This window comes from Asterias amurensis, chromosome 20 (assembly GCF_032118995.1).
Source record: "Asterias amurensis chromosome 20, ASM3211899v1".
In the NCBI taxonomy this organism is placed as follows: Eukaryota; Metazoa; Echinodermata; class Asteroidea; order Forcipulatida; family Asteriidae; genus Asterias; species Asterias amurensis.
In genome coordinates, this window is record NC_092667.1 from 13,329,533 (window position 1) to 13,454,444 (window position 124,912).

General features: G+C 38.7%; 9 protein-coding genes across 12 annotated transcripts; 6 read left to right on the forward strand and 3 right to left on the reverse strand.

The window, feature by feature from the left end:
* The first annotated feature begins 4,062 nt into the window (after nucleotides 1-4,062).
* Nucleotides 4,063-17,911, forward strand: LOC139952641 (uncharacterized). Of its 3 annotated transcripts, XM_071951846.1 has the most exons (16): nucleotides 4,063-4,288; nucleotides 5,221-5,302; nucleotides 5,598-5,789; nucleotides 6,673-6,771; nucleotides 7,410-7,522; nucleotides 8,414-8,575; nucleotides 9,291-9,335; nucleotides 9,661-9,739; nucleotides 10,580-10,801; nucleotides 11,976-12,160; nucleotides 12,774-12,959; nucleotides 13,354-13,437; nucleotides 14,435-14,492; nucleotides 15,283-15,482; nucleotides 16,418-16,444; nucleotides 17,561-17,911. In XM_071951846.1, exons 1-16 carry the CDS (start codon nucleotides 4,183-4,185, stop codon nucleotides 17,689-17,691), a joined length of 1,971 nt encoding a protein of 656 aa, XP_071807947.1. In that variant the 5' UTR covers nucleotides 4,063-4,182; the 3' UTR covers nucleotides 17,692-17,911. The 3 variants fall into 3 exon arrangements, with proteins under 3 accessions (XP_071807947.1, XP_071807949.1, XP_071807948.1); XM_071951848.1 differs by lacking the exon at nucleotides 15,283-15,482; XM_071951847.1 differs by lacking the exon at nucleotides 9,291-9,335.
* A 2,562-nt stretch (nucleotides 17,912-20,473) lies between these two features.
* On the forward strand, nucleotides 20,474-26,248 carry LOC139952755 (uncharacterized). The gene is made up of 6 exons (XM_071951978.1): nucleotides 20,474-20,600; nucleotides 23,167-23,463; nucleotides 23,683-24,476; nucleotides 24,713-24,938; nucleotides 25,386-25,529; nucleotides 26,016-26,248. The coding sequence occupies exons 1-6, from the start codon at nucleotides 20,474-20,476 to the stop codon at nucleotides 26,246-26,248; spliced, it is 1,821 nt and encodes a 606-aa protein (XP_071808079.1).
* Nucleotides 26,249-33,632: 7,384 nt separating this feature from the next.
* On the forward strand, nucleotides 33,633-57,521 carry LOC139952095 (hephaestin-like protein). The gene is made up of 17 exons (XM_071951048.1): nucleotides 33,633-34,241; nucleotides 44,529-44,773; nucleotides 45,704-45,916; nucleotides 46,373-46,513; nucleotides 46,901-47,067; nucleotides 47,568-47,691; nucleotides 48,388-48,556; nucleotides 49,366-49,640; nucleotides 49,984-50,198; nucleotides 51,100-51,250; nucleotides 51,449-51,661; nucleotides 52,776-52,980; nucleotides 53,609-53,868; nucleotides 54,163-54,510; nucleotides 55,146-55,328; nucleotides 55,808-55,924; nucleotides 56,821-57,521. Exons 1-17 carry the CDS (start codon nucleotides 34,030-34,032, stop codon nucleotides 56,925-56,927), a joined length of 3,345 nt encoding a protein of 1,114 aa, XP_071807149.1. The 5' UTR covers nucleotides 33,633-34,029; the 3' UTR covers nucleotides 56,928-57,521.
* A 136-nt stretch (nucleotides 57,522-57,657) lies between these two features.
* Nucleotides 57,658-75,491, reverse strand: LOC139952096 (intraflagellar transport protein 52 homolog). 2 transcript variants are annotated; one of them, XM_071951049.1, is made up of 14 exons: nucleotides 75,442-75,491; nucleotides 73,778-73,902; nucleotides 72,498-72,585; nucleotides 71,853-71,982; nucleotides 71,620-71,695; nucleotides 70,691-70,759; nucleotides 69,651-69,719; nucleotides 67,364-67,490; nucleotides 66,802-66,957; nucleotides 66,065-66,219; nucleotides 65,154-65,241; nucleotides 64,410-64,518; nucleotides 63,970-64,115; nucleotides 57,658-63,499 (listed from the first exon to the last, which is right to left on the reverse strand). In XM_071951049.1, exons 1-14 carry the CDS (start codon nucleotides 75,457-75,459, stop codon nucleotides 63,467-63,469), a joined length of 1,389 nt encoding a protein of 462 aa, XP_071807150.1. In that variant the 5' UTR covers nucleotides 75,460-75,491; the 3' UTR covers nucleotides 57,658-63,466. The 2 variants fall into 2 exon arrangements, with proteins under 2 accessions (XP_071807150.1, XP_071807151.1); XM_071951050.1 differs by lacking the exon at nucleotides 69,651-69,719.
* Nucleotides 75,492-77,914: 2,423 nt separating this feature from the next.
* LOC139952638 (uncharacterized) lies at nucleotides 77,915-84,156 on the forward strand. The gene is made up of 3 exons (XM_071951842.1): nucleotides 77,915-78,352; nucleotides 80,355-80,843; nucleotides 84,020-84,156. The coding sequence occupies exons 1-2, from the start codon at nucleotides 77,983-77,985 to the stop codon at nucleotides 80,795-80,797; spliced, it is 813 nt and encodes a 270-aa protein (XP_071807943.1). The 5' UTR covers nucleotides 77,915-77,982; the 3' UTR covers nucleotides 80,798-80,843; nucleotides 84,020-84,156.
* Nucleotides 84,059-86,253, forward strand: LOC139952639 (uncharacterized). The gene has a single exon (XM_071951844.1). The coding sequence runs from the start codon at nucleotides 84,059-84,061 to the stop codon at nucleotides 84,590-84,592; it is 534 nt and encodes a 177-aa protein (XP_071807945.1). The 3' UTR covers nucleotides 84,593-86,253.
* Nucleotides 86,254-86,866: 613 nt separating this feature from the next.
* Nucleotides 86,867-92,190, reverse strand: LOC139952177 (uncharacterized). Its single transcript, XM_071951203.1, has 5 exons — nucleotides 91,948-92,190; nucleotides 90,864-90,899; nucleotides 89,580-89,639; nucleotides 89,298-89,462; nucleotides 86,867-88,435 (listed from the first exon to the last, which is right to left on the reverse strand). Exons 1-5 carry the CDS (start codon nucleotides 92,081-92,083, stop codon nucleotides 87,075-87,077), a joined length of 1,758 nt encoding a protein of 585 aa, XP_071807304.1. The 5' UTR covers nucleotides 92,084-92,190; the 3' UTR covers nucleotides 86,867-87,074.
* A 5,038-nt stretch (nucleotides 92,191-97,228) lies between these two features.
* On the forward strand, nucleotides 97,229-105,133 carry LOC139952178 (regulator of chromosome condensation-like). The gene is made up of 9 exons (XM_071951204.1): nucleotides 97,229-97,328; nucleotides 97,993-98,140; nucleotides 98,666-98,877; nucleotides 99,410-99,589; nucleotides 100,041-100,257; nucleotides 100,397-100,552; nucleotides 101,020-101,133; nucleotides 101,858-102,016; nucleotides 102,718-105,133. Exons 2-9 carry the CDS (start codon nucleotides 98,041-98,043, stop codon nucleotides 102,879-102,881), a joined length of 1,302 nt encoding a protein of 433 aa, XP_071807305.1. The 5' UTR covers nucleotides 97,229-97,328; nucleotides 97,993-98,040; the 3' UTR covers nucleotides 102,882-105,133.
* A 4,153-nt stretch (nucleotides 105,134-109,286) lies between these two features.
* Nucleotides 109,287-122,569, reverse strand: LOC139952093 (monocarboxylate transporter 12-like). Its single transcript, XM_071951045.1, has 6 exons — nucleotides 121,758-122,569; nucleotides 117,126-117,422; nucleotides 115,721-116,058; nucleotides 114,216-114,441; nucleotides 111,954-112,097; nucleotides 109,287-111,168 (listed from the first exon to the last, which is right to left on the reverse strand). Exons 1-6 carry the CDS (start codon nucleotides 122,200-122,202, stop codon nucleotides 110,945-110,947), a joined length of 1,674 nt encoding a protein of 557 aa, XP_071807146.1. The 5' UTR covers nucleotides 122,203-122,569; the 3' UTR covers nucleotides 109,287-110,944.
* Nucleotides 122,570-124,912: the final 2,343 nt, after the last annotated feature.

The window sequence follows — 124,912 nt, forward strand, 5'->3', positions numbered from 1 at the left end:
AGTGTAAGTTTAACCTTGACGTGAATTAAAATTTAATAACTCATTGGTAAGAGTGTTACATTGCCACCACCTTGAAAAATTCCAACTTAAAATAATTGTCCTATTTCACTTATTGTCTGCCATCGAAACTTAACTTTTGACCTCATCAAGCTTTTCAATGATTGGCTAATGACGTCAGTCCTACATCGACTATCTTTGTCAAGATCCCAATATAAGAACGAAAAAAATACTACCCATAAATGGATTCGAGACCAATGGACTTGATTTTATGTGGGTTTTTTGTTTATAATGCTATAATTATTTTGTTTACAATGTCTTTAATTAAATGTTTTGAACTAATGTACTTAAAGGCAGGTTAATTGCCAAAGACCAGTATTTTCACTGGGTGTATCCAAAAATATGCACAAAGTAATAAACCTGTACAAATTTGGGCGCAAATGGTCATCAAAATTGCAAGAACATAATGAAAGGGGGGTGAATTGTTGTTCTTTCAGATGCCTATAAGAAAGGACTTCATCAGCCTTTCTTAGATTCGAATTGTTTGGTGTAAAAATACTTCTCTCTCTTAAGTACATTACTTCAGAGGGGTCGTTTCTAAGTATGTTAATAACAATAAACAGCTCTCCAGTTTTCTCTGCCAGATGAACTTTGTCACGCAAGTCACCAAAAAGGGGCACCATTTAACTTACCACATACAGATAATTCAACACCTTAATTTACACAATATTATTATGTAAAAGTGTGTAATAAATAAATTTATATAAAATAAGAAAAACAGAACTGGCGTTCACTATGTATACAGTACTATTTTCTCAAATAATAATGGTGTGATTTTGTACTGTGTAGAATGTGATGACGATGTCTAGCACGTTAATAATAGTATGGTTCAAAAGGGATGTTGAATTTGGTAATAATATCAATTTCAAGCAAGGACCAGCGGCAAAATCCATAGAGTTGCTTAAACAGAAATTATTGCTTTAGCAATTCTGCTAAGCAAACAATTATTAGTAGGATACCAGTCATAGATGGTCCATGTGAGATGGTGTTGTTGACTGGTAACCATATTCCGGTAAGCATCATTTTATTTTTGTTGTGCTTGCGTACTTGTTGAGCTGCTTAAAAACAGCTCTACGAAAATGGGTTCAAGAGATAATGATATGGAATAAAAATTACTGTTGTCAGCGGGAGTTACGAGTTTTCACCTGAAGTTGTAGACGTGAAAGTTGAGTGTTCACCAAACTTGCATGATATGAAACTTACTGAGGGGGAGGGGGGGTGATTTAGTCAAATGGTGGGGCTGCCTTTAAGTAGGGGGCTTCTACAAATCCAGAGTGTTGTTGCTTAACAAATATTTCATTTGGGTTGGCCTGAACAATACAATGGAAAACATTGTTTTGCGGTTCTGGTTGGTATACAATGCAGTACAGACTTTATTTACACTCCGGCCCGAGTTTGAATTAAAGGCACTGGGCAGTCCTTTAAAGATCAATATTTTCACGAAGGTGTATCCCAACATGCATAAAATAACAATAACAATAATGTGGAAATTGTGACTCAACATTGTTCATCGAATTGCAGGACAACAACGAAAGAAAACAAAAACACCGTTGTTGGAAGTCTTTTACTACCAACAACTCTCCATCGAAAACTAAGACGTTTTTATGCTAACAATTGTTTTATTAGTTATTACCAAAAGTGTCCAAGGCCTGCACTGTTATTTTATGAATTAGGATGTAGATGTCAAATCAAAGACACAAATTATTTTTAAATTACTGACAGCTCTTTATTCTGGGTATTGTATGTAGAAGTTTTAAACAGTATGTATGCAGTACTTTTTGTTAAGTGAAATGGTTTAAAAGGGGTTAAACTGTACGTTAAATTGACCTATTCCATTAATGGTGGTAGTAATTAACATTCAGCTGGAGACTTCCGAACGCTAGGTGGCAGCAAACTTTCCAGGTAAAATTCATTGTTCTCGGTAATGTGCGCGTGCTCAGAAGTACGTAAACAATGGAAATTCAACCTGGTAAGTCTGCTGCCACCAAGCATCCCAAAAGTGTCACATTTTAAAGACTCGCTGTTAATAAGAACTAAACTCCCTTGCGATCAAACTTTTATCTTTCGTTTTGGTCATTATTATTTTATTTTGTTTTCGTTTTAACTTTGCTTTTGGTTATCATGTTATAAATTGGCTTATAATAATATAGTTTCTTTAAATATTGTATTGTTTAACGCTGTAATAATATGGGGACCTTGGCGTATAAATATAACACTGAAGATGTATAAAAACAAACACGCAGGAAAGAGCTGGGTGTATATTTCAAAATAAATACTCACGATATAAAGAGGATAAAATCACTTTTGTAGTTTTTCATTTTCTATTTTATTTGTGGTAAACTTGTGATTATTTTCTCCGACTTCACCATACTATGCCCTTCAGATTTGTTTTTTTAAGGCTTCCTTTTTAGAGTATACCATGCCCAATTATATGGGACAGGGGGTGTCCCCCTCCCCCCCCCCCCCACAACAAAAATGTAAAAAATGTGCATGCTTTAACACACTTTTCCCTATTGTACCAAAGTACCCCCCCCCCCCCCCCCCAAAAAAAAAAAAAAAAAAAAAAAAAAAAAACTATTCTGCTACAGAATTCCTGAGTTTCCGACCACACAATAAGAGTGGGGTTACACCTAGCCTGGTTCCATGTCTTTATCCGCAAGGATTCACGAGCCTCGAAGCGTTATGTCAGATGTCCAGGCTAGGATCACTTCACCATTGAGCGTTAAACATTCACGAGACGTGTCACAAAAGATATTATCTGAAGGTCATAGGTCAATCTGTCCTTATTCTACCGTGTTTGGAAAAGCATTGACATAATCTGCATGGATAGACAGGATGTGAACCCTCTCCAGTTGATTCCGCCTGGTTTGATCCATCGTATCCTGTTGACGGCACGCTGGGGGTAAGCCTCTGTTAGTGTTAATAAGAATATGATTTCTATAAGCATTTTGAGGTTAGTGGACGACACATAGGGTGCGTTCGTTTAGCTTCTGGGTCGGCCCCGGTCTGCACCGGTACTTTCGAATAGCTTTGACGGGGCTCACCTAGGTCAGCCCCCAGTGCCCTGCTTGTCGAGTGGGTCACTTTGGGGTGGCCTGAGGTGCATGCTGTCACCACGAGAGGGCGGGTGTGATCGTTCGATTAGCTCTTGTCAGGGGCTCACCCGAGTGAGCACCGCGGAGTAGACTAGACCCAGTGAAGCTAAGCGAACGCACCCTATAGGAGTGAACTTTGGTTGCGATGTACCCCAAACAAAATATATATAAACAAAAAGTTTAGTGTCCTGGCTAGTATTTTGTTTACCACACTTCAAAATGGTCAGTAGCGCCATTCCCTCCAGAGCCAAATTGCATAGAGCTTCTAGGGACTAAGCATAACAATTGCTTTGCATGACATGTCGTCCTTCTCGATAAAAACAGGATTACCAACCAAAATGTCCACGTGATTTTCAGGATAAGCAAAAAAATCCGAATACCAGTAACAAGCAAAATGCAACTGAATTTGCTTAGGGAAAAAAAGACGCTGACATTGGCAGAGTATTTTGTCAGAATTTCAGTATTTTACTCTTTGCTTAATTTAAAAAAATTATCAAGAATGTATTAAATCATCATATCATGCAACCATGTCCGAGAAATCGCATAGATTTTCGAGGAAGACATTAAATTTAGGGCAACGATTTTCTCGTTTCTTTGTGCACTAAATTAGGCACAACTACAAACCGCAGCAATGGCGCGCGGTGCCCATGGCGGCGGCGTGCAGCACTTGCGCGCCTAGCCTGGGTTGGTGATGTAAAAAGTGTGACACGCGCGCGTATAATCAATGAGCGCAGTGGAAAACTGCGAACAGTGCGTAGTGCGTATATCGTGTAGTTCTGCTAATACCAAAGACAATGGTAGTAGTATGCGTGCGCTGAAACGCAAGCGGACAAAAAATGCGTCCCACGCGCGCGCAAAGCGCGTTGGGACATTCAAACGGCGTGTACGTACGCACGTTTGTGGGTGTGTGTGCACGGCAAATGCATGATGCCAGTGGAAGTACAAACCGAACGGAATGCATTAACAAAGTTTTTTACCTGAATTTGAAATTGTTCAAAAGACGGGCCGTAAACTTTGAGTTTACCGGGCAATGATCAGTTGGTGGTGTTTCATCATGAGGCCGCAGTTGCTGTTGTTGTATTTCATAATAAGTTTGTTGCAAGTTCGGCTCTCACTTTGTAACGAATGGGTGATTTGTAAGTAATTTTGTAAGATAGGCCTACCGTATGACCGTAGCCAAATTAATTATACTTATAGGATTACCTAGAACTGCTTAGCAAATTTCGTTGCTAAAACTTGAGTGATGCACCAGTCACAACAATGTAAACCTTAATAAGGTAATGTTGGCTGGTAACCTACGTTTTTCGATATAATAAGCAACACTCCTATTTGCTAAGCAATTTTTTTTTTTTTTTTTACATGTTTTACGAAACTGGGCCCGTATATTTACATTAATTGATTTCGTTGAAACTTAAAGGCAGTGGACACTATTGGAAATTACTCAAAATAATTATATTAGCATAAAACCTTACTTGGTAACGAGTAATGGGGGAGTGGTTGACAGTATAAAACATTGCGAGAAACGGCTCACTCTGAAGTAACGTAGTTTGATTTCGAGACCACAGATTTAGAATTTGAGGTCTCGAAATCAAGCATCTGAAAGCACACAACTTCGTGTGACAAGGGTGTTGTTTTTTTTCTTTCATTTCTCGCAACTTCGACGACCAATTGAGCTTAAATTTTCACAGGGTTGTTATTTTATGCATGAAATAATAATAATAATCATAATCATAACAACAACATGCATTTTTTTAGCGCCTAAAGGCAGTGGACACTATTGGTAATTGTCCAAGACTAGCCTTCACAGTTGGAGTATCTCAACATATGCATAAAATACCTAACAAGGGTGTTTTCTCCTTTCATTATTATCTCGCAACTTTGATGACCAATTGAGCTCAAATTTTCACAGGTTTGTTATTTTATGCATATGTTGAGATACACCAACTGTGAGGGCTAGTCTTTGACAATTACCAATAGTGTCCACTGCCTTTAACAGAAAGTGTATAATGGCTTTAATTGAGCTTGATGAGTTGAGTTTCTCTTTCTTGTTTTCACCTCATCAATTCAGTTCGAGATGATTGTGCGGAGTTCTATCGATTTACCCATCCGACCAAGTATGAAACCACAGTTACACTAACGTGTGATCCATGGTGAGTCTGATATAATTAGTGCCAATTTCATAATGCCTATATCGGCACAACAATGATAGCCGTTTTGTATTACTCTATATACATCATAAATATTCATGACCGAGAGTCGAGTTCTCATTGGTCCTTTCATTATCACGTGCCGATTTCATATACGCCTCTCTTAATACTTATGCATGAGGTACGTCACAATGCTAACCCCAAAACGAGGCGAGGGGCAGGCGCAGCCACTGCAATGACGTCATGCATAAATATTAAGAGAGGCGTATTGTAATGAAACTAATCGATTTGATTTCAGTTATACGACAGAACCCGTAGCACTATGGAGAAGAGCGACCGGGACGTCGCTTAAAAGTATAACATCTTGGAGGTCCATTAAGTTCGACCTCACTGGTAAATCAAACCACGTTCTAAGACACAATATGGCACTCACCATCAAAAGCGTTGGCAAGGCAGACGCTGGGATTTATGCGTGCTCAAGATTAAACAAGTAAGTCAAAGAAACTTTGTTTTTCTTCTTTTTCCCAGGGATAAGTTGGGTTATTGTCGACATGTCACACAAATCTTAATCAAGAAAAATATTAAATCAACCACGGCACATTTCCATGAAGCTGTTCAGCTGAAAAACACCGATTAGCAATTTTGCTTTGCTATTTATATAATAGAAATATTAAAATATATGTATAGTATTATATAACATTCAAAATGACACAATATTGAATCTATATTACGAATCTACACTTATAACAAGGGATTAAAAGGGTAGCGACGAGTTCCGTAAACGGCCGTTTAAACCCGGCAGAGTCGTGGCAGTGTGATAAAGGCCCGGGTTTGTGTTATAGGCCTTTGCATGTTAATCGGACAGAAAAGGGGAAAATTTACATCGTTTACATTAAACACTTGGAAAAGGTTCTTGCACTGCCGTGAACGATTGGTAAATAGTCCCAGTGTATACATACGTTATCAAAAAATACTGTTTTTGACCTAAAATTACCCAAAAATTGGTCTGTTCACAAACTGTGCAGTTTTAGAGCTTATCAACAACCAAATTCGGATTCAGTACCATTGAAAATCCTTGAACGTCAAATTTCATGCGGTCCGGAGATGGGGACCACGGAACCCCCAAAATAGGCCCCTGTTCACTACCCATCCCTTGGTCTAATATGCATAAAATAACAAACCTCTACCCGTAACAAGTGAGGTTTTTGTTGATAATTATTATTTTGAGTAATTACCAATAGTGCCCACTGCCTTTAAATCCACATTACTTTTATTTATTGCTAATCGAATAAAGCATGTTGACCTATTTCTCATTTATATTAGAGAAGATAATATTGTAAAAATGTTCTTTCTTTTTCTTCTTCGTAATTTAGACCGAAGAGTTTGCACCATGTTGTGATACGTCCCTATATGAACCCAATGTTTGAACGCAAAATCGAGTGGGATTACGATGGGGAAAAAATGCAGAAGCTGTAAGTTTAGCTTGTAGCGTTGTAATTTTGCTTCCTGTATTTGGTATCAACAATTTACCCTCATGAACATAACAATGTAGTTGCCGCTGTCATATTACTGGGTTTGAAACTTGGTGTCATGCTTGACGTTTGTTCTTTTCGGAATTTGTTTTAGAAAGTGGGCCATACTTTTTTTGAATAACTAATTTTTAAATCTACTATATCGTTGCGATACCCGCTGCCAAAACGTTTGGCAGCAGACTTACCAGGTAACATCAATTGTTCTCGGTCATGTGCGCACGCTCAGAACTATGTAAACAATCGAAATTTACCTGGTAAGTCTGCTGCCACCTAGCGTCCCGAAGTCTCACATTAGAGCTGACTAAATAGTCGCACAATAGAAACCATAGTTTAATAATGTGTTTCCTAATTTTGCAAACATCGTGTTAATTATCACGCGTGTTAACAACTATTATATGTTTTACCCACTTTTAGCATTTCACGCAGAACTATTTAAAAGAAACCTACCATTACTTACTTTAAATCATGATAGTTATGTGTGGATCTGTGAACACTTTTTTTTTCGATACTTATCTTCTTCTTCTTTTTTGCTCTTTGCCACCCCCCCCCCCCCTGCCATGGATTGACTTGTGTGCTAGAATTGACGATAGGAGAGAGCCCTCAGAATTCATGTTCAGATGGGACGAATGGTCGGGTTGTTCAGAATGCGGCCCCAGAGGTTCAACAACTTGGGGTAGAAGATACCGGATGGGTAATAAAATAATTAGACTCAAAAACAACCAGAGACTAATCAAGGTAGTCATTTTTTTTTTTTTTTTAATCAGAGTTCCCGCCAAGGCACAAAGTCATTGCACTGCTCAGCAGCCGATGTTTTGCTTACTGTGTGCGATTTCAACTTCAGAGAGCTTTTTGACCGTGAGCACACGAACGGGCATGCTAAATTTACTGCACGAAATAATGACGTGACGTAATGAACGCACGAGCTAGCCGCCAATATTTCTTGCTATTTCTGTGGAATAATGATTTTTTTAGCAAAATTCTTCCGCTACATGAGTAAACATTGCTTACCGTGACTATGCGCTTTGAAATTGGCCCCTGTTTGCCTAAAGATTGCGGTCTTGGTCGTCATGCTTGGAGCCCACTGGGCCAGCGCCAGTTGGTGCCAGTTTGCGCCAATGCAATTAACTGTGGCGCCTAGTATCACCGATAAGGTGCCTAGTGGCGTGTAGTGGCTCAAACTGCCTCCCAACTGGCTCGTGGTGGCCCATAATGATGCTAATACGACATTTTGTAAAGCGTCTAATGCAAAAAGCTTCTAAGCGCTTAAAGAGAACAACACAATTAGAGAAAGATACAAGAAAAAAGTTACAAAAAGCAGCTTTAAACAAATGACTGTTCAACAGGGACTTAAAACATTGTAAATAGGACTCTTCCAATGAAACGGTGCAGCATATACAAAAAAAACGTGGTTATAAAAAGGGAAGAAGCTCTTGTAGTTGAAAGCAATGACTGTTGTCCGGGTCGAGGAAAAATGATGAACAAGTTCAGATAAATAAGCAGAAGATTGACATGTTTGAGCCTTGAAAGTTGACTGAAGAATTGGTGTAATCGGCCTAAATGTTTGCTCCAATGTCATGCACAGGGTACGCTCATGAAATGGTTCAAACAGCCGATGCATACCACAATGGAGTTCCTTACAAAGAATCTCTGGGTTTATGGGATAGTCGATTTTGGGAACGCCTTAAGGATCCCATCCACGAAGATGTGAAGGTTAGACAACGGTGCTTACCTACCTGCCGACAAAGTAAGTATTTCATTAAAAGATACTGTATTGACATCTTTGGTAACAGACCGATCCATTAAATGTAGTGGACACTATGGTAATTGTCAAAGACTAGTCTTCTCACTTGGTATATCTAAACATATGCATAACATAACAAACCCGTGAAAATTTGAGCTTCAATTGAAGGTATTTTATTCAAATATTTGTAGCCAAAGGCTAAATTATAATTGAATGTACGAGGTAAAAAACATCAAGATGACATACATTTTAAGGCAGTGGACACCATTGGTAATTACTCAAAATAATTGTTAGCATAAAACCTTTCTTGGTGACGAGTAATGGGGAGAGGTTGATGGTTTAAAACATGTTGAGAAACGGCTCCCTCTGAAGTGACGTAGTTTTCGAGAAAGTAGTTTTCCACGAATTTGATTTCAAGACCTCGGATTTAGAACTTGAGGTCTCGAAACCAACCATCTCGCAAGTTCGATGACCGATTGAGCTCAAATTTTCGCAGGTTTGTCATTTGATGCATTGTGAAACACTATGTGGGAAGACTGGTCTTTGGCAATCTACCAAAGGAGTCCCGTGTAAGTGTAATGTCAATAATGTGGACGTTGTGGTTGTGTCTTACAAAAAGTATACACAGGGTAGAATGCAAATTAAATCATGTGTAAGGTTTTACTATTTAAAATGTAATCTGTCTCTTTGTTTTCCCTACACGCTACATCCTGCACAGATAATGCAAGGAAATTTGCAGACCAAATACAGAGTTACCAAAACCGTGAGTGAAATCTCCAAACAAAAAAAGTGTATTTATAAAAACATAGCTATAATTATAATTATAAGGGGCTAATCATCCTTACTCGCAGCTAAGAGCTGAGTTGCGAAGGCTACAACGTGTTCGTAAGCAGGCTGCTGCTGTTGTCGTTGTTGTCGATGTTGTTGTTGTTGGTGGTGGTGGTGTTGATTTTGTTATTGTTGTAGTCGTAGTTGTGGTCGTTGATTTTGGTGTTGTTGCTGTTGCTGTTCGCGTGATCATTGCTGCCCTCTAGCGTCTCAATACAACTTACTGACTTTACTTGTCTTAACCGTTTTTACACTTGCAGCTGTTTGTAGCTTTACCAAGCCAGTGTCAGTCGATTTTGTGCGTCTAGGAAGTACCATTAGGCTCATCTGTGACTGGTGGTAAGTTTTAACGAGATAACAAAGTAGACAACAAACACGAGATTCAGTCTACAATATTGTTAATTACAAATTTTATACAAGTGACAAACAAGCGAGATGCCGGAGAAAATCACAGTGGACCTATTTTCTGTCTCAGTTAAGACGGAAACTATTTTCGTGAAACTGTTGTACTAATTTCTCACAATCTGCAGCACTTCAGCAGATAGCCTAATATTTTAAAGGAAGCTTTTCCATTAGAACATCTTTAAACCGTGTTTAGTGCATGAAGTAGACGTCTGTGTCTTGAGTAAAAAAAAAAACTAAAAAAAAAAAACTTTAATACTGACGAACCTTGAGCAATATGGGGCTTTTGGGACGGTTGGTGGCAGCAGACTTACCAGGTTAAAATCAATTGTTCTCGGTCATGTGCGCATGCGCAAAACTACGTAAGCAATATACCTTTTTGCAAATACCATTGCGCAAGCGCAGATTGTTAAATGAGAGGGATTGTAGGATAGATATGGATCAAAATAATTTGATCACGAGCTAAACAACAATGCACCCATTCCAAGCTTTACGCGCGCGCCCCAGTATTTTTCGCGAAATGGTCTATATTGAAGATAGCAAAAATCCGACCTCCCGTAAAGGATTGTGGGAAATTGTTTGCACCTCCAGACGGTCGTCACGTCACGTAACGTAAGTTTGTAAACATTGACATTGTTTGTGGTGGACGGTCATGCTTCTGTGGCGGAAGACAGTTTCACCCACGAATGGGTGACCGGGTTTTGACCAATCAGAGACTTGAAACCGTCCAAGGTATTTATTAATACTACTTATTACCATCTATTTTGTTAACTGCAGTGTCAAACGTTACGGTGGAATTAAGTGGTTCAAGCTAAATAAGGTCCGACGTACAGGAAGTGAGATTACCTATGACTGGCACGAGAACGAGAGCCGCAATCGTATTGTGCTGAACTACGACATGTCATTGGAGATAAGACGGGCTAGAGTTACGGACCAGGGCAGCTACACATGTTTTGACAGCTCCGTTGACCCAGCCGCCTTTGAGTACATCGAGCTTGCGTAAGATCGGTTCATCTCTTTTATATGCCTGTAATATCAAATAACTGCTTATAAAGCAGATATGTCACTTTTCGTGGCCGAGTGGTTATAAGAGCACTGAATCCAAACTCTTGTGTTTCTGATCTGCAGGGGGTGTGGGTTCGAATCCCACGCCATGACACTAACGTGTCCTTACGCAAGACACAAAACAATTGCTTCGTCCTTCGGATGGGACGTAAAGCCGTTGGTCCCATGTGTTGTTAAAACGCATGTAAAATAACCCAGTGCACTTATCATGAAGAGAAGGGGTTCGGCCCGGTGTTCCTGGCTGGATTGGCAGCATATTGCGCCACAGCACATTGTAAACCATTACATGGGGCTTAAGGATTAGGTCTTATGTCTCAAAATTCGCCCCACTCCTTCCAGTAATAATACCTGGCACTTTGTATCCTTTGAAAAAAGGCGCGTTATAAATACGGTTATTATTTAGGGAATAAAACAGTGCGAGTACCCGGTCTTCACTGCGTGGTAATGACCGGGTCGGTGGATGGCGCTATTGACGGACCTCGCCGGTGGCTGGCGGACCGAGCCGAACCTATGAACACTATGTTATAAAACTAACATGTCAACGTCCTTTCAAAAGGATAAGAATGGAAAAATGCACCCTAGTCGCACAACAAGTTGTGTGCTTTCAGATGCCTTTAATGGGAGACGTTTTGGACGTTTGGTGGCAGCAGACTTACCAGGTAAAATCCATTGTTCTCGGTTATATGCGCATGCTCAGAACTACGTGAACAATGGAAATTTACCTGTTAAGTCTGCTATCGCCTCTAGTGTTCAAAAGTGTCCCATTCGTGACATCAGCTGAGGTCTCTTATAATTTAAATAATTTCAATGAGAAATGTAATACTTTCTTTCTCAAACACTACGTTACCCTTCAGAGGGAGCCGTTTCTCACCATGTTTTATACTATCAACAGCTGCTCCCCATTACTAGTTACCAAGTCAGTTTTTATGATAAAAATTATTTTTAGTAACTATCAACAGTGTCCACTGGGTTTTTTCAGCTGCTCTGTGAAATTGGGTGCAGGCTGGGGCCCATAGAACTTCTATTTTAGTATGCTTTTCATCATCAGTTTGAAACTAATTTAAAATAAGGTGAAGCACGTATAACGTAATATTCTTCTTTCAAACAGCCGTTCAAGTTTGAGTTTCCATATATTATTTACAAAAACTACAAAACACGCCCTGCGTGTTGTGGACACCACCAAGAAAGGGAAGAGACAAAGACTATACAGCGGAAGGAAGCGTGTCTTCACCAAGTGGAGCACGTGGGGACCGTGCAGTAGCTGCGGTGAGCCTGGAAAACGTGCACGAATAGGTGAGCACCTATACTAAGGTTTCAAGTCTTTGATCTGCCCCCGATTTCACGAAACTCATCGCAAGTAGTGACGCATCGTAGGGTTTGCGATGCGTCGCAGACCTATAAGACACGTCGCGGCTGCGACGAGTTCGCAACTTACGACGTGTAACCGGTCGCAACTTGCATTTGCGACGCGTTGCAGTGCTTCGTTAAATCGGGGGCAGGGCGTTTTACCTGCAGCTGTTAGCCGCTACAAACAGCGCCCTCTTGTTATCAACCTTCTTGTGGAACACCATAGTGTCCAGTGACCAGTGTATCTAATAACGGTGATGAACGGTAGACTTTTGTCTACTTATAATAATGTTTTTATCTATAGTTTGTAATTTTTGATGTCATATATTGTTATATTTATATTCATATTTAAATTTATATTTTTACATAGTTTTTAACGCTTCCTGTAGTGGCGGCTTTCCGCTGTTGGATGTCAATAAATAAATAAATAAAAATAAAAATAAATAAATTTGTATGTTTTTAATAGCCATCAAAAATTACCATCAACGAGCACCTTTTAAATAATTGCGTGAACTTTTTTCTTTTTCTTGTTGTTCCCTTTTTTTTTTTTTGTATCCAGGTACCTGCTTCATTTTAGAAAAATACAGAAAGCAAGAAGTCGTCGACTTCCCGTGCTTCCGACATAACATGGTTTTAAAGTCGTTAGGATGGAAGGGCATGAGCAGTTCTGAAATGAGAAAGAAAGGTGAAGCATACTTGGATGAAAAAGAGATCCAATCCTGCAATGTGCCATGTGCAGCTTTAGGTAAACAATTTATTATTTTGAATGGAAGATTGACCCCCCAAAGAGTTATATATATATATATATAGCAAATAGAGGGCGCACTCCTGGTGATGATGCTTCTTGCACAAAACGCGACGGGACCATAGATATAGATGTCTGATCTTTAAATGTGTAAAGCACAAGTGTACGTGTGGGTGTAGGGAATATCAGTTCTATTTGTTCTGTACAGACCATTAAGACAACTCGTTAAACAATCTACCATCAGATGGGTCCAGATGTAAAAACAAGAACCGTTAAAAAATCCTAACAATAATTTGTGTTTTGGCAAAGTGTGTAATGTTTGACTTCTCCTAACTATACCCCCTCTCTTTCGCCCCACCCCCTCCCTCTTTTGATCTCTCCTATTGCTCTTTAGTTGAGTATGACCCGTTTTCTGCAGTTGCAAAAAAGTATAAAGCAGCTGGAAAGGAAAAAGACTCGGCGTTGGAGAAAACAAAAGGTAACTGATGTTCAGTGTCTAAACTAATTATGAGCTGTTCGATGGTCGAGTTGACTAATAATATATAACTCTTATATATCGCATTTCACAATAACCGTATCATTGCCCTGCTGGTCAGAGAACCAACACCATCCCTTTTAATGTTTATCAGCTCCCTTGGGAGTATACAACCTGGACAACAGTTCTTATCGCTCTAAAGGCTTTTGCATTCACAATATCAACCTCTACCATTGCAGGTACCCATTTATACCCCTGGGTGGAGAGAAGCAATTATAGTAAAGTATCTTGCTCAAGGACACAAGCGTAATGACGTGGATTCGAACCCACACTCCGGTGACTGCACCAGAACTTGAATTCGATGCTCTTAACCACTCGGCCATGACACTCACAACAAACCGGTGTTTAGCTACGAAGACGAAACAATAGATTCATTTATATTATTGGTTTAAAGGCACTGGGCACCTTTGATAATTGTCAAAGACCAGTGTTTTCACTTGGTGTATCATCAATAATAATTTTTATGTCTAAACTAACAAATCTGTGAAAATTTGGACTCAACCAGAGAATAGTGAAAGGAAAACACCCTTGTTGCTTAAGTGTGTGTGCCTTCGGATACCTATAATCTTAAGACAGAAATTACCTCATTCTCAAAAACTACGTTACTCCAGGGGGACCCGTATCTCACAATGGTTTATACCACCAACAGCTCTCCATTGCTCGTTATCTAAGTAATTATGTAAACTAACAATTATTTTGAATAAAAACCATTTGTGAGCGTAGATGGATTTCACTAAGAGTTAAGACTAGTCATATACTCGATCTAACTTAGGACTTATGCTTAGGACTAGTTCTAAGTCAAGACTAGTCCTTACTCTTTGTGAAATCGACCCAGTGCCTGTAAGTACGCGATAAAACATAGCAAAGCTAAATCTGTTGAATTGATTCAGTTACCATGGTTTTATATAAAAAAAATGTCTTTTTCATCTATTGTTTTCAGTTGAACAGACAAAGGTGCAGATTTACGTAAAAGATGACGTCACTCTTCCCTGTCCACAGTAAGTGCATTCATTCTCATAATTTAGCGTGAAACGAATAAAAAAACAATTTATATCAAATATTAAACACATGGGGTTGATGGTGGCGTGACGCAGATATGTGTCCTCGATCAAGGGGCCTTCATCCAAGCTTGGGCTCTAAAGACCTTAATCATGGTGCTGCCATCTTGAATTTCTCTCATTTATATCAATGTCATCAAACCGAGATTGGAAGAACAAAATAGTCTGGTTCCTATTTGCAAAATGATGATTAGCATTCATTCGACACGAGAAACATGACCAAGATGGAGGCAGCAGGGTAATAAAGGTCGACGAGTTCTTTCAAGCATAGCTCTCCCCATCTCACGGAAGTCCTTCGTGTTGATGACACGGAAATAGCTATAGTCCTAGCTGTCTCGGCTAAAGGCACGGTCACACAGGCCCCGATAACGAGAACGAAAACGATAACGATACAAATGCACGCCCTCGATTGGTTGAATGAGCGTGGGCGTGTTCTACGTGGAGCAATTCAACCAATCGAGGGTGTGCACTTTTATCGTTCTCGTTTTCGTTCTCGTTATCGGGGCCCGTGTGTGACCGGGCCTTATTTCTGCCAGCAGACATCCTTACATGCGTGCATATTACATCAAAGATGACAGCCAGTGTAAGGGGTTCTATAATAGCCCTTGTTTAAACCCAGTTTTGGATTCGGCTCAGGCTATAGCTTGGCCAGGCGGTAGTATAGACGAGAGGAAGCCAAAGCTGTGGTTCCGAAAAGGGCACTTACAGTTCATTGTAATATTGTATTCAGGGCCACAGACTCTGACGTCATAGAGTGGAAGAACTCCGTTCTCACTTCAATGCCGTCAGCATCGAGCGATTCGAACTTGCCTCGTGTGTACGTTGACGTACAAACAGGAAGCCTACACATCTCCAATGCCAGCCTATCAGACAGCCACTCTTATCACTGCTCGTTGAATGGAATACGCGTTCTATCTACACGATTACTTGGTAATTACTTTCTTACTGCTACTTTCTAGGCCTATACGTTTTCCTCCAAACACTCTTTTTCAACTAGGCGATTCATAGAGGTGCTTAATATAGCACTCATTAATAATGCTTGGACCAGGGCCCATTCATAAAGCCTTTAAGCACATTAACCTGCAAAGCAAAGAAAAGTATTCCGTGGGAAAGACACGGTACCAGCCAAAATAACATGAACTTTACATTGACATGACTGGTATACCTACCCATTTTGTGGTCAGCATAGTCATTTTCTAATGCAGTATTATCTGCTTAACGACTTTTTGAAATTGGGCCAAGGTTAATACAAAACTGCAATATCTTGTGTTTCATCATTAAAGGCAGTACACACTATTGGTAAATATTCAAAATAGTTATTAGTATACAGCCTTACTTAAGTTGGTGACGAGTAATGGGGATGGGTTGATTATTATAAAACATTGTTAGAAACAACTCCCTTTGAAGTGACGTAGTTTTCATAAAAGATATAATTTTCCACGAATTTGATTTTCGAGACCTCCGGTTTCGAACTTGAGGTCTCGAAATCAAGCGTCTGAAAGCACACAACTTCGTGCGACAATGGTCATTAATATCTCGCAACTTCGACCGATTGAGCTCAAATTTTCACAGGTTTGTTATTAACGCATATGTTGAGATACACAAACTGTGAAGACTAGTCTTTGACAATTACCAATATAGTGTCCAGTGTCTTTAACGGCTTTTTGAAATTGGGCCCAGGTTACCAAACTGCAATGTCTTGTGTTTCATCATTAACTGACTGTACCCGGATTTTGGTGGTCATACAGCCTCACCCGGAGTTTTTAGAGCATAATATTGATCAAGAAGACGTCAGATTATTCCCTCCCGCTTCGCATGATGTTCCTAAATTAAAACTCATAACGTATTTCTGTTTCTGCCCTCAGTCTCAAAGCAAATTGTGGACATGAAAGGTAAGTTAATGTATTTGTTGGTTTCATTGCAACATGCGTCGACGCAATACCAAAATATGATTACAACTTGAATTTCGATGTTGAGCATCTTAATGTATTATAAAGAAATTTAACATGAATGTCTTAATGTATTATAAAGAAATTTAACATGAATGTATGTTGTATCTGTCAATTTGCAGATGTTCAGCTGTTAGCCTCCACTTCGTGTGATATTTTCCTGAAATTAAATTCATGTAAATTGAAATAAGCAGAAGATGTAGGTCTACATTTATATAACCTATCCCTTACTAAAGGCAGTGGACACTAATGGCAATTCCTCCAAATAATTATCCATAAAACCTCACTTGGTAACGAGTAATGGGGAGAGGTCGATAGTATAAAGCATTGTGAGAAACGGCTCCCTCTGAAGTGACATAGTTTTCGAGAAAGGGGTAATTTTCCACGAATTTGATTTCGAGACCTCAGGTTTAGAATTTGAGGTCTCAAAATCAACCATCTAAAAGCACACAACTTCTTGTGACAAGGGTGTTTTTTCTTTCATTATTATCTCGCAACTTCGACGACCAATTTAGCTCAAATTTTCACAGGTTTATTGTTTTATGCATAATGTTGAGATACACCAACTGAGAAGACCCCGGTCTTTGACAATATTACTAATAGTGTCCAGTGTCTTTATAAGGGTCTGTACAAAATCATTTCTTAGAGAATAGTGTCCGAATGGGTGACTTTTAGGTGTATAGGTGTCCGCAGACTTACGAGGCCCAATTTCATTGAGCTGCTCGAGCACACACAAAGAAAGCTAAGCAAAACAAAATTGTGCTTACCAGATTAGGTTTATCAGTCAAAATACCATGTCACATGTACAATTCGTGACTGGTATCCTGCGCATTATTGCCAAACATGGTTTTTGTTTAAGCAGTGTACTCTGCTTAACCAGCTCTATGAAGTTTGGCCCTGGTAGAAACCATTGTTCTCGGTAGTGTACGCATATTTAAAACTATGTAAACAATGAAAATTTACCTGGTAATAGTCTGCTGCCACCTAGCGTTCATACGTCTCTCGTTTCTCGTTTGTAATTAATAACACCTTTTCTGTCACAATTTGTTTTTATTGCAGCTCTCAAAGTGAGTTCTCTCTACATCGGAAAGGTCCTCTTTGTCATCACAGCAATCTTCGTCATCATCACGACTGTTAGAGTCATCTTGAAATATGTACTTGATTATATGATACCCAGTCGTCGAATATAAATCTCACCGTGGTCACTCGTTTTAAACGAGTCGCAACCAGACTACCGATGTTGCAGCGTGAAGTATGCAAACTGCAAGTGGCTGAAACACCGGGATCGTGGTGGCCCCCCCTTGTTTAGAACCATGCCTCGCCCCACCCCCAGGAAAAAAAAAAACGATTAGAGGAGAATTGCAAAGAAATAAGGACGGTTCTAAAAAAAAAAAAATTGTAAAAAAGAAATATATATGTATTTGTATGTATATACCAATTCATAAAGCAATTTATCAAATCAAATATAAACATTAAGACTTAAAAATTAGTTTATTAATTGTTAATTAATAAGTTAATAAAAAAGTAATTAATTATAAACTACGAAAGCCCAATGTCTAGTTATCGCAGTTTTCATGTTCACAATTTTATTTTGGAAAGAGTTTTGTTTTTGTTTGTGTGTTGAAGTGTTTTGAGAGTAGGCCTAGTTAAATTTTATTTTAAAGAGTACCAGGTAGTTATTATTGTGCGAACACCGGGGAAATTTATTTTAAAAGGGATAATTATAAAAAGCTTTGCATACCTGCATTTTTAGTCAGGGAAAAACATAACAAGATCTGTATGAGACGACCTCTAACAAACGTTCAATTATGAGAATGAGTATCTGCCAATCACCAAGAGAGGGCGCTCTTCACCAGGTAATGTCAACAACTTGGGAATAGGAGAAGCATGATGACGGTCACTGATGACAGCAAATACCTTGTGTTTTGCGTGTTTTTGATTTTGTATTTTAGATTTAGCCAAACTGTATTTTGTTTTTCAAAACACATTGCCAGCAAAAACCAAACTGTTCTGGAACAGGACGTACTGGACACGAGTTCCCCAATGATAACAAGCGGTGTGCATGAGTTTTTGGGAGTGTTATCTTCTGCTAGGGTAATTAGCAAAAATTACAAAATGCTGGCCTACCAAAAATTGAGAAGAAATCTGAAGTTTAGTTGTATGACAATGTATCTGATTTAAATTTCAAGAGGCTGAGAGACTTCTAAATATTTTTTGAGTATTTTTGAATTTTTAGCATTTACCATTGTTTGATATAGGAGTTGTGCACCCTTACCTGGTAGGTCTGCTGCCCTCTAGTGGCAGAGCTTTCAAAAAGTCTCCCATTTGATTCAGAATAATGATTAACAATTTCCTCTCACCCCATCGTCCGTCTCTGTTTCCTGCGCATGAATTATACGTATATTCACACATCGGTAATTGGTTGGCGCGAAGTTATATAAAAAAGACGCGCCTGTCCTACCACTTAAAGGAACTGTAAACTATTGCTAATTATTCCAATAAATTGTTACCATACAAACTTACTTGGTAACGAGCAATGGAGAGCTATAGATAAAAATACAACATTGTGAGAAACTGCTCCCTCTGAAGTAACGTAGTTTTCGAGAGAGAGTTAATTTGTCTCACTCAATTATTAAAAGACTGCCTCAGGCCTGAAGCCTTTTTTTGTTAGGCATCTGAAAGTAATGCACATGTGCAGGTATGGTGTATTTTATTTCAGCATTCCCTTAAAGGCAGTGGACACTACTGGTAATTACTCAAAATAATTATTTGCATAGAACCTTTCTTGGTGACAAGTAATGGGGAGAGGTTGGTGGTATACAACATTGTGAGAAACCGCTCCCTCTGAAGTGCCATAGTTTTGGAGAAAGAAGTAATTTTCCACGAATTTGATTTCGAGACCTCAAGTTTAGAACTTGAGGTCTCGAAATCAACCATCTAAACGCACACAACTTCGTGTTACAAGGGTGTTTTCTTCTTTCATTATTATCTCGCAACTTTGATGACCGATTGAGCTCAAATTTTCACAGGTTTGTTATTTTATGCATATGTTGAGATACACCAACTGTGAAGGCTAGTCTTTGACAATTACCAATAGTGTCCACTGCCTTTAAACTTCGAATACCAAAATTTCCACAGATTTATTATTAGGGCGTAATTGTTATTAAAAGGATGAATATTTAAATCAAACTGAGGTGGAAAGGGAACCTGGAAACAAGTTCCTTTTAAAAAAAAAAATATTAATGCAAGTTAATATTTAATATTGATTTAACAATTTTTGTATTTATTTATGTTTTTATTTTTTTATTTTGAATTTGTTTATTTATTTATTTATTTATTTATTTATTTATTTATTTATTTATTTATTTATTTATTTATTTATTTATTTATTTATTTATTTATTTATTTATTTATTTATTTATTTATTTATTTATTTGTTTATTTATTTATTTATTTATTTATTTATTTATTTATTTATTTATTTATTTATTTATTTATTTATTTATTTATTTATTTATTTATTTATTTATTTTTATTTTTATTTATTTATTTTTATTTATTTATTTTTTTTTTTTTGGGGGGGGGCTTTAAATTAAGTTCACTTCTTGCATATTACTGAGAGAAAGTGTGTGAAGTTGTAAACATTGGATCAATATATTAATTGGGACTAAATACTGCCAAATCGCACAGTTTTGGTGAAGAAGATGGTTTCACGAAAGGTGAAAATCGATTAGGAATTATTCAACCTCTTCTGATCCACAGCACCTTGGAGATTGGAAAAGGCCAATGGACTCTTTTGACGAAGCGCATTGTTCGCGCTGCAAGCCCCAGCCGGCCACAATTAGTATACACACATACATGTGCCGAGCGAGTGTACATGTACTTGCTCAGTGCACATTGTGCTGGCTCCCCGTCGTGTTGCTGCGTTTATAATGAGATGATTCAAAGAAGATGGCGGGGAAATTGAGAGCTATGCATGGTCGTCTGGCCGTCTTTGCTTCTTTTTTCATCCACTTTCTATTCCTTGGCAATGTAAGCTCTTTCGTCATCCTCTACGTGTATCTACAGAGAGACTTCCAGGCTTCTGAGACAGAAACAGGTAATCTTGAGATCGAACCTCCATTATACATTTTTAATTAACAAAGCAAGTCAAGGTGATGCACACTGTGATATAAATTCATCACCGTGGATATACGTAGTGTAAACTCAATAAGCTGTTTCGCTGAAATGCTTGAAAGATTTGTATTTTGTTGGGACATTATAATCAGCTATTTTCAGAGTAAAACTGATATGAGTATCTGTAAAGATACTTCATGCTTTTGAAACAGAAACTGATAATCTTAAACGAGAGGTCAAGCCTGCATTATTAAAGCGTGCAGTCAAGGTGATGCAAACTATGACATAAATTCATCACCGTGGATATAGTGTCAACTCAATAAGCTGTTTCGCTAAAATGCTTGAAAGATTTGTATTTTGTTGGGTCATTATAATCAGCTATTTTCAGAGTAAAATTGATATGTGTATCTTCAAAAAGACTTCGTGCATTTAAGACAGACACGGATAATCTTAAACTTGAGGTCGAGCCCGCATAATTGTCAGTTATACAAAGCAGTCGAGGTGATGCAAGCTGTGACACAAATTCATCACCGTGATACAGTACTGTGTAAACTCAATTAGCTGTTTTGCTGAAATGATTGAAAATATTTTATTGGGACATTAAAAGCAGCTATTTTCAGAGTAATATTGATCTGTCTGCATTTGATCTTACCTTTTTGTTCAATTTGGTCTTAAAAAAATTATCAGTATATAGTGGTGTTGATTTACTGAGAATCCGCCTGACGCTTTTTTTATTTTTATTTTTTTTATTCTGTAGAATATGATGCTTGTAATGCCATGTTTTACTAAATTTTTGCTACTTTTTAACCGTTGTGAATTTTTAAAACCATATTGCTAATATTTTTATCCTGTATTTTAATGTTTTTCTTGGCTGAACAGCGCTTTGAAACAATGTTAAAGGCAGTGGACACTATTGGTAATTGTCAAAGACCAGTCATCACAGTTGGTGTATCTCAACATACGCATAAAATAACAAACCTGTGAAAATTTGAGCTCAATCGGTCATCGAACTTGGGAGATAATAATGACAGAAAAAAACACCCTTGTCACACGAAGTTGCATGAGTTTAGATGGTTGATTTCGTGACCTCAAGTTCTAAATCTGAGGTCTCGAAATCAAATTCGTGGAAAATTACTTCTTTCTCAAAAACTATGGCACTTCAGAGGGAGCCGTTTCTCACAATGTTTTATACTATCAACCTCTCCCCATTACTCATCACCAAGAAAGGTTTTATGCTAATAATTATTTTGAGTATTACCAATAGTGTCCATTGTCTTTTACCTTTTTAAAACAGTGCCGCCAGCGGCTTGAAACGTAATTATTATCCACTGCGGATTCATAACTATAAAACGGATTAGACTTTTATGATTTTTTTGAATTTATTGCACAAAGATTTGACCATGGGTGGTACAAACTGCATGGATTGCGCAAAGGTACAAATTATAATGATGAACTAGTGATTTGTTCACGGCGGTAGTGTAACTGCATGCCCGTAGAATTGCATTTGTCCATGTTATGACCTTGTCTTTCGTTTGGTTCCGTTAGCTTATAATTTTATACTTTATTTAATTACGAGCAAAGGGCACAATGATCAGGATCACATGTCAGTTGTGTGGTGTGGTTATTTGAATTAAAAGGGACCCAGACATAATTTAATATGCTTGTTAATGCTGACCTCTCCCTCTTTGTTATAATAATATTAAAGGGAATGTACATGTATGGTATTTACTCAAATTAATATTAACTTAAAAACTTACTTGGTAACGAGCATGGTGAGCTGTTGATAGTATAAAACATTGTGGTAAACGACTCCCTCTGAAGTAACGTAGTTTTTGAGAAAGAGGTACTTTCTCACTAAAATAAATAAAAGACTTCTAACTATAGCTAGAAGGCTTTTATTCCTATCCGAAAGCACACAAATTCGTCCCACAAGGGTGTTTTTTCTTTCATCCTTTTCTCGCAACTTCGATTAACGATTGAGCCCAAATTTTCACAGGCTTGTTATTTTATGCTTATGGTGGGATACACCAAGTGAGAACACTGGTCTTTGATATAATAACCAAACGTGTACAGTACCTTTAAGATTACATTGAGTAATGTTTGTCACCCATCCCCAAGGTGTGGGGTACGTTCCAGTTTTGTTTTATAATAAAATTCGATACAACACAACTCAAAACAAGTGTACAACTCTTAAAGGCACTGAACACTTTTGGTATTAATCAAAATAGTAATATTGTTAGCATAACACGAGCAGTTAAATTGAAAGCTGTTGAGAATAATACATTGTTAGAAACGGCTCCCTCTGAAGAAACATAGTTTTTAAGAAAGGAGTTTAACTTCTCACTAAAGAATTTGAGTTGAGATCGGGACCACAGCAGAGGTCTCGAAATTCAAGCATCTGAAATCAACTTGTGCAACAAGTGTGTTATTTTGTGAGTTTTCTGGAGGTGGGTGATAGTTTTGGGGGTTTCGAGGATGGGAAACAAGATCATTGTGTAACGCGTGTTACTGATCTGAGATTATGTGTTCTTCCACCCTGCTGTGTACAGGATGGGCCGGGTCCATAACATGGGCCGCCATGAACCTTCTGGCTCCCCTTGCAAGCGCCCTCTACGTCCGGATCGGTTGTCAACGAGTGATTCTGATTGGTGTACTCATGGCGTCCCTGGGTCTACTCCTGACGTCATTCGCTACCGAACTGTGGCTGGTTTACATCACTTATGGATTGATGTTTGGGGCAGGGAGTAATTTTGCTTTCACGGCCACTTTGAATGTGATCACTGAGTACTACCCGGGGGAGAATAACTTACGGGCCACATCGATGGCGTCTTGCGGCCAACCGCTAGGTACGTGAGGCTCTTGCAAGCCATTGCTCAATATTTCATATCACTGAGCATAGTTAACAGGAACAAAACAATTCATTTAAAATGGCACGATCAAAATTAAGATTAGAACATCTAATACTATAAAACATTGTGAGAAAAGGTTCTCTCTGAAGTGTATTACCAAAGGTGTCCAGCACAGATATTAAACCAAGTTATAAGTTGTCTCTGTTTTTGTTTCAGGTCTCCTTGTCATCAGTGCTTCATTGGAGCGGGCCTGTTTCTTCCTGGGTTGGAGGAACGGTATCCGCATCGTCTCTGGCTTCACGCTAGTATTTGGAGTCATCTGCACCATCTTATCTAAGCCTTACCAATCTCCAAAACAGTTATCTACTCCAAACTCTTCGGATGAGGAGTGTCCATCCAAGCCAGGAACTAGCACTAATGAGCTTACTGCCGACGGTAAGGTTGTGAGTAATGGTGTCACGCCCTCTGCCGATCAGTCTCCGGGTGATGACAAACCACCCACCTCAAGAGTGGTACGGGGCAAAAACTATAAGGCTGTGCCTTTTAAAGATGAAGGCGAAGTCATAGCAGATGTGGATAACTCACGCCACCATCACCTCACAGAAAATCCACCTCCACAGTCTTTGAACGGGTCACCGCATGCTTACTCAAGTCATTTCAAAATAAGCGCGAAAAACCGGTTAGATTTCCTCAGGTCCTCTGAGGGCCACCATCGGTCACTGACGAGACTCAACTTCCCAGACGCAAAGACTGATACAAATCTAATACCAGCGATGTCGTCAAGTACACCTTGTCTAAGTTCTGTTAATAGAGAACTTCTTCACGATCACCACCAGAGGTTCCCGATCAGTTGGGAGCATTGGAGAGATGAAAGCTGCGTCGATGATCCGGAAGAATTCGTCAGCTTTCCTAGGAGGTACTTAAGACTGCTTCGTTTACCCGGGCATTGGTTCTTCTTCATTGGTATAGTTAGTTCGTCGCTGGCGGCGCTATTCAACGTCATCCATTTGGTAAGTATAGACTTTGTCTTCCCCCTCCCTCCTCCCCCAGAGATTCTGTCTTCTGTCCCCCGTGAAATGTGCGCAGCATTTTTCTGATAGCACCCTCTTTGGAATCAGCCTCCTCGATCCAAGCCGTAGTCAACTTCCCACTGTGGTACAGATTCTCGAGGAACATTTCCGAAAGACACCTGCGCATCTTTCTTTTTTTCTAGACAGTTTTTCAAATACAATTTTGTTTTTGGTAGGTGAAATTCGCCGTGAGTATCGACATATCTGAGAAGACGGCATCCAACCTTCTTATCGGTATGGCAGGTATGGAAATAGTCGCCAGGTTGCCATTTATAATATTCGGTAACCGACTTTCGGTTAATCGGAATATAGTCATCGCTGTGGCTTGCGTCATGGGGGCGTTTGCTACGTACGCCCTGGCCATGTGGGCGTCTCTGCACATCATGATCGTCTACGTCATTGGTAAGATAAATTTCAAGATATCCAACAACAACAAAAGAGAAAGTTCGATAAACATATGAAGGGTTGGGTGTACCTTTGGTGCCTGCTCCGAACATGTTCTCTGTTGTGTGATTTCAATAGCGTTTGAGTGCAATCTGCTTTTTATTTATAATTATAATTATTTTTATCGTTGACAGGCTGGGGTCTGGTTTTACACACATCTCAAAAACACAGTATTTATACATTTGTATAACCTTGACAGCCCATGTCCAACGTGTTATCATTATTATGTCGACAAGATTTAATACAAAAAAAAATTATTATTAGAATTAAATCAACCACTCTGTCTGTCAATATTTTCGCTCGGGATAATCCGAAGTTTTTTAACTTTTTTATTATTTTTATTGTCTATCTTTATACATCATAATGACGGAATTTACAGCGAATTTGTGTTGGTTGTTCTTACAGTCTTAGGCGCAGTTCGTGGGATTCTTTACGGTGTGTGCTGTGGAGCGACCATTGATACGTTCGGGTCGGATCGTGCACTTGAGAGTTACACCAGCCTCCTCATATCCTTTGGACTAGCGGGAGGGATGGTATCTACTGTAGGGGGTAAGTGCACATATTTCCTCCTGGCTTAAAGGAACACGTTGCCTTGGATCGGACGAGTTGATTTATAAAAAGCGTTTGTAACCGGTTATTGTTTAAATGGATATTATGGTTGGAAAGTAGAGTACAATGATCCACACAAATTTGCCTCGAAATTGCGCGGGTTTTCCTTTTACTGTGCGAACTAACACGGTCGGCCATTTATGGGAGTCAACAATTTGACTCCCATATTTATGGCCGACCGTGTTAGTAAAAGACAAATTATGAAAATTGTATAAGATGGCAATTCTATACTATACAAAAGAAAAACAATTGCCCCCCCCCCTGGATTCTCTCGCCCTTAATGGAAAATGAACACGGGCGAAGGAGAATTATTCAAAAGAGGGTGATTCAAAACAGCACTGATACCTCACTCATGCAATACATCAAAACCCATGATAGAAGTTTTCTTATTTTTTTGAAAAAAAAATGAATAAAACTGTTTTGCAGGAATCAGTACTGACATCACAGGTTCTTTCACCATCTCGCTTCACATTATCGCTGCGCTATTTCTACTCTCTGCTCTTCTTTTCATCTGCACTTACGTATGGAGGAGGAGAAATCCCCTCATTGGTCAACAGGAACACGTGACATGTGACGTCAATGCAAATAAGAGTGGAGACGCGAAGGATGCGGGTCAACTGGCCACAAACGGTACCTCGTCTACTGGAGATACTGTGTAAGGTTTTATTTGAAATTTTCAGTAATTTAAGAATATTTTATTTAAAATATTACTGGAGAAATTGCGTGACTGGATTGATGAAATTTGTATTGATTTAGAATATTGATTAAGAATACTACTGGATGTTACCCAGTTACGATGAGTGATTAGCACTGAACAGTGAGACTGTGTTGAGAAATTGTCAAAGTTCTTGAGGGTTATTTTAATACCGTCCTTTTAAGTTTTGGTACATGAAGGATGCATTCAGAAATGCATGAGTAAACTGTTATAAAAGTGTTACAGTTCTGATAGGTCTCAGGACAAAAAAAAGTAGTTACAGAGCGCCCTCTCTTGAGGTTTTTAAGGTGCTCACAAGCTCATTGGACTGCGGATCGGTGGATTGTACTGCGGATGTGCGTACGTTGTCGCGCGATATTATTCCCATTTTTACCAATGGTAATGAAGGTGTTGGGATGATTACAATAATCTCAATAGGAGACTTTTGGGACGCTTGGTGGCAGCAAACTTACCAGGTAGGTCTGCTGCCACCTAGCGTTCCAAAGTCTCCCATTGTTGTCGGCGTGTAAACTTCAATTTTAAAACCATTGTGTGGAGGTTCACGTTTCTACTGGAACACTTGCTATTCAAAATACATTTTATTTTTATATGTTTACTATGTGTAACTCCAAATGATTTTAACAACACTCAATTATTGTCAAAAACAAAGCATTACAGAATGCATATACAATGTAACAGCAAACCGACAAGTTCAGAGTAACATGCACTGGTTCTGTATTATGTCCATGAGCTGCTGTTGTATTAAGTTGATCTGACCCTTATTTTTCTGCGTTTATTTAATTATGTGTTGATTAGTAAACAGAACAGGTAACTCGACCTATCAGTAAGTTTGATCTCGGTGGGTCTATGTTGACCAAAGCATTCTGTTCGGACTCGGCATAAAGATTCAATGTAGAGCTCAATGTACGAGATCATGGGCTTCGAATATTATTCGACTTCCGTTTAATCAATCTTAGCTTATTTAGCTAAAGCGCCCTCTAGTGTTGTACTGCATAACTACTTCCCGGCTGGTATTTTGCCCAATGTTGAACCAAATGGTTATTGCCCTATATCGTTGGCCCAATATACATCTCTTGGGGTTTACTGTCGTTCTGCACGTAGGCAGGTTTAGTTTTCTGTGACCAGTCAAGGCATGTCACACATGAAGCATTTATAGGCATTTAGGTCATTTTTTTAACCACGTACCCAGGAAATCCGGATTTTTTTTTTTATAATAATCGGAATCACATGTGCAATAAACTAACACGCATGACTAATGGTCTCGAAACTAAACGTGCAAGGTTGTTGTTTTGATTAAAGAGTATTTCCAAAATGGAAAATGGTTAAAGGTTTGTTGTGTAACTATAACTAGGATTCAGTGCGTCAGTTTCCGTTTTGACACAGATTCTGTGACTCGGTCATTATAGGGTCATATTATACGCAAAAATTGCTCAGGTCCCTGAAACTCAAAGGGTGACGTATTGCCTCCTCTTACAGAAAACAACGGCGTGCTACATTGTCAAGAACTTAAAATCACGAGGAAACTAAAATGCATTTCTTTATTGAGAAATCACAGGGAATCTTTAGATCTCCCTGTCTTTTAGAAGCATCCACTGTTACAGCTTGAACCTCTGAAACTTATATTATAAGAAAGAAAAAAACGATTTGTGTATAAGTTTATAGATTTATGGGTAACCAATTATACCCTTAACCTTTTTAGTATATTTTTCTATGAAGATTTTATACAACGAACTTTTAATTTATTTATTAATAATTTAACAATTTGTGCAATATTTTACAATTATGTATATGTCATAATGTGTGTCTTGTGCGCATCAGGATAAGGAAACTCTTGAAACATTGTATGTTCCGATTCTTAAGACAACCCGTAGTAGGCCTTTTTCGAAACCACGGCTTCGGCTTTGGGTTCGGCTTGAGGCTCCGTCCGGCCTCTCGTCTGAAGCCCTGAGCGCTTTACGCAAAGCACGTGCAATAATTATTGTCAAAACAACCGCGTGACCAGCAAGCCTATAGCCTGAACCAAACCCAAAGTCGAAACCGTCGATTCGAAAAGGGCTTAAAATGCCATTCTTTTACCTCTCTCGTTAAAGCGCACAAACAATTTTTTTTGCGCAGAGTACCCATTTGTAGTCAACGATAGTTGAGATATGTTTAATATTATATAAAATATTAATATTATTGTATTGGTTTGTGCTGAAAGCAGGGTGTATAATATAGAAAGGGGAATTGTTTAGCGACACTTTCCACAACGTTTTTCATTTAATATTGATGTATTATTAGCTATGAATACATTATTAATTTAGAAGGGCCTCACATTAAAACTGGCTTGAAGTCTCGGCCAAATTATTCGATTTAAAATGCAAATAGACCCTTCCCATGAAATAATATGTAATTTGCACATAGCGCGTGCGCACTAACGTTTTGGTTGGCAAAATGAGGGAACCTCGCGCTGTTTTGTACACGGCTAATGGGTGCGTGACGCAGACGCGATTGCGCGTCTGCTTAGTGCACAACTCTATGGTGTTTGCCAACCAACAGGGTCTGTATGCATGCGTGAATGTAATTAGCATATTTCATGGGAAGGGTCCATTGATACTCTTTTTTGTAAACTATAATCAACACAACATAACTTGAACTTTTTCGCACTGACTACAATGATGGTAAATTCTGAAATAATAATAGTTTTCCGTACATGGAAATAACCCAAGACATTTTCAGTTGTTATTGTTTTAGTGAAGTTTGGATAGATGTCTTTGTAATCATGGTTGGCCTTCTAGTGTGTCACGTGATGAGGAAATCCGTAACTGATAGGCAAGCCATATAAAACATTCAAAATAATAAAAATACATCAACTGAAGTCTTTTATTATGTATCTGAAAGCACACAAAGTAATGCAACAAGTGGGTTTTTCTCTTTCATTATTCTCTCGCAACTTCGATAACCAAATGAACCCAAATTTTCACAGGTTTGTTTTTTTATGTTAGGATACACCAAGTGATAACACTGGTCACTGACAATTACCAAGGTGTCATGTGCCTTTAAGCAATTGTCAAGTCAAGCCGGGCAAGTCAGTGAATGAATTGTTTTCTCAAATCCCGGAGAAAAAAACAACAAACTGTTGACTTCCGTGTCCCGAGTCAGGCTCAAAGCCAAATATTGTCCAGTCTGACAACAAGTGCACACCCAATATTTTTGGCAATCATTCCATTATGACATGCATGTTTCATCAAACAATGGAGTGACCCCGTGTAACCTTTCATACGAATGAGTCACGTTGCTTCACAGTTTATTGGTTTATGCTGATCATAGTCATAGAAGTTATACCAGTGTTTGTTTGAGAGAAATTGACTTTTTATATTTCTGGCTGTTTTATATCTCTTGGTTTAGGTTTGCCGAGTTCCCTTCACGGAAAGAAAGCTTCAATGTTCTTGTTACAAACCTTGTTGAAAGGAATTATAAAGTGAGTTTGTTGCGCGCCTAGGGCGGACCGACTTTGGACACAATGAAATGATCGATTCGTTTCGTAAAACAATGGGTGCGGTACGGGGGCTACCCCATTGTTTAAAATGTATGCCGTTGCGTGTCGTGTCAGAGCGGTGATGAAGAGTATCTGATTCAAACTCTGGTGTTTCTGATGTGTGTGGGTTCACGAGTCCGAGTCGTGACACATGTCGTATCACCCGTGTACTTAAACCATTACGCTTCGTACTTCGGATGGGACGTAAAGCCGTTGGTCCCGTCGGTTGTGTAACGCACGTAAAAGAACCCAGTGCACTTATTGTAAAGAGAAGGGGTTCGCTAGGTGGAGTAAAATGAGTAGGGTTAGAATAGTCTCCCCCCCCCCCCATCTCTGTGCTCTGTTGATTCACTTCATATTTTCAAGAAGCATCTGAAATCACACCTGTTCCCATAATGATTGTTTAGCTCTTTGGTTTAACTTGCATTTGTCTCTTCGTTTATCTGTTTCTCTGTTTCATCACAAACCGCTGTGGTCTTGATGAAATGGCGGTATATAAAACATTTTTGTATGTATGTATGTATGTATAGGTGGATTTCACAAAGAGTTAAGACAAATCTTATCTTAAAGGAACACGTTGCCTTGGATCGATCGAGTTGGTCTTTGAAAAGCGTTTGTAACCGTTTTTTATAAAATGCATATGGGTAGAAAGATGTTGTAAAAGTAGAATACAATGATCCACACAAACATGCCTCGAAATTGCGTGGTTTTCCTTTTACCTCGTCACCTCGTCGACTAACACGTCGGCCATTTATGGGGGTCAAAACTTTGACTCCCATAAATGGCCGACCGTGTTAGCACGCAATTTCGAGGCAAACTTGTGTGGATCATTGTATTCTACTTTTAAAATATCTTTCTACCCATATGCATTATATACAAAACGGTTACAAACGCTTTTGTTTTGACCAATTCGTCCGATCCAAGGCAACGTGTTCCTTTAAGTAAAGATGAGTTGCTCTTCCTAATTTAGGACTTACCAGGCGTATGACTAGTCCCAAGTTGGGACTAGTCTAGCCATATATAGGACTCTTCCTCTGTACAATACGAAAGTGTAAGGCCTCCAGGGCAGGACTGAGTCCAAATTCGTTGTGAAACCGACCCTAGATCTCATATGACTTCAAACATAGTCCCAAACCTTGCAGGGGAATGCTGAATGCTCAGTTAAAAACAACGTTACATGAGTGCCGTGTAAATGTTCTTATTATGCCTATGCCAATATTGGGGAAATGTTAGGGAAATCCCAAACACTAACCCCCATAACTTGCCAGACATCATTGGTATATCTCGTGGCCGTTGTGTACTGCACCAGTTGCCTTGAAGTAGGGCAAGGATCCTTCCTTCTTCCGCGTGGACAACTTGTATTTTAAAGAAAAAGTGCAGTTTAAAGAAAACAATGAAATAACAAACACGGGGTTCGGGTAAAAACACTATTGAAAAAAAAAACGCTGATGTCATGGTGACGTATTAGTTTGTTGACCAATTAGAGCCCCAGTAACCGGTGTATCAGTTCATTACCTTCAATGGAAGTTAAATACCAATTTTATTCCATGGTGTATTCCCACATATGCAAATAAACCTGTGAAAATGTTGACTCAATAGGTCATCAAAGTTGTAAGAGAACAATACAACAGCCTTGTTGCACATAAGTTTGTCTGCTTTCAGATGCTTAAAAGGCTTGAAGCAGGCCTGCTTATTAAGTAGTTTAATATTTGAGGTAAAAGTTACCTCTTTCTGAAAAAAATACGTTTCTTCAGAGAGACGTTTCTCATAATGTTTTGTACTATCAACAGCTCTTCATTGCTCGTTACCGAGTGAGGTTTTATCCCAAAGTGTATTTTGAGTAATTACCAATGGTGTCCAGTGCCTTTAATATAACAGGCCGAGGTGGGTACGTGCCAGGTTATAGTTCCCAATTAACCCCCTCCTCGGCTTGCATGTTCTGCAGTTTTTTTACTGAACTTGACTCTGCAGAATATTCAATATACAATTGAATATTCAATATTTGCAGGTGATGATGATGACATTTTGGGGAAATATACTGCGTAACATAAGCCAGCGAGTATCATGAAATAATCTCTTTGATTATAATCCATATCTATCAGAGTTCTGACATAAGTACAGGGAATTAAATCCAGTGTATCGTTATTTCCTGAGTTTTAGTAAAATTAGATTTCGAATCCCACAGAAATCACGTTTATCTGGCCAATGCCCGGCAGATAATTTTGTCAATAATATTGTTGTCAATATTTCAATCATGATAAATGACAATTGCAACAATTGGAAAAGAGTAAACAAACCACGTGTTACCCCGAAACTTAAAGAGGGAGTGTATAAGTATAGAATTGCCATTCATTCTAAGAGTGATCACCAAACGTGAAAACTGATTTGTGAGGCGCATTCGGCAGCTTTCGAAAAGTACAAAACATTTCAAGTACAAATTCACTTCGAAGTAATGTGGTAATAAAAATGTAGGCCTACACAAAAAACACTAGTTTTTATACCCCTCAGGTAGGCCTACTCCTATACCCAGGGATTATTTTTCTGATTGACAAAAAATTAGCTCCGGGTTTTCAATATCTAAAAACCACTACTTTTGAATTTCACATGTTTCCAAAAACTACTTTGCCTTTAAAGGCAGTGGACACTATTAGTAATTGTCAAAGACTAGTTTTCACAGTTGGTGTATCTCAACATGCATAAAATAACAAACCTGGGAAAATTTGAGTTGCGAGATAATAATGACAGAAGAAAACACCCTTGTCACACGAAGTTGTGTGCATTTAGATGGTTGATTTCGAGACCTCAAGTTCTAAATCTGAGGTCTCGAAATCAAATTCGCGGAAAATTACTTCTTTCTCGAAAACTAAAAAGGCACCTCAGAGGGAGCCGTTTCTCACAATGTTTTATACCATCAACCTCTCCCCATTACTCGTCACCAAGAAAGGTTTATTCTAATAATTATTTTGAGTAATTATTAATAGTGTCCACTTTAAAGGGAAAGTACACGTTTGGTAATTGTCAAAGACCAGTGTCCTCACTTGGTGAATCCCATCATAAGCATAAAATAACAAACCTGTGAAAATTTGAGCTCAATTGGTCACCGGAGTTGCGAGAAAATGATGAAAGAAAAACACCCTTGTTGGACAAATTTCAGATAGGAATAAAAGACTTCTAGCTAGAATTATTTAAGTGAGAAAGTACCTCTTTCTCAAAAACTATGTTACTTCAGAGGGAGTCGTTTCCCACAATGTTTTATACTACCAATCTCCAATGCTCGTTACCAAGTCAGTTTTTAAGTTATATTTGTTTTGAGTAATTACCAAACATGTACCTTCCCTTTAAATGAAAGACTAGGATCCCACTTTGGTTAATACGTTTTGATAACAATAGGTATTGTCTGTCTTATCCCTCCAAAGGGGATTAACCAAGGCTATAAGGTTTCGTCATGCTTCAAAGACTCTCCCCATGGCAAAAAAAACTTTCCAACACCACCCCAGATTATTTTTTACATTCAATGACTTGTGTTACAAGAAGAAAGGACCACTTCTCTATGATAAAAGAGAGTAGCTTTTGAAATCAAAACATGTTGGAATTTTTAATATCAGAGAACATTATTTGGGGTTGTTTAGGACTATCCCTTCGGGTTCATAGTCCATTTATCACTGGAAATCGAGCGCGGAAACAATAGGCGTATCTACGATACAAAAATGACCTTTTGACTGTGCGCACTTGATAGTGCGCACACACCGCTCTCTCATAACAGGGTCGATAGATCGTGCAAGGATAAAGTCATGCACTGGTCTTGCAATGCGAATAGTTTCATTGGACAGACACAACTGTCAGACTGATACAGGGCGTCGTGAGTGCCGTAACATGCCGTATTATCACGTCAAAGGGTCAAAGGTCAATCTGGTAGGTACCTTGCCGAAGTCTAAAGGCGATGTATGGGTTCAGATAGTCAGGCTGTAGGGCCATGCGTTCACACGTAAGAAGGGAAGGGCCTCCGAATCGAAACTACTTACTTCCGCCATTGCATCGCAACAGCACTGGGCTGAGTTTTGTCTGCACAGTCTTATTCTTTGAACAAACACCTTGAAGAGTAAACACAAGAAGCTCTGGTGATGCCAACTTGTTAACCAATCACCATTTTCAGCTTTTGTAAGTCTGACAACGTTGGGATTTCCCACCAAAGAATTATTACAACCACAATGAATGTGCGGCGTTCATCCCACCTCCACCTCGCTGCAGCCCTGGGGCTCATCGCAGCGTTTTTCGGTATGGCCGCCCAGGGTGCAAGGGGACGGTACGATTTTACCACCACCCAACTGCGAGAATACTACGTTGCTGCCGTTGAGGTGGAATGGGACTATGCCCCCACGGGTAGGAACGTCATCAAGGACAGAGAAATAACCCCTGGAAGGTAAGCTTTTGAAGATTAGTTTATTTTGTCTCAGCCACTGTTTGCCCCTTGCCTATATACTTCTAGAAACTAAGGCTCTCTCGTGAGGGGCCATAGTTTCCGGAAGTACCCCTTGCCCATCTGACAAGAAGTGGTGGATTGGCACTTAAGTACTAAAAATGGAGCGAAAATGCAAATAAAAATAATAACAACATTTTTGAAAACTAATTAGTACTAAAAAGAAATGTGACATTTTGCATTATTTTTCGAAAATGTAAAGTGTCTTTGTGAGTACGGCGCCCCCTGATACTGGGTCTAAATTGTCTCCTTGCTCTTTCATTAAATCGACTCCTGGTTTACCCAAGATTCTCCTGCAGTGGCTGTGGGGTTTGGCCCTAATTTTTGCGAATTTTGATTTTAAAAGTTCCCGTAAATATTACAAATTAGGTATCGAAAACGAAACGTTCGTGTTGTGAGATTTACCATCTATGGGATTCGTGGAGACGATAGCGGGACAACCTAATAAATAGTTCTGGGGGAGGCAAACACTTGCTCTATTTAGGGCAAACTGATGAGTCTATTCAAAATGTAAGAACTGGACCCAATTTCATGAAGCTGCTTACACAACAATTTGCTTAGCATGAAGTTTCTTCCTTGATAAAAATAGGATGACCAGCCAAATTTTCACGTGATTTTCAGGTTATGCAAACAACAGCTGTATACCAGTAACAAGCAATATGCAACAAACGGAAATTTGGTTGGAAATTCTGTTTTTATCAAGGGAGAAATTTCATGCTAAGCAAATGTTTGTGCATTTGGGTCCAGTGACGTTAAAGAATGTTTTCCACGCACAGTGGACCTTTTTCGTAACTTTCTGGTAGAAGGAAATGAATGGAGAAGCACTGAGACTGTAATGTTCACGACTGTGTCTATATTTTACGAAATGAACCTCTCATTGTCGACACCTTGATCTATTGTGGGAGAAACATTTACTTGAGTTGGGTTTGAACCTGCGAAATTAGCTTTTTAACTCCGACAGCAATTTTAAAAGCACATGTCAAAACAATTTTGTTTTTTAATTACCAATAGGGTCCATTTTTGAGAGCATCTGCAAACGGCATAAAAAATAATTGATTTTCTTCTTCGGACAAAAATAGAACAGCAACTTCGATGCTAAAGACCCATTGTAAATTTATGTGTTGGTAAACTCAGTGACCGCGTAACTTGTTCAGTAATAACCGGAAAAGGAGCGTGTTGACTTTCAAAAATTCATAGCCTACTAAAACTATACAACATTGGCACAAGAACAATAGGCCCCAGGTCTCCCATATACAAAAATCACAATGAGCAAACAAGAGTTTGTTCTCGAAAGTTGTCCATTTCGATTTGTCAATTCAGGTATTGAAGACTTCGAATTGAGATTTAAAACAAAGGCCTATTATATAAGGTAATCATTAATTTAGTGAGGAATGGTTTTTTTTCCGGTAGTCGTTTGGAAGCCCTGTTTGCGATTGGAATAGTCTTCAACACAGTGTAACGTGAACTTGCAGGGACTTTAATACAATTTTTTTGTTCGAAGAGTTTGTTTGTGCCTAAAAACAGCATGTTAGTTACGTCTGGTAGGCAATGTCTATTTACAACACCTTTAACGTTTTTTTTCCGTCCTGCCACGGCCTTGACTGGCGGAGTGTTAAAGGAACACGTTGCCTTGGATCGGACGAGTTGGTCTATGAAAAGCGTTTGAAACCGTTTGTTATAAAATGCATATGGATAGAAAGGTGTTTTAAATGTAGAATATATTGATCCACACAAATATCACTCAAAATTGCACGGTTTTCATTTTACGTCGCGAACTAACACGGCCGGCCATTTATGGGAGTCAAATTTTTGACCCCCATAAATGGCCGACCGTGTTTGTCGACAGGGTAAAACGAAAACCACGCAATTTCGAGGCATATTTGTGTAGATCATTGTATTCTACTTGTACATCATCTTTCTAACCATACCGATTTTATAACAAACGGTTACATGGCACTTTTCAAAGACCAACTCGACCGATCGAAGGCAACGTGTTCCTTTAATCTCACCAGCCTGTGCAGTCAGGCTTATTATCACTATTTTTTTGTAGCATGGTTCTGCTATTATGTAGGAGGGTGGTTTTTTTTAGTGCGTGCTTTGGGGTGTCAATTTACACGCATGAGTTGTGAGACCCGCTCCCCCACCCGTTTCGTTTTGTTTAAAATATCGGTTGGGTTCAATGGTTTTCCTTTTCCGCTTGTTGTGTAAGAAACTTTTGGGTGTCGGGATCTGTCTAAGTTATCCGTCTTGCTGCAAAGTCAGAATGTATTTATATAATAAAGGACAAAAATACAGGGAACAAGAAAACTGAAAACAGATATAAACAATCCATGCATACTTCTGGGACAGATTTCACAAAGAGTTCAGACTTATCTCGAGTTGGGGCGAAGTATACTTGTAGCTTAGGACTCCAGCCGCCGATTTCACAAAACTCTTCCTAACTTAAAGGAACACGTTGCCTTGGATCGGACGAGTTGGTCTATAAAAAGCATTTGTAACCGTTTGTTATTAAATGCATATGATTAGAAAGATGTTGTAAAAGTAGAATACAATGATCTACACAAATATGCCTCGAAATTGCGTGGTTTTCCTTTTACCTCGTCGACTAACACGGTCGGCCATTTATGGGAGTCAAATTTTTGACTCCCATAAATGGCCGACCGTGTTTCTTCGCGACGTAAAAGGAAAACCGTGGAATTCTGAGGCATGTTTGTGTGGATCATTATATTCTACTTTTAAGTTATCTTTCTAACCATATGCATTTTGTAACAAACGGTTTCAAGCGCTTTTCAAAGTTCAACTCGACCGATCCAAGGCAACGTGTTCCTTTAAGATTAATCTTGGGACTTAGGACGAGTCCCAACCCTGCACTGTAGCATGCAGACCTTAAGATTAATCCTAAGTTAAGACGAGTTACTCGTCCTAACTCGAGATAAGACGAGTCCTAACTCTTTGTGAAATCGACGGCTGATCACAGTTTTCATATAGGATTAGGACTAGTCCTAACTCTTTGTGAAATCGACCACAGCTTTTGTACTGACTTGTTTTCTTAAAAGGCATTATCTATTGTGCTAGTCAGACAACAATGGGGAACTCCATAAACAATTTCCAGCATGTGAATCTGGTTGTTTAAAAACCAAAAGCTTTTATTAAAGTTGTGAAGAATTTGATCGCGCACTGACTTTGCCAACTTCGCAACGTTTTTCTAAAACTCTCAACTCGATCTTGCAATGCTGCTTAAATGTTACTGTGACTTGATTACCTCAAAATGTAGTATAAGTCAACCATTAATGGGCGTTAATTGTGTAAAAGGGCCGATGATATTGGGCGTGAATTGTGTAAAAGGGCCGATGTCAAAAGGCCGTTCACCATGCGTACATTTTTCTGTCAAGTTCACTATTTTTCATTTATTGACATTATATATAATCACAAATCACGGGATTCAATTAAGAATGAATAACAATGTGAGGAGACAATAAGGCAAGGCAAAATAGAACAAAACCATTACATGTACAGAAGAAAATGAGAAACTATTAAACATAAAAAATACAGAGAACACATTTAAATCGAACTGGTGATAGAGCGGCAGCCCAGAGCACTTTGGTTAAAGGAACGAGGTACCAATATTTGAGTACAGGAACATTTAGTGGATAACCTGACATAATCAGATATGGATGTCTGCCAGGGACCCCCCCGCTGTGTGTAGCGCGTGGACCCCCAACAAAGAGGCAAAATAATGGGCTGAATCAAACATTCTAGGTACCACATGAAATCAAGTGGAAATGGTCATTAACATCATGCTTAGTAAAAAATATCAACCGCCAGACAAATTGTCTGCTGCATTAGGCCTGCCAGACACCCCCTCCCCCAAATATTTAGTGTACAAACCTATGGGTTGAAATTCACCAGTTGTCAAATTACCTCAGATTTACATGAAACTTTGTTTAACTGTTCCACTATGGCTAAAATGAACACAAACCAAAAATTAAATCCATACTCCATATCGTTTCCGAGATACAGCCTCTTAAAAAATGCTAAAATCTCCCCCTTTTGGCGCTCCGCCCCCGAACGACCGCGCGTCGTGGTGATATTCTTTTCAAACGTTAAGAGCCCGTAATTTAATAACGACACCAGCTGTGTGGCTAAAAATTGTATGCTATTTAAGTTGTGGCCCTTGATTCATAATTTGGCTGCACTGGGCCTGACAGACACCCCCACCCCCGGGGTAAAACATCGGAGGAACAACCTAAAACCAAATTGAAATTACCAATAGTCCTAATGCACAATTCTTTAATAACAGAAGACAATATCAGCCGCCAGACAATGTTTTGCTGCATTGGGCGCGGCCCGACAGACACATATACCCTCCCCGGGTTAAACATCAAAGGAACCACCTGAAACCAAGTTGAAATGACCAATATCAATAATCTTAATACAAGTATCAACTGCCAGACAGCAGTTTTGCTGCATTGGGACCGACAGACACCTCCCCTCCCCTGGGGTAAACATCAAAGGAACCACCTGAATTTAAGTTGAAATGACCAATAGCAATATTCTTAATACAAGTATCAAGTGCCAGACAGCAGTTTTGCTGCATTGGGCCCGACAGATGCCTCCCCTCCCCCGGGGTAAACATCAAAGGAACCACCTGAATTTAAGTTGAAATGACCAATAACAATATTCTTAATACCAGTATCAACTGCTGCATTGGGCCCGGCAGACACCTCCCCTCCCCGGGGTAAACATCAAAGGCCCCAAGTGAAATTAAGTTGAAATGACCAATAACAATATTCTTAATACAAGTATCAACTGCCAGACAGCAGTTTTGCTGCATTGGGCCCGGCAGACACCCCCTCCCCCTGGGTTAAACATCAAAGGAACCACATGAAATTAAGTTGAAATGACCAATAACAATATTCTTAATACAAGTATCAACTGCCAGACAACAGTTTTGCTGCATTGGGCCCGACAGACACCTCCCCTTCCCCGGGGTAAACATCAAAGGACCACCTGAAATTAAGTTTAAATGACCAATAACAATAATATTCTTAATACCAGTATCAACTGCCAGACAACAGTTTTGCTGCATTGGGACCGACAGACACCTCCCCTCCCCCTGGGTTAAACATCAAAGGAACCACCTGAAATTAAGTTGAAATGACCAATAACAATATTCTTACCACCATTATCAACTGCCATACAACAGTTTTGCTGCATTGGGCCCGGCAGACACCTCCCCTCCCCCTGGGTTAAACATCAAAGGAACCACCTGAAATTAAGTTGAAATGACCGAAAACAATATTCTTAATACAAGTATCAACTGCCAGACAACAGTTTTGCTGCATTGGGCCCGGCAGACACCTCCCCTCCACCTGGGTTAAACATCAAAGGAACCACCTGAAATTAAGTTGAAATGACCGAAAACAATATTCTTAATACCAGTATCAACTGCCAGACAACAGTTTTGCTGCATTGGGCCCGACAGACACCTCCCCGTCCCCGGGGTAAACATCAAAGGACCACCTGAAATTAAGTTGAAATGACCAATAACAATATTCTTACCACCATTATCAACTGCCATACAACAGTTTTGCTGCATTGGGCCCGGCAGACAACCCCACTCCCCCGGTGTGGCGGTTTCAACTTTCCGCCGTGTTCAGTTTTCCGAATGACCAAATCCGGTAACATAGCGTCATGCGACACCTGCGCGCAGCAACCGAAAGAAGTCAATACTGTTATGCTTTATTGAGTCCCGGAAAACTGAATACGGCGGAAAACTGAAACCGCCACACCGGGTTTTACGCATCAGAGGAACCACCTGAAACCAAGTTGAAATGACCAATAACAATATTCTTAATACCAGTACCAATCACCAGACGAAAGTTTTGCTGCATTGGGCCCGGCAGACACCTTCCCTCCCCGGGTTAACATCAGAGAAACCACTTCAAACCAAGTTGAAATGACCAATTTACACTCTTCTTAATACAAGTATCATAACACGCCAGACAAAAAATTGGTGCATTGGGCACGCCAGACACCCCCACCCCCTTGGTTTAAGAATATTGTTATTGGTAATTTCAACTTGGTTTTAGGTTGTTCCTTTGAAGTTTAACCCCGGGGTTGGGGAGGTGTCTGCCGGGCCCAATGAAGAATCATAAAAATGTCTGGCGGTTGATACTTCCGTTTGTATTAAGAATATTGTTATTGGTTATTTCAACTTAGTTTTAGGCGGTTCTTCTAAAACCCGAGGGAGTGGGGTTGTCTGCCGGGCCCAATGCAGCAAAACTTTCGTCTGGCAGTTGATACTTTTATTAAGAATATTGTTATTGGCCTTTTCAACTTGGTTTCAGGTGGTTCATTTGACGTTTAACCCGGGGGGGGGGGGGAGTTGTCTACCGGGCCCAATGCAGCCAAACTGTTGTCTGGCAGTTGATACTTGTATTAAGAATATTGTTATTGGTCATTTCAACTTGGTTTCAGGGGGTTCCTCTGATGTTTAACCCGGGGGGGGGGGGGGGGGGGGGAGTTGTCTGCCGGGCCAAATGCAACAAAACTTTCGTCTGGCAGTTGATATCTGGCAGTTGATACTTGTATTAAGAATAATATTGTATTGGTCACATTTCAACTTGGTTTCAGTGGTTCCTCTGATGTTTAACCCGGGGAAGGGAGCTGTGTCTGCCGGGCCAAATGCAGCAAAACGTTCGTCTGGTGGTGATTGATACTGGACGTCAAAGAATAGTGTGTTTGGTCATTACTTGGTTTCAGGTGATTCCTTTGTTTAACCCGGGTAAGGGAGGTGTCTGCCGGGCAAAACATTTGTCCGGCGCCTGATAATGTCTTGTGTTAAGAATAGTGCAAAAGGCCTTGGTAATTTCAACTTGGTTTTAGGTCGTTCCTCCGATGTTGAACCCCGGGGGTGGGGGTGTCTGGTAGGCCCAATGCAGCCAAATTATGACTCAAGGGCCATAACTTAAATAGTATACACCTTTCAGCCGCAAAGCTGGTGTCGTTATTAAATTACGGGCTTAACGTTTGAAAGAATACCACCACGACGCGCGGTGTCGGCCGGGGGCGGAGCTCCAAAAGGGGGAGATTTTAGTATATTGTAAGAGGCTGTATCTCAGAAACGACATGGAGTATGGATTTAATTTTTGGTTTGTGTTCATTTTAGCCATAGTGGAACAGTTAACCAAAGTTTCATGTAAATCTGAGGTAATTTGACAACTGGTAATTTTCAACCCATAGGTTTGTACACTAAATATTTGCGGAAGGGGGTGTCTGGCAGGCCTTATGCAGCAGAAAATTTGTCTGGCGGTTGATTTTGTTTACTTAGTATCATGGTAATGACCATTTCCACTTGGTTTCATGTGGTACCTAGAATGTTTGATTCAGCCCATTATTTTGCCGTCTGGCAGGCCTAATGCAGCAGAAAATTTGTCTGGCGGTTGATTTTGTTTACTTAGTATCATGGTAATGACCATTTCCACTTGGTTTCATGTGGTACCTAGAATGTTTGATTCAGCCCATTATTTTGCCTCTTTGTTGGGGGTCCATGCGCCACATGCAGCGGGGGGTCCCCGGCAGACATCCATATCTGATTATGTCAGGTTATCCACTAAACGTTCCCGTCGTCAAATATTGGTACCTTCGTTCCTTTAACCAAAGTGCTCTGGGCTGCCGGTCTATGAGGTATCAATAATTGGTTTAGGACCACTCTATACAGATGTTCTTTTAAAAACTTGTTTTGCTTGAATTCTACTACAGCGGAGTAGATTTTCGGATGGGTAACTTCTCACTTCTGAAAAGAACTGTCCTGCTTTTTAAAGGCAGTGGACACTATTGGTAATTATATATATAATATTTTTTTGGGGAGAGGTTGGGGAGAGGTTGATAGTATAAAACATTGTGAGAAACAGCTCCCTCTGAAGTGATGTAGTTTTCGAGAAAGAAGTATTTTTCCACGAATTTGATTTCGAGACCTCAGATTTAGAATTTGAGGTCTCGAAATCAAGCATCTGAAAGCCCACAACTTCGTGTGACAAGGGTGTTTTTTCTTTCTCATGATATCTCGCAACTTCGACGACCGATTGAGCTCAAATTATCACAGGTTTGTTATTTTATGCATACGTTGAGATACATCAACTGTGAAGACTAGTCTTTGACAATTACCATTAGTGTCGTTTCTTTAACTACTACCCGGGCGGAATATGAAATCGGCCGTGGGACTACTCATTCAACTTCAGTAGATTAAGGGGACTTCTCATAATAAACCACTAGTGCGGAGTGAGTTCATTGGTCTCAACGTTTCGACTATGCTTGCTCTATATACATGTAGTCATCGTCAGGAGACTGTTTTAGAATCTGTCTTTTAATTGTTGAACACGTTGGTAAACAGGGGCAATGCGATTGAAAGGGGCTGTTATTTTTATGGCAACCTTTTTGGGGGTGTCATGTGTTCTACGTTTTCAAAGTTCTGTGTTTTGCTTTATTTCTAATTCACTCCTTTTTTTTAAGTTGCACGGAAACCAACATTTTTCCTCATAACTTCTGAGTGACTATGGCGCTATTTTCAATAAACCCTTTTAGATATTCTGAATTTAGTTCAACTATAATAGAAATAAACCATTGACCCACAACTAACAGCCATTAGCAGAAAGCCATTCAGTCTACGTTTTCTCTTGAAAGGATTTTTTTTTTTTGTATGGCCTCCAGTTTTGTTACTTTTTTCACTTATTCACTTAGATAAATCTGTATAGTCTGTGAAACTCATATTGGGTCTAAAATTACAAAAGTTTTAAAGCTAACCAGAAAAATAGGTAGACAGCCAACATGGGGCTAGATGTAGCCATGGAGGAGTATAGCTCAGTTGACGGTGAAGCGCCGGGCACGTAAAATCCGAGGTCCCTGGTTCAAATCTTGTTTTAGTCAATTTGTCTGTGTTCAACTTAAAAAAGAAGAAAAAGAAAAAAAGCAGTAATAGAGAAATAGAGAGTAGGTGAACGTTTTGGTGCGTTATATGTTTGATTAACTGTTTTCCCTCCATCCTCTGTGCTTATTATTTTGTTTATCTGTGTAATATTGGTGTGTGATTTTGCTATCATGACCTCTGTAAGCTAGGAATGGTATCCATTTCCAAGCCGAGTCAATGTACTCTATTACCTTAAAGGACAAAATAAACAAATCAGATCACAATCTTATCTTAGGAATGATGTGTCATTTAAAGGGAAGGTATACACAAAATAAACCAAAGTTGCAAATAATTGGATTATGTCCAACATCTGTCAGAATCTGGGTAAAAGATGAGGGATTATTGACCTTTATCGTGATGCCTCCGTCATGTTCCTTGTATCGAATAACAATAATGATAGCTAACAATCATTCTTCAAAAAGGAACCAGACTATTTTGTTCTTCCAGCCTCGATTTGGTAACATTGATATCAATGGGAGAAATTCAAGATGGCTGCACCACGATAACAGTGTATTCTCTATAGGGAAGGTAATTTTTGTTGCAATGGGGGGGGGGGGGGGTACTTAGACATTTTTTTCCAAGATATTTCTCTATCATCTAGAACATTACATCAAAGTGAAATGATTCTCATAATGTTATACACTATCAAAAACCGCTGTTCTAACCATAAAGGTAAGTTTTATTTATATCAATGTTAAGAATCTTTTCTATGTTTGTTGTAGGCAAGCCCTAAAGTTTTTGTAGGATGTGGTTTACTTTCAATCTGCTTAATACATTTTTGATAAGGAAGTAAAGGAGCATTTACCCCCGATGCAAATTTAACATCTATTAAAGGAGCATTTGCTTGTTTTATTTGAAAAAAAAATCTTGATTTTGGGTAAAAACAAAGAAATATTAGAGAACTTGTGTCCATTGCCCTCATCGGTCGCTCTGCCATGAAACCCTGCTAAAGCCTCCCCTAAAAACAAAAGATTAGAATATGTTTTGTTGTGATGTCACCTTGGATAAGTTATTTCCATCCATTACCACCACTGTCACCACACCCCTCTGTATAAATTGGTGCCTAGCTCCTCCCCATTTTTATCATTGGTACCAAAATGGGGTTTGAACTGAGCAACTTTGGTTCTTTTCCAACTCATCAAAAAAGTTACCCTAGTTGACATACTACAACCCATTTTTGGCTTGATCGCATCACAATTGTAGCTTTCAAATGCACAAAACGGCACGTCATTTTCATTTGTAACTTTCCATTTCCTTTTCAGCCATGAAGGTCAGTTTCTCCTCAACGGAACCCACCGGATCGGCAGGAAGTATAAGAAAGCCATCTACAAGCAATACACCGATGACACTTACACCACAGAGATCCCGGTACCGGAATGGCACGGATCCTTTGGACCAATTCTCTATGCTGAGACTGGTGATACCATGTTTGTCTACTTTAAGAATATGGCTTCCCGTCCCTTCACAATGCATCCACATGGTGTGAAATACTTCAAGGATTCAGAAGGTTAGTTCTAAGATCTCAAAGAGAGATCATAGTTAATTCAACAAACCACCAGTCCCATGACTCCACCACGCCCTACCTTCCGCCCATCTGCCGTCCCCGACCCTCCCCCTGCCCTACTTATCCGCCTGCCTACCCATGTGCTAGACATCATTTCCTGTCGCCATCTCTTAAACACTTTGCCATTTGCATTTCTGATCAGGAGCAAGTATGTTGACATATCTTAGCAAACCACCAGCCCCCTAACTCCACCCTGCCTGCCTGCTAAACTGCCACCCGCCCGCCCCCCTCCCCACTCCCCCCGCACTACTCATCCACAAGATGTCCATCCCCAGCATGCATCATCTTTCCCTGTCGCTATCTTTCTGATGGGGGGAAAAGTTTCTCAGTAAACCACCAGTCCCTTAACCACACCCTGTCCAACTTGCTCATCCTCCTGCCCACCCACTGTTAAGGCCGAGTTATAGTCGGTCGCGCGATGGTCGGGCGTCGGAAATCTTGACGCGCGATCATAAAAAGACACGGTTTTTAGGCCTCAGTCTTAGGATTGTGCGCAAGATTTCCGTCGCGCGACCATCGCGCGACCGACTATAAACCGGCCTTAAGACATCAATCCCTGCATACACATACCACCTCTTTATTAAAGGGCATGATTGGTACCTTTTGTAGGTCACATGACACAGTGTCCACAGATTTACATTAAACTCACACAGTTATTTTATCGCATAAAACATATTTTTGTAACATTGTTTTACTCAATTTTCAAAACTACAGCACCTCAGCAAAAGTAATGTTATTTTTAAGGTAAGCTTTCTACTGTCTTCAAACGGTTGAATGAAAGTCTGTGGACATTGTGTGTTGTGTTACAAAAAGTATCCTAATCCTTGAACACTTTGTCAAATTATATTCTTAATTTATTTGTCTTAATGTAAGGAGCAAAGTATGAGGACGATACTTCAGGTAAAGACAAAGAAGACGATTTGGTGGAGCCCGGTAAAACCTACCGGTACAAATGGTTTGCTAACGAGGCTGCTGGACCAGCTGCTGATGATGAGAACTGTACCCCTTGGCCCTATCATTCACACATCCTATCACCAAGTGGTATCAACTCCGGTATGACTGGAGCGCTAGTCATTTGTAGAGAAGGTTTGTTATTTTCAGATAGTGACCTTTGACTTTATAAAGGCAAGGTATACCTTTTAGGAATCCCTTAATAATTTTGAGAAGCTTATAATTTGTGAGGTTATTTATCTTGAGTAACAATTTTAAAGCAAAGTATTTGTTTTGGAACCATTGTTTTAATCCTGTATAAATGAAGATCTGTATACAAAAAAAACTAACAAAATGTGATTTCATTTAATGGATGTGCTTTTCGCGGTATTGCTGAAAGTCAGGAGCTAATGTTATGCCCATGCAGGAAGATTAATGCCTTTAAGGAGTATAGGGCCTATACAATCTTAGAAGCATTATTAGATTCTAATTTGGAGTAATTTCAGTGAAATAATTCTTAAAATGCTTAGCTTTCAAATGTTGCTGCGGTAGCCTAAGTACGTTTTTATTGTCGTTATAATTATCATCTTCCATTTCCATTTTCTTGTTCAGGCACCTTGAATGAAGCCGGGAAACGTAAAGATGTTGACCGAGATTTTCTGTTGGTTTTTGCAATCACCGATGAAAACCTGAGTTACTACTTGGATGACAATATTAAGGAATTTGCTGGTAGTCCTGAAACGCTGGATCCAGGTAAATGACAAACTTCTTTTTTTTTTTTTTTTTTAAATGACCGCCCGAACACATTTTTGAAAATAAAACCAGCTTGAATATTTTTTGAAATTAATTTTGTTCGTCTGAGATCGCTAATAGTATCCGTCTGTTTTCAATTTTGTTTAAGCTGGCGGTCTTTAAAATAGTGGATACTGTAACATGCAATGCCTCTAATCCCTTATAACGAAAACTGAATCTCAATTTAAATATTATTTGTTAATAGTTTTTGTATTTGTACCTTGTATTATGCCCTAGAAATTTTTTAACACCGTGTGTATATCTACCTGCCAGATGATGTTCTTTTGAGAATGAAAAGCGTAGCAATTATTATCATAACTATAATTTTTTCATTTCTTTTTTATATAGATGATGAAGACTTTGCAGCGAGTAACTTAATGGATGGTATTAATGGTCGACTGTACGGAAACTTACCATGTCTTTTTATGTGTGTTGGAGAAAAAGTTAACTGGAATGTCTTAGCTTTTGGTACTGAAGCTGATATACACACTGTACATTTCCATGGTAACATACTGGTAAGCTGCTTCTTCTCATCTGTACACTGTTTGGGGTGTCGTGGCCGAGCGAATAAGAGCACTATAAAGTCAAGCTTTGGTGTTTCTGTTCACAGCAGAGTGTTGGGTTCAAGTCCCGGTTGTGACACTTGTGTCCCTGATGAGCAAGACACTTAACTATAATTGCGGGCATTGAGGGCAGAGATGGTTGTTGTGATTGATTTAGCTTAGTAAGGCATATTGGTTGCACAGGCTGATACTCCAAGGGAGCTGACATGGTTAAGGAATGACCAGGGGTAATAATGTTGGAATCGCTTTGATAAGGCCCTTCGGGTGTGTAAAGACATATTTCTCTTTCTCAATTTAGTTAGTTTTGTCCATCCATGAAATGTACACTTTTAGAGTCAAATCAAAAAAAGTATACTTCCAATCTTTAAAGCTTTAAAAAGTAGTTCAATTTTGAAAAGTTTTTTGAGACTCTGCAAATGTTGAGTCAGATCCACCTTTGTATTATTTGACAGAACTTCCAGGGTCGGCGGAGGGATTCTCTCAGCCTCTCTCCCGCTATTTTAATGAGTGCCGAAATGGAAGCTATAAATCCCGGGACGTGGCTCATCACTTCTGCATCAACAAATCATTTCAGTGGTAAGAATTCAGTGCAAACTTGGCCTGTTCATTTAATAATGATAAAATAACACAGCATTTATTTGAAAAATCAAACACTTTCGATCTTGGCTGTGCTCCGTGGTCATAATGGGTTGATGTGGATGGCAGCTGAAGGCGCCCTTGTTCATGCCATGCTTCTCGAAAACGTTGAGGCCACGTTCTTCGCAATTCAGTTCTTAGCTGCGAGTAAAGATGATTAGCCTCCTAAATTATTATTTGTAGAGGCGCACTTTAATTTTCAGAAAACCATTCAAAGGCTGAAAACATTGCTCTGTGATTTTTATTTTTTTTCTTCTCAAAAACTTGACAATTATGAAGCTACCACTTCTAGAGGTAAAACATCTTTTTTCACAGTGTGTAGGGATTCATGTCATGGCCAAAAACTTGGTCTTTAAATAATAATAATAATAATAACCAGATTTGTATAGAGCCATTCCATCTAGATCATGGTGCTCAGCAACAACAGGCAATGAAAAACAAATACAATTAAAGAGTAACCTTTGGAACAGGTGGGTTTTAAGTGGTTTTTGAATGGCGAAACAGTGTCCAGTGTTCTGAAGGTGTACTGTTCCACAGTATCAACACTCTTTGAAGGTGCACCCCCCATGCGATATCCTTAGTTTCAATACCATAAATAATAATAATAACAATTATACTAATTGTAATTTTTGATAGATGGTTCCCAAGTATTGTACACAGTGTCCGCAGACTGTGGTACTGCCCCAACAGACAACACCCCAGTAGGTATCCAACGTGACTATTATATTGCTGCAGAAGAGATCGTTTGGAACTATGCTCCGGATAGGGTTCATAGTGATGGTACCAATTTCACCGATCCAGACAGGTATACAAAATTCTCTCTCTTTTTTTCTTCTCCCTTTTTTAAATTTTGGGCTGAACAAAGAAGAATTGACTGTAAAAGGACTTGAACCTGCAACCTCCAGATTAGCGTACCGGCACTCGTACCAACTGAGCTATCTAGCCCTATGTTGGCATTCTTCATACACACCACTTAAAAACACACATTGTTTGTTAGTAAAACAAATAAAGTATCCTTAAGGCCTGGGGTTGATTTCACAAAGAGTTTAGGACTAGTCCTACCTAGGAGATACCAAAAACTAAACTTAAGGAGAGTCCTACATTAGGACGAGTCTCATCTTAACTCAAGATAAGACTAGTCTTAACTCTTCGTGAATTCCACCCCAGGACTCCTTTGTTAAAAAAAAAACAGTGTCACTTGGTTTATCTCAACATATGCATAAAATAACAAACATTTGAAAATTTGAACTCTTTTGGTCAAACGAAGTTGCAAGTGAATAATGACAGGAAAAACACCCTCATTGCCAAATTTTGTGCTTTCAGATGCCCAGTAAATGCTTCGGACCTGAAGTCTTTTATTTTTTGAGTGAGAAATTACCTCTCTCTCAAAAACTACGTTACTTCAGAGGGAGCCCTTTCTCACAATGTTTTCTACTATCAGCAGCTCTCCATTGCTCATAGGTTTTTATGCTGACAATTTCTTTTAGTTATTACTAATAGTGTCCAGTGCCTTTAACATTGAACAGTATTAAGATTGGGGGGGTTTTGGTTATTTTAATCAAAATAAGTTGAGATGGTTAAAAGGTACATTTTGCTTTTCACTTTCCTCTCCAGTGACTCCTATCCCTTCTTCACAAAAGACAACAATAGACTTGGTGGGATCTACAAGAAAGCCAAGTTTGTTGCTTACACCAACGGTTCCTTCATCACCAAAGCCCCCGAGGATCCCCTGATGGGGCTTCTCGGACCGGTCATCAGAGCAGAGGTTGGCGATATCATTAATGTTACATTGAGAAACAACCTACCGTCGCAGAATGTCAGCATCACGCCTCATGGAGTCATGTATACTAAAGATAATGAAGGAGACGCTTACAATGATGGAACCACAGGTGAATCATTTAGAATCATTTAAGGCTCTTTACGCGAGCACCGGCCCGCTCTGAATTCACGAACTGCATAGATACTATACTGCACATTACTTGATAACGTGGGGCCGAAACATGGTCGAAGCAGGCAACTTTGGTACAACAACCTCAAAAAACAATGCTCCAACCCCATGGTATCAATTATGTACCCTGCAGTGGGGTTCGTGAACTCAGAGCGGGCCGGTGCTTGCATAAATAGCCTTGGACAAGCTATGTGACAAAGAATTTGACCAGGATTGGTGATGTTTTGCAAAACAAACAAACGACAGTTAAATAAACCATATTCCATTCTTTTAATTATTTTAAGGAGGCGATCGTTTTGATGAGATGATCACACCCGGAACTTCATTTTCCTACATTTGGACGGTGCCGGAACATGTCGGACCTACTGACGTAGACTCAGATTGCATCACTTGGATTTATCTTTCGACCGCTGACCCTGTGGGTGACATTAGTGCTGGTTTGGTCGGACCGCTGCTTGTATGCAAACGCGGCACGCTGGATCTTGACACTGGAAAACAGGTAGTTATTGTGGTTTGTTAACTTCTTCAGTTGTCTTGTATTTACTTGTTGAAAAGTCTCCTCGAACCACTAAAGCTAAAGTAGTAGTCCCGGCCATTTTCTACCCTCCGATAGTTAAAAAGCAGGACAATTCTTTTTAGAACTGAGAAGTCTCTTGAATTCTGAAAATCTATGGTAGTAGAATATAAAGCAAAACAGGTCATTATATTTTTAAAAGAACATAATCTACCTGGCAAGTAGATACATACATGGTGTTTGGTGTTTTAATACCCCAAACCAAGTACATTGATCATGACCATGCAAACCCTCAAATCCCATATTTGACTCTTTGCGATTTGTCAGTTTTAACTCATTTAAATTTGACTGCAAATCAGCCTTTTTCTGCAATGCTTTTTTCTTCAATAATTGTCCATTAAGCGTTTTTTTGTTTTTTTGTTTTTGTCTTTTCATTTTTACCACAGAATTGGTAAGAAAAAAAATCGTGAAGACCACAGATTTACATTAAACTTAAACAGTCTAAGGATGATGATAATGGAAGACATCCCTTGAAACATTTCTGTCTGAAATGTCATATTTGATGAGAAATAAATAATCTAACTTCGTGTTTGGAATTATCGCTCAGTGAGCGTTTTATTCATTTTTGTTTTGGCACTGATGCAATGCAAAAATTGTAATTGGTTTTTTACTATTTTTTCTCGTGACCCAGATGGCCGATCGATCTCAAACTTCTACAGGTTTGTCAGTTTATGTACATGGTGGATTACATAAAGTGCTTACACTGCCAGCAACTGTTTTGATAGCAAAAACAAATTCTGAAATGTTCCGTTAACAGCACACATTTTTGTATAGCCACTACAGGCAAAAGAGTAAAAATTAAATTGCTATATTTTTTTTTTGACAGGCTCAAGTTGACAAGGAGTATTTCCTTCTCTTCTCTACCTTTGATGAGAACCTAAGCTGGCTGATTGATGAAAATATTCAAACATATTCAGCCGATCCTGGATCAGTTGACAAATCAGACGAACTGTTCACAGCGTCCAATCAGATGTCGTGTAAGTTTGTTGGCAAGATTCCTAAACATCATAATTTGATGCGTTTTTTAAAACTTTTTTTATGAAGTGTCAATAAAACATTCTAAATCTACTTCTTAATATTTTTATCTTGATAATCAGAATCTTGTGAAGTTTTAAAACTTGTAAATTATCATAATCTTTATTGATATTTTACTGTTATTTTCTTTGAAACTATAGCTTTGAACGGGTTATCCTATAACAATCTGAAGGGCCTAACCGCAGTTGTCGGGGACAGAGTGTCATGGCACATCATGGCTATCGGCGACTTCACCAACGAACATGGGATGTCCGTTCATGGACACACTCTCCTGCATAACTCTCGCCGCACCTCATCCATCATGGTATTCCCTGGAGTGTCTGAAACTGCTTACATGGACGCAGACATACCTGGTAAGCAATAGTTATGTAGGTATTTGTTAAAGCGCCTTTACAAAGGATCAAAGTAATGTACAATAAAAGAAAGTTACAAAGAAACAAGAAAAACACAAAAATACAAAGGATAAATGACCATCACAGGCTGATTGAAAAAGTAGGTTTAATGGTTTTTCTTGAAGATTCATTGCCTCAGAATAATTAGAGTTTGTATATGGATTTCTTTAAATTGGTTTTTAAATTTTGGCACTCCTGGTCAATGGAGTTTATTGATCAAATCAAGAGTGGTCTCCAAAGTTTAATTGTGGATTTTTTTTCCCTCAAAATTATGGGTGGGTGAGTTAAAGCCATTGGACCCTTTCGGTACAGAAAAAAAAAAAAAAGTTCACAGATTTACAAATAATTTACAGGGTTTACAGAAGGTAATGGTGAAAGACTTCTCTTGAAATATTAGTCCATGAAATGCTTTACTTTTTGAGAAAACGGTAAAACAATATAAATTCTCGTTAACGAGAATTACGGATTTGTTATAAACACATGTCATGACACGGCGAAACGCGCGAAAACAGGAGTGGGTTTTCCCGTTATTTTCTCCTGACTCCGATGACCGATTGAGCCTAAATTTCCACAGGATTGTTATTTTATATACAAGTTGTGATACAGGAAGTGTGGGACTTGGACAACACTGTTTACCGAAAGTGTATAATGGCTTTAAAAGAAACGATTGAGCCTAAATTTCCACAGGATTGTTATTTTATATACAAGTTGTGATACAGGAAGTGTGGGACTTGGACAACACTGTTTACCGAAAGTGTATAATGGCTTTAAAAGAAATGATTGAAAATCAAAATTCAGGTTATTTGTTTGTTTGTTTGTTTGTTTGTTTGTTTGTTTGTCCTGTTTTTGTCCCTCTTCGTTCTGTTGTATCTGAGATTAGTTCAGAAGATTCTATGTTGTTGTCTACACAAGACTTGATCTGTTAAATATGCCTACATATTTGCCTTTATGTTTCATTGTGTCTTATATAATTATTATTCTAGTAGTTCTTTTATGTACAATTTGCACTATGGAAATAAAATGTTGAGTTGAATTGAATTGAATTGAATAAGTATGTTTTTCTTTTCCCCAACAGGTATCTTTCAAGTCGCTTGTCAAACAAACTCCCACTTGGTTGAAGGAATGAAGGCCTTCTTGACGGTGCAGGAGGCGGAACAGGCGCCACCCACAGTAGGTTCTAAGACGAGGTCGTACTTCGTTGCTATTGCAGAGGAATACTGGGACTATGCTGAGACAAAGTGGGACCCAGTTAGGAGTGAAAATTTGACAGATCCTAATAGGTAAGAGAAAGATCGACGATACACTTATTTTATTATTTTTTATTTTTGTATTGGATATCGGCCACCCCCCCCCCCTCCTTAGGACGAGGGTTCGCTTGTAGGTTAGGGCTACATATAAATTGATTTGAGCTATTAACCCAAATCAACTGTAGCCAGGGGCACATTAATTGTCACCCACTCCTGAGGCTGAAACAGCTGGGTTACCCCCCTTCACATTCCATATATCCACTATAGGAGCCTGGTTGGTAGAGCAGAAAGCACTACCTTCCACATGCAAGGCTCCAGTCCGGGATTTGAATCGAGGTCTCAAGAACTCACAAAGCCAACCTATGAGGGTGATCAGGTTGGTGTAGTGGTGTGTGGCCTCACCTTTCCGCCTTGGACCTCGGTGTGAATCCCACCGGGGGAACTATGTGGATTGGGGTTTTCAGTCCCTACTTGACTGCTTGGGATTTCCATGGAATAATCCTCTGGCGTTTTCCTCCCACATCTAAAACTGAAATTTCTTCCTCATTTTTCACTTCTCGTTTGGCTCTGATTAGAGCATTGAGAACATTTGTTTAGATCCAGATCCAGAACATTATGAGGTCCCTTGAGTAACTCTCTCTCTCTGCTTTGACTTTTCCAGCGTTGGTTATGTGTTTGTCGCGCAAGGCGACTTGTCCATCGGCTCTCGTTACAAGAAAGCACGCTACCGAGAATACACCGACGCCACCTTCACGAAGGAGAAGCAACGAACAACAGAGGATATGCACCTTGGAGTCTTGGGTCCACTACTTCATATGGAGGTTGGGGAGACGGTTACTATTGTCGTGAAGAATACGGCATCTCGACAGTATGGTCTGGAGCCTTTTGGTGTTCTGGTGTCAACCTCTGATACAGTTATAGGTATGTAGTCACATGAATTCAAATCTATCAAAGTAGAGCAACATTTTTCATCTACAAAATTTTTTTTTCATCTCTCTCTCTTTTAGTTGACCAAGGTCAGAATTATGTTGAATACCCCAATATCCCTGGCATCTGTACAGCTGAGTTTTTTCTCCTCCCATGTTTTTATGACCAGGTGATAAGCTGAGAGACAGGTTCTTTGATGCAGTCAGTTCATACACCATGGGAAAACACTTGGACAAGTTTAATAATGCACTCATAATATTCATTTTTGTTTTCCTTATTTTTTTTCAGAAAAAGGCATAGCTCCTGGAGCCACCAAGACCTACAAGTGGAAGGTGCCAAACCGAGCAGGACCCAGCGCCACCGATCCTAATTGCATCGTCTACTCCTACTTTTCCCACATCAACAAAGAGATGGACACCAACTCCGGTCTCATCGGTCCGATGGTCGTCTGTCGACCCGGAACTCTCGGAGAGAACGGACGCCGTCAAGATGTCGACCGGGAGATCGCTCTTCTCTTCACCGTGTTGGATGAGAATAAAAGCTGGTACTTAGATGAGAATATTCAGGAGTTTTGCGGGACGCCTTCTGCTGTCGATAAGGCTAATGGAGACTTTGAGGAAAGTAACCTCATGCATGGTAAGTTAAAGGATTTGTGCTTGTGAAATATTTTGTTAAGGGCGCTCTGCAAACGTCCTTTGATTGACTGTGATTGAAGTATAGATGTATTGATTGTGTGATTGACTTTTATTTTTGAATTTTTAAAACAAACACTTTATTCATTCATAAAATACACAGAATTAACAAAAATGTAGCAAACTTAACAATTGCATGTACATTTTTTAACAGAAAAGAAATCTTTGTAACAAAAAAGAGATTGGTAGAAGGGATTGAAATTACATCGAAATTAACACCATCTTTGTCCTCAGGAACCCATTTACCCCTGGGAGGAGAAAAGCAATTGTAGTTGAGTGTCTTGCTCAGGGACACAAGTATCATGACCGGGATTCGAACCCACACTCTGCTGAACAGAAGCACCAGAGCTTGACTGGGGCTCTTATGACCGCTCGGCCATGATACTCTACTGTATAGCCCTATACATAACTATTCCTTTGTGCTGTAGTGTAATAAGAAAGTGCAAGGCTGCCAGCCGGGCTACCAGGTCCTACTATAGTGCTAAGCAAACTGTATTTCTTTCGCAAGATTTTTTTTTAAAGCCTGGATTCAAATGAGACTTGTCTCTTGATAGTTTGAAATCTTTGTCATTTTTACAGGTATTAATGGGTTCTTGTTCAGTAATTTGCATAACTTGGATGTGGAAGAGGGCTCGCTGGTAGAGTGGTACTTGCTCGGTATCGGTGACGAAGTGGACGTCCACTCTGTCCACTTTCACGGCCAGACGGTCACTCACAGGACGTCTATGGTTCATAGAGTGGATGTCTTTGAATTATTCCCTGGTAAGTAACTCATTTTATGGCAAGCCTAGAAGTATGGACCAGTTGTTAATGGTTTTTCGTGTTGATAGTCGAGTCGTGGTGGTGGTGTATAACACATTCAGGTCTCGGGGATCGAATACTGCTCTCACGAGATCTCTGCTCTCGCGTGAAGCTGCTGTCTGATGACTCAAATAAGACTGCACAGCGCAAGAGAGCAAGTACTCTTAAAAGGGGCCTGGGGCCGATTTCACAAAGCAATAAAATTCATCACAAGACAAATTTTCAGTTTCACCATAGTGATTTGTATTGTGACATCACGTTTTACTGAGCAACTACGATTGATTTGCAGTTACGATCAATTAGATCTTTGTGAAATCGGGCCCAGCAGTCTCACAAGTATGCAGTTCTAACGCACATCAATGTATGGGTGAAACCAAAATTAACATTCTTTATCCCAAATTTCCATCTATTTAATTTATTATTATTATTATTTACTACAGGTGTTTTTGGCTCAGTGCAGATGAAGGCTGACAACCCAGGGAAATGGCTCTTGCATTGCCACGTTCACGACCACATCCTAGGTGGAATGGAAACGGAGTATACTGTTCATGCAAGTGGTATGTACTAAATAATTCCTGCAATAATTTTAATTGTTTCAAAATGGTAAGGTTTTTTTTTTTTACAAAATGTATTTTAAAAAGTCAATATTATGTGACCAAATTCAAGCTTTGATTATTATTTTCTCTTCAAGATTAGAAACAAATTTACAGATTTTTGTTTAGGTTCCAACTTTACAAAGAATTTTAGTAAAAAGAAAATGGTTGTTAAAGGTACTGGACATTATTGTTAATTACTATAAGAAGAAAAATGTTTAGGATAAAAACTTACTTGGTATTAACAAGCAATGGAGAGCTGTTGAATGTATAAAATACTGTGAGAAACGGCTCCTTCCTAAGTTGTGTATTTTTTGAAAAAGAGGTCATTTTGTAAACTGAAATTATACAAGACTTCAGCTGAAGCCTTTTATTATGTATCTGAAAGCACAAAAATATGACAACAGGGTTTTGTTTTTTTCTGCGTATATATGTGTATGCCTTTAAAGGATTCGGGTACAAAATGTCCATAGATTTACATAAAACTTACAGGGTTTGAAGATAATGATAGTGGAAAGCTTCCTTTCAAATATAACTTACTGAGGTGCTGTAGTTTTTGAGAAATGAGTAAAACAATGTCATGAAAAACGCGTTTGTAAATGATTAAAATAATTTGGGTCTCACGAGACCCAAATTATTTTCATGGCATTGTTTTACTCATTTCCCCAAAACTACAGTACCTCAGCACGTAATATTTTCAGGGAAGCTTTCTACTCTCATTATCTTCAAACTGTGTAAGTTTAGTGTAAATCTGTGGACATTGTGTTTTTTGTCCTACAAAAAGTACACACACCCTTTAAATATTTTAGTTGCAAACAACCGTCAACAACTTCTCAATCTTCTACCCACATCTTCAACAGGGGAAACAGCAACAACATCGCCAAGTACAGCATCCACTGCATGCTGCATTACAGGTACTACACTAATTGTTGCACTGGGTATCGGGCTGGCATGGAAGTTCAACTAACATCACGCCAACTCTGCCAGGAACTGTCATGGTATTTGGTCCTTGGGAATAAGTAAGAACATTTTATCGTGTACAAGAGCTAACTAACATGTGGCCCCTATATATATCGTTAAACGGCCTAACTCAACATTTTGGTTTCATATTAATTAAAACTTCACTCTGAAGTTAATCCCACCCGAGTAATATGCCTGTGATTTTGATCGCAGATATCGGGTAAGTACTGAGTATACAGTGCCAATACACAACGGTGTACAGTGTATATGGGTAAAACCAAAAATTCACATAAATTATCCTCGATGCCGCTTTGCATCTATAAAACTTCATTTTGGGTATATTTGATGTTTTTTCCATTTCTATATTTCAAAGGCCTGTGTATGGATGTGAATAAAAAAATCTCGGCCTCTTTCTACACTTTCATATCTTTTTAAGGCAGCTTATTTGTCAGCTGTTTTACCATGGATAGGCTTCAAAAGACTTTTCAGGATCATTATCACAATTTTTGTTTTCTGATTTTTCCAAGGGCCCTAAAATTAGAAATTAGACTTACCCTTGGAACAAGATCGTCGTGCCTGTCCAGGACACAACTCATCTATTTGGGTAAAACAATTGATCATGTTTGAGTCATTTTGTTTGTCAACATGAGATGAAGTTGTTTTTCAGATTTTTTTATAACCAGATTATCCAGAAATTTTATAGTTATGTACATTGATTTTTATTACTTCTAAATAGGTTTATACCTCAGAAAAAGGCGATTTAAAGGCAGTGGACACTATTGGTAATTACTCAAAATAATTGTTAGCATAAAACCTGACTTTGTAACGAGTAATGGGGAGAGGTTGATAGTATAAAACATTGTGAGAAACGGCTCCCTCTGAAGTGCCATAGTTTTCCAGAAAGAAGTAATTTTCCACGAATTTGATTTCATGACCTCAGATTTAGAATTTGAGGTCTCGAAATCAACCATCTCAACACACACAACTTTGTGTGACAAGGGGGTTTTTTCTTTCATTATTTTCTTGCAACTTTGTCGACCGATTGAGCTCAAATTGTCACAGGTTAATATTTTATGTATATGTTGAGGTACACCAAGTGAGAAGACTGGTCTTTGACAATTACCAATAGTGTCCACTGTCTTTAAAAAAATAATAACATCTACATAAAAAAAAGATTGAATTTGTGCCAAATACTATTGGTTCTTGCCTTTCTTTAATTATATCTGAGTTAATTGTTTAATGACAGCTAAGAGTTTGCTGGGGTCAAAAATATTTTTATAAATACTTTTTTACATTTTTAGACTTATTACGATCCACTGATCTATATTTTAAACTTTCCATTCATTAAAAAACAATATTCGAGATCAATTTGTGAAACTTGTGGTCACTGATAAGAACCAAAACATCATGAACTGGTACTAGTTGAATACTTTTTAAAAGTTGTATGCATGTTTTCCTGAACAAAAAATTATTGTGTCAACTTATATTACCAAATTAATTAATCATTTTGTGTTAACTTCAATTGCATTTTACAAAATAAGCTTGTAACTGGGCCCAACTTCATGAAGCCTTTGAGCACAACTTGCTTAGCAAAGAAAAGTGTTGCTTAACACAAACAAGTTACCAGCCAAAATTATAAGGCACAGTTATGACTGGTGCCCACTCACTTTTTGCTTTAAAGCAGTATTTTCTACTAAACAGCTTTATGAAATTGGGCCATGTATGCAACCGGTCATTAGTACACCTTTCATGCCTTTCATGTACACAGAACATAATAAAGTGCAAATAATTATCATAGAGAAGTGTGCTTCTCTTTTGCTTTCTTAAACTATTTTTTTAACTTTTTTCTTTTGAAAATTTGTGAATTTTGTTTTAGATAAACTTTTATCCATTTTAGAAAAACATGGGCTAGTTTGTTCAGATTAGTTTTTGGTACTCATTAAGCCATTGGGGCACCCTTGCAGTTTTCTTTTTTTAATTCAGCTGAAATCATTAAAAAAAATCACAAGGGGTTAGCCTTGCATTTTTGTTGAAATTTGGCTAAATTTGCCTAAAATCACAAGGGGTTAGCCTTGCAGTTTTGTTGAAATTTGGCTAAATTTGCGTTAAATCACAAGGGGTAAGCCCTGCAGTTTTGTTGAAATTTTGCTAAATTTGCCTAAAATCACAAGGGGTTAGCCCTGCAGTTTTGTTGAAATTTTGCTAAATTTGTGTTAAATCACAAGGGGTAAGCCTTGCATTTTAGTTGAAATTTGGCAAAATTTTACCTAGAATCACAAGGGGTAAGCCTTGCATTTTTGTTGAAATTTGGCTAAATTTGTCTATAATCACAAGGGGTAAGTCTTGCATTTTTTTGAAATTTGGCTAAATTTGCCTAAAATCACAAGGGGTTAGCCTTGCAGTTTTGTTGAAATTTTGCTAAATTTACGTTAAATCACAAGGGGTAAGCCTTGCATTTTAGTTGAAATTTTGCCAAATTTGTCTTTACTCACAAGGGGTAAGCCTTGCATTTTAGTTGAAATTTTGCTAAATTTGCCTAAAATCACAAGGTGTTAGCCTTGCATTTTTGTTGAAGTTTTGCTAAATTTGCGTTAAATCACAAGGGGTTAGCCTTGCAGTTTTGTTGAAATTTTGGCAAAAACTTAAGTATAATCACAAGGGGTAAGCCTTGCATTTTAGTTGAAATTTGGCAAAATTTACCTAAAATCATAAGGGGTAAGCCTTGCATTTTTGTTGAAATTTTGCTAAATTAGCCTAAAATCACGAGGTGTAAGCCTTGCATTTTTGTTGAAATTTTGCTAAATTTGCCTAAAATCACAAGGGGTTACTTGCACTTTTGTTGAAATTTGGCAAAATTTTACCTAGAATCACAACGGGTAAGCCTTGCATTTTTGTTGAAATTTTGCTAAATTTGCCTAAAATCACAAGGGGTAAGCCCTGCAGTTTTGTTGAAATTTTGCTAAATTTGCGTTAAATCACAAGGGGTAAGCCTTGCATTTTAGTTGAAATTTGGCAAAATTTTACGTAGAATCACAAGGGGTAAGCCTTGCATTTTTGTTGAAATTTGGCTAAATTTACCTCAAATCACAAGGGGTTAGCCTTGCAGTTTTGTTGAAATATTGCTAAATTTGTTTATAATCACAAGTGGTAAGTCTTGCATTTTTTTGAAATTTGGCTAAACTTGCCTAAAATCACAAGGGGTTAGCCTTGCAGTTTTGTTGAAATTTGGCTAAATTAACCTCAAATCACAAGGGGTTAGCCTTGCAGTTTTGTTGAAATTTGGCTAAATTTGCCTAAAATCACAAGGGGTTAGCCTTGCATTTTTGTTGAAGTTTTGCTAAATTTGCGTTAAATCACAAGGGGTTAGCCTTGCAGTTTTGTTGAAATTTTGGCAAAAACTTAAGTATAATCACAAGGGGTAAGCCTTGCATTTTAGTTGAAATTTGGCAAAATTTACCTAAAATCATAAGGGGTAAGCCTTGCATTTTTGTTGAAATTTGGCTAAATTAGCCTAAAATCACGAGGTGTAAGCCTTGCATTTTTGTTGAAATTTTGCTAAATTTGCCGAAAATCACAAGGGGTTACTTGCACTTTTGTTGAAATTTTGGCAAAATTTGCCCAAAATCACAAGGGGTAAGCCTTGCAGTTTTGTTGAAATTTGGCTAAATTTGCCTAAAATCACAAGGGGTAAGCCTTGCATTTTTGTTGAAATTTGGCAAAATTTTGCCTAGAATAACAAGGGGTAAGCCTTGCATTTTTGTTGAAATTTTGCTAAATTTGCCTAAAATCACAAGGGGTTAGCCTTGCAGTTTTGTTGAAATTTGGCAAAATTTGCCTAAAATCACAAGGGGTAAGCCTTGCATTTTAGTTGAAATTTGGCAAAATTTACCTAAAATCATAAGGGGTAAGCCTTGCATTTTTGTTGAAATTTGGCTAAATTAGCCTAAAATCACGAGGTGTAAGCCTCGCATTTTTGTTGAAATTTTGCTAAATTTGCCTAAAATCACAAGGGGTTACTTGCACTTTTGTTGAAATTTGGCAAAATTCTACCTAGAATCACAAGGGGTAAGCCTTGCATTTTTGTTGAAATTTGGCTAAATTTGCCTAAAATCACAAGGGGTTAGCCTTGCAGTTTTGTTGAAATATTGCTAAATTTGTTTATAATCACAAGGGGTAAGTCTTGCATTTTTTTGAAATTTGGCTAAATTTGCCTAAAATCCCAAGGGGTTACTTGCACTTTTGTTGAAATTTTGGCAAAATTTGCCCAAAATCACAAGGGGTAAGCCTTGCAGTTTTGTTGAAATTTGGCTAAATTTGCCTAAAATCACAAGGGGTAAGCCTTGCATTTTTGTTGAAATTTGGCGAAATTTTGCCTAGAATCACAAGGGGTAAGCCTTGCATTTTTGTTGAAATTTTGCTAAATTTGCCTAAAATCACAAGGGGTTAGCCTTGCAGTTTTGTTGAAATTTGGCAAAATTTGCCTAAAATCACAAGGGGTTAGCCTTGCAGTTTTGTTGAAATTGGGCAAAATTTGCCTAAAATCACAAGGGGTTAGCCTTGCAGTTTTGTTGAAATTTGGCTAAATTTGCCTAAAATCACAAGGGGTAAGCCTTGCATTTTTTTGAAATTTGGCAAAATTTGTCTAAAATCACAAGGGGTTAGCCTTGCATTTTTGTTGAAGTTTGGCTAAATTTGCCTAAAATCACAAGGGGTTAGCCTTGCAGTTTTGTTGAAATTTGGCAAAATTTGCCTAAAATCATAAGGGGTAAGCCTAGCATTTTTTTTGAAATTTGGCTAAATTTGCATTAAATCACAAGGTTAAGCCTTGCATTTTTGTTGAAATTTTGCTAAATTTGCCTAAAATCACAAGGGGTTACTTGCACTTTTGTTGAAATTTTGGCAAAATTTGCCCAAAATCACAAGGGGTTAGCCTTGCATTTTTGTTGAAGTTTGGCTAAATTTGCGTTAATTCACAAGGGGTTAGCCTTGCAGTTTTGTTGAAATTTTGGCAAAAATTAACGTATAATCACAAGGGGTAAGTCTTGCATTTTTTTGAAATTTGGCTAAATTTGCCTTAAATCACAAGGGGTTAGCCTTGCAGTTTTGTAAAAATTTGGCTAAATTTGCCTTAAATCACAAGGGATAAGCCTTGCATTTTTGTTGAAATTTGGCTAAGTTTGCCTAGAATCACAAGGGGTAAGCCTTGCATTTTTGTTGAATTTTTGCTAAATTTGCCTTAAATCACAAGGGGTTAGCCTTGCAGTTTTGTTGAAATTTTGCCCAAAATCACAAGGGGTTAGCCTTGCACTTTTATTGAGTTTTGGCTAAATTTACCACGGCAAAGCTCAGGGCACCACAGCAAAAGCTCAGGGCACCATGGCAATAACACAGGGCACCACGGCAAAAGCTCAGGGCACCATGGCAATAACACAGGGCACCACGGCAAAAGCACAGGGCACCACGGCAACAACACAGGGCACCACGGCAAAAGCACAGGGCACCACGGCAAAAGCACAGGGCACCATGGCAAAAGCTTAGGGCACCATGGCAATAACACAGGGCACCACGGCAAAAGCACAGGGCACCACGGCAACAACACAGGGCACCACGGCAAAAGCACAGGGCACCACGGCAATAACACAGGGCACCACGGCAAAAGCACAGGGCACCATGGCAAAAGCTTAGGGCACCATGGCAATAACACAGGGCACCACGGCAAAAGCACAGGGCACCACGGCAATAACACAGGGCACCACGGCAAAAGCTCAGGGCACCACAGCAATAACACAGGGCACCACGGCAAAAGCACAGGGCACCACAGCAAAAGCACAGGGCACCATGGCAAAAGCTTAGGGCACCATGGCAATAGCACAGGGCACCACCGCAAAAGCTCAGGGCCCCACAACAATAACACAGGGCACCACGGCAATTGCTGTGAGGGCAGCTGTGGTGCAGTGGGTTATTTCGAGGTTTGTTGACATTTCAGCTGGTCCTCTTTTAGATTTACAAATATATTTACATTAGGTTGACAAACAAATTGCCAAAACTTTTTTTAAAAAAAGTCTTTCTCAGCATAAAGAATGATTCCAAATTCACAAGGAAAGAAAACTTAGTTCAAACGGTTCACACACATCTATACCATATGTATATGTACACAGCCTATCTCTTCTATAAACAGTTCAGTTATAAACAATTGAGATTTACAAATATATTTACATTAGGTTGACAAACAAATTGCCAAAACTTTGTTTAAAAAAAGTCTTTCCCAGCATAAAGAATGTTTCTTGCTGGTTTGTGTTGCCTTTTGTTCATCCGAAAGCAAAGGTGTTTAATGAGTGGCATTTCCCTCTTTTGATAACATGTATATAATGGGTCGTATAAGTTTTAAAGTTTGTCTAGTCTTGGACAACACTGATATTGTTTTTAAAGCAAAACGAAACAATTTCACAATTAATATTTTTCAACGGAACCCCACGTTAGTTGAATGGATCTGCCAGCTCATGGATTTTCCCCAACTGCTGTTTCATGCGCTCTTGTTGTAGCTTCTCAGTAAATGCCTTCATCACCAACATCACCCTCCTATCAGAGCAAACAGAAGACAAAAAATAACAGCGGTAGGTTAAATTAAAAAACAGTGATCACACTTCACAATCTGTTCTAACTTCATCTAATATCTTCACAGAAAAACTGCTCTGGTATGAACATTATCAGTAAGCTTTCAGACTTAAATAAACAATAATGTTTTTTATCCTTCTTGTAAAAAAGAGACATGCAACTTTCTCATTGCAAAAAGAAAAGAGAAAATGGCTGATCACACTTAACTTTAGAACAGTGTTTTTATGCTTTCTATGGCACTGTTTTGAAAATAAAAAGAGGAAATCAGCTAACCAGCTGATCAACTGAAAAGTTCAATGCCCAATAACACCGGTAGGTGAGTTAATTATTAAACTTGACAAAGTCTGCTGGTGGATCAGTGCTGATGTTTTAGTGGATAAGAGGTTCAAGCTGCAACAGGTTTCCCTGTAAAGCATTGCTCAAGTCTAACTTACCTGATTGAGTTTCTTGAATTCAACCACCTGAGCAAAGATATGCTCCAGGATATGTTTAGCATCTCGTGAGTCGGCCGGTAGCTTGTTACTCACTCCAAGGATTTCTCCGCACTCTCGAACGTAATATTCCAAATCGTCATCCGTGCCTGAAAAAAACAAATTGTATATTATGTATTCGAGGGAAGGTTTACGTTTGGTAATCACTTTTCAAATGACTGGCAATACAAACTTACTTGGTTAGAAGTTTAGCAGTACCCTAGTAGTACTAACACGGGCCGCCCTGAAAAATTTGACTCAAATTGCCGTGCCGCGTTAGTTCACGACATATAAGGAAAACCATGCAACAAACTTTATTTTATAACAAAAGGTTTGAAGTGCTTTCCAACTTGCCCAATCCAAGGCAATGTATCTCTTGAATAGTTTGTGAATTTCAAACTTACATTTGTTTGTGATTTGTGCAAGTCTGACTTTTTCTGATGAGAATGACTCGTCGAGGTCAAACAGATCGAGGGCTGGTGCCGGGAGCTCCCTGAACGCTGGAGGAAAGACCTGTAAGGATAAAACAAAATCTTAATTCTTCTATCATCAATCAATCGAAAAGAAATTGATAAAGCGCCAAAATCAGAATTGGTTCCAAGGCGCTTATAACAGAAGAAACAATTGGTGATACAGCTCCTGAAAAAGGTAAGCTTTCAGGAGTGTCTTCCATGTATGCAGTGAGGTGGTTTCTCTGATGTATTGTGGAAGCTTGTTCCAACACTCATGTTGGTCTGAATATTTGCTTGGTCGAGGTCCAAGAATTCCACCAGCTTGAGAGCAATCTACAAGTTCGGCAGACCAGGCGCTATTCTACTTGTTATTGATGGTACACCTCCTGAAACAGGTGAGCTTTCAGGAGTGTCTTGAATGTATGCAGTGAGGTGGTATCGCTGATGTATTCTGGAAGCTTGTTCCAGATTCTGTGTTCGTATATAGAAAATGATCTATCAGGAAAAGAGACTTCTACTAAGATGGGGACTTGAACCAGGGACATACAGCCTTATGTAACAGTGCACTACCAACTAACCTATCTAGCCTAAGGAAAAAGTTATGTTGCTATTTTTTTATAAACCAATCCCAAGTAATACTATTTTATAGCACATGTCATGGTCGAGCGGATAAGAACACATAGTTTCTGAACTTACCGCTGGTTGAAGTGAAGGAAGGGGCGTCTCAAACTGTGGTTGGATCAAAGCAAGCTGTTCATGCTTGACTCCAAGATGCTCAAAGGACCTGGGTAGGTTGAAGAAATAATTTAAAGGGTTTTGACTCCTTTTGTAGACCCAGTTTTTGGCCATGACATGAATCCCTACTCACTGTGAATGAAGATGTATGTAATAAAATTTAACTGTAGAAGTTTCAGCTTTTGGTCGACAAGTTTTTCATAAAAAAAGTGAAAAGCACAGAGCAATGTTTTCAGGAGAGTCGCATTAATACGTTGTACATGTTAAAATAATTTTCCTCCCCCGAGACAAAAACTTTTTTTTTTAGTTTTTTTTTACTCATTAGTCAAAAAACTACATTATCTCAAAAAGAAATAATTTAAAGACACTGGACACTATTGGTAATTGTCAAAGACCAGTCTTCTCACTAGGTGTATCTCAACATAAAATGCATAAACCTGTGAGAATTTGAGCTTAATTGGTCGTCGAAGTTTTGAGATAATAATAAAAACGCACTTGTCACACAATGCTGTGTGCTTTCAGAAGATTGACTTCGAGACCTCAAATTCTAATTCGTAGGTCTCAAAATTAAAATCGTGGAAAATAACTTCTTTCTCGAAAACTACATTACTTCAGAGGGAGCCGTTTCTCACAATGTTTCACACTATCAAAAACTCCCCATAACTCATTTACAAGTAAGATTTTGTATGCTAATAATTATTTTGAGTAATTACCAATGATGTCCACTGCCTTTCACAGAAGCTTTCTACCATCATTGTCTTCAAACCATTTCAGTTTAATGTAAATCTGTGGGCGTTGTGTTTTGTGTCTGAGCTTTCTATGACATAGACCCCAGGACCATGCCCTAAGGTTTGAGTTGACTATAAACATACCTGATAACTTTGGGTACCGTTGTGGTATCCAGAGTGTAGAGTTTACTACTGAACAACGAGTTGAAGTCGCGCGGTGTGTCGTCGTGCTCTTGTAAGCAACATCTTAGATTGTCCGCTAGTTTCGCTGTGTCGGGCAGCATGTTGTAATCAGATATCTATCGGAACACGACAAGACAAGAATTTGTTTTTTTCCTGATCAGATGGGTCAGAGGTCAAGTCTTCTTCCAGGCTTCGAAATAACCCACGACACCAACAGTAATTGATGTCATGCCCTGTGCAGTTGTTGTGATGCTTTGTGCAAGGTTCCAATAAAAAATATTTTCTGCAAAATATCGGGGAAAATTGCTGCGCCTCTTCAAGAGTGAAATCCAAGGCATGTGCCCAATTTCATGGGTCTGCTAACTGTACCATCTATAGCATTGGGTACAACATTCTCTGTGGTAAGCCAATACGAAACCTTCATGCAAATATTCCCCTTTGACCTTGATGAATATTCAAAAGGCTTACCTCGGGATCCTCTACATCTATGGCATTGAGTACAACATTCTCTAGATGGCAAGCCAATGAGAAACATTCATGCAAAAATTACCCTTTGACCTTGATGAATATTCAAAAAGCTTACTTCGGGATCCTCTGCATCTATGGCATTGAGTACAACATTCTCTAGATGGCAAGCCAATGAGAAACATTCATGCAAAAATTATCCTTTGACCTTGATGAATATTCAAAAAGCTTACCTCAGGATCCTCCGCATCTATGGCATTGAGTACAACATTCTCTGTGGTAAGCCACTGGAAGAGTACGTCCATGATCTTTGCGTTTTCTTCCTTGTCGAGATATTGATCACTGAACATATGGACTGAGCCAAGCACTGCAAGTTTACCTTTTGAATACTGTGGAAAAAAAGTCAAAACCACCTTCAATTTTTTTTTAATTTTTCAAACAGTATTTTTGTTTTACAGTCTTTGGATACTTTGCAATTCAGCCTCTGGCTGCCAAGTTTTGAATGTATTTTTAATAAACCAATAATAATTTTTGACATCCGAAAAGGAGGGCTTACATATTTGAAGCGGTTGGTCATTTCAAATTTATCTTCTTAAAGACACTCTTTAAAGTTGGTGAAGACAAACACATTTTGTTTATTTTTAGTCAAAAAACCTGATTATGAAGTTCATACTAAAACAATTTTTTCTGTGAATTATTTCCCTCTAAAATGAAGTCATATTCAAGAAAAATGAGGACAATAATGTGCTGAAAACTGTGTCTTTCAAAATTCAAACAATTCAAGCAATTACTAACCTTGGATGAGTGCAGAGCACAAATGGGTCTATTGAGTGGGAAAGAGACCGTTCCCGTTGATAAAATGGCAGTTGCTGGTTTAGCTACGTTTAACGTCGCTCCAAACGGGAACAGGTACGTTAAAGCTCTGTAGGCAAAAAAATAGCAAAACATTACTAGTATCAACAAGCAAAAAATACTGCTTAAAATATTTCTGCTTATCAAAAATTAGCAGGAGACCACCCACAGACTGTCGTTACATGGTATTTTGGCTGGTAACCTTACTCTGGTAACCATAATTTTGTTGGCCTTAGCTACGTCACCCACGCACTATCCCCTAATGGAACAAAATTACCACCAGAAGCAAAAATGGCTCAAATGTCCGCAGCGTTTAAGATCATGCTAGAAAAACGCAAAATTTAGCGATGCATGTGGTACTGCACTTCATCAGCCAATCTGAGGCGATTTCAGATTTGTACAGCAAAAAAATATCAAGAAATATCAAGAAAATACTTTCAACTTCACACAAAAATAATTCTGCTGATTAAAACAAAATTAGCAAGATACCAGTCACATAGAGTTATGGGACAAGGCACTTTGGTTGGTAACCTTTTTGATATTAGGATAATTGTGTTATGCTTAGCTACCTTTTTCCAGCTTAAGCAGCTATATGAAATTGGGCCCAGCATAGAGCTGCTAAAGCAGAAAGTATTGCTTAACAATGTTCTTTCAGCAGAAAGGAGCAGGATACAGTTTACAAATGGTAGATGTGACATGGTATTTGGGCGTGTAAAATTCTGGTAATGAAAAAATGAAAATAGAATCTGAAACTGATTTATGAAAGAAATTCCCCAAATGCTTGCTTGCCATGTTTATTTATAGTAAATACAATCATAAGTGGAAGTCCATGCAAGACTGTAGTGCATCTATCATGTCTATACAATCTATAAAAAAAAATTGTAAAACTGCCATGCGACATAAATTTAATCTTTTATAGCTGCTCTACAAAACAAGACACCATCAAGTTCAATAAAAGAGGCAAATTACCATGGAAAATAATCAAATTGTGCTCTTCATGCAAGGCTTTGATCATCAAAATATTAATAACTAAAATTGTGTTTTGCTGGCGGTAAACTTTGCAAGAACTACACAAGTAGGATCGATGGGCTCTGTAAAGTAAGTACTGCTGTTTCCTTCATAGTCACATACTAAAGTAGTGTATGTGAACACTTATGGTTCAAAACATGTTTAATATACAGGAGATCTGCACATTCCATGGCATTGCTTTTATGCAGGCCTAAGCACAAATTACATACAGCTGCCTAAGCAGAAAATATTGCTTAACAATTTTCCGATAAGCAGAAATGAGCGGCATGCCAGTCACAACTTGTACATGTGACAAGTAAGTTTGGCTGGAAACGTTATTGTGGTAAGCATAATTTCTTGTGCTTAATAGCTACTTGTTCATGTTTTAAAGAAGCTCTATGAAGCTGGGCACTGGAATTGCACATAGGCCACCAAGGCAAAAGCCTCCATTGCCCCAGGTCTTTGGCCTTGGTGCCCCTTCAAGATTTGTCCATAGACTGTGAGATTTCCCAATGGAATTGCCCTTTGCAGCATGAAATTGAAAATGGCCTCTCATTGATGTAAGCCATGGCCAGGGCCCAATTTCATGGCTCTGCTTACCGCCGAATTCTGCACTTACGACCACGATTCCCCGCTTACATGCAAGCGCCGAATTTTTGCGCTAGCCTTGTAAGCTACTGCTTGGTAACGTGGAGTACGCACGCGCAAAAGCCAAAATTCGCCGCTAACCCGTGAAATACTCTTGCCGTAAGCACAGAATTCCATGCTTCCGTAAGCGCCGATTCTGTGCTTACGGTAGGCAGAGTCATGAAATTGAGCCCAGCTGATTTACAAATTATCTAAATATTGCAAACTTATAAGTAAATACGTACATGTATAGAGTGCAACAGAAACAGAAATAAAACTCAATTTGAGTCTTTCAGTCCTTGAACTTTCTTAAGGTGTTGGGATACACCAAGTGAGAATACTGGTCTTTGACAATTACCAAAGGTGTCCAGGGGTCAATTTCACAAGGAGTTGGGAGATATTAAAAACTCAAGGCTACTAGTCCTAAGTCAGGACGAGTAACTCGTCCTAACTCAAAATAAGATGAGTCTTAACTTTTTGTGAAATCCACCCCAGTGCCTTTAAGCAAAGTTCAAGGTCTAAAATAAGTTGCTCTAAACACTTATTTGATAACAAACATCCATGCTTTAAGTTGCATTTAATGGAAAGGACTCACTCCCTATAGTTTGAGCCTTTTTCGTCATTTATTTCAGACACATGAGCGCCTGACTGAGCTGCGTCTTTCCTTTTGGTTTTTTAAGGAGAGAAAGAAAAGCGTTACAGTTTAAACAGGAGTCATGTTTTGATGGATAGTCAGTTATTCACACATCGTCAGGGATCACACCCAAGTTATTGCTACAACTTTGGAAGCGGCAACAGAGGGACCAACTTAACTCTGCAGTGGGTGTGACCGATTTTCATACACTATTGTGGCGCGTCATGGCCGAGCGGTTAAGAGCACCGGATTCAAGTTCTGGTGTTTGATCAGCAGAGTGTGGGTTCAGATCCCGGTCGTGACACTTGCTACATAAAATTGGGGAAGTAGTGCTCTACCAGCCGGCTTCGGACTGATGATACCCAAGCCTACATCCGTATGGACTGTAAAGGGGTAACCCCGTTTCAGCCCCAGGAGTAGGTGGCAACGGCCTCTGGAATAAAATAATTGTAGCCCACACGCTGAAGTGGCCTTCAGGCCTTGTGTGTCTGGCGACGTGCATAAACAGTTTTTTTTATTTATAATTTAACAAAACTATCACTATTTGTGTCAGTCAACAACTGCCATGTACTGGGTGCAAGCAGGCATATACCGCTACACAAATGCACCCCAAGCGTTCCAACTTCTTTCAGACAGTCCAGGGATTGTAAAACAATTCCCACAATTCACTGATAGAAGCTTGAATGACAGCTTCAAACACCCCCAACTGCCCCTATGCTAAGGCTGCAGCCACAAGGCAATGGGAAAACCCCTGGGAATCACTGACGGTTGTTTTTGCTCGGCCTGGGTGAACCAATAAATCAAGGCCACTCAAACTTTTCATTTTGTTTCTCCAGCGTATAATGAAAGAAGTCAGGAAAAATTAGTTTTAAAATAAAAAATTAGCGGAGTAGTTAAAAAAATGCAAAACTTGGCAGTTAGTGACTGACCCTCCCCTTTGAGGCAGGGGGGGATGCAATTTTATTAGAATTCTGACAGAGGATACTAGAATGGCTACTTACTTTGTGTCGTTTCCAGCCTCATCTTCACCGATGCTCTGAATGATCTTTCCTGCTGATACACTGATTGCCCTGAGATCATGACAAAAATTGTAGAACAATCTTAAAGGCTACTGGAAACTTTCGATGATGACACAATAATGAATGGTATTGGCATGTTATGGTAAACGGTCCAAGCGTGGATCCAGGACACTTGACTCGAGCTCTGGGCCTAAATTCTTGGCTCTGCTTCTGCCAAATTCTGCGCTTACGATCACCATTCTCCAACATGTTCAAGCGCTGAATTTCTGCGCTAGTTGTGTAAGCATAGAATGCCTAGTAGTGTGGAGTAGGTAAGCGCACAAGCCAAAATTCCCCGCTAACCCTTGAAATATATGCTTGACGTAAGCACAAAATTCACTGATTCAGTGAGCACTGATTATTTCCTTCTACATGTAGTAAGCAAAGCCATGAAATTGGGACCTGGAGTTGTATATAAGCTGAGTGTAGGTTTCTGTCCTTGCATGTAAGTAAAACACTTGTGTCCTTAAAGGTTTTTGATACCTTTTGTAGATCAAGGTTTTGCCATGACATGAATCCCTACTCTCTGTCAATGGAGATGTTTGAAATAATTAACCTGTAGAAGTTTCAGCTTCATTAGCTATCAACTTTTTGAGGAAAAAAAAGAAGTAAAAGTCCAATGTTTTTTTTATTTTTTTTAGGAAACTCTAGTACAATTTTTATACGAGGTGGGCAATAACAACTATATTTATATTGGAAAATAAAACATTTACCGGTTAACGTATTTCTTAAAAAACTGCAGTAATTTTTGTCTAGTCACAAGTTTTCTGGCCCTACACTAAAACTACTAGCCTCGAGCTTGGGGGTACGGATGTAAAATCAAAGCTCGGCAGTTTAACTACATACTACAAATACTGTAAAGTCCAACTGACCTGTTCAAGACTCCGTTCGCCACCAGCGCTTCCTTCGGATGAAAATACTTGTAGTAGGATGTCCTGACTACACTATCTATTTTGAAACAACACATTTTTACAAATCACAATTTTTGAAAATCAGCAGTCAGAAGAAAAACTGAAAGAATATAAAGCCTGGTAAATGAAACGCTAAATTTAGAATTAATTTTAAAGACAAGAATTTAAGAACATGATTACAATGAAATGTTTACCATTGTTGACCATAATGCCATACTCCTCCAATAAGAAGTTAATATTTGTGTCGAATTTACTCTCCCCACCTTCCCCCATCATGACAAGAACGCTTCCTCCTCCGTCAACAAACTTCTTGATGACTTCAAACTGAAACAAGAAGACAAATTTTTGTTAATTGGGTGTGACCAAATAATTATGACATTGTTTTACTCATTTCACAAAAACTACAGCACCTCAGCAAGTAATATTTTCAGGGAAGCTTTCTACTATCATTATCATCAAACTGTGTAAGTTTAATGTAAATCTGTGAACATAATGTTTTTTTTTGTCTTAAAAAAAGAACATACACCCTTTAATATTTATAAGCATTTGTGATAATTATACAGAAATGACCTCTGGTCAACCAACTGAGCTAGAGTCCGAGACGGTGACTAAGATGGAGACACCCCAAAAAACGTCTCAAGATGGTCGTGAAACGGTCTCAAGACCAAGACTAGGTCTCGAGACCTACCACACCGTCACCAATGTTTAAAACAGCTTTGGAAGCGGCAGCAGAGGGATCACCTAAAATTTACCAAGTTGGTTTTCTTTTCCGGTTTATAGCGTAATAACTTTTGGTGAAACAAAATCATGTGCGGAATGAACTGAATTTGAATACAAACCTCTGGGGCAGTGAATTTCTCTCGAGGTCCCGCCAAGACGAACACCTTAACATTTGCAAGCTTCTCTTCAGTAATCTCATCCTTTTGACTGTAACAATCAATCAAAATACAATCATTAAACCAGGTGGAAACGTCTTTAAGGCAGTAGACACTATTGGTAACTACTCAAAATTATCATTAGCATAAAATCTTACTTGGTAACGAGTAATGGGGAGCTGTTGATTTTATAAAAAAATATGAGAAACGGCACGTTCTGAAGTATTGTAGTTTTCAGGACAGAAGTAATTTTCCACGAGTTTGATTTTGAGACCTCAGAATTAGATTTTGAGGTCTCGAAAACACACAACTTCGCGTGACAAGGGTGTCATTGCTTTCATTATCATCTCGCAACTTCAACGACCAATTGAGCTCAAACTTTCAGTTTTGTTATTTCATCATGTTCATGTAATATGTTGAGCTACACCAAGTGAGAAGACTGGTCATTGAGAATAATAAATAGTTTTTTATAATAATAAAAATAATAGTGGCTTCTAATATAGCGCTCAAATCCGTCAGAGGGTGACGCTCAGGGCGCTCCAACAATCACTATTTTCCTGCAAGGAATGTGGCACTAATTGAATTTATGAGACTTAGGTCGTGTCCGAATTGGTGGCTATGGCTGTGGCTATGACTGTTGCCAGGGGTGTTGCTAAGGGCGTGTTAAACTTCAATGCATGACGATGCGGCCATCCAGCCGTAGCCATAGCCGCCAATTCGGATACGGCCTTACTCTTTTTACATAGCACTATGTAACGGTTTACAAGGTGCTGTGGTGCAATATGCTGTCAATCAAACCAGGAACACCTGGGCGATCCCCTTCTGTTTCAGATAAGTGCACCAGGGTTCATTTACAAGTTTTACACAACATACAGGACCAACGGCTTTAAGTCCCACCCGAAGGACAAAGTAATCATGGTTAGTTGTCTTGCTTTAAAAGGACACAAGTTTCATGACCAGGACGAAACCCACACTCATTAAAAACACTAGTGCATGTGTGTGGTGCTCTAATCGGCTCGGCAATGACATGGCAAATTTTACATTGTAAGTAATTTTAACCACTTCATTGCCTGCATTCTCAAAAACTGTGGCTGTCCATGTGCAGAATCTTTTTCTGTATTTTTGGGGCGCTTCTGGAGTAACTGTTTTGGGGGTAAATGTTTTCCTTGAAGGCGGGACTGAGAAATGAAAACAAAAAAGAGTTAATTTCTCCCCTCTCTTGACAATGAGGTGTCTTAATGTACCTGGTGATCTTCCAATTGCTACGTAGCTTTTTATGTAGACTCTTGAAGCCATTCTGCGGTGTGAAGAGTTCTCTTTTTGATACGTCAAACGCAATCGTTGTCCGTTGACTTTTGTCTTCCATATCCTGTAAAAAAAATTATAACAAAACATAACTAGTTTTTTTTTTTCAAGTAAATCGTCACCCTTTTTTCTTCAAAAAAAGATGCAGAATCTAATGCACATAAAACTAATTCATAAATGAAAAAGTGGAAGATAGAATGTTCTTACTTTAGAATGTGTTTGTGATTCGTCACACAATCTTATAAAGTGTTTTGACACAAACAACATTAGATGTAGTGAATAGTGACACTACACAGTAAACGTCAACGTCATGGCTGTACATGGAATTAATGCATCATCTTTGAATGATGACGCTTTTTTAATTCATGTGACAGCCAGCAAATGCGCACAAACTACAGTTTTATAATAAAATAATTGTACATTTGTAAATTGCAACTTGTAAGTTGCAACTTGTAAGTTGCAAAGTTGTACCACAAAAAAAACTTACATTACAAAAAAAAAGGAAAAGTTTCTGTATGGCGCAACCACTTTTTCATTCGATATGAAATAATATTGTATCTAATTTACCTCAATGAGATATCCCTTTTTGTAAAAATGGGTGAAAAAGTGATGGCGCCATAAGGAAAGTTATCCCCCAAAAATGTTTACAGTCACACTACTACCTCCATACACACACACAGGGCCCACAGCAGTGACATTTTTTTTTTTTTACATGACTATTCAAAGTAAAATATTAATAATACAAGGCTAGCCCCTTTTTGGATAACTTCCCAAAAGGCGCCACCACTTTTTCACTCATGTTTACAAAACAAAAAGGGGATATCTCATTGAATAAGTGAATTAGATATTATTTATATTATTTATTAATTCACAGGGCTGTATGCTTTGTTTTTGAAAGGGCAAGGGCACCAAGGCATTTTCGCTTTGGCAAAGGGCACCCTATGAGGAAATTGTAAATTTCTACTGTAACATTTCAAGGGCACCACGGCAATGGCAAGGGGCAACGAAGGCAATCGCCTCCATTGCCTCCGTGAAGTATCAGGCCTGAATTCATATTGAATGAAAAAGTGGTGGTGCCATAGGGGGCCTATGGAAACTTTTCAAAACCATGTAGGGCCTATTATTTTTAGTAATAGTATTTTTTTTTTAACAGTATTGTAAAAAAAATAAAAATGTAAAAATAAAACCACCCCCAAAATTAATGCCAAGACCACCACCCAAATAACGGAACCTTATTGTTAATTTTTCCCCTAGTCCTAAATGGGGTAATTTGGCTTCAGAAAAGAAAGAATCCATTAGCAATTAGTTGCAAAGGAAAACATAAACAAATTTGTTGAAAGGTTCGTTTACCATACAATACATGCATACCACAACTGGTTAAGGGCCGTGACCCTTGTCTGACTATGCGTTGTTTATCGTTGCCAACAACGGGGGGACCACATAGTTACTTCTTTATTTAGCTATAACTTCACCTCAAATTCATAACCAAAAGTATATGTTGCTATTGTCACATTCGTTGATCCAATATTTCTGAAGTGAAATCATTAATTCATTCTTCAAATACCCTGAAATCGCCAACAATTTTGAGGTTTATCTCGCTTACCTGCGATATCGGCGCCATGATGAATTTTGCTGCTGCGAAACTATTCGTAGCTTTCCTCCTTCCCGTGTGACAGAATCACGATTCCGCAATTAAACGAGTTGTTTGAACACGGGGTGGAGCGTAAAAAACGAGGCTGACAGAGGACATCGAAAGCTAAGAGGGGGGGAGTGGTTGTGTTTTTTATGGGAGGGGGGGGGGGGTCGGAATGGCTGTGATTCGTAAAGAATGAATAAACCTCATAAGAATACTAACAGTGGGTGCACTCGCTTGAACAAAATGAGAAAAACCAAGATCGGATAGGGAAAAGACGCGAGGAGATGCAAAAAATAGGAACAGTGACTCAAAGTGTAGGTTTCTCAAACAACAAAAATAAAAATAACTTTATTGAATATAAATCAAAAACATTTAGACCGAACTCAGGATCTAAGCTTTCTTCCTTATAAACCTTAAATTAAACCAGTCAAACCTAAACCAAGATATTTAACTGAGACTCAAAAAATAATCGAAACCAGAGTAAAACTAACACCCAAACACAGTTAAACCAGACTAAAACACGGTGCCAAAGAAAAGTTACAAATTAAAATCAAAATGGCTTTACTGAGAAAACCGAGTCCAAAATAGCAGAAAACACTTGAGTGCATGCAGGCAAATTAATCGTAGAACTTAAAACTTGTGATGGGAGAGAACACATCTTTAGTTTTCCAAAATGAAGCGAACTACATTCTAATAAGTCTTGGCCCAAGACAGAAGTGCTCGATAGCCATTGATCTCTTCTTCCTCCCGCATGTTCGGTCAAATTTTCGGTCAAGTTTGCTATCCAGTCAAACTCGCCAGTCAACTTTGGTTACCGGTAAATCATTATCGCAAGAGGGCGCGCTACAGCGATTTACAACATAATTACAACTAATCTGAGCGTAGTACACTGTCACTATCAAGCATATACGTCTTGGGCCAAGACTACATGAAAGTTCAGGTCTAAAGAACTATTGGTTGCGCGTAAAGATTTTACACAGTCGTCAATTTTTCATAAGTTCATATTCCTCTACCACATCAGCCATTTTGACAATCTATACATCATTATTATGAAAGGGTTTACGTACTTTACAAAAATTGATATGTTGATGAAATTTCTTGACCTTTTGACCTGTTTAAACCGGAAGTTACTGTAAAATAATTTGAAGAGGCCAAAGCGATTGCTTGCTTTGGTTGGTACTTGTTTTATTGTGACTAGTAAAGTGTACACACTTGTCAAACAACCCCCTTTCACACATCCGTTCCCGAACACCTAGAGTTTAATTGTTTTACCTGGGGTAGAAATATAAACTCTGAAATTTCTAGAAAGTTATGTATTTTTCTAAAAAATAAAACCATACTAATGCAGTCGTTCGTTTCTGCCATTATATTAAAGGAACACGTTGCCTTGGATCGGTCGAGTTGGTCTTTGAAAAGCCTTTGTAACCGTTTTTTATAAAATGCATATGGGTAGAAAGCTGTTGTAAAAGTAGAATACAATGATCCACACAAACATGCCTCGAAATTGCGTGGTTTTCCTTTTACCTCGTCGACTAAACACGTCGGCCATTTATGGGGGTCAAAATTTTGACTCCCATAAATGGCCGACCATGTTAGTTCGCACAGTAGAAGGAAAACCACGCAATTTTGAGGCAAACTTGTGTGGATCATTGTATTCTACTTTTAAAACATCTTTCCAACCATATGCATTTTATAAAAAACGGTTACAAACGCTTTTGTTTTGACCAACTCGTCCGATCCAAGGCAACGTGTTCCTTTAAGCGGTCGTCTTAGAAGAGTTGACATTCCTATCTGCACTGATAGCAAAATTACTTGTGTTTTGATATACATTAGCAAGATGGGAAGGTGAGTGCTCAGGCACGAAAATAGCTCGCTTGTTTTACACATGTTATTGGCCAAAATGTCATGCCATATACATTGCTTGTGACTGATATTTAGCTGTTGTTTACTTAGCATAACAATTGAGTGGAGTCTTGGCCGTTAATCTGACTTTACTAAGCAAGGATTCTTTTGCTTAAGCAAAATTGTGTGCTTAAGCATCTTTATGAAATTGGGCTCTGCCGTCCCCCTATGCCACACTTGATGGATGATACCCAAGCCTACATCAATAATAATATGGACTGTAAATGAGTGACACTGTTTCAGCCCCATGAGTAGGTGACAACAACCCCTGAAAAAACAGCTGATTAAGAGCCCCATGAGTAGGTGACAACAACCCCTGAAAAAACAGCTGATTAAGAGCCCATACCTTGAAGTGGCCGCCAGACCTTGTGTGTCTGTCGACTTACACATTGTAAAAAAACACAGATTGCACGTCACAACGCAAACAGTTTCCCGTGTCTGCTTTCCGTACGTGTGTGTACAAAACTCGACACAGACAATGCTGCATATGTATACAACACAAGACCGCGACGACCGCTCTGTATGCTGACGAAACACTTCGCGTATTCCGAGGATCTTTGTTTTGTTCATAATTGCATCTGATTGATACTACATCGCAAACTCAAAATGGAGATGGTGAACATAGCTTCATGCAGTAACCAAGAACTCATGACGGCCATCAGGAAATATGAGGGCATCTACAATAAATCCTGCCTAGATTATAAAAGCCAATTCTACAAACGAAAAGCCTGGTTGGCCATTGCCAATGAGCTACACTCAGACGTGACAACCGTGCACACACGCTACAACAATATTCGTACATCGTTCTCAAGATATTTGAAAAGTATCCGATATTTTCGAGGTGGACTGGACAGCAGTAGTAGCGGTATTGCTATCAAACCTAAATATGAGTTTCTTCGATGGCTTATCGTGCATATTAAGCACAGGAAATCAAAGGCAGTGACGTATGATGACGCTATAATGCAGGGTCCATCTGGTAGGTACAAACCATGGCACACAGACAAGGATTGTCTGTATACCCGATGTATGTCGAGGTATTACACAGGTTTCATACTGACCTCTGACTTGGGAGATCGTGTGTTATCCAGTCTGTATGAGCTGCAGATAGCGGATACGGCGGCTGTGTACTGTATGTCTGAACAAAAACGCACAGAACGGCAATCCAGACATTAATTATTATGGTATTTGAGGCATTGCAGAGTTTGGAAGTGTCTACATTATAATATTTGGTTTGCGGCAACGTGACAATGTTGTGTGTATCTATTTGCCGGGTAGATTTTGTTCGAGTACTATATATTGCTTTAAATTCTACCAGCTGAGTAGAATTTCGGAATTCGGAAGACTTCTCAGTTCTGAGAAGAACAACTCTTGTTCAGCTGCTTTTCTAGGTTAGGTAGAAAATTGGACTAACTTCTTAAATAACTATAGCTTCTTAAAGTTCTTAAATGATTTGTTCCAACGTTTCGAGCTTGCTCTAGTCATCATCAGACATCTGCTGCTGTTTTTGAAAAATGATTTGAAATTATCGGAAAGTATAGAAATACTAATTGGCATCATGAGACGACAAACGACCGAGCTTAGATTCCCGGCATTGTACACCGATCTGGCGTGCATTTTCTCGAAAACGTGATATGAATAGCCTGAGTGATAAATTTATTCGTCTCAAAACATCGGGAAAATATACCTTTGATTTGGAACCATCGATTGTTTAAAGACACTGGACACTGTATTGGTAATTGTCAAATACCAGTCTTCTCACTTGGTGTATCTCAACATTATGCATAAAATAACAAACATGTGAAAATTTGAGCTCAATCGGTCGGCGAAGTTGCGAGATATTAATGAAAGATAAAACACCCCAGTCACACGAACAAGAAAGTGTGCTTTCCGATGCTTGATTTCGAGACCTCAAGATCTAATTCTGAGATCTCGAAATGAAATTCATGGAAAATTGCTTCTTTGTCGGAAACTACGTACTTCAGAGGGAGCCGTTTCTCACAATGTATTATACTCTCAACAGCTCCTCATTACTCGTAACCAAGAAAGGTTTATTATGTTAATGATCATTTTGAGTAATTGCCAATAGTGTTCACTGCCTTTAAATCATATAAACCTAGACATAATACAATATTATTGTACAATATGATGTCTGGTGAAAGTTTCATTTCAAATAGTGATCGCGTTTTACAGATATCGCCCAAAATCGGGAGCGGTTATTATATCCACACGCAGGAAGAACTAACCCGTAGGAAAACATAATCTCGGACCTGATTATTTCACGGCGGGGGCAACATAGGCGATTGCCGCGATGCCCCCTGGTCATTCATTGCCTTGGTGCCTGTGAAATGCTCCAGTAAAAAAAATATATATATTTCCCTCATCATGAGTTGCCCTTAACCAAGGAGAAAAAGAAGCACGAGGTCTGCAATCTGAGAAATGTATCTGAAGACACGTTTCCCAGATTCACATTTTGGGGGATAAAACTGACGTATACATGTACTTTTCCAAAACCACATTAGATCGGAGTGAAATGATTTTTAAAATGCTTTAAAGACACTGGACACTATTGGTAATTGTCAAAAAACAGTCTTCTCACTTGGTGTATCTCAACATATGCATAAAATAACAAACCTGTGAAAATTTGAGCTCAATCGGTCGTCAAAGTTGCGAGATATTAATGAAGAACAAAAAAACCTTGTCGCACCATGGTCACACGAAGTTGTGTGCTTTCAGGTGCTTGATTTCGAGACCTCAAATTCTAAATCTGAGGTCTCGAAATTACTCTTCGTGGAAAATTACTTCTTTGTCGAAAACTACGTCATTTCAAAGGGAGCTGTTCCTCACAATGTTTTATACCGCCAACCTCTCCCTATTACTCGTCACCAAAGGTTTTATGCTAATAATTATTTTGAGTAATTACCATTAGTGTCCACTGCCTTTAAAGTAAGATGTTTACTGTGTTTTTGTTCCATTCTTAGCGGCTGCCTACTGGGAGGAAGAGGAAGAGGATGAGATCGACCAGGTAATTGACGACGAAGAAGACGTGCACCAACTAAACATCCCAAGTACCAGTCAAGACTTCCCAAAGGTTGAGCCGGCGTTCGAACCCGAGACCATTAACATAGACGACTCCCCACAACACCAACGACAACACCCACCACCGACACGATCGTGGTCGCAGCCTGTCGAAAGAGACACCAGTATAGGGTCGACAGTGATGAACACAATTCAGCATGTAAATGACACGTATACAATGTACGAAGGAGGTAGGAAACCAGACAATCTGGATGAGGATATGCTGTTTTGTTTGAGTCTGGTGCCCAAGATGAGGAGGGTGCCTGGTAGACTTAAGACGTCCGCACAGCTTCGCATCTTGCAAGTTGTGAGTGAACTGGAGATGGCTGAAGCTGGGTCAATGTAACAATCCTTGATCTTGGCTCTTGAAGGAGCACATCAACTTTGCTCTGGTAAGGGACAGCTCTATAGGAACACGTAACTTTGTACTTGAAAGTTGCAAGGCACCACAGCAAAAGCACAGGGCACCGCTGAAAAAACGATGTGGGTTTTTCGAGGCCTGATGTAGTCATTCAGTTGCTTCAACCCTGGTTTTTCTCTTTATTACACATTTTGTATCTATTTAGTTCTCTATACGGGGCGTGATGTACCCTAGTGTTGACTATCTACGTTCATTTTGCAATGCAGATATCACAACATGAGATACTGTCCACAACCCGAATTACTGGAGAAGAGATAGTTGTACCACATAAACAACTGGATCAAAACAATCCAGATGTGTAAACTTGCCCCAGTACAGTCCTTCCCGAGTCAGTTGATTCGATGTGGGGCTTTTACGCGCAATGTATCCGGTGAGATCAACACTTGGATATAAAATACATTAAGGACTAGGTGAAGTCTTTTACCAAAGAATTGTGCCCCATGTCGGCCCGGCTTGAATTCAATTTACATTTGAAGGACTAGGTGAAGTCTTTAACAAAAATCTTGTGCCTCATATCGGCCCGGCTTGAATTCAACTTACATTTGAAGGACTAGGTGAAGTCTATTATTAAAGAAATTTCTCCTCGTCGGCCCGGTATGTATTATACAAATATTGACTGCTTCGAGTGCTATGGTTAAAACTATGACTCCCGAGGTGATCCCCGGAGCGTTCTATTTTCCCTCGGCTTCGCCTCGGGAAAATAGAACGCTCCGGGGATCACCGAGGGAGTCATAGTTTTTAACCATTGCACGAGTAAAAGCAGTCAATATTTGTTTTATAACACCCCAAACATTTCTAAATACTGTACTATTATTATTAAGTTACAGACCTGAATGCTACAATCCACGGGCGACGCGAATACAGATTGCAAACACTTTTACTTACTGTGTTGCATGTAGTGTCGTGCAATCCGAAATGGTTGCAGACTATTAAATTAGAATCCTCGTACACGCAACGGACGTCCGGGTACTGCACGCCGTGTGCTAGTCTGTCGGACTAGCGCACGGCGCCGTGTGCTAGTCTTCGGACTAGCGCATGGCAAACCGACGCACTATCACACGGCCGTCGTCTAGCAAAACTAAGACATGTCATGTGACGCGCTCTAAACCAATGAGCAGGCAGAATACTTGCAAGGGGTGCTATAATTCAAATTATTTTACAGTTTGTTTGTGTTTTCTTTAGTCGTCCGCAACCCCAAAATGTACCCATGCAGGCGCCTTTAACGGAACCATCTTGGCAACTGTCTGCCCATTCTAGAAACAAGCAGCTTCCAGACGCACACGGAGCAAAGAGTTTATATTTAGAAACTTAAATTAAACTTCCTGGCTGCAGTTAATAAAATTTGGTTCATGCACCCTAAACGGAAACGCCACCACGGTACGGTGCGCATGTGCACGTATACGCAGTCGTTCAGTGTAGGTCGACTCTGAGTATACATCCAATGGTTACCAAAGTTATGCACATTTTTGATTAATAACTTTGTAGTAAATTTAGTAATTAGAGCTTTTTTAGAGATAAGTGGCTGTTTGAGGAAGACTTGTAGAGTTATTTTAATTTACTGATGTAAGAAGAATCAATTGACAACACTGACTTCAAGTCGACATTACATGAAAACAGATCCGATATTTTCGAGTAAGTACAATTTCCTTAACTTCCTCACTTTGTGTCAACTTGACTTAGTAGACTGACTTGTGTGCTTGCAAGACGGCGGCCATTTTTAATTGATGTGTACAAACCTCAGTAATCGTAGCGGAATTCGTGGTATTAGAATAGTCGGGACAAAACTCCACATGCATACAAGTGCAGTAATGTTTATAGCTTGCCTTACGTGAAAACTATAGCTATATAAAGCGCTGAACAAAATAACGAAAATCAGACCAACCGCACAACGTATTACCAAGTGAAGGAACCACGAGTCGCAACTATTAAATCTACAAAACCTATTTTAAAAGTTAAAAATGCTATGAAAACAACATACATGTGTAAGATAGATAAATTAATGTACATTGACCAAAAATGCGCACATAAAAGCAGGGAACATAAATAGAAGTGTAGTTTTTTACGTTTTTGAATAATGAGTTAACAAGCTGTATCATTGTTAACAACTAAACAAGCAACCTCTAAAACTGAAATTTTTACATGGTTTGTCTTCTTTACAAAAGTTGGTGGTGTGTTTCCATTAGAACTCTTTACCGACTATGAACATGTACATGTATATAAATTCAGATTACAATGGCATCGTGTGACACGCAATGACATGTGGAAACTGACAAACGTTGTGTCACCTGAGATGCAGAACATGCGATGACATGGCACGTCACACTAAACGTCACCTGTCATTGTCGATTCTGCGACATCAGCAAAAATGTTACTCGTCTACATACAGTGAAGACGCAACCCCGACGTCATCACCACGTCATACTGCCACTCTCGCAAACACCATAAGGTCTGTCCCTCGTGTATTATTATGAAGACACAATCCCAACGCCATATTGCCACTCACATAGTCATAGTTGTAAATTAATTGCGCGGGGTTTTCAGAAAAATCAATTGGCTTTAGTTCTATAGAAGTCCATAATAGACAACCGGAATCTAACAATCTCACAAATTCCCAACCGGACTTTACTCACAAATTCCAAAATGGGCGATAAATCCCAGACCCATCCCTCCGCATTTGGGTGACACGGCTAATTTCTTGAAAAGTACAAATCATTTCATACATTCTGGGACGCAATTCTTAAAATGTTATCACTCCCTCTTTTTCTAATTATACGGAATAGTTGCGTGATTCATTTTCTCAGAGGTATTTTTACTTTTAGGTAATTTTTTTGAAAATTTGTCATAAATCCGTGCTTCCTTTTCCAATTAAGGGAAATAATCACTGGTACACGTGGTACCCATGGTCATGTTATGATTTTGCACTTCAAAAAGAGAGCAAGGCCAACTGGCACTATGCCTGACGGTTTGTGCCAAGTTTAATTCGCACTATTGGCATAAGTTTTTGGTGTGTGGTTTCTCTCATCAGCCCCCCCCCCCTCCCTTTCCCCCAGCCCCGATTCGAGTGGGAGTGTCGACATTATCAAAGGTCGTATCGAATGAAACAGACTAAACCTTGAAATCCGTCTGTTCTTATCTTTCTCTTTTCAGAGAGCCAGGAAACTCCCTTCACCCTGAGCCGTAATCAGGATGGTGTGGTCCTCCATCCCGTGGAACTGGGTCATCCCTTTAATCGTTCTAGTCGTCCTGCTTTTATTCGCCATTGCCTTTGCCTGCTGCTGTAAATTCGGCTGCAAGAAAACCCCACGGCACAGCAACCCCGAGGTCATTCTACATAACATAGACTCCGTACAGGTCATCAGTAATCCAACATGCGCCACCGTCTTCGTCCCTGTCGACGGTAAAATCGCCGGCAACGTCATCGACGACGAAGAGGTCGACTTGGGACTCGGTACGAACAAAAAGACGTTCTCATCGTCGATGAGGCAGAAGAAGTCTAAAACGGATAGAGTTGCGGCAGCCAATGCAAGCAGAAACAGCAAGAAACTTCTGGTGGTTAACTCGCACATGGATGCATTTACTAATCCCGAATCGGATATATCACTGGTTCCCATGGACTACCGGGGAAATACGTGTAAAGAGTACCATAATGCAGTGGACATGGAACACGATACCGGCGAGACGTCAGAGTCTGCGCCCATGATACCGTCACAGAGGAAATGAACAATTTAAACAATCTCACATTTCACCTAAAAAAACAGATGACTGAAAGTACATAAACTCAACAAAATTCCAGGTCAAAATCATGACCTGGATTACGGCTGACAAAGAAGCTAAATAAAGGGATTTTGATCACAACACTACGTAAAATTGACCCACTTCTGGTTCAGTTTGAGCACAAAGTAAAGTTTAAAACACCGTCTCCTTGTATAGACTTGTGAACAAGTCGTTTATGTTGTGAAAGAACATCGCCATTATCGCGAGAATCGCGGAGAGGCGGAACGCTATCACAGCGACAAAAACCTTACGACTTGTCAACAAGTCTATTTCCTTGATGTACCGGAACCCATAAAAAATAATTAGAAATACCTGGAAAGGCAGTCTGTGTGAAATTTAAGACGTAGGCTACAGGTTCTGATGACGCTAGTATAAGATAAATGTTTATTCACAAATTATTTCGATACTTTGTTTTTTGATGTAAGAGTAAAACTGTTATTTGACTGATTGTGTCATATTTTGTATTTATCATTTTGCATGTCGAAGTCTGCCGCCATTGCATTCTCTTTTTTATGAGTGACAGAAACAAAAACTATTTCATTTTGAACACGAAGGCTTTCAAAAAGTTAAATGACTGAACAATGCATTTTTTTATCCACTAATTTGATACAGTTTTATAGACGCAGAAAATTGACACGATGAGTGATGGTTGAAGAAGCCTATAAATAATTTGCAAACGCAGTTTGAAGAGATGGGTGGATTAATTCTTTATTTTCCCGTTCCGTGAGCACAACCATTTTTTAATTGATTAAAAGATATTCTAAGTACAAAGTGGTTTCATATTCCAATTACATTAAAGACTCTGGACACTATTGGTAATAGTCAAAGACCAGTCTTCTCACTAGGTGTATCTCAACATATGCATAAAATAACAAACCTGTGAAAATTTTAGCTCAATTGGTCGTCGAAGTTGCGAGATAATAATGAAAGAAAAAACACCCTTGTCACACGAAGTTGTGTGCTTCAGATGTTTCATCTCGAGACCTCAAATTCTAAACTTGAGGTCTCGAAACCAAATTTGTCGAAAATAACTTCTTTCTCGAAAACTACGTCACTTCAGAGGGAGCCGTTTCTCACAATGTTTTATATTGCCAACCTCTCCCCATTACTCGTAATCAAGAAAGGTTTTATGCTGATAATTATTTTGAGTAAATACCAATAGTGTCCACTGCCTTTAATGCTGTTCGTTAGACTCAAAACGTTTTAACAATTTTAACTAGCAATTGCCCATTTGAATTCCCAAGGGGCATAACATTATTTTCCTTAAACTTATTTTTCCTGCAAAATAATGATTCCTCCTTTTTTTTTTAAGGTGAGCGGGGCCACTACACCATTCAAAAACATTGTAATTCCCGTCTTAGAAATGCACGAAATTCACAAACAAACTATTAATTAAAAAATCACCAGAAATATTGGCGATAGTCGAAAAATCAAAGTGGAATTGTTTCAAAGTCCTTGAGAAATAATGCTCTCTTGTTTTTAACCGCTCCGTGCACAGCGTAACAAGGGCGCCCTCTCTTCGGATTCCTAATAATATTTCATTTTATCACTATGTCATCCATTTTACATTGGGTGCGTTCGTTTAGCTTCCCTGGGTCGACCCCGGTGTGTGGCGTTTTCTTTTTCCAGGACGAACGTGTGCAGATAATTACCCAAGTTCGTCCTAGAAAAAAAACCGCCACAACCGGGGTCGACCCAGGGAAGCTAAACGAACGCACCCACTGAGAAAGTGAAGCTTCCAACCGTCACCTCGGACCAATCAAAAGACAGATAGAGGAAGCTTACGTCAATGATTGTATCCAATGAAATCACTGTTTCTGAAAAGCAAGTACCTGTCTTATCCTTGCGGATAAAGACAGGGGACCAGTCTAGTTGGCCAGTTGCTACAACGTACTTTAGTCAATAGAGGGCCACGAAGTGCCGTGATGCACGGAGCACAGAGATTGTCATCAAATTTAAAATTAATCTCAATTTGAGCAAACAAACAAACAAACACCTCTACAAATAAATATATACAAGAACATGAATAAAGACAACAGTTGTAGGACTATGACTCCCATCGTCAAATAAATTTCCCTAGCACGCTAGTTGAGTACGGCACTTTTGCGTCTGTATGATATAAGGCCACTTGTCATTTCATAAAACAAAGGACACTTGTTTTCAGCACAGCATCCACCCCCCCCCCCATCCCCCCTCCCCTTACCCCAACGTCAACCAGGGCCCAATGTCATAAAGCCTGAAAGCATACAAACCTGCTAAGCACAGAAAAGTATTGCTTAACAGAAACAGGTTGCCAGCCAAAATCGAATTAGTATGCATTGTTGTGACTGATGCCGCCGCATTCAATTTTGATTAGCAAAAATATTGTCAAGTTGTTATATTTTGCTGAACAGCTTTATGAAATTGGGCCCTGATACTGACCCGACGACTACTTCGTGATCACTCTTTCGTCCACTGAAAGACCGTCAATTATAACAGCACTATTGTCGCTGCCGCCATTAACAGCGACATAAAATAGCTGCTTTTCTGATTCGTACGGTATGTTCATATGAAGCTCAACGCTCTGACTGGTTCCCGCTTCACCATCACTGTCTACCGTATGCAGTCCGCATTTTCGTAGCTTAACCTTACAGTATATCGGATACGTCTCGCCTCTGTCAACCAGTTGAAAATCGTAGCAATCGCTTGTTGGTAATTTAGCGGTGGATTGCATGTTATAAGCACCAGCTTGGTTTAAGTTTGAAGGGGATAACATGAGCGATCCGTCTTGTGAGATCATTAGCCTCATTCCTTGAACTTCAGCCGGATCAGGCGGATTTACGCCAGTGCTCCGTATGTAGATGTACACTCCAGATTTCCCTGCAGACGGAGCGGCTGTATCGGCGTCTACAAATTGCACTCTCCCGCTTACAACTATGGTTCGTGTGGTCTTCATTTCCGGTTTGTACGGAACTTTTGAGACGAGCCAGCTCCCGGATCCGTCCAACACGGCTTGCTCCTTGCCGAGAAACGCTATGGAGTTCTCGTTTATAAGAATCGGATCCCATAGGTTCCGGTTCCAGACTGGACCGTTCTTATCGTCGGAACTCACGGAGAGCTTGGTGCCTGGGGAAACTTGTTTTATATTGTCCATAATGCTTGAGGGAAGGTCGTAGAATACTTTCTTAGGGTCCATGACCTGTCGAACGTAGACGAGTTCAGAAACGGGAATGATGTCATATTTATCTGCCCAGATGTTTACTGTGAACCGACTGGCGAGGCTAAGCAACCACTTCAGCTGACGGGTTGATTTTCCCACGAAAACAGCCCTCACTGAAAACGAAACAGGTAACTTGGTTGTGGCACAAACCTTAGCCATTGCAATGACTTGTTGCCAACTGTATCTCTGCTGGATGGGGTCAGGACTCCATGCAGTAGACCATCCAAGCGATAGGGATAGTTTGGGTAACTGACTACTGGTGGTAATCATCTTGATAAAAGTTTCGTGGTTCACGGTGAAATCATTGCTGTTCGGACCGGGTAAAATATTTGCATGTAACCAAATCGGGGCATGTAGAAGTGTTCTGAGATTTGACAGTACGGGCACGCCATACATCACTGAGTGGGTGCTGCCAAAGTTCAACTTAACGCCTTTGTTGGAGAATTTTGCAACTATGGTGAGCCAATCGGACAAAGTGATGTCATGCTCGGTGTTTGGTTTGGACGCAATGACGGCCGTACCGTTCGTCTTTTTCACATCGTTGTCCCACTTGATTTGAACGTCGGTCTCAAGCATCATGGTCATAAAATCTGTAAAAATTAATGTTTTAACAATAATTACCTTACTAAAGGCACTAGACACCATTCGGGTAATATTATTTAAAATAGTTGTAAGCATAAAAAACTTCATTCACTCATTGTTTTAATAACATTTATTTCAATGCTGTCATTCAATACAATAAATATGTTTATATTTTTTATAAAAATACATAAAATACAAAATGCAAATGAAAGCAACAGAAATAAAATATAGCCTCGATTATGCAATATTGCAATAAATGATAGCATAAAAAATTAACCATGATTGAATATGGCAGAATCAGTAAACCAAAAGTTGATAAAGGAACAATCAACAAGAAACACTGAAAAGAGTGTAAAATGAGCTGAACCGATTTCATCAAAACAGTCGCTTAGAATAGCAAAAAAAGAACCCCAAACGTTTAAAGGATTGTGAGGTGAACAAATCTTTAAAGTCACTGGACACCAATGGCAATTGTCAAATACCAGTCTTTTCACTTGGTGTAACTCAACATAAACTTATGCAAAAAAAAAAAACCTGTGAAAATTTTAACTCATTTTGTCGTCGAAGTTGCGGGATGGTCATGAAAGAAAAAACACCCTTGTCACACGAAGTTGTGTTTCAGATGCTTGATTTCGGGACTTCACAATATAATTCTGAGGTCCCGAAATCAAATTCATGGAAAATTACTTCTTTTTCGAAAACTACCTTACTTCAGAGGGAGAAGTTTCTCACAATGTTTTATACTATCAACATTGATCTTTTGATCGCTAACAAGCAAGGTTTTTTATGCTAACAATTATTTTGAACAATTATTACCAATATCCATGGCCTTCAAAAAAGCAAATCATTAAACTGAAATTTAATACTTGCCCTTTAAGGCTTCCATCAGAATTCCCCTGTTGTTCACTTCGCTGTACCACGAGATCTCTTTCCCGTCAACATACATTGTCAAGAAATAATCTAGGAGTGTGTCCCCCGTGTGGGACGTCTTCTTCTGGTCCATGGTTTCAACAGAGGGCGGCATACGGTCTTGACCTACGTCAAAATAATAGGTTTGCAGGATAATGACGTCATATCCATTTTGACTACGAAAATACTACACAGGCAAAGCCAGTCAACCATTTCAAAATGTTTTCATAATAAATGTTTTACCTCGAAATTCTTTTTCGAATAAATCAGTCACTCTTGTCTCTCCTGCGAAGAATCCACCGACTAGAAAGAAAAGCAAAATAAATCAAAGAATGTTAAAGGTACTGTACACCTTTCATTCAATACACGTTTATTTCGTACTCTTGTTGAGAAAACAAAATAAGTTCAAATTATTTTTTAAGATACTGGACACTATTGGTACTTGTCAAAGACTAGTCTTCACAGTTGGTGTATCCTAACAAACCTGTGAAAATTTGAGCTCAATCAGCCGTCGAAGTTGCGAGATATTAATGAAAGGAAAAAACACCCTTGTTGCACCATGGTCATGAAGGTGTTTGCTTTCAGATGTTTGATTTCGAGACCTCAAAATTCTAAATCTGAGATCTAGAAGTCAAATTCGTGAAAAATTACTTCTTTCTCGAAAACTACATTACTTCAGAGGGAGCCGTTTCTCATAATGTGTAATACTATCAACAGCTCCCCATTACTCTTTACCAAGTAAGGTTTTATGCTAATAATTATTTTGGGTAATTACCAATAGTGTCCACTGCCTCTAATCTTTACAACATTTTGAATCAAATTCCCTTGTTTATAAAATTGTTTTTAGTGAAACATTTACCCAGAACAAAAACTATCCTCGCCTGTCATGGTCGTGTGCAAGTGTATACAGCTTTTGTCGTTATTATTTTTGTGTTGTGAAGTGTTTGCATGTACGTAAACAACATAACATCAGGAAAGAGTAGGCCTACAACAAAAACAGAGGGGGTAACATTTCCCCAAATATGTATACAACACCCGTTGATTTACTGTCTCTCAACTTCTTCAAATTGTCTAGAGGCGGCTGGTTTCACTCAAGTTGTGTAAACATCATTGTCTGTCACAGCACGATGGCCAAACACCTGAACTCTTTTAATTTATTTTTTTAATTTTTTAAAGACACTGTGGACACTATTGGTTATTTTTATGTCAAAAAAAATGATAATGGTACAGGTGGAGCAAACAGAAAACCACAAAATACATAGACAGTGCTAAGTAGGAATTGAAACTTTGCATGGTGGAAATACGATATAGAAAGGTTTGCGGTAACACCATGTAATGACTATCTCTAATGAGTTGGGGGTGGTTCTGAAAAGAACCGTTGGTTTCAACTCGACGTTTCGATCAGTATGCTCTGATCGTCTTCTGGAGAAAAGACAGTGCTGTGTCTCTCCCGCTAAATGGCAGTCACTTGGTCATTTCTTCTCATCATTCCTTTTTAACAATTTGAAGAATCTAAATGATACATACCATTTCCGGCTTTCCCGCCAAATGTATCTCCCTTATCTGTAGTTGACAAAACAGATCAAAATCTTCAATAGCAATATTGTTTGTAGTTAATATTGTTTACCTTGTTTGGTTCTTTTTTAGTTCATACAATGTTTTCCCATCTGAAATGAAGTCATAAAATTCGAGGAAACCTTAAAACCACTTGTTAATTAAGGACAGAGTGTGTATACGAGCTGAACATTATATTGTGAAATCTTTTTTGTTTTCACTATATGGCCAATTGGCCATTAAACAGACTCCCTATTGACTAAGCCCAATGTGAGAATTATTTGGTAGATCTATCCATTTTTGTATAATACCTTTTCATTTTAAATACTATTTATTTTTGTGTCTCACGGCTTCGGGAAGTGCACAAGTCTTCACTTCTCACGCGAGTTACATGGTCTTGATGCAAGACGTTATTGTTTAAAATATCACTCAGCTATTGCAATTCCCGTGTCATTTGTAGTCCCTTCTCAATAAGAACGTATTGTACCAAGACTAGGTCTCCAAGTGACCGGGACTGGGAGGGGCTCCATCGTGATCTAGGTCTATACAGGATTACAGCCCCAAGATCCGGCTGTAATATTTGTTCTGTACTTCAAAATTGCCACTGTCGTAGTGCTTTTCAATGAGAAAATCCTTTTAAAAAAACATCATAAGGATGGCAATTCTAATGTGCTGACAAAAAATTGCAATCCGACCTGCCGTCTGTGGCGCGCTCTCATAATGGCGCTCAGCAGTTAGTGAGTAATAAGGGCCTTTGGGAAAACACTTTAGTCTGTGCAACGGTTATAAGTATTTTGTGAAACAGTTCGAAACAGTTCTCGGTAATGAATTGAAATGTGTTCAAAACATACAGGCAAATGTACTGGTGGCCCTACTTTCCTAAATCACAACACGATAGTCCTGTCTGGTTTGTATAGGATATTACTGTAGGTCCTAGAATACACCCCGAGTATAGGCCTACGGCCACAGTAGGCCCATAGGGAGAGGGAGCGTTAAAATTATAATGCAACTTGCATGCACCAAAAAGCACAAGTTAATCATAGTTCAAATGACTTACTTCCCCGCCCTGCGGCCACATGCAGTCCGAGTTTCCACAGCCTTCCCAGTAGAACAATGGAGACTGCAGTACTGCATAGAATCAACAGCGTCAAAAAGCGGCAATACCGACCCATCCCGAACCGTCGGAAGCGCATTTTTTGACGGCCGACAAGTTAGGGTGGTCGCTCCGTCCGGGGGTCGTCGTGCTGGGTTCTGGAGACGGGTCGGGTGTGAGCCGTGTGAAGTCAGCGCGTGGGGGGCGCTGGAGGTATGGCCTACTCGGGGCAGCAGCGAGTTCTTCACGGCAGTGGATAGTACGCGGATCGATGAAAGTGATCGAATTAGGGCAACGGAACTTTTGTCACAAGACGAACTTGCAGACACTGTGTGTGAGACACGATAGTGCACACAGAACCAAACTGGTCGTTTTTATTGATTTTTGGAAGCCGTTTGATCTAGGTAGTAGGCCGAGTTAACGTTAACTGTGAGTTTATAGTGTTTGTTGTTCAATTCTGGAAATCATTCGAATTATGAGTTATGACCCTCCAGATAAAATAATGTGTTTTTGTAGCTCAACAAAATAATGGTTGGATCTTCCAAGTTACGTACTGGTCCATGTTTTTGCGCACTCAATTGTTTTGGACAACTATTTTAAACAGCCGGGCAAAATGAGCTGCAGTTATGTTTTGTTCTTTTGTGCAGCCTTTATTTAAAGAAGAATTAAGCAAGGCAAAACAGACGTACTGTTCCTGTCTTCGAGAAGGAGTGTTCGCTCAAATTCCACGCAGGTTGTCTGAAGAATGTCGGCTGTTGTAATATCGCCACAGTTGTACTTCCAAAGTGTGTGTTTTTTGGTGCATAGTGCAGTTTGTTGCTAGTCCAAGTTGTCTGTAATTGTCATGTGCGGTGACGTCACTGAACACTAGTGACTCACTTTGGCTGTAAGGCAAAAAGTACAATGGGGTAGTTGCTTATGCAGGTATAAACAACACATCAAGTTCATCAAAAAAGCTCAAAAACTTGCTAAAAATATTGCTTGAGAGAATGTTTTGCTTAGCAACGAAATTTTGTCTAGCGGTATTTTCTGCAATAACAGTGCTTTATGAAAGTGAGCCCCGTTTGGGGTTGATCATAACCAAGTATATAGGTTTCCCCCTAAAACAGCAATTATCAGTCGTCTCTGGTTTTGGCAGAAAAATCGATATCCAAATTCAATCTTTACAAGAAGTATTAACCGCAAATAAATTAATGACACCGTCAAAACCACCTCAAAGAGATCACTAAACCGGACCATCAATAATAATGTAGAGGAAAACACAAAAACGATCACCGTACAATTGCTTTAGCGCCCTCTACGGTTAAGAAACTATCATCACCACGTCTGAACTCCCGACGCCTAAAGTGTGCTGGCAACTCAAACTCGGTTTGAACCATACTACTGCAGTGAAAATAAATAACGAGTTCTCTAAAAAGGAAAAGTTGAACTGTTGGATAAAGCATGGATAAAGTAACCAAAGGTTGATAATGATACATCAAACTTTTAAACGGTAAGTAAGATAATGTGCCTCATGAAATTTGTCTGCTTCTTTTGAACTATCACTATGGGTCCATCACTATGAGTGATGTGACGTGAGACTCGAGTTGCTGTGTTGTTTTGGTCCGTCCGTAGAGGAAGAACTTCTTCTTCCTTTAAAGTGCTGCTTCAGAAAATTTGAAGATTACCGCACTGTTGTAGGTCAGTCAACCAACTGACGATAGAGGTTTAAAAAGGGGGCGGGATGGTGTGGGAGGGGGAGTCGACCGACACCATCACACGCACAATATTTTGCCCACCGCATTAGGTACCACCTCATTACAACAAATAATGCCTAATCATTAATGTGTTGCCTTCATTTCGTTGTTATTGTTGTCTCCCACAACTTCTTTTTTTACCATTATTTATTCGTTGCCCCGGGGATGGTCGATGGGTACTCCTAGATCTATTTTTGTTTCGTCTGGCTATCGTCTCCCGTAGACGATAGCGGGACGAAACCGAAATAGTTGTAGGAGTAGTCGATGGGGACGATGTTGCCTTCCTGCTGTATTTCATTTTCAACTCAATCAAATGATTTAGAAATACTGATCCCAAGTCCTGTTGCCTACATTTATGCCATAGGTTTCCGAGACATACTGATACAGTAAGAGATGCTTACTTCAGTTTAATTCATATATTATAATGCATGTTGTTTTTCTCCCATTCCAGCAACAACCGTCATCAGCATTATCACTGCCTAGCTAGTCACAGCAAACATCGACTGATTCTACCTCAAAAGAGCAGATCTTAAAGAGGCTTCCATGAAATTTCATCAACGCTAGAACCCGGGCCTGATACTTCACAGAGGCCACCCTGGAGGTATCAAAGGCGATCGCCTCCATGCCCCCTGGTCATTGCCTTTGTGCCTTCGAAATGCTCCAGCAGAAATTTGAAATTTTGAGAAAGATATTCATCCCTACCGTATACAGAAGACCTTTTCAAGACCCTCGCCAAACCTCCAGAAGAAAACTCTGCAGTTCTTGGAGAGACCTTGAGATGGGAACAAGATGACGTCAATGATAGGCACGTACATCCTGATGACTATAGCCCTCTCTAGCCTCGTGGGAATTATTTACGTCTTACTTCAAGAGAGAGACAAAGATCTGTCACAAGAATGTTTAGAGGGAGGGACGCTGTGCTACTATTTGCTAGTCACCCCTCTCACTATTTTCCCAATGACTGGACTGTTTGGGTTGCTCAGATGGATTGGTCTGAAATTATTTCGACATAACTGAAAAATTTAACAGTATTGAATTGTAAGCAATTATCCACAATCTTATGAACTTTTCGATATTTTGCTTCATAACAGCCATGTTTTCCAATATGGAAACAGACATTTTTGACAAAATAAATGTAAAGTTTAAAATGTACTGCTAGTGTCAAAATGAGTTTTAGTTTATACTGAAGTCGCCTTACTGAACTTTCCCCTCTTAGAAATTTCATATGTTGAATACTTTTGGTGAGTCGTACTAACATTCAATGAACAGGCCCGATACTTCATGGAGGCAAATGAAGGCGACAAAGGCAATTGCCTCCATGCCCCCAGTTATTGCCCTGGTGCTGTTGGAATGCTCCAGTAGAAAGTTCAATTTCCCTCCATCAAAACAAAGCATCCAGACCTGCTACATTCATACAAACTTTATAGAATTTGAGGCATACAAAATTTGCTGTCATACTTTGGTACATACGACCATGGTCAAGTCAATAAACACACGAATAACTTATAACAAACATTCTTCACTTTACTTACAAACACTGATTTTTTATTGATACTTTTCAACAAAGGTAGGTACCCATTTCACATTTAAAAGGGGAGTTTACTCTAACTTGAATAAAACTGAACATTTGGATTCTGAAATTCATAAAAACACCTTGTGTCATGTATGGTGATGTTTAGAGTCTTCCAAGGAAAATTAGTTGACCTGATTTGGACAATAGTTCAGAACAATATTCGAACCAATGACCTCTCAGCAAGTTTGCCCTCATAAGATTTGTCTGCTGTACAGTACATGGTGACCGTACCATGATTCCTGCCTGGCTATTTTCCTGAAATGCACTATATAGGAAAGGGAAAGGCTAACAAAGCCCCTTTTTCCATCCCACAATGCCTTTCATTCAGCAAAATCACCCAGGCAGATTGGCGATAAGGTCTTTTCCTTTGAGAGACTAAGACTCACTAAGAGAGGATTTATCAAGGGTACTAAAAAAATACAAAATTTATGAGAGGCTGCACATGTCATGGATTTTTGTTTACAAATGTACGTTTCTAATGAATTTCTTTGTAAATAATAGCTACTGTTGGACCCAACAAAATGCTGCTCTGCAACTACAGAATTTTTCAGTTCGTTTTTGCTCCAATAAAGAGACTGCAGTCTTCATCTCCAGATTCCATGAACTGTTCCATCTTGTTAATTTGAGTCTCTCAGAGTCCAAGTTCAAGCAACCTCTCCAGTCCAAGCAGCCAGATCATAATGCAGAAAGAGACCAATTACCCTTCAGGATCACAACATCAAAGGAGGAAGCATCTGGCATTCAACTCAGATAGCGTTGGTTCTTGCAGAATGCTAATTATTGTTGTTACAGTCGGGGATGTACGTACGTAGTCCCCCCGTAGAGGGTGGAGGTGAGCGAGTATGACAAGTTGCCTGCAGCAGCCTCCTACTTAATAAGTGAAGTTATTGATTTTCCATGTTTGTGGACACCGTCGAAATGGATGACCATTGTTAGTGGCATGTCGTGTCCAGAACCCTTTTGCTTCTTTAACCAAACTTGGCAATACGGTTTCATTCAAACGAGTTATCAAAGACGGTTCAAAAGGAATGCATGCACATAGCCAAGCTGAAGTTGAGTTTGAAAAAATGACTTGACTTGATTTTGCACAATTTTATTCATTGTTCCTCAGCAGGTTTCTCAGTTGGTGGGCCACAGGGCTGAAGCATCTTCTCCAGTAGATTGTATCGAACACGTGCCTTGCTCTCGTTCTCCACAATGCCGAAATAATTCAGCATATCGTAGTGGCCAAGGTAGCTGCATATCGAATCTCGATGTTGGTTCACCATCCATTCCCATTTTGTTGTGTCGGCGTGTCCAGTGCCGATATATTTCGACTGTAAATGTTCAAGTTGACTGTGGATGTTGTATCTTTCACCCATTTTTGATGACTGGATTTAAGAGTGATGGAATCACAAACAACGATCAAAATTAGCACGTTCAAAACCTGAATTTTGAAACGTTTTTGTTGCGACAACTGTGTGTTTCTTCACTATTCTTCTTCACCCCAACAAAACCAAACTACACATTAGGCATGACCTTTGACCCGTTTAAGCAATCATTTCCCTAACGGCACGGTGTACACAGGGTGGGTTTTGTTTTCTCGATTTGTCACATAAGGACATTTCGTTCGTTACAAATTAAAAAATTACTTTAATTTGATAAAAATGGTATAATATGTTTCTATATGTATTTCAGTTTTTTTAAGGTATCAAAAATCACATAAAACGAAATATTTAACCTTTTAATCCTTCTGAGTATCGTCGATTTGCGACTCGAGGCAGCATACACGTTCAAAATGTAAATGTATTTTATTCCAGAATTACTATTTTAAATTTCAAATAATTTTTGATTAAAATTTGAGAAATATAATTTGTGTGATAGTGGTTTATTGAATTTGATAAAGTATTGATTTGGATCATTTTAAGAGTAATAATGGGCCACTCTTTTTAGTCATTGTGACTGAGGGTGACCCGAGCGTTGCACGTGAAAGGTCAACTGTGTAACCCGGCAAATGCAAAGGAACGATTTCCTGTGACCCACACAAATTAAATACGGTAAATTTCAACTGTTTCGATTGTTCTCAACGTTTCAAATTACAAATATTTAAAAAAATTCCTTACCTTTAATGGTGGTTTGATTACTTGATTTCTTGTGTCAGTTCTGTCATTGTTAGTGACTTGTGACACCGAACGGCAAAATGTTTGCCCGGCCACAGGGACTCGGGAGGGTATGCAGGCATGTCAAGTGGAGTACGTCTGGCTCCGTCCTGTGGGGGCGCTATTTTTCTACCATAAATTAATTTTTGTAAATAATAATTTTTTTAATTTTTTAATAGCTCAAGTTACTGAGAAGTTTTACCTAGGTTAATTTTGAATTCATGATTAGTGAAGTTTTCTTGAATGAAGTTTCGAATATACTCGCTACTCGGGACATTGGTTTTTTGTTTGTTTGTTTTTTGCTTTTTTTTTTTGCTTTTTCATGTCTTATTTTTGTTTAATTATTAGGCCTATAAATAAAAATCCTTTATCATTTCTTTTAGTTAAAGCAGAGCAAAAACCAGCATAAAGTTGAAGGTTGAACAGGGCCTAACTAAGAAAAGATTAAATTTTATTTAGTATAAAAAAGGCTACACAGTCACAATAAAAACTAAATATTATTTTATCTATCGTATTTGTTAAAATTAACTAATGTATGAGTTTTCTTTTTTGATACATTTAGAGAAAACTAACCAGTAGAGTGAAGCAGACACTGACATCAAATTTCAAGATGCCTCCTAAAAGGAAAATCGTTGACGACAAGAAGAAGAATGACAAGAACACAACGTCAACAGCAAATGAAGATGTTACAATTCCCAAAAAGCCAAAAGGTATATTTAAACCATATTGGTCCTGTACAGTAGTGTATTGCAAGTGTCATTAAACTTTAAAGAACCCAGATACACTTGCCTCGAAGAGAAAGGGTTTACAGTTAATGCATGGAGGTAATTCTCCCTCCATGGTTAATGTAACTAGTGTCTTACCAAGTAGACCACCAGATTGCCAAATAGCTAGAGGTAGTTCGAAGCTTTTATTGAAACAGCGGTACAGTACATTTTCATCTGGGGATAAAGATGCAGTCGCTGAGCCACTTCCATGCGCTGACGCACACAGGCGTCACCATGGCTGAGTTCGAGCGGGTATTCTTGGCCCGAGTTGCGCTGTTTTCACGCCCGAACGATGACAACACGACCCGGAAACTATACACTTGGAACAAGATCACACACCACCTTTCAGCAGGGATCAGTCGTCGGGTGGAAGATGCGTTGAACAGCAATCCTTGTGTTCTTGATCATCCAATATACACCGCCCGTAGTCGATCCATAATAATGATGATTTAACCCTTCCCTCTACAGGTAATCCACTTGTGACACATCCAAGTCACAAATCAAGAGAGTGCCACGTTCTAACCCTCGGACAAGGAGATGTCGGACAGCTAGGTCTAGGTGAGGATATTTACGAGAGGAAGAGGCCAGCCTTAGTACCTCTTCCTGAAGCTGTGAAAGGGAAGATAGTTGAAGCCGTGGCCGGAGGAATGCATACAGTCTGCCTTTCATCAACTGGCGAGGTAATAGCAATCGTCAGATCTTTGCTTTGGTTTTTTTCCTTTACTCCAGCATTCAAAGTAAGCCAGTGCTCTCCGCGGCCCAACCGGTAGTTACAACATCAGAAAGCACCAGTCGAGTTAAGAGGAGTTACTCCAGCCTTAAATTGTAATCATTCCTAGGACTAGTCCTTAGTTGGGGCTACTCTTGTGCAATTGACCCCTGGTAGTCTTTAATAGTTCAGTGTTGAAAAGCATCTCTGTATTGTGTTTAATATTAATTATGGACATTAGGGGAAAAAACAGATAAACTAGTAAAATAAAAAGCTAATTGGTCCTGCTGGTCAGTCATTGAAACAGATAATGGTCCACCCAGAAAGCAATGGTGATTTTTGCAGTCTTAAAAAATTCAAATGCTGTTTCTCAATCTTTGAACATAGGTAGTACAGTATAAAATTTATAATCAGTAAGCTTTTAGAGTGAAACTTTATTTAAAATTGGTATTATTCATTCTTAACCTTGGGTGTTTACAAATTTCGCATTTAATTTTCTTTAGCTGTTCACCTTCGGTTGCAATGATGAGGGCGCCCTAGGTCGCGACACGAGTGAGGAGGGGTCAGAGTTCAGTGTCGGTAAAGTAGACCTGTCAGAGAAGATCGTGCAGGTCAGCTGCGGCGATTCTCACACGGCCGCGTTGACGGAGGACGGCAGGGCTTACATTTGGGGAACCTTCAGGGTAAGATGCACCTTCAAGTTGCCCTTTTAAAGACAATTTAAAGGCACTGGACATTATCTGTAGTTACTCAAAATAATTTGTTTGCATAAAAATTACTTGGTAACGAGCGATGGAGAGCTATTGATAGTGTAAAACATTGTGAGCAAGGGCTTCCTCTGAAGTAGCGTAGTTTTTGAGAAAGAGGTAATTTTGCACTCAATTAAGACTTCAGACCTGAAGCCTTTTATAAGACATCTGAAAGCACACAATTTTGTGCAACAAGGGTGTTTTTTCTTTCATTATTCTCTTGCAACTTCAATGACCAATTGAGACAAATGTTCACAGGTTTTTTATTTTATGGATACATGTATGTTTGGATACACCAAGTGGGAAGACTGGTCTTTGACTATTACCAATGTATACCATTTCATTGACGCTGTCTAATTAATCAAATTTAATTTCTTTCCCCCAGGATGCCAACGGTCCATTTGGTTTGACGTCCAAGGGTATGGAGAAACTTCCGTACCGACTCCCTCTTCAAAAAACAGTGGTGCAGATCTCATCAGGCAATGACCATGTGTGTATGTTAACGGAGAATGGCGAGATTTATTCAGTTGGCTGCGGGGAGCAGGGACAGCTTGGAAGGATAGCAGAGATCTTCTCTCTGCGTGGAGGCAGGAAAGGCACAAGTGAGATACTTATTTTTTATTTTTGTCAAAAGAGATCGCCTTTCAGGGCTACGTAAACTGTGTTCTTTTAAAACTATTTTTCATATCAGATTCCTCTTTTCATTAATCATTTTTGTGGATAAAATGTCCGTCTTTGCAGGCATTCTTCTTGAGCCCGCCTTCGTTCATTGTCGGAGAATTCGTGGTCAGGGCAAGGTTCTTTTTGATAATGTTTGGTGCACGCCCTACGGCACATTGGCAAGTAGGAGAGGAGGCGGAGTATATGGGTGGGGACTGAATAACTACCATCAACTAGGTAAGATTGTAAATGATTTGTAATAGATGTTAAATTTGCAGCAAGAAAAAAAACAATGTTATTTGGTTTAACCCATATACCGATGTGTGTAAGCACTGCTTACTCGGTACTTCCCGAGTTCTGTGAAAAAAAATCACTGGCATATTACTTAGGTGGGATTCAAACCAATGACCTTTGCCAATCTAGAGTAGATTCTTGCCAACTAGACCACCGAGATTGCTCGGTAGCTAGAGGCAGCTCAAATAATCCTACGTTAAATTGGCTTCAGGGATAAAGATAGAAACTTTGGTTTTACCCTTAATACACTGATGAGTGTTAGCACTGTTTACTCAATACTTTCCCGAATACTGTGAAGAAATAACAGGCATATTATTCGGGTGGGATTCGAACCCACAACCTTTGCAATTTTGTACTGTTGGTTATCAAATGTAAATTGAGGATGGGTTGTTTTTATTTTCACATTGCAGGATTTGAGGACACTCGCAGTCGCTTCATGCCAGAACAGGTTGAGTCTTTCTCTCATCTTACAGTCAAAGATATCCGAGGGGGTCAACATCACACAGCTTTACTAGACAACAAAGGTATCTTATTGTTCGACCAAATGCTCTGAAGGAACTAATTGGTTTCCCGTAATCAATAGACAATTATTAAAATTTGTTTTTATCTTGTAAAATTACTGGTCAACAAAGCTCAGTGTCACAGCATGGTTAAATTTCACAAGGGCTTTGAAGTTGAGATGTTTACTGGACAAGAATTAAGCAGGCTCTGTCAAACTTTAACAATGAAAACCCACTTCAGAAAACTAAATATAAATGGATCTTGGGCCACAGAACAGATAACGATGTTGCTTGTACCAATGCTGTGGTTAGAATAAGTCACTACTTCTCTTGGAATAGATAAGTGAGACAATCTTCAGTTCAAGCGAGGTCCTACTCAAGCAACTATATGTAAATGACCTGTCACTCGGCCCCGGTCAGCCCCAGTGCCCTGCTTGTGGAACGGGTCACTTGGAGCTGGTCTGAGGTGCATGACGTCACCACGAGAGAGTGAGTAATCGTTCGATTAGCTCTTGTCAGGGACTCAGCCGAGTGAGCACTGTGGGTCGCACTGGGAAGCTAATCGAACGCACCCATAAGGTTTATCGCGATTCAGAAACACAATGCATTGTGGGAAGGAATGGGGGGCGGTTTCTATGCAGTTTCTATGATTCGCGCACGCAACGCCTATACCTTTGTGTGGGTTCAACAGCGCCCTCTCTTGATATTTTGCTGTTAGCGATAAACCTTATTGTTTCATGTCGTACAGGAAAGGTATACACCCTTGGAAGGACGGACTACGGGAGGTTGGGTCTGGGAGATGGTTCTAAGGAAACTTATAAACCCACGCAAGTCTTGGCACTAGACAGTGAAGAAGTCTTATCACTAGGAAGCGGCTCCAGTATGAGCAACTGTGCCACGAAAAGTGGTAAGTCACAAACTCATTTTCTTTAAGAAAGTTTTCTTTAACTGTGAGAAGTCTTCCGAATTCTGAAAATCTGCACCGCAGTAGTAGAATATAAAGCAAGACAGTTCTCTAACAAACAAGTTCTACCTGGCAAGGAGATACACACACCGCAAACCAAATATATATTTGTTTGTAGATAATGGCGCGTCATGGCCAAGCATATAAATAGCACTCCTCAAGCTCAAGTGTTTCTGTTCAGGAGATTGTGGGTTCGAGTCCTAGTTTGACACTTGTGTTCTTAAGCAAGACACTCATCAATAAATGCTACGTCATTCCAGTCACTTTGGATAGCGACTAGCTATGAAGCTTTCCAAGCCATGAAGGTCTTAACAAAAGGCTATTAATGCAATTGGACGTCGGCTCCATCTCCAGACACTATGATGTTAAAGCACCGTGCAAAATACAAACTACTCCAAAATTGATGACTGGACTGGAGTCCAAGCCAGTGTTTGGAAAGGCTACAGTTTGGAGGTTGTTTTAAGGCAAATTGATACTGCTTGCACACACCTAAAGATACGAAAAGATTTTACTTGCCAGATAGCGGTTATGTTTAATGCACTTTAAGCCCTCTACAATGCCATTTGCAAGACCAACCAAAAGGTGAAACAATTCATAAATACAATTTCTCATGAAGGGTAACAAATTTTCTTTCTACAATGTAGGCTTTTTGTACTCCTGGGGGATGGGAAGCAATCATCAGCTTGGCACTGGTGAAGAAGACGACGAAGTCACCCCAGTCAAGATAATAAGTAAACAACTAGAGTCCAGGAAAGTAATCTCAGCGTCTGGGGGAGGACAACATTGTGTCATTTTGGCCTGTGATTAATACAAGGTAGAAGAGATTTTGTTTGTAAATTGTTATTTAGAAAGTCCCTCCTGGAAAGGGAATGGCTTCTGATTCACAACTGCACACACCCCATTACAAAAATGCATGCCTCAGGTTGGCTATTAGATTTCCAGGGGAGTTGCACCGTTTACTGATCAGATGGTTCAGAATCTTCCTGTTGAACAGAATTGTGAAGACACTAAATGTTACTTGAAGATCAAAAGTGTCTCTTGAAACTCGGACATGATTGGAATGATCTAACTGACTGTTCTCCACAACATCATCGCAGCAAGGGGTTTGTGCTGTTGCACGAAGGCTTAAAAACAGTGCATTTGGAGCTATTCATTACCTCATATTTAACAACAATTTATCTGCCAAGGGAATCATCCACAAACAGTTATAGATTACAATACATTTTGGTTGGTAACCTGAAGGTTACTCTGTGAATCAAAGTTGTGAGTTCAGTTCAGCAACTCTATAAAATAGTCTCCAGAAATCAAGAGTTACTTTTTTAATAATTATTTCGTATTTTTACGTAAAATTAAGTATTTATTGAACTGTTACTTGTTGCATTCTTGTATTGAACCAGAACATTTTTATTAGCTGCTCTGTTATAGCGCCCTCTACCATATTCCTGTTCACAGTATAAATACGTCAAGGACCTACTTAACAATGTATAACTTTGTCTAGTCTGTATGCAAAGTATAGGACCTTGAAGTACTTATACTGTGACAAGAGACACGGTATGGAGCTAATAAAAGAGATCACCGTGTGAAAATGCAACAAAATTTGTTGCAACAAATAACAGTTCATTTGTAATTTACCAAAGGAGTCCCCCTCATTTGAGCAAATTATTTGCGAATGATAACAGTTAACAACTTTTCTCCTATGAGTGAAAAGCCATAGGGGTGCCAGAGCGATGGTTGAAGAGAACAAATAAAACATGGGGGTCTATACTCAGAAGTTTGTGTCGTCTTTCACCCAAATTTCCGTTGTTGACACTTTGGAAGAGATCTGTTTGTTTTTTTTTCAAGTACACCTCAATCTTCTCTTCTGTTGATCAAGCAATTTCTATTTGTTGTTTTTGTTTTGTTTTTGAAGATGGACCTTTTTTTACATCAAGTCATTCATTAAACATTTCTCAAATCAAGTTAATTGTTGAGCCATAACAAAAAAACATATAGCACAATGCTTGTGAGCAACAAAATTGTTTCCTTCTATCAGATTATTATTTTAAACGTAACTATGCAAACAAAAAACAGTGCCTTCAGAGTTTGTGTTCTTAAAATTGTAAAGTGCATCCCAAGTATATCCTCTTGGTAACCATGGTAACTGATGAAGAAGGATGAGATGTTTCAGACTTTGATCTGAATTCAGATGTGTCTAAAAAGTAGCTGTTGTTTCGTCTAGAGGTGAATCCATCCTACTCTTTCATCTTCTTTTATAGCCCTGATTGTTCATAGATGTATGATCTTTTCGACTGCTCGTACGCAGTCAACATTTTTAGCTCAAGTGTCAGTGTTGCCTCAAGACTCCAGGTGGGACGTCTTGTGAATATTAGCGCCTAATACATGTGTTTACTAATCAATTTTCAACCATTCTTAAATTAATCCTGTATCAAAAATTTATATGAACTTTTTTGACTCCAGTTATTTGATGAAACCTTGAGTTTACTTAACTAAGCCATTTGCGTGTGTTAGACTTGAATATTGTGTTGTGTAATGACATGATTGATCACAAATTACCACTTTAATTTGAATTCCTCAGATTATAGAGACAGTTGCTATGTCACATGATTCGGGGCAAGCTTTTGAGTAGTTACGTAAGAGACGGTGAGCACCCATGCACTACCTGAATGGATGTGTATGGCACAATGGTACTAGGGTTTGCTCATCCTGGAGGTTGCTATGCAAAGGTTTGCCCCGAATCATTTGACATAGCAACTGTCTCTACAGTCTGAGGAATTCAAATGTAAGCGGTATATTGTGACAAAGAAAGTCATTGTACCAGAATGTTTTTTAATTTTACTCACACATGGCTTATTAATCGCTGTGTCAGTGCAAAAACACTGTATCTTTCAAAATAGCAATTAAGAGCAAGTTTTGACAGTTCAAAAAATTATCTTTTATTGCCAAAATAAGTCCTGATGGTACACAAAACAAATCTACATGAAGGTGCGTGGGCAATTACATGGCACTTTTGCACTGACATGATGACATCCGAGTTATTTTTTGTTTTCTTTCTTCTTTTTTTCAGGGGGGGGGGACTGGGTTGGGGGTTGTTTTAATGTATTAATTCAATTGTAGTAATAACTGTTTGTAATCATATATTTTGATATTATTGAATAAATGGAGTCATGTCTAAATTTAAAGTGCTTTGTGTTTGTATTTCGATACTGGTATTCTCGGCCCTTGGTTTTTTCTCTCCGTCGGTTTTGAAATCCTTCTTTAAACTTCTAGGGTTGTTCACTCCACTAAGATTCCAGTCTCGTTTAAATACAATGGTTAGATTTTGTTTATCTACGATTGCTTTTTGAGCTATTGGTTTACATAATGTATGCTGTACTGGTGTAACATAATCGAAGGTGGGAATATCACATGCCAGGTGACCTTAAAGGCATCATACAGGATTGGTAGGGACAACAAAACATTAAGGATTGCTGTTTGGGGTCCTTCTTTAGTGCTCATGATTCGATTTCACAGAGATAGTCCTAACTTAGGACTAGTCCTAAGACTCTTAGGATTTTAGTCCTAGGATTCTTGTCATTGAGCCTTTGAGAAAGTCTCTGCAAGAGTCTAAACGTCGGCCCATGTACCATTTTCCCCCATTTGTACAACAGTTCCTTTTGGTTTGTTAGTTGTTTGCAAGAGCTAATTCTGTTTTCATAAAAATCCAATTCTTAGAAGTTTAATGAAGGGTAAATAGTTAATGACCCCAGTTCAGGGTTCCTAGACCATAACAAAGTTGTTTACGGTTTCGCTACACCAGTTACGACCATGTAGTTTTTCTCTCTGTTTTTTTTTTTTAATAACTGCTTGATCAAAATGAATGCTTACAGAATTATGGAAGAGCACTTTATACCTAAATTATTGTAACCTTGGTTGGCGAGTTGTTTTTTTATTATCCTAGGCCAGATGTGTTTCCGTACAACGCTTGATAATTGCAACTGCAAGCTTTTTGCAACAATAGACTGCGTGAGAGGACTGAACTTCCTCTGTTCTGATGTATTTGGAGATTAATTTGTTATGCGTGCATCGATAAATTCCAGCTGCATAGTTCATCACTTTCACTTTGCGGAATGTAGCTTGAGTTGACAATGACATCACTTTAAGTCCATTGTTTTGGTTTCTCAGAGTTCATTAGATTCAAGATTCAAAATCCTTATTGTCATGATAAAAAAACATGACATTTGTCTTCCAGGCCCGTTACTTCACGGAGGCAACAAAGGCAATTGCCTCAGTGCCCCATGGTCATTGCCTTGGTGCCCTTGAAATGCGCAAGTAGAAATCTACAATTTCCCCATACTAGCCATGCCGACTTACTACCATGAAAATACACTTAACTTCGACACCTGATCTTTAGGCAGGATTTCATTTCAATACTAACCTATTTCTTATTGAGAATCGGCACATTTCACAGAACAGTGCGTTACATTAGGGCCCAGTTACATAGAGTTATTTTGCCGCATATTTGCTTAGCACGGAAGGATCTTGCTTAGCAGAAAAGAAATAGGAACAGTTTATTGCGCGCAAGGTCCATCTAAATGTTCACCATGGTGTACGCTTTAACAACTTTCATTCAAATATCTAAACACAATTTTAAGGGTTTCCCTGATTCAACCCATTAGACTGAGAAATAACACTTCATAAAATAAATCCTGAATCAAAAGTTTCTTTTTATAAAGCATTATTATTTACTTTATTAATACAGATATGAATTGCACTCAGAATTGAAAGGTTGTTACATCTACACTTTCAACTGAAGTGTATACAAATAATTACATTCTGCATAGTTTGTTAAAACTTACATTTTAAAAAGGAAACAAAAAATAAGCGTTTGTGCAAAATAAATTAATTACATTAATTTTCGTAAAAAAAATAACAAGTTGACGAAGGCAGCTTTTTCATAAATATTACCCAATACCTATTCAAGACTATGCAATACTACATAAAGCTTTTTGGAAAGGTACATAAATAAAGAATTAACAAAACAAAATATGTACCAAGGATTTTACAGGTATCATCAAGGATAAGTAGAGCTAAAAGCCTGACTCGGTGTTTGTGTGGCCAACATGAATAAACCTAAACGGAAAATGTACGCTTAATATAATTTGTGCAAGTCCGAACAGAGGAACACGGTCGGCCATTTATGGGAGTCAAATTTTGACTCCCATAAATGGCCGACCGTGTTAGTTCGCAAAGAAAAGGGAAAAACCACGCAATTTCGAGGCATACGTGTGTGGATCATTGTATTCTACTTTTACAACATCTTTCCACCCATATGCATTTTATAACAAACGGTTACAAACGCTTTTTATCGACCAACTCGTCTGATCCAAGGCAACGTGTTCCTTTAAGATGAAAAATTAAACAATGATATTTTTTATCAGAAACGATCCCAGATAATACCTTCAAAGATTGACAATAGCATTTACTCTATTGTCTAATATTGTTTTCTTATTCCCGATGAACACCATTTGGCACAGTTTGAACCTATGTCTCCTCAAAAATACACACTACAGATTTCCATCATCAGTGACCCCTTTAAAGACAGTGGACACTATTGGTAATTGTCAAAGACTAGTTTTCACAGTTGGTGTATCTCAACATATGTATAAAATAACAAACCTGTGAAAATTTGAGCTCAATCGGTCGTCAAAGTTGCAATATAAGAATAAAAGAAAAAACACCCTCGTCACATGAAGTTGTATGCTTTCAGATGCTTGATTTCGGGACCTCAAATTCTAAATCCGAGGTCTCGAAATCAAATTCGTGGCAAATTACTTCTTTCTCGAAAACAACGTTACTTCAGAGGGAGCCGTTTCTCACAATGTTTTATACTGTCAACCTCTCCCCATTACTCGTTACCAAGTGAGATTTTATGCTAATAATTATTTTGAGTAATTACCAATAGTGTCCACTGCCTTTAAGTCTTCGGGTCTCGACATCTCTTATACAAAAATATTGGCAAAGCTTTCTTTTGGGGGAAAAATTCAGTAGCTACATGCATAACTGGAGTAACAACATTTGAAGGAATATCAATGGCTAATGCACTTGGTTTTGCATTTAATGTACATTTAAAAAAACAAATTATATAATCTAAAATAATTTTATATTATAATGCATTATGTGCATCATACATGTATTTAAAAAAAATACTTGCTTGCTAGAGAGCTCGAGGTACACTACAATTTCCGATGTTTTAGGTTTTTTACTTTTTTAAATTATTTACCAATTATCACACAAATAATCATGCTAAACTTTCCTCATAATATATATTGGAAATACAACTTGCATTTCACCTTTCCATCATTTAATTTGTACATTATTAATATTGATATGCATTGATCTGCGGTAAAACTTTGTTATAGAAAAATAATGGTTCATCAAAATCAATTTCATTAAGACTATATCCTTCAACTGAGTTAATTGCAAGTTCGTTGTAGATCAAGTTGCCGTGCAAAGATGTTAAGAAGTCCTTTGAAAGTTATGATTGGCTTTTTAATTTTTTTGTTTAGCCTTCGAGAAAGACTCTGCTAGAGTCGAAACGTCAGGCCATTAACTGTTAGTTTGCATTTATACCATAGGTCCTTTTGGTTGGTAAGTTGTTAGAATTTGGTTAATATAGAAAGTTCAGACAATATAGCGCTTTATTAATACATCAAAAGGGTTCGAAGAAATCCATATTTTTTTGACAGACATGTTAAAAGTTATTATGAATTAGATTGTAGCACCTCGGGTTTACAGAGTAACCTGGCGCAATATGCAGCCAACCATGACAGACATGTACATGGCAAGGTGTGGAATTCATAAACAGCTAAGTCTTGTCTTTTCTTGAATTGGGGCTTGTCCTGTTACTTTAGGACAAGCCTTAAGATTTGAATGTCTCTTAAGACTAATCCTATGTTCTTTGTGAAATCGACCCAAGGAGACTTGGCAAGAATGCAAGAAAAAAAAATTTGACCAAAAAAACAAATGTGAGCGTGCATAAAAATTTGATTGGAAAAATATCACACACTTCAATGGGTCCCAACATTTAAATACTCGCAAAACTTCATTGGTCCAAACATTTTTACGGAATAGGCAGCGAGAATGATGGCAGTCTACACAAACTGGAGGAGTGATTTGATTGATTGATTGATTGATTGTTTGATTGATTGAAAACAACAATAGTTCAACTATTCAATTTCCATTTGAAAAAAAAAAAATGATAATAAAATTTTTAAGTTATGTCATTAGCCAAATAGTTATTACAATAGTTTTACAATGATCCGATAGAAACAGTTCAAAGAAAAAAATATGTGCATCCGAGCAAATTTTTATACAAAACTAAAAATTAACAAAAAACAGTGAGAATTTTTACAAAAATTGTTTACTATACGAGTAGGGAATGCATTTTACAACATGAACACAAGCAATTAGTTTTGTTTTCAGGCAGAGTAAAGGAATGCATCCATCCTTACCCAAAAAAAACACACCAGAAGTTCAAAAACTTAAATTTTGAAGACATCATGGCAGAAAGAATCTTGGTCAAGAATAAAAAAAAAAAAAAAAAAATGAACACTTTGAAAACGTTTGTCATCATGTTAAAGACTGAAGCGTCAAAATACAGGCTAAAATTACTATTTTTTTTCCCTCAGGCTTGAGTAGTGATGTTTCACAGAAACTATGTTACTACGAAACATAACATCAATTCACAACCCTTAACTTTGACATTTTGGTCGAGTAGAAAAAGGTCAAATCTTGCAGCTGCTCAGGATACGACCTTTACTTTGACCTTTTAGTCCAGTTAAAGTAGGTCAACTCTTGCAGGCGTTCGGAATACGACCTTCAATTTGACCTTTTGGTCCAGCTGAAGGAAGTCAAATCTTACAGCGGCTCGTAAAACAACCTTTAATTTGATCCAGTTGAAGAAGGTCAAATCTTGCAGACATTTTGGGCATTAATTAAGTATAAGCAATTGGCAGCTGCTTTGGTATGTATAGAATTAATGACAAATCAATTTCGATCTAAATACACAGTGACACGAAATTGCTAATTTTGGTACATTTGATTTGTGACTTTGGCTCATTCTAATCAACGTGGTCAAGTCCACCAACATGTAATCATTGCAATTGTGGTATCATTTTAAAGAGGAACAGTTCAGCTTTGCAATGATAGTTACCATATACAAAGAGAGTATTAAATAATAACAAATATACTGGATTGAAAAAAGTTTCCTTACTTTTTGTTAGCAGTTTACTTCCAATACATAGAGTTTTCCAATGAAATTCTCCACAAGATTCAAACATTTTTAAAGTCTTTTCTTAGCATTTTTAAAACAATTTTAATACATGGAGTGGGAGGGAATATTTCCCATGATAAATCTAAGGCACCATGATGTGAAATCACAGTTGGTTCGAAAACTAAACCATCAAGTTTCCTACACTATATGTTAAAATTTTCCTGGACAATAAAATTATTAAAAGGCACGCGTTGTTATAACACACACAACTGTTCCTCAACTTAAATCCAACGCAACATTTAATGCTTTGTGTGACAAAATATAATATTTCGTAAATTTTTTTTATTTCATTGTTTGTGTAGACAGTTTCCCTCGAAACTCTATCATATCATAATAGAGTTGACTCTCAGTAATACAAGGTCCGCCAGACTGGCCCATTTTCCTTGCATTATCCAAACGCCTTTATTAAACGCAGCGCGCTGAATATAGATCTATGTACCCTTGTCTTCATAGTGAATGCACACCACACTTGCATCTGCACTTGTACATTGTCACACAAATAGCTTGCAGCTTTGTTTTCGTTTTTCTTTCAACCAGCCGCATCAAATTTGTCTCCGACCTCAGACGGTTGTGACTATTTCCTCGATGATAAACTCTTCATCTTCCACTACCGGGACCATCTCAGCCGTCCCAGTGACCGCATCCAACTGGACCTTGACCCCGATGACCTTGTAGATTTTGGCGATCAATGGGATAAGGAGGAACGCACCGCTGGTCAGGAGGAAGAAGCCTGTGCAGACGTAGATCGAGATGTTGTAAGAGTTGGAGGCATCGTATGCACTGCCTGTAAAAATAATAACACAAAGTTGACAGTTTAGCACTCAACTAATGACACTTGTTAGTTTCTCATGATTTTAGACCATTTTAAAGGCACTGGACACTGTTGACAAAGTGAGAAAATAAGAGTTGCGAATTCAGAATAGTCAATGTTAAAAAATGACGAGTTTGAAGAAACAAAAGACGGAAAAATACCTAGCTGGTCAAGATCATTGATTTCATCTTGATTTTTTGTTCAAAGGCAGTGGACACTATTGGTAATTACTCAAAATAATTGTTAGCATAAAAAGGAGAGCAGTGGAGAGCTGTTGATAGTACAAAACATTGCGAGAAACAGCTCCCTCTGAAGTAAAGTAGTTTTTGAGAATTAAAAGGCAATTTCTCACTTAAATATTAAAAGAATTCCACGCCTGAAAAATTAAGCCTTTTATTTAGGCATCTGATAGCACACTTTGTGCAACTAGGTTTTTTTCTTTTCATTATTCTCTTGCAACTTTGTTGACAAATTGAGTCCAAATTTTCACAGATTTGTTACTTTGCGCATATGTTGGGGTACAGCAAGTGAGAATACTGGTCGCACAAAAGGTGTCCAGGGGTCACAAAGAGTTAGGACTAGTCCTAACTTAGGGCTAGTCCTAGGAGTTGTACAAATTGCACTGGTAGTCCTAAGTTAGGACGAGTAACTGGTCCGAACTCGAGATAAGACTAGTCCTAACTCTTTGTGAAATCCACCCCTGTACCTTTAAGTAAGTAAACAAAGGAACATAATTATTTGTTCTTGTAAATTCTCACCGATAATAAAGCCACCGACAAGAGTTCCAACTCCTGCTGAGAAAAGAATTAGAGTCGACGATTGGCTGGCCTTGCGAGGTCCAAATATCTCCATGCCAACAGGAAATGGCAAGGTATTCATACTTGCCTTCACAAAACCAATTCCTGACACAAACAAAGAGAAGATTCTCATTACATTAAAGCTCTTTTTCTTTCTTGTTCCTTATTTTCTGATTTCCTTCGGAGAAAATCCTTTGGGGAAACGGGGCCTTTTTTTTATAAGACTGTAAAACAAAACAAAATATGTTAACAAATGAGTTCACACTGGATGGACGCCACACCAAAGAAAAAAAAACTTTCTAAGATTGAGCGATGGAGAAACATGTAAAAAATATTATTTCGTTCTAAGTTGGAAAAAGTCCCATTAAAAAACTATGTTTTGTAACTGTTTCAAACACAGATCCTAGAAGGGGAACATAGCCTTTAAATCTTGTAAAAGTTTGCTGCTAAGAATTGTCGTAATTAGTGAGTAGTGATCAAAAAAATCATAAATTTGACACAGAAAACACAACCAATGATGGGACATATAAGTCCACCAGTTCGTGGACTAAAAGATTTAGTCCAACAAACTGGCAGAGGCTGTTCTATCATATTAAACAACCACCTCACAATTTCAAGAGATGTGATTGATTGAAAGTATAATATTATTTCCAACCATAATAATTTCATAACAATGTTTTTTACAGCCCTAAGTGCCGATCCAAAGGCAATATGCTCCTTCAAGGGATATTAAAGTAGTGTTTTCCATTTCGCTTTACTCCGATGTGAAACCACTTTAAACAAATTCTCTGAGATTCTTCTGCTAGCTGTAAATATTCATGTCCCGACTTGAATTAGAAATTGACCCTTAGAGACCATAGTCGCCACAAGTGGCTCAAAAAGAAAGAGCAAGATTTGACACATTTTCTTTCGACCAAAAAGGTCAAAAGAAAGGTTGTGTCATCAATTGACGTTTCCCATTGTTTTCTATTTTTAAAAACAATAGCTACAATTAAAGCCAAAAATCTACTATTTTTATCAGATATTTTACATACAATTTTCAAAACATCCAACAATATAGTTGCCCATATATGGACATATTGTGATGATTTTCAGACAATATTGGTCTCTAAAGGGTTTATAAAACAAAACTAAAAAGTTGATCATTGTAACTCCCATCCATGATACAAAAATGAATTTGGGTTAAGCTGTTTTGCTATACGGAAGAGCTGCGCTACAGGTTGTGCTACACAAATTCAACTGTTTCAAGCTTGTATACTCTGAGTGTAAACTTATGTTAAATCATATTTCTTTTATGAGTATAAAATGATTTTGTTTTGTACATATATAAAGCTTTTTTGTGCATTTCATTAAACCATTCAACGTCTAATGGGCAGGAGCTGATTGCTTAACAACTAATTTTGTGTTGGGTTTTTCTCCAAAAAATGTTAACACAATATGGTATCTTTAACATTATGTTAGTGTTATTCTCCAACAAATTGTTTCACAAAAAAATAAATATTTCACCAATAGCAATCTCAAGCAAATTTGTTTCTAAATATTTGATTTAAAGTAAGGATATTATCAAAAAGTGTATACAAAATTCAAGAAAGGAAAAGAAATTTAAACCAAACTATCAGGCTGGGTGATAATGTTCCATTTCATCAGTTGGTTTTTTAAGCTTCTTCAAACAAAGTCCAACGTGTTTCAGATATGGATGGTGTATGTCTATATGTCTCAAGAGTTCACAAACATAAACAACAACCTGTGCTAGCTCACTGAGTTGTTAACTTAACTTGAATTTCAGTTTGTCCTTTCCACTAGTAGATCACACAAAAAACTTTCAAAAAATGCTCAATGTGTTGTAGTACTATTAGGACCTTTTTTACACAAGGCAACTTACAGGCAACCAGCTCCAGGCAATCTCAAAGCAGTATGGCATTTATATTTTAATGTTCACATATTTTTTCCTGGGGATCGTAGCCGTAGGACATTGTTTGAAAAATTACTTAAGTAGCTACATACTACCAAAGTGGTCCTGGAGCATGCACTGCAGTTAGTTGGCTGCCTACAAGTTGCCTGTAAAAGTTGCCTCGTTTGACAACGCCCTTACACCATCCAACTTCAACACTAACTACTAAAATGAACAATTCAAAACATGCAAGCAGTCTTTTCTGGTTTAAGCTGGTTCATTCCAGTTCTATCCGGTTCGATTCGGTTCGTTCAGCCGACGGTCTTACGTACCTACAGCAACTACACAGACAAGAGGGAAAGATGATACAAATGCACAGGTCAGCGTTATCAAAGTGGAGATCAAGCTAATACCGGTGATCAAGTGCACTTTTTGGAAAGGCAATTTGTCACCGATAATAGCAAAGAGAAGCTTGGAGCCGGTCTCGGAAGCTGCTGTTATGGTAACCACCATTGAACCATGGTGGCTAGAATGGCCCAAACTGGTGACATAACTCACCTGAAAATCACAAACAAAGGAAAGGGTTAAAATTATGTTATGATGATGATCCTGGTGAATTGTGAAGTAGTCGTGTTTCAAAGCCACAAAGTCCTTCCTTCAAAAGAAAGAATTCAACAAAAATGGTTATCAAGTTAAACGACAATAATATTGTACAAAGTTTCAAATTAAACCATATCATTTCAAAGTTAACAACCAACTTTCAGATATTAAACTTTTACAAATGACTTAGATGAATATCCATAAAATCAAAACCAGGGCCCAATTCAGGCTTTGCAAAGAATCAGCACTTGCAGAAGCAGGGAATCCCCTTATTACGTCAAGTGTATTTCACAGGTTAGCAGAGAATATTTGCTTACACAGCTAGTGCAGAAGTTTACCGCTTGCTCTCTAAGCAAAGAATGGTGATCCTACGTGATAATTCAGCGGTAAGCAGAGCCATGAAATTTGACCTTGGTGCCGTTCTAGTCACAATAGCTCCAAAGGTACTTGAAAACAAGTTGAATTATTGGAAAGTTTGTTTAGTCTTAAAACTTTTGCAATTATTATAGCACTTAATCCCAACCACAAAACATACCATCCAGGCTCTAAAATTACTCTATATGAATAGAACAATTGTAAAAAAAAAAAAAAAACAGCCTTATTTCATCGTTATCAACTGTTTAAGCCACATACTTAATATAATATTACTAGATAATAATTATTCTTCACTACACCAAAACCATTGCAAAAGTTCTGCAAATTGTCAACAAATGAGCTAAATAAAACCTTGGTTTTTCTGGTCATGACAATTTAGAAATAGTGGGAGATTTCTGATAATATGATAGCAGACATCCCCCTTCATTGGTCGTTTTCTATTGCTTTCGTCGCTGAAAACAATGGAAAATAAGCGTTGCAGGTTTTTTTTTCTGAAATAACAAACACTGTCGCTATGTACATTGTTTAACTCTAAATTTTCTTGGGTCATGGGTCATAATGGGTATAAAAAAATGACATTTTAACATAAGAATTGGAGATGATGATAGCTGTTTGCAGCGTGAGTCTGACAAAAAAGATTAAACACATAGTTTAAAATTTTGAGTCTGACAAAAAGATTAAACACTCATTTTAAAAGATGGCTTTAACCCCTGGATCTGATGGATTCAGAGAGATTTTTGTATCTGGAGAAGGCAAGACAGACTAAGGCAGACTAACACATTTCTGAGTTCAGCTGAATGTCTGAGCATTTCTCAACCCCTGGACTTAAGCAAAAGCTCTTAAGTGCAACAGCAATACTTACAAGGTTCACGTTGAAAAAGCCCATGCCTATAGCTGGAGCCAAACTGGCTAAACCAAACAACCAGGCCTCTGGCATTCTGAGCATGCTCTTTTCTTTCTGTGGTATCCACACAATCTCATCTTTCAGCTTTCTTAGTTTCTTGAGCGAGTTTTTAAGATGTGGATGTTGATTGTCGTCTTTTGGTGCAGAGGGCTTTGTGTTGTCGTGGGGCGGAGATTTCATGGGTAGGGCGAAGAAGAGGCAGAGCAGGAGAATGAGACCAGAGCTAATGCGGCAGGCTATCCTCCAGCCCACTACATCAAGGAGCTTGGTAATGATGGGTGTCCAACAGAAGAGGCCTTCAAGAAGTGAGAAAATAGAGGCATTCTGTTACCGGGTGGGACTCAGGATTCAATGACAAACAATGGAACCTGGACCCAGGCATTTAGCTTAACTTTTGAAAGGGCAATAGCACCACTAAGGCATTATTTCCTTGGTATAAAGGGCATCAAATGAGGAACTACTTGAGAACTTCAAGGGCACCAATGCAACGACCAGGGGGCATGGAGGCAATCACCTTCCATTGCCTCCGTGAAGTATCAAGCCAGTTCTTCCAAAGTAGCTGTTAATCAATGAATCATTTCTAGGTCGTTTACTTCACCCTGGCTCCATGATGGTTTTTCTAACAATTTACAGCTTCCCAAAGATGAGTCAAGATAAATCTACAACTTCCTTTCTGACTTAAACTTGCCCTTGTTTTGTCTGGGCCTTCCCGGCAGGTGATTGATTGATTGATTGATCAATGATCACTAAGGGGTTAATCTGGAGTTAAAGGAACTGGGGACACCTTTGGTAATTGTAAAAGAACGATATTCTCACTTGGTTTATCCCAGCATGTGCACAAAATAAAAAATCTGTGAACAACTTTGTCTCAATGGTGGTCATTGAAGTTGCAAGGGAATACTGACAGAAAAAACACCCTTGTTGCACCCATGTGTATGCTTTCAGATGCCTAATGAAAGGCTTCAGCCCTGAAGTCTTTTAATATTTGAGTGAGAAATTAGCTCTTCAACTGTATGTGAACTTCAGAGGAGCCATCCTCACAATGGGTTATACTATCAACAGCTCTCCATGGCTCGTTACCCCAAAAAATATTATGCTATTTTGAGTAGTTACCAATAGTGTCCACTGCACATGCTGTATACTCCTCAGGGAGCTGAGATGGTTTAAGGAACTAATTAAATGGCCCAGCGGCCAGGGGTAATGAAAAAGGGGCGCATTAAGAAGCCCTTTGGATGTGAAAAGCATTGTACATGTATTTGACAACTACCATATGTACCAGTGCTTTTAACAAAAGCGCCGGATACCTAAGGTAATTGTCAAATGCAATGCCTGTTTTTGTTTTCCCTATTGTTTACACTCTTACCAGCAGTAGAACCTGTCAGAACGAAGGAAGTGGCACGCATACAGTTGTTGCCCGGAAAGTACCTCATGAGCAGATCCATACTCCCCTTGAAGATGAGGTTCCATCCGACACCGTAGAGTAAGCTGAATGTGAAGTAGAGGTAGAAGAGCTGAGGAGCGAACGAAGACGAAACCAAAGACGCTGAGCAAGTGATGATGCCGATGATGCAAGTCGTCCTGTTAGAGAGCTTCCGAAGGAAACAGTCCGTCAACGGACTGCTCAAGCTGCCAACAATGTACACAAGGTTTCCGACCCAGCCTGGGAGAGATAAAAAGGAACAAAAAGAGAAGAAAGAGTAGGTGTTAATCTTCGATTCATCAAGTTATTTTTTGGCTGTGATGTGATTTTTGTTCTTTTCGCGTTGACTTTGGGTTGAATTTGGGTTGATTGCTTGATGTAAATAACAATGTTAGTAAGGGCAGTGTGGGCATGACTGTGCTCCAAGCCTTTAACATAAACATTTCAATGTTTGAGTTGTTTCCAATAATTGGGTATAGAAGGCAATAAAAACAAGCTATGGGGTGAGGGAAACAACCACTTTAGCCCAACCTGACCTTACTTTCAGGAATGATTTGTCGCAATATTGTAAATGTAGTTTTGAAAATGAGCAAATGATGTTGCAAGAACTGAACTTGTTTCGTGGATTTTTAACTTGTAACTGTTGACAAAAATTACTTGTTAGCAGATGTTTTCAAAAAAAGGTGTCCCTGAAAGGTTTAAAGATCTTTGGGATTGCAACTTGATTTTTAGAGTGATTTTGAACTGTTGTTTAACTTATTAGCATGCTTTTAGCCTTAACTGTCATTATCACTTTTTTATGAAGTTTACATCTAATGATGTGGATTAATAACCTAGCCAAAGTTTGATTGTTAAAATCAAAACCAGAAATCATAATTCTTGTTGCAGTTGACAGTGTCTTTTTGGTTTTTTTTTAGTGTTGCAACTACTAGATCCCTCTTCCCTTCAAAAAGAATCACTAGACATTAGGCAAACAAGTGATTAAAAAAATAAATTTAGTTTTTTCATAAAAGCAAACAACATAGAAAAGCCACACGAAGGTATCGTCTGAGTTTAGTCAAATTGGATTAAAATTTTCACTTTGCATTCAATAATTGTTTGGAAAAGAATCAAAATTTGACTCCAACAATAATATTGTCAGCAAAATATTTGTAACGATTCAATTCTGAATGTTGGGACATTTTGCGGTCAAGTTACTGTGAATCCTTTTGTATATATGCTTCAACAGTTAGTACAAGTCCATATTTTAACTTCACACTCACACAGGATACCTTTGCACAATTTTAGACCGAGACAAAACAGACAGACAAACCGACATCTTAAAACGAACAAAGCTAAGGTAACATGCATTACTCAGGGTTTTGATGTTAGAAGTTTGTTTTACAAAATTATTAGTTTTAGGGTTTTTTTTCTTCTTCAAAATTTAAGAGACGTGAAACTCTCTTATTCTTCAAACTTTTGCTCTTACGTTCATTTAGTTCTTTGCTGTGCTGGATCCTATATTAGGTTGTTAGTAATCTTATTATCTGTAATATTATTTTGAGTTGATATTGGTGAGATTTTAGTTCCAGGAAAGCAAGTTTCCTCTCCTCAGTCGAACCTTCGTCACATTTGCATTTTGGGCACAGGCCTGGAATGACATGGAGGTCACGGAGGTCACGGAGGTCATGACCTCCATTGTCCCTGGTTTTGACCTTGGTGCCCCTTCAAAAGTGTCCAATATAGACAAAAAGATTTCACAATGAAGGTGCTTTTTGTAAAATGAAAATGGCCTTGCTCCCCTCATGGATGAAATTTTGTGGGTTTTTTTTTCTTTTCTTTATTTTTGCTATTTTCAATGAACTGTGGTGAGCCTCGGTATTATCTTTGAAGACAAAATCATTGTTAAGATGTTCCTCATGGTGCAAAGAATGAAAGGGAAGTGTTCTACAGAAATGGATTAACACAAAATATGTATGAACAAAACAAATATGCAGAGTAAGATTTCAAAATGCAATCCTTTTATGGCCACTATTTTTAAAAAGAAGTTGAAAGAACTGTAAAGAACTTGTTTGTTAATTTATTAAAGGTGGTATTTTGAATGCAACTTTGGAATTTAACCAAATTTGGTTAAGATCTTGACACTTGAAACAGCACACTGGATTGCATTTCCAAATTCTTAAAAAATTATTCAAAAAAAGCACAGACAAACAAACAACACACTTGTAAACAACCCGTCAAAATGCTGATCTTAGATATCAATAAATGTTCTTGAGGAGAAATTTTTGTATATCATAACCCCTGAAAAATTTAAGAAATTTTCTCTATGTTCAACCAAAACCTCGGTTTTTGGTTTTCTATATTTTTATAGTCAGTAGCCTATAATAATTATCATTATAATGATAATCACTTCAATTTTTATTTTTTTTTCATGAATAAAAAAACAATTGCTCTTGTTTTGGTCAAAAAAGTATTCCCAATTGTTAATCAATTAAAATTAAAATAACTTAAAGAAAAATTGCACTTCATCTCCAACCGTTGATTCATATATTGCTAAATGGGAAAGAAAAGTTATTATTGTCACATAATGTTCATCCGGTGTACATAGTGGGTTTTTTTCCGCTTTTTTTTTTTACATTGATAATTATGTGAGGGTTGCTCAAAGAGATTGTCTGATGTACAATCACATAACAATAAAATAAATATTTAAAATTAAAACAATTTCACGGTTTTTACAGCATACTGCTCAGCCAAGACTCCCGAGGTGTGACGAAAGGCCTGGGCTGATGAGTGGCCCTGGCATGCCTGGCGTGGTGAGAGCTGGCAGGGTGAGTGGCCTGATGTGGTGAGAGGTCCGGCATGGTGAAAGACCTGGCTTGGTGTGATGAAGGGTGTGTGGGGTAGTTGTTGTTTTTCCATGCCAGCGGTGACAGTCCCACGTAGAAGTAAGAAGAAGAACTTCACGATCTCACAATGCTTCTGAGATAAATTGCATTCGTCACATCACTTTCTCTCCGAATCTGCCATCCTTCGTGTAACCCATCGGATGTTCCATCTAGACAAGCCCATCTGGTTGATATTTTTCAGACCAATTTCCATGACAATGCATTGATAGTGTCTCTCCCACGAGCTCTATACGCTGAAGTGGGAAACAGTCGCAAGTAAGAAGCAATACATACACACAAATAACACACTCTTTCAATATTTTCTACAAACCTGATACCCCTGAAAAATAAAGTTAGGCGGGTTCATGGAAAACAGTTGTTTTGTGGAAAGTTGAATTTAGAAATTAGGGATCCCAATTGTAATACTCATATATATTATTCTTTGAGGTTAAGTATCAATTGGGTTAATAGAGAGTTCCCCACTTGGAAGAAAAAGTAGTAAAACCAATCAGGAAACTATGGTTTTAATTAATGGTTTCAGTGTTTTATTAAATATGTGAATAGTTTGCCTTTGAGTTAATGTTTTGCAACAAGATTGTGGTAAAATAAAAAATAAAAATTACAAAAATTCAATTTTGTTTTGCTAGAGGGGTTGATGACAATTCACCAGATTTTATCAGGTGTAGTTTTTCATGCAATTATGATACATTGACAAGTGCGTGCATCCGGTAGTGTTACATGTAGATTTGTTGTATTGTACAAACTTTGTTCAGTGTTGACACATGATTGTAATGGTTTGCGCAATAACACATTGAATTAACCACAAGGGAGGAGAGCTTTTTCTGGAAACTGAATACAATGGCTCAGGGATCAAAGGTCAGTCTGACCATGGGGTCACTATTCTGGAATTTTTACTCCAACAAAGTCACAGAATACAAACTTGGAAATTTTACCTCAATGAGATATCCCTTTTTGTAAAAATGTATGAAAAAAGGGTGGCGTGATACGGAAAGTTATCAATTTTTCAAGGTATGAAATTGTGCCAACATATCAAAGTTTGGAAGAAAAAAAATCCAATAACTTTAAATGGTATACAGGATTGTATTGTATAATGAAATAACTTGATACTAATTGCAAATACATTTTTTAAAGTTAAGAGGTTAAAATAAATATTGCTTTAAACAATTATAAAAAAGCAATATTTATTTTGACTTCATAACTTACACAAATTATTTAGTTTTGTGGTGGAAACAATAGACAAATTCATTGGTTTATACACAAGAATATGTAAAAAATAAAATGCATACTTTACATGACTTAATAACAAAACAATTTTTTTGATTAATTGTTTTGAGGCAAAAAGATTTGTAATGATTCAAATTGATGTGCATAATAATAATAATAATAATAATTGTCAACTCACCAAACAATATCAATCAAAATCTTCAACAAGGGACAAAAAGATAAAAATAGATGTGAGTGGCACTTTTCTGATGCACTGAGTAAACACTTGGGAATCCAACACGTGTAAAGAGAGATATATCAAATATTAATATTAAAATTGTTTGCAATACTGATAAAAGGGTGTTTTATTATCTGATAACAACTTCATAACATGACACAGATCAAATTTATTTGAAAACAGACTGTATAAAAATAAACACCTAAGTTAAAACTTATCATGAATAAACAAAAACTGAACCATTCTCACCTGTTTCTGTAGCACCTCGGCCAAATTCATCCTGAAGACTGATGAATAACACACTGTAACAGCCAACCCATCCAACAATCATGAAAAACATCAAGAATGTTGAAACACTCAAAACCCAACCCCAGTGGGTATCAAGGAAAGAGTCGACTTTGAGTCTAGCGAGGGTGAGCCGACTCAAGCGGTGTTCAGCATCAGTTTCTGTGGTGTTTGAGTTTTGACATTCTCGCTTCTGAAGGAGATGTCCGATGATGACATCGGGCTGGTGTGGGGCTCGAAGCGCCGGGCTGAGACAGTCGTAGCCGGTGTGTGTTGGGACAACAAGGCCCCGGTGGTGGTGGTGGTCTCCATTGGTCGTCGTGTTGTTGTTGTCGGGGTGTACGGGAGCAGTATGTGGCGAGTTAGTGTTTGAGCTACTAGCTTGCATTTGTTGGCAAGGAACACACATTTCAATGTCAGTTTGTCAACGTTCCTATACTAATTATTCAAAGTTAGTTCCACTATTTTTTGCAGTGTACTGGCGCTCACGAGTGGGAAAGTAAAAGGGCAATTCGAATCAACTGTACAGTACAACCATATGCCGTTTGACAGCGTCCGTTTGTTAAACAATAACTGGTCCTTGCATGCTCAGAACATTACATTTTCATATCTCAGAAAGTAGATAAGGATAAACCATTGATTCGTTGAGTGGAAGCTTTACAATTTTCGCAGAGAGACGCTCAATCACTTTTATGCAGGTGTGCATCGATGGGGCGGGTTTGGGTGCAGACGATCCGGGGTCCTGGTTTTGTGTACAACAAGAGGAGCTTGTGTCATCCCTCCTTTGTGTCTGCGCAGAAATCACATTTTCTCCTTGTGCGCATAACAATCGTCTGGTCACACCCCACTGGTTCCCTACTCCTTTAGCGGGTTTCTATGAGAAAGAGTGACAACCAGCTGATTATTTTGCAGACGACACGCACAGGCACTGGTTTGAACCGGTCGGCATAGACTGGATTTTTCTGGATTGGCCCGGATTGTGAGCACTGAATAAATGAATGAATTGTGAATTGAAAGTGCCCTCTCCTCCATGCTCTCACAATGATGGACATGGACAAACAATAAAGCTCAATTTGTTATCATTAATGTTCAGAGCTGTTTTATATACAATGAAGTGCTATTTTTGATCGAAAAAGTTACCCCTGTGCACACTCGATTGCTGATGCTGAGTTAGCAAAAAGCGTGTTTACTTTTAGTGAGGGGTCACTATGCAGTATTTCTTTTTGGTTAACCCTTACAACCGTGTTGGCACTGTGAAAGAAAAAACAAGACTATTATTACTCGATTGTGATTCGAACCCACCCTTTGCCATTCTACAGCAGAGGTTTCTACCACCATGATCTTACCAAAACCACAGTTTGAATACAAAAAGTGTCAGTGCACCAAAAAAAAAAACATCGCTGACGCTGCCTGAGTGAGTTCGCCAAACAAGGCGTGTTTTTTTTTTACAAAGTTTTCCCCTACACCTGTTTATCACACCATCTCGCCGAACCAAAGTACCTGAATCACCGAGGGAGTCTAGTCAACAGGCTCTCTTTTTGTGCAAAGAGTTGTTTTTGTTGTTTGGGTTTGTTTAAGGGTTTTATTCTTTGAAAGGTGATGTTACATGTATATGGGATGTTGTTTAATTTTAACCTGTTCAATTTGTTTGCGGTGTTGTTTTCAACTTTTTATTGACCTCCTTGAAGACGATGGAAGATCACGACCAGTACTTGGTATAGGATGTAAAAAATAAACAAGTGATCGTTTTAAAATTTGCCAGAACTTCTTATTCCTTAGTCTCAGTGAGCTCGCGTTTTGACTCTTTGAGTCAGGGGTCTATTAAAAAAAAATTAAAAAACATGTCACGACCACAAAAGAACAAGCACCAACTGCATAATGGCGTCACCGTGACTTAAAACTGCCGCTGCACTAATTAAACTAAATAAAATACCTTAATTAAAGGAACTGCAACAAGCTGTTTCTGAGACGTTCAAACTTTGCTGGAAGTCTCTCTGCTGACGCCCATTTTTAACAATGTGTAGTTGATAAATAATAGTCAACACTCAATCAACGACACCATCAAAAGGCACTGGACACTATTGGTAATGTCAAAAGATATCGTTGTGAGCCTTAAAAAATTACGAGTAATGGAGAGTTGTTGGTAAAATAAAAAAAATGTGAGAAACGGCTCGCTCTGAGCTCTGATGAAGTACCGTAGTTTTTGAGAAAGAATTAATTTCTCCGCACTCAAAAATAATAGTAAAATGGGCCTACTTCAGGCCTGGACCTTTGCATCTGAAAGCACACAGAGTAGGCCTTTTGCAACAATAGTGTTTTTCTTTCACTATCCTATTGCAATTCGATGAATAATAAGTGGAAATACTGGTCGTTGACAACTTCTTGTCCAGTGCCTTTAACATTGATCACCCCCAAGAATTATCATTATGGAGGTGTCGTTATTGTTCCTTTGTATAAAATTATATACTTATTCCGGCAAAACGCAAAAAGCCTTGGATGCTGTATGAATCCAGCAAGTAAACAAAATTCCAAACATCGTCTCTGAATTCTAGCACGATGGTGCACAAAGAATTTATATTTCTGTGACCGGTTTAAACTCGTGACCTGCCCGTTCTGCAACTTTTGAGGTGGTGCCTTTTTACACTAGTGTGGTATTATTGTTGTGCAAGTAAAAAGCTTGTGACTTTTTAGGAACGAGGCTCCGTTCTTGAACTGATCCACACAGTGTTGTAGTTCAATGTCCGTGGGCGATCCCATAGTTTTTTTTTAAAGAAACTTTCGAGTCGGATATCAATGCTGAAATTCATCTCGGGCAATTGCTTTATTAGCTGTCACCAGTTGGAGCCGAGTTGTGTATGCGAGCTTAATACTGTGTTGAAGCTTGAATTTAAGTGTTTTGCGCGCGGTTTGTAAATTAAATTTCCCCTTTCTAAAAAATAATATTTTTGGAAAGGGGCCAATCACGCAACCCCCAAGGAATGGCATTTTTTACTTTGGCGTTAGTTTGCTGGTGAACTTGGGGAAAACATTCAATGTGCGTTCTGCTGAAATTGTGTTAGTTTGTTGTTCTTTAAAACAAAATACGGCAAAAACAGGAAACGAATAAACTAGGCAAGCTT

Coding starts and splice junctions, on each gene's coding strand:
- LOC139952641 (XM_071951846.1), top strand. CDS start 4,183: ATGATCAGTTGGTGGTGTTTCATCATGAGGCCGCAGTTGCTGTTGTTG. Junction 14,493..15,282: donor GTCACTCTTCCCTGTCCACA/GTAAGTGCATTC, acceptor TATTGTATTCAG/GGCCACAGACTCTGACGTCA. Junction 16,445..17,560: donor GCAAATTGTGGACATGAAAG/GTAAGTTAATGT, acceptor TTTTTATTGCAG/CTCTCAAAGTGAGTTCTCTC.
- LOC139952755 (XM_071951978.1), top strand. CDS start 20,474: ATGCATGGTCGTCTGGCCGTCTTTGCTTCTTTTTTCATCCACTTTCTA. Junction 24,939..25,385: donor CATGATCGTCTACGTCATTG/GTAAGATAAATT, acceptor TTGTTCTTACAG/TCTTAGGCGCAGTTCGTGGG. Junction 25,530..26,015: donor GATGGTATCTACTGTAGGGG/GTAAGTGCACAT, acceptor ACTGTTTTGCAG/GAATCAGTACTGACATCACA.
- LOC139952095 (XM_071951048.1), top strand. CDS start 34,030: ATGAATGTGCGGCGTTCATCCCACCTCCACCTCGCTGCAGCCCTGGGG. Junction 47,068..47,567: donor ATTTCCATGGTAACATACTG/GTAAGCTGCTTC, acceptor ATTATTTGACAG/AACTTCCAGGGTCGGCGGAG. Junction 54,511..55,145: donor GGAAAGTAACCTCATGCATG/GTAAGTTAAAGG, acceptor TCATTTTTACAG/GTATTAATGGGTTCTTGTTC.
- LOC139952096 (XM_071951049.1), bottom strand. Junction 69,720..70,690: donor GAGGCTGGAAACGACACAAA/GTAAGTAGCCAT, acceptor AAAAACCAAAAG/GAAAGACGCAGCTCAGTCAG. Junction 64,519..65,153: donor TTCCTTCACTTCAACCAGCG/GTAAGTTCAGAA, acceptor TTATCCTTACAG/GTCTTTCCTCCAGCGTTCAG.
- LOC139952638 (XM_071951842.1), top strand. CDS start 77,983: ATGGAGATGGTGAACATAGCTTCATGCAGTAACCAAGAACTCATGACG. Junction 78,353..80,354: donor TATAATGCAGGGTCCATCTG/GTAGGTACAAAC, acceptor TTCCATTCTTAG/CGGCTGCCTACTGGGAGGAA.
- LOC139952639 (XM_071951844.1), top strand. CDS start 84,059: ATGGTGTGGTCCTCCATCCCGTGGAACTGGGTCATCCCTTTAATCGTT.
- LOC139952177 (XM_071951203.1), bottom strand. CDS start 92,083: ATGCGCTTCCGACGGTTCGGGATGGGTCGGTATTGCCGCTTTTTGACG. Junction 89,463..89,579: donor ATTCGAAAAAGAATTTCGAG/GTAAAACATTTA, acceptor ATTTTGACGTAG/GTCAAGACCGTATGCCGCCC. Junction 88,436..89,297: donor TCTGATGGAAGCCTTAAAGG/GCAAGTATTAAA, acceptor TAATTTTTACAG/ATTTTATGACCATGATGCTT.
- LOC139952178 (XM_071951204.1), top strand. CDS start 98,041: ATGCCTCCTAAAAGGAAAATCGTTGACGACAAGAAGAAGAATGACAAG. Junction 99,590..100,040: donor ACATTTGGGGAACCTTCAGG/GTAAGATGCACC, acceptor TCTTTCCCCCAG/GATGCCAACGGTCCATTTGG. Junction 101,134..101,857: donor AGCTTTACTAGACAACAAAG/GTATCTTATTGT, acceptor CATGTCGTACAG/GAAAGGTATACACCCTTGGA.
- LOC139952093 (XM_071951045.1), bottom strand. CDS start 122,202: ATGTGTGTTCCTTGCCAACAAATGCAAGCTAGTAGCTCAAACACTAAC. Junction 116,059..117,125: donor TCTGACAGGTTCTACTGCTG/GTAAGAGTGTAA, acceptor CACTTCTTGAAG/GCCTCTTCTGTTGGACACCC. Junction 112,098..114,215: donor TGTCTGTGTAGTTGCTGTAG/GTACGTAAGACC, acceptor TGTTTGTGTCAG/GAATTGGTTTTGTGAAGGCA.